The following is a 122,258-nucleotide window of genomic DNA, read 5'->3' on the forward strand; positions in this document are numbered from 1 at the left end:
GACATAAGTTGTTTGTTGTTGCTGTTATTTGCTTTATTGATAAAAATACTTACTTTACGCGCCACAGTGTATAGAAGATGACTCCCTTCTTAGCAAAAAGTGAAAGATAAGAGGAGAAAAACAGGCAAAGGAAAGAGAAGAAATAAGATAAAAAATGAGAGTAAATGTAATTCTATAATAACAATTAATAATACCCCTATATCTCAGAAACGAAAAAAAATCATTACGTCATATTTTATGCCACCTTGCCCTTTCCCCAATAAAAATATCCAAAATATGAGAAATAAAACATAAATGTAAAATACATAGCAAATATACCCGCCGGAGGGTCTCAAAATATCAATTAAGATATAGACCCGTCCAAACCATGGCCAATACAAATTATGTTAAAGCAACAATGTCACACCAAGCCTCGCTTTTGTTCTCATAAAAATTGTTATTTTCGATACTTTCTAGCTGTCTTCTAAGTTTATTAGAAATGTCCAAATCATGCAAAAGTTGTTGTTCAAGAATGGGGGTTCGATTGGGGTTTGATTTTTCCCGATTTTTTCATGAAAAGTAGTTTACATCAATATAGGCCCATTTCCAATTCGATGACAGACCGTGTCCGTGACAGACATCATTTGGAGTCTAGCGCCATCTCGTAACTTAATTGTGTCAATTTTTCATTTCGACCAATAGACGGGCTTCTTGTTCGCGAGCATTTCAAAATTTAAAGCACGTAGCGAATCTACATGAAAGTGTGTATTGATTGTAAACAGCAAATTTAGAAAACGTCATTAATTGTGATACACACTGAAATATTTACCAACTATGGAAGCAAAACGGAGGTATGATCTATTCATCTATTTAGATTATAAATTGACTGGCCAAAACTTCATTGGAGTGTTTATTTTTTCATAGTGTTTTGTTGTGCTTTGCCAGTCTGCCAGTGGCAGTGCAGCATGCAGATTGCAGTGGCCACTCACTGCATGCAAGCCCAGCCCAGTCAGTGAGTGCCACTGCCCGTGGCGTGGCAGTCTGTGTGAGTGTGTACCGTATTGCATTGCGTTGCCTTGTCATGACGGGCGTGTGTAACTTCATACATGATTTCCTGACTTTGTTCATGTTCTAAATTGTTCATGATATTTGCGTATGAATGATGCATGGGAATTAATGTCTGTGTGTGTGTGTGGTGAATGTGACAACTTCACCTTTCACTGTTTCAGTAAATTCTGAATTCTGTGCACCCATGGTTTCAATTCAAATCGTCTCGTGTGTGAAGGATTCATATGCACCTGGTGCACACGAATCCCGGGGGGGCCACTTACGTTGACGAGTGGATACCATGCGCGACCAAAAAAACACGTAAAAAGGATGTCTTTTTCACGATAGGGCACGTTACGTACGTAACGTGATAAGGGTGTCAAAAACACAAAAATAATGAAAAAGGGGTATCTATTTCACTAGGAAAATTACGTGTTTAGGGTCGAAATTGTCGGGATGATAAAACAAAATTAAAATGTTTTATAAAGGATGTCCTTTTTGCCCCAACACTTCGTGTTTAGAGTCCGATTTGCGCGAGGTGTAGAAGGTGGGGTCGTACTAAACCAAATAAGGTAAAGCCGACGACCGAAGGACCCGTAACAATAAAACATTCCTGTACTTGTTTAGGGGTTCATTTCAGGGAATATTTGCCAAGAGTATCGTTTTGTTTCCAATACTTGTTAAGGGTAGGGTTTCACACGCCAATACTTGTTAAGGGGTGCATTTTCAGAATATGGAAATTACGTGTTTAGGGTGCTTTTCCAGACCCCATGGTCGCGCATGGTATCCACTCGTGAATGGAAGTGGCCCCCCCGGGACACGAATCTTTCACACCATTTCTACTAAAATAACTATGACTTTACATCATAGCTATGAATTATACTTTTTCTATAACACCGAACCATATGGATCGTTTGTTGAATTCTCTTTGCTGTTTTTTTTAATAAAATAAGAGCATTTTTCGTGATCTTCACGTAGATGCCTCTTGATCAGCGTTGATATCAACTTTTGCCTAAAGAGGGCGCGCGATATTATTCACCAAGCCGGTAGGCACTTAGGAACCAAGTTTGAAAGGATACTCGTAAAATTATGTCACTCTCGCCGATGAATATTCATTAGATCGTGGCCGTGCGTGTTCAATACACACCGAGTAGTAGAGGCGCACGGCCAATATTGGAGACTGTCTCCAATGTGGGAAATTATCTCAAATATCAGAGACTTTTGTAAAGAATTTGGGTATCCAATTTCAGAGACAGTCTCCAGTTTTGGAGACTAATTTCCTTTGTTTACATTTGCGGCAAGAGGATTATCTTGGCGGCAAATAAAAATGTGATAAGCAGATTCCTCATGAAAAATTACCCCTTTTCACCGTCTACTTTAAAAATTCACCGTCTACTTTTGTTTTGATAAGGATTTTTGTTGTCAATCACACACAAAACAAATGGGCTTCTGACCTCAGTGAGACAAAATTTTGGGTGGAAAAAATCAAGCTTTTGTTGGTGTTGTTTCTTTTGTCCTTTTGCAAAGGAAGTCTCCAATATGGGAGATTGTCTCCCCTATTGGACAGAGTCTCCCATATTGGCCGTGCGCCTCTACTGCCGAGTGTATGCATGCAGAGAGTTTGTATTGAACACGCACGACCACGATCTAATGAATATTCATCGCGAGAGTGACATAATTTTACGAGTGTCCTTTCAAACTTGGTTCTTAAGTGCCTACCGTACCTTTGTTTACGGTGTTGCAAGCTAGCTGCATTCTAGGCGATCAGCATTATTTTCTTGCTCGTTCAATCCACTTTCATCATCATCTTGTCAAAAGATGGCGTACTTTACCAATAAGTATATACATGAGGTGCAACCTGTTGATTTTTGGTACAATTTCCTATTACGCGCTGACGACTTGAATTGAGAATGTTCGATACGAAAAATTGCTTTTCGATTGTTGTTTGCGTACTTTCCACCGCAGTATTAAGGACGGATCGAACGGAGTATCCTGGTTGAGACTTGGAGGTAAGCGATAAAAACAGTTTTATAAATAATTTCCAATTCATTTAAAAAAAAAAACTTAAAACCATTAAAAAAGAAATCATTAGTGGAGAAATACTGAAACGTTTGGTGTTTTTTATTCCCTCACATTCGTGTGATGAATGAAAACGTCAAAGTCCACTATGAAACCACATGCGTTGTGCGAGGTTAGTATTACTAACCTCGCATGTTGTGTGAGTGAATTCTGTGTGCAGTAAAAAAACCCGAAGGGACATGGAATTGGAAGTCGCTAGATCTACTCGTTACCAATATCCTGTAGGCCAACATGTATTGTACACTGTACAGTGAAATCCAGAGTTGTACGTACGTAGCCCTGATGACAATGCCCTACTATGATGTAGGCCTACTTACACAAGCAGTGAACATGGTGAATGAAGCAGGAATAAGGCTCGGAAGTCGATCCCTCTCTCAAGTCTAGCCTGGAGCCCGGGGGGCCACTTCCATTCACGAGTGGATACCATGCGCGACCATGGGGTCTCGAAAAGCACCCTAAACATGTAATTTCCATATTCTGAAAATGCACCCCTTAACAAGTATTGGCGTGTGAAACCATACCCTTAACAAGTATTGAAGACAAAACGATACTCTTGGCAAATATTCCCTGAAATGAACCCCTAAACAAGTACAGGAATGTTTTATTGTTACGGGTCCTTCGGCCGTCGGCTTTACCTTATTTGGTTTAGTACGACCCCACATTCTACACCTCGCGCAAACCCTTATCACGTTACGTACGTAACATGCCCTATCGTGAAAAAGACATCCTTTTTACGTGTTTTTTTGGTCGCACATGGTATCCACTCGTCAATGTAAGTGGCCCCCCCCCCCCCCCCCCCCCGGGGCCTGGAGGCGTCTGTCTGGGGAGTAAAAATCATCTACTCTATGTAGGCTTACTCCCCACTGATGCCTGGGATCCCAAGCTATATTCACCCACGTACAGGTACAAAATCTTAAACTTTCACCCCAGAGATTTCTACTTTCCCTCTAAAAGATCTAGCCCTAAAACATGTACATGGGGTTCATTTCCAACATTTCTGCGATATTGATTTCATTTTTAAAGAAGAATTTATTAAAAAATCGAGAAAAAATGTTCTGAAAAGATGGGAAGAGCTTACGGCCGTGTTTACGTCGCCATCTTGATTTCTTTGTCTTCCACTTGGCGACTGCACGCAAATCGCGCGATTTGTGTGCTGGCGACGTAAATTTGGCTGTAAGCTCTTCCATCTTTTCATGACATTTTTCTCCAAATCATTTTATAAAATAAGAAATTATAAATTATGAAAAGGGTTCCTCTAAGTATTATAATTCTGTTCAAATTTGATAAATTTCATCCTATTCAATTTGATGGACAAATTGTTAAAGTTGGAATGTCCAGATAATACACAAGATACAAACATTAAATGAACAACAATAAATTTAATAATCATGTAACAATAACAATAAAGACAAAATAAATAGCAATTAGATCTTTAAATAAACAATGTTAAACATTAAAGAATTTGTTAACAAGCAGGACAAACTGCGAGGTGAAACCATGAAAACCAGGAAAAAAATAAAAAACTGGAAAAAGCATTTTGCTTTTTTTTCACATAATGCTAGGCAAAAAAGTTATTTATGGAACCACAAGAAAAGGTGATGTTCATATTATGCCAGCATCTTTGGTTTGTCATGGAAAGCAGTTGCATGAACATTTGGCAGATCAGCAAGCCAGACATTTGAAACCATGATGTTTTTAACATAAATATGAGTTTTTGTAGTTGCTGGGTTTCCTGATGGGCTGTTTTGTCTTGATAAGATTGCTATTTCACTTTGAAAAGAATATTTCATGCATTGTTTGAACTCTGAAAGTATGTAAGATGTAAGAAGTTTGAACTCTGAAAGTATGTAAGATACTGGTAAGATACTACAAATACTGGTAATTCAATATACATGAAAACAGTTCGTCCATATCTTGTTGCTTCACACCAACAACTACAGGTAAATACCGAACTTGAAATCACCCATTGTGCTTGTTGTTGTTGTTTATGTTGTTCCAACACGAACCCTTCCTCTTCTCCCGTCTTCCTCCTTCCCTTTTTTTTCATTTTCCATTTTTTTTTAATTTTCCCTATTTTCTAACACAGGGAGAGCATGAAGATGGAGATAGGCCAGTGTTTAGAGCAAGCCCTAGACAAACTGAGAGATATCTGGAATGAGATAGGTATTTGTGAGGACCAGAGGGTAGAACGCCAGAATGTTGTTCTGCATCACATCCGTAACCTGCTGTCAGAGATGGTGACAGAGGAGGAATCCCTCAGGCAAAGACTCATGAAGAGTGTGGCATCATCAACAGAGAAGGTCCACACGCTGTGTATAGAATTGGCACTTCAGCAATATGAGGTAAAAAAAAAAAATTATTTACTAATGAAATGGTATTAGCAAAACAAATGTGATTTTAGTTTTATTTGCTAGATCGTATTTAAGGTTGTATGATTCTTGTTTATTAATTTCATTTTCATGATATGATCATTAAACAAAATCTTCATTTTATCACAATAATGAAAATGTTACTTTTCCCTTGAGAATCTAATCATGTTGGTACATTATTCAAGGTAAATAGGTGACATAATCGACTAAATTGTCTCCCATGTAACATGTATTCATATCACTGATTTTAATAATGAAACTTGAAATAAAATGATGTAATAGAAATAAAACAATCAATGTCTAAGTAATTTTTTTTCATTGTTGTGCACTTATTCTTGTTTGTTTTTAATGATCAATGTCAATAAGGACATAGCCATTGAGACATTCCTATAACTACCAGTAAATCGATTTTCATCACCAAGATTGTTTTGTAGTCACTTTTGTTAATCTTGGTTTCAGCCCGAGAGCGGGATCTCCATCTTACAGCTGGAGAAAGCGTTGAGACTCCAGGTGGAGCAGTTGAGCAAGGAGAAATCAGATAGACTAGGTGCCCTCGAGGGTCTGCAGAAGGTTGAACAGAACCTCTGCGACACCCTTTGTACCACACCGTATTATATTCCGTCAGGGACGGTACCCTCACAGGAACAGCTTAGCATCCTCAGAGAACACATCGATACACTCACAGCAGAAAAGGTAAGACCCCATTTACAGGAATAGCTGAATGAGGGAGACTAGGTGCCCCTGAGGGCCTGCAGAGGGTTGAACAGAACCTCTGTGACACCCTTTGTACCATGCCATATTACATTCCCCAAGGCTGCCATTTCATGAAGCTTGTTGTTAATTTCTGCAAGAGACAAGCGATTGTCAGCCAATCAGAACATGGGATTTCACTAAAAATTTTCAGTGCTGACAACTTGCATGAAAATCCCAACTGGACAAAGTGAATGCCTTCAAGATGCAACAGCATAATACTCAATCTCTCCTATTTCTGTATTCAGGACCAGAGATACAAAACATTCACCAGCACGAAGAAGGAAATCTTAGCCCTGATGGAGCATTTGGAACAAGGACCGGAGACATCGTTTGAGAGAGAAATCATCTGTGAGGAAGAAGAGGCATTTGTCCTCTCCAAGGAGAACATACAAGCTCTGAAAGACCTTCATCAAGAGGTGAGATGCTATTAAAGATGAAGTTCTGGTAACAAATTGATTCCGTACAGAATCCAGTAAAATGACCACTAAAATTGTGTAATTTATGAGAAATAATAAAATAAGATCCAGAAAATAATTTTACATGTCACTAGGACCAACAATGAGATAACAAGAAACCAATTAAGCTTTGGAATTACCTTGTAATGTTTGTCTCTTTTACAGCTTGAGTTCAAAGATACAGAGAACAGGCACACAGCAGAGGATTTAAGAGACAGAGTGACAGCTCTATGGAACAGACTCACGATCCCTCAGGAGGAGAGAGACGAGGCTTCACCAAGGCTTCAAGGACACAAACCAAGCAACCTTGCTACGGTGAGAAATTACATCTCATAGGAGTTTTCAAGACATGGAGAGGGCTGCCAGCATTAGATAACTAGTTGAGAGTGAAACTCCCAGAGGCCATTGATATAATTTAGGGGTCAAAATGAGTGAGATTAAGAGAAATGCATGCAAATGACACAAAATTTTAGAGTGAAAAACAACCAAAATGTATGAGTCACAATCTTAGTTTTGTTCAAGGGCAAACTTATTTCTTGATAAATATGCCTTTGATATTTTCACTGCTCATTTAAATAAAAGATACAATCAGTTGTTGAATTACACATAACTCTTAACCTATGGCAGATCACGTACATAAAAGTTACATTCAATTGTGAATATCAATTTCATTTATTTGTGTTACATTCCCAGCTCCGAGAAGAAGTTGAGAAGTTAGAGATCTTAAAGAGACAGAATCTGAAGAAGGTTGTAGATGCCATACGGTGTGAACTAGAGAGCTGGTGGGATAAGTGTTTTTATAGCAGGTCACAACGCAACCAGTTTGAGGCATTTTATGAAGGTACGTCCATATCTACTAATTCTTAGATTCATTGTCAAAGGTATACTGTGAAATGCCAATACTGGTAACTTGGCCTTAGTCAAATCTGCAGCGGGGGTTGGTTATAAGATGAAGTGGTAAAAAGCCAATCTCCACTTATCGTCTTTATGCGTGTAGAGACATCCGATAGACAATCCTCCAATTTATTCAAAGTGTTCAAATTATTGCACGATCCCAATACGTATGTGTATACGTGTATATTGTACACAAAATCACACAGATATTATCACAAAAACTAACTTGGCTAGCACAAGCAGTATTTTGGATTTTTCTCTTGGTGAAATGACAGAGAAAAGGGTACCGGTAGTACGAAAACTTGAATATGACATGAAGTTGAATTGGCATTGTATGAAGTTTGCTCCAAGTGAGATGATAGAAGCGCACAGAAGTATTGTGTTGACAACATTCTAAAAACATGTGATAACTAAATTAGAAAACTTTGAGAAGTGTGCCGAAAAGAAAGTAGTAGTTTTCATCCCAAATGTGATGTAGGATGTAAACAAAGAGAGAGGGGGAGAAAGTGGTACCAATTCAGAGAATTTATAGTGAGTCACAGGTGAGTGTGCTGTGTGAGGGTCATTATTAACCACTTGTTGGCACGTTTATTGATACATGTAGGGAGTGGAGGTAACTGGTATCCAAGGGTAAAGTCCTCTCAAAGGTGAGGAGTAATAGAAGGTAAAGTAGAGAAATGAAGGATGAAATTTGGAAAATACTACAAATCTTTTGAGACAACAGAAATCTGTACAACTTGGGAGATGTACATAAGAAATACTTGCATATTTGGATCTGAAAGAATGCTTCAACCTAGGAAGCAATTATTCAAGTTCTGTAAAGTCAACTTATGCTGAGACAACAGAAATCTGTACAACTTGGGAGATGTACATAAGAAATACTTGCATGTTTGGATCTGAAAGAATGCTTTAACCTAGGAAGCAATTATTCAAGTTCTGTAAAGTCAACTTATGCTGAGACAACAGAAATCTGTACAACTTGGGAGATGTACATAAGAAATACTTGCATATTTGGATCTGAAAGAATGCTTCAACCTAGGAAGCAATTATTCAAGTTCTGTAAAGTCAACTTATGCTGAGACAACAGAAATCTGTACAACTTGGGAGATGTACATAAGAAATACTTGCATATTTGGATCTGAAAGAATGCTTCAACCTAGGAAGCAATTATTCAAGTTCTGTAAAGTCAACTTATGCTGAGACAACAGAAATCTGTACAACTTGGGAGATGTAAATAAGAAATACTTGCATGTTTGGATCTGAAAGAATGCTTCAACCTAGGAAGCAATTATTCAAGTTCTGTAAAGTTAACATATGCAGAGTCTACCTGCCAACCTTCCTTTTTTAATAATCACTATATCTAATCTTTTTTAGAATGGGGTGGATGCAAAAGGTTTATATTTGACGAATATGTTACCTTGCTGATTTATCTCATTATTACTGTTGTGAAAATTCAGGAATATCTATATTTTGTTTCATTTTCTGTTGTCATTTTCCCTTGTAGGACTTGGAGAAGAGTTGAAAAGATTATTTTTTTTTTATTTGTGTGTGTGACTGTTCTTGAAATTAATTTGAGATGTCTTGTTGTTTCATCCATCCTGTATCATGTATCCTGTATCAAGGCAGATATGAATTTCTGTACTCCCTTGAATACACATAACACAAAATCTGTTCCTTCTGTGCAGATGACATCACCGAAGATCTCCTGACGCTGCACGACGAGGAGCTGGTCAAGGTCAAAGGTCACTACGAGAGGAACCAGGAGATGCTGGATGCGGTCCGGAAGAGAGAGGACATGTGGAAAAAGATGCTGGAGTTTGAGGTATAGGATCACCAATGGAGATCCGTCTCTATCATCATGGCACCCATTTACATCAAACTCCAGTGTTTTTGCCCATGCATGCTTAGACAGAAGTAGTAACTTCAAGCCTGCAGGCTCTATTGAAATCATTTCTCCCGACCTAATCTACATTCCCAACAATTTGAATTTTTTAAAAAAAATAATAAAAACTGGTTAAGCGACCATTTATACAGAAGGACCGCCTATCTATGAGGACCACAAGCTTAGTTTCCCTTTGTTAAGTACTCCTTTTTGAAACATTCTGAATGTACAGTCAAGGCCAAAAGTATATTATCCTTACAGAATTTTCCTTTTCCCTGCTTCTTTTCCTTGAAAATCATCTTTTGTATTGAATGCATTGGGAATTCATGGGGGTATATCTCTCTTGGGCCCTGTTTAAATATTTTTGCTTGCATAGTACTGCTTTAGTAGAAGCCACTCTGTCATATCACGATGCAACTACATTTGACAGGGACTGTATGTCAATCAGTATGTAGCATTATGTTGATACAAATGTAGTTCACATCTCACAGTAATTATATTGTAAAACCCCAAATTTTAAAACACCCTCTCCCCTCCCACACCCCACCAGGTCAGGATAAATGAATTCATATGAGCACATGCAGGCTTGTCGCCAGTGAGTCCAAGGAAAGCATTCATGTGTGGAGCACTCATTACTTTGATTTTAAGATGGATGTGTTGTGCTGGTTACTTGAAACCTTACATGACATCCTTGTTCCACTATTCTTGAGTACTTTTCTTGCATTCATTTGGAATTCACCATCATACCATTGACCATGCATTTATCATCCATATCCATCCATTTAACCATAGCATGTTGGATAAGGAACTTTTTATTTATGTCTGTATGTATTTATTCATTTATTTACTTACTTAAAATATTAACACCGTCATACATTCTAGCTTTGAGGGTGAAATAAGTATGATATGCAAAAGCAAGATAACATTGTAATGCATAATTACAGTGGATTTATCTTGTCTTTGGAAATTATACGCAATTCAGCTACAAGATTGCTCAGATTAACTCAGCACTTCAATGGCTCTCATAGTCAATTAGATAGATAGAAATTAAATTTGCTTCTAAATCAATTATCACTTTTCTTTATCAGAAGCCTCTAAGTACACTTCAATAATACAGGACCAGAGAACTATTTAAAGGTCAAGTCCACATCAAAAACAAGTTGATTTGAATAAAAAGAGAAAAATCCAACGTAATGCTGAAAATGTCATCAAAATCGGATGTAAAATAAGAAAGTTAAATTTCGCTCAATTTTACAAAACAATTATATGCATATACAGAGCTGCCAAGTATTACTGATTTTCCGTATTTAGTACTGAAAATGAGAAAAATACTGATGGTTTCATGCAAAATACTGATTTCTGAAGTTTTAGTCTTATGTGTTGTCCTATGGTATTTCTTTGGAAATAATAATTTCCTCACTAGAATACTGATTTTCAGCTTTAAAAATACTGAAATGTTCTTGTTCAGGTTGGCAGCTCTGCATATACCGGTTGGTATGCAAATGAGGGGACTGATGACATCACACACTATTTCTTTTGTATTTCTTTACATAAAATGTAAAATATTCTAATTTTCTCCCCTTTGTCCTGTGAAACAAAATTTCATTTCTCCCTGAACATGTTGAATTACCATTGCTTAACATTTTATGGTTCAGTCAAGTTGGTCCTTATTGTCAAATATGTAAAAAATGAAATTTTGTAGATTTCAAAGTTTTCAAACAATAAAAAACAAAGGAAATAGTGAGTGAGGGACATCATTGATTCTCTTAGTTGCATGTGACTAAATTGTGCATATAACTGTTTTGTGAAAAATAAACAAAAGTTTCATAACTTTCTTATTTCATATCTGATTTTGATGAAATTTTCAGCATTATGCTTGTCTTATTTTTCTCTATTGATTCAAATCAACATTTTTCTGAAGTGGACCTTTAAAGTTCAATGCACTCCTTGAATGCTTACAAATACATGCATCATAGCTAACTCTCTCAATTAGCTATATATCAACCCATTCTTTCATTCACTTTCATTTTGTTACCATGCCATAATCACCATTCCATTCCTATTCATACATTTCCAATGGTGATATCAGTAAGAGCACAGTATTATCAGTGTTGTTTTGGCGATTTCAGTTCTCATCAAACCATTCATTGTATTTCATGCCCATTGGTATTAATTTACCAATCTGGCTGTATTTTTTATGATATGGGTAGACCAGCTATTAATGCATGGCATATAAAAGAAAATGCTTCCAGTCTTCTTGAAAAAGCAGTAGCTTTTCCTAAAAGTTAACTAATCTTTAGCACCATTCATTGTAAAAATAAAATTATATAGCTATAGTCTACAAAACAGCACATTTACATTGAATTTACTGACCAGTGAATAAGTTTGACTTCCTCAAATTCTCATGGAAAGAGAATGTGAGAAAATATCACTGCCCTGACTGGGTTTTGAACCTGGGTCCCTGACTTGCTTGACCAGTGATCTCCCCCACTGAGCTATCTAAATTCCTTTCGACAGTCAAGGCAATGTTTTATTCCCTCATAAGCCCAATTCTTTTTCAGTCCTACCAATTTTGATAGAACTGTATATTATACAAATTGAATCTTGTTTTGCATAAGTTGCAGGTAGTGTAGTTAATGCATGGTCAATGTGTTGGTATACTCTAGGCTGTAGGCTCTTCGCATGTTTAGAATGTTAATCAAATATCTAGATTTCCTCTCGCATATGGGCTGGAGGTTGTATGGTGTTCACTGCCTTGCGATGTATTTAGCGGCGGTGTTCAGCATACAAATCAGCCGATGCTAGAGGGAAATATATTTGTAATGGCTTGATGGTTTCTTTTAGAATAATGTTTGTTTGGGCATTTGAAAATGCCGATTTCAAGTTTCACATGCATGACAAACAATATATAAAGATAAATTAAATCTATTCCACTGTCATGTAAGTTGTAACACTTTTGACAACGATAATCTCAATGCTTGACATGACATGTATGATGAAAAATATCGTGAAAATATGACAATTCAATGCACTGCATATTCAGGTAATGCTTTTTTTAAACGAGAATCTGAATGCTTCAAATGGCATGCATGATGAGCAGGATCTTCAAATAAGATAAATCAGTGTATTTCATATTAGTGAAACAATTTGAAAATGATAATCTCACAACTTGACGTAGCATGCATGATAACCAATATTTAAAAAAAAAATCCCCTTTGGTGGAGGCTGTCTAGATGCCCATACTATTGGTTCATTCACTGCGAACCATATATGTTAAAAAGAGAACATACTCTGCCCTGCAGTAGAAAATGTAGACACTTTCAGTAAATTTCATTATCAATCACAAATGCTAGTTATCTACAAAAATTGACCTATTAGCCAATCAAATTGCAGTATTTCAGTAGCTTATAACAGTAGCTTGTAATTTGAATTGATAATGTGCTTTGTGAAACCAAACCCTTCATGAATGTTTATGTAAGTTATATATTTGGGTTACATTGCAAAGAGCCTACTTTCCTCTCCTCTTCCGCTGTGTTCTACATGATATCAGTTGTTGTAACACAGGTAAGGTAAAGGAAATATTATTAAATGAGTGTTTTTATTTAATTCATTTAAACTGATTTACAAAAAGAGCATGGGATATTTAAGTTTCATTTCTATATTTATTGCATAAGCATACTATCTGGGGCCCATTTCATAAATGGTAACTGTGCCATTATTATATTAGCTTCTGTGTCAAACTTGATTGTGTTTGTCTGCTGAACCGTGTAATGATCTTATGGTATTTGCCATAGAGCAAATGCTTCAAAGAAAAAATAATGCTGCATAAATAAGTTAATTGCAAATATATTTTAAATTTGTATTTATATGTTAAGCAGCAATTTATGTTGAATTGAGAATTAAGAAAAATATCATTCATTGAATTGTTTCGCTTGTGGCTTGAGTATGTATACCAAATTGAATTGCAGGTTTTTGGTGAAAATATGATAAATTTTGTAACTATTTTTATTTATTTTCTGAAGAGGAAAGCAAATGATCCTAACCGTTTCAACAACCGAGGTGGAAATCTCTTGGAGGAAGAAAGAATCAGACGAAAACTCAACAAGGACCTTCCTAAGGTGAAAAATAATATTTGGTTTATTTCTTGCTGAATTCACATGTCCCTACTGCTAAAATTTATGTTTCATTGCCATTAAAGAGAAATGCCAGTAGTTGCAGTAAACACTGATTTCATGAGAAAGTCTGTAAAACCAGGCTTAACCCTAAATCTCCCGGGGTATTTTGATTCTTGTCATTCCCGGGGGGGGGCCATTATGGCCCCCCCTTAAGATCTCGGCCGCCGATCGCGCGAGCGACGCAAAAATTTGCACGCTGGTAGTGTGCGATGTAATCTACAAGGCTGTATGGTAAAATTTTCCAAAATAATGAGATTTTATTTTATATGAATTAATTATGCTAATTTATGCATAAATCATACTTTTTGCTCTAATTCACTAAATAAAGCTCCTAGAATGCTAATTTTTGGTAAAAAATTTCTTTGTAGCATTCTTAACAATCGTAATTCAAAAAAACTTTGGTTTGGAAATAAATTTCTTATGTATTTTATTGTTTTATGAATTTCTTATGTATTTCTCTGTTTTTTTACTTTTTGTTTTTATTGTTTTTTTCAATGGAAATTGTTCCAGACATAATTCTGATCATAAACAAGGCAAAATTAATTAAGTTTAATCAGTAAAAGTAGAAATAATGAAACATTTATGAATTTTGGCTAAATACGCAATTTGCATTGGATTTGTACATGAAATCACGTTTATGAGCAATTTTGGGTCTGACATGCACTTGCATAATGTTGCGTAATGTCGTAACCACGTACCCGGGCGTCACAAATTTGGTCTCAAAATTTGCGCGAGACTTGAATGTAAAAAGTCAGTGAGCTGCGAGGTGAAAAAAATTCGCGCAGCAGATATATCGCGAAAATTGTTGAGGGGGGGCCATTGTGGCCCCCCCCGGGAGTATTAGGGTTAATTGTCAGTATATCATCGAGGATCTAAATCTGGTACATTTACATAAACTGAACTTTGTGAAATCTTAAAATCTACACTGAAAAATATTCACACTTACGATCAACAACACAGATAAGCGCATGTGGGACAGTGTAAAATTATTGCTTCGAATGTCGGGCCCCGACGCTCTACCCGAATCCTGTGCTTATTTGCTGATTTCTCAGCAATTACACAATTTCTTTTGCACATACGTTTTATTTAGACAAACAGACACTTTGGTGGTCATTTCATTGGATTCTGTATGAACTCATTTTGATATTGTTATCAAAACTAGCATTTACCTTTAATACCTCGGTCACATTTGCTCTACGGTGGCCATACGGCCAGTTGAAAACAGCCGTTTTAACATGTGTTGTACCAGCTACATATTAGTGGTTTGAATAAAAATGAATAAAACTGCTGTTATCGACTCGCCGTACGGCAGCCGTAAGGGGAAATGGGACTAAGGTATAACAACTAGGGTTATGAAAATGACAACTCCTGTGAATTGCCATTAGGCTAAAGTGGTGGAAAATATCTGTTTTCCAAAATATAGACTGATTCCAGGAAGTATGTACGTTCAACCCCCTATTTGTGGAACCTACCTGAAATGATTATTCTATTTCATATTGTAATGCTCTTAACCCTAAATAGACTGGGCTATTTCGACGCCTAAGAAGACGGGGGGGGCTGATTCAGCCCCCCCTTATGATCTCGGCCGTCGATCGCGCGATCGCGACGAAAATTGGCACACGCGTTACCCATGGCATTATCTACAAAAATCTCATGTCACATTAATTATGCTAATTTATGCGTAAAATAAGTTTGCTCTAATTAATAAAATAATGCCCCTGAAATGCTAATTTTTGTTTCACATACTCTAGATAGGCATCTAATCATATTGATTTTAAAAAAAAATCAAAATCACATTTATTTTCTTATGTATTCTATTGTTTTCTAAATTTCTTCTGTATTTCTTTGTTTTTCGACTTTTTGATTTTTCAATGGAAATTGTCTGGGACCTTATTTTGACCATAAACAGGATAAAATAAATTGATTTTAAGCAGTAAAAGGAAAAATAATGATACATTTATGAATTTTGGCTAAGAACACTATTTGCATTGGATTTGTACACAAATTCATGTTTTTTGAGTCTGCATGCACTTACGAAATGTTGCGTAATTTTGGAACCGCGTACCCGGGGGTCACAATTGTGGTCTCAAAAGTTGCGCGGGTCTTGAAAGTAAAAAGTCAGTGAGCGACGCGGTCAAAAAATTTTGCGCGGCAGATTTATCACGAAAAATGTCGAGGGGGGGCTGAATCAGCCCCCCCTCCCCAGTCTTTTTAGGGTTAAACCATGGCATTAGCAGTTCAAAGAGTGAATTAAGAAATATCAGGTATGATATTTTCCCATGATTTTTTTCAGATTTTTTTTTCTTTTCGTGAAATCCTTTGCTTAAGAACATTCTAATGCTTTTTTTTTACTGCTTTTTAAGTCAATTGATAAAGCTATCATGTAGGCTCATCTTGAAAAATCACTTTTGATTTCTTTACTATGCAGGGGCTTGCAACCCCTACTTGGGCATTTCAGACTTCGGCGGGGACTTAGCCACCCTTGGCTACTTTTCAGATTTTTTTTTTTTCAGAGGGGAATATCATGCGTGAGAATGTAAAAAAATATGGGTAAGATGATAATAAAGGTGTGATATTTCATGGAATGTTTATTTGTTTTTATTTTCTGCAATGTTTGTTTTTCTTTCCCCCCTAGATTGAAAGGAACCTCTCAGAAAGGATAGAGGAATACGAGCAACAGACTGGTGAAGAGTTCCTTGTGGATGGGTGTAGGTTCATGGACTATGTAGCCGCCCAGTGGGCAGCTCATGAAAACCAGAAGAAGGTCATCAAGGAAGAAAGGGTAGGAATCTTTTTTATTAGTATAATTTTTCTATTCGAGTATATGAGGAGTATGTGGATTCAGCTTTTTAGCTGATACCAGTTACTATTATCATTTTCAGCGTATATTTAGATTTTATGTACTTTGTACATAGGTAAAAGGGCTTTTGCAATTTCACTTCTTTTTTTTTTTGGCACTCACACTCCTGGGCCCTGTTGCATAAAAGTTATCATTGTGGTAACTTTGCCATCCAATGGTAACTTGCATTGGATCTTGAATTTTGATTGGCTGTTGATCAACATTACCATGGTAGTTCCCATTGGATTGCAAAAATACCATAATTGTAAGTTTTATGCAACAGGGCCCTGGTGTATAATGAAGAAACTATTTTTTTACAACTAGTGACAAGAATCAAGGCAAAATGTAATAATAATGTTAATTTCAAAGGGCAAGCAAAGAAAATGGGAAGCCAAATTAAGCTCTTGTAGTTTAGAAGTGTGCAATTAGACATTTTCTTATTTACAAAGAGGAATTTTTATTTTTAATGCTCCAGGGGCTGATGTTCTCATAATGTGGTTTCTCAAGGCAAATATCCTTGCAAAAGTTGCTCTAATGTTGAAAAGAAGTTGCAGTAAGAGGATTTTATTTGATAATGACTAATGGAGACAGGTCAATAATTATAAACTTTCTGTTTTATTTTTGTCTTTTTTTTTAGCTGAATGCTCGTAAACGTCAGACGGAAGCTGAGATGCTCCATGGTAGTAAACCAAACACCCCAGTCAAGAGGAGATTTGTTGGTCTTACCCCAACCAAGACACCAAAGAGATTAAGAGGGGTAAGATAATACCAAATGATACTTAAGTGTTTTAAAAATGTGTATAGTCCCATATATCTATTCTTTGTATGGTTCGGATTTCCGGTAAGAAGATATTTTGAGCCCATGATTTTCTGGTGTGTAGGCCAGGAGAGCCATTTGCATTTACAACTTCGATATGAATTTCTAACATAAATATGGATCTGAATCTGACTTATAGTAAAAATAAGCTTTGGGAAAATGTCCTACATTCACTTTATCCTAAGCAAAGTTCTATACAAGACTTGATAGGTTTATACAGGCCCCGGGGGGGGGGGGCACTCAGTATATAATGCTTAGTGGGTATTGATCTGCTACAATGAGCGGCCGCAGAGAGCTGTCCAACCATCGCCTCTGCGCGAGCGCACCTGGCGGAGGCCGCGCTAGCTGCATCATGCACGCATGCCCATTCCATAGGGATGCATACGCACGCGCTGGCGATCCGTTCCAAGGACCCCCGTTTTCACAAAATTGTAGTTCCAAAGCCCGTTCCGAGGACCCTCCTTTTTACAATAAGCCCGCTCCAAGGCCCCCGTTTTTTTGTCTTGCCCTTGGCACACCCCTACCACTTTTTTGGTCGAGTGCCAAAAAAAAAAAAATTAAATTTTTTTTTTTTTTAATTATGTTTTACAGGCAAATGGCAGTGTAGCTGCATCCCCCAGACTTGGTGTGTCATCTGTTCATTCTAGCATCATGCCGTCCCCTAGAACTAGCCGGACCAAGCCCCCCACCGGAGCCTCTACCGCAAGGGTGAGTAGCCTGCCTGTCGTCACGACATGATGCATTTCATCATGAAGCACTCGGGTCTATCTTGTTGGCTTCATTTTAATTACATGTACAGTTAACTCAGAATGAGTCATCATTGCATAGTCAAATACATGTAACCACGTAGGTCTAAGAAATTTCTCAGACCAGATTAAAAATGTCTGTTATTCACTTCTAAGTTGGTTTTCATCCAAGTCTAAAAAAAATGTCTGCAGTCCTAAGAGATTCAGTTCAGATGAAGTTAACTGTACATATGTCATTATGTCAAGTTATGTAATTGAAGATCTTTCCAGTCTCATCCAATAACCCTTTCACACATGCACACATACTCTTACTTTCCCTACCTCTCATGTCATATATGTCACTCTTTGAATTTGTCATCTCTCTGTAGCGCTCACTTTCTCTGATTTTTCCTTTCTCACTCTCCCTTTCTGCCTCTCGATCTCTTTGTTAAAATGCTGCTTGTTATTAGAGATGCATGCCATTATACCAATTTCTGTCCTCTTTGAAAAAAAATCAGTCTCCCCTTATTCTTCAACTGTTCATTTTATCAATTTATGCTACCCTGATCATGCCATTGCACATAATACTTGTAAATCATATTAATCATATAACATTTTGGTTGTTAAAGGGGAAGTTCACCCTGACAAAAAGTTTATTGTAAAAATAGCAGAAAAAATAATAAAAAATATTGCCGAAGGTTTGAGAAAAATTCATCAAATAATTAAAAAGTTATTAGAATTTCAATTATTTGATTTGTGACATCATATGCGAGCAGCATTCCTACATAGCGAAAGGTAAAAAAATCAATGAAATGTCATTTTCTCAGAAAATTGAAAATGGTTTTCACTGTAACTTTTGTATGTTAATAGACAAATCATTTCACACCCGATCATGAAAAGAAAACAAAATTAAGTCATCAGGAACCATACAAAATTTGAAATTCATGCATTTTATATTACATAACACATGGGGCAGCTGCTCGTTTATGACGTCACAAATCCCAAATTTTGAACTCTAATAACTTTCTTACTCTTTAACAGATTTTCTTCAAACCTTCACCAATATTTTTTACTATGTTTTCTGCTATTTTTACAACAAAGTTTTCTTTAGGGTGAACTTCCCCTTTAATTACATGACTTACTAGCCAAGGTAGTATTCGTCACTTATATGCTTTTCATTCCAGTGCCTGTTATATTTTATTTGCACTCAATCTGCTTCTCATTCAGGTTTTATTTTGCTTTCTCTGCTCTTGCTCTATCCTGTTTTTCTTCCTCTTTATTTTCGCTTTCGCTATCTGTCCCTTTTCGTCTGACCGTACACCTGTTTATTTTCTTCTTATTGATGTTTGTATACCTATCCCTCCTTCCTTCCCTCCTCTTTTCCTCCTCTCTTTTATCATTTATTGAATCTTTTTTTCCCCCTTTACTCTCCCTATTCATTCCTCTCTCTTTTCTCCCTATTTTCATCACATTCTCCCCTTTCCCCTTTTATTTACTTTTCCTATTTAGTTTCTCCCTTTTCTCTCTTTATCTTACATCTCCCTGTATTTTTTTCTGTCATTGACCTTTCCCTTTGCTGGCCTGCTACCCCCCCCCCCCGCTCACATCTCCTTTACCCATTCTTTGTTTAATTTTTTAAAATGTCTTTTCCTATCTCCATCTTGCCTCCCTCTGTCTCATTCCCCTACCCACCTTTGTCTGTACGTGTCATATTTATTATCCTCCCTCTCCCTCTTTTCCTTCTCTCTCTCTCTCTTTATTCATCTCCCCTTCCCTCTCCCCATCCTGCATCTGTGTATGTTTCGTCTATCATTCTTCTTCATCCATCCCCCTCTTACCCTTTTCTTTCCCTTCTATTTCACTCTCTATCTCTTTTCTTCTCTCCACCCTGCCCCTCTCGTGTCTGTTCTGATTCATTCATCTATCTATCTATAGCCTTCTCCTGTGTGTGGTAAGCCACCTGTTCACATTCCATTCCCTTCACCCTCACCTTCAAGGCACCGTAGTAGACTCGCTGTGAGTAGCACCCTCATACATACTCGAAATGCACGCAGTTTGCTTTGTGTTGTTGTATGCATGAATAAGGACAATAGATTAATTGAATTTTCAGAATAAACACAGTAAAATAAATTGATCTATGGGTCCATAACTTTTGAGAACTCATTGGTGAATTTTAGCCAAGATGTTTTCATATTTGTATTACCCTTCCTGTTGTGTTTTTCACTACTACAGTTGCTTACGCTTGCTCTATTCCTTTCAGATATTCTATTATGCCCTTATTTTATCTTAATTTAAATGGAAATTTGTCAGATATTTTCATTGCATCTCTTTTAATTAATTCTGGTTTATTTTTGCCTTTCTGTATTTGTTGTCATGTCTCTTGTCATTTTGATTGAAACCTAACATTTCATATATATACCACTGTTACCCCTCCCTGGGTGGGATGGGCGTTAAACTGTAAATAATAATGAAGAGAGAAACAATTGTCAGTCACATGTAGCTTGTATGGGCATCAACAAGGTAATGATCATACGTTTATTAAAAAGAATGTCACAAGAACCATTTCAAATAACAATCAATATCAAGAATAGACATTATCTATCAAACTAATTTCTCAACTTATGATGATATAATATATTCACTTGTTCTTTAACATACTTAAATAATAAACGAATGTAAGTACTAAAATCAATACAAATATAACTGCTAACAATCAATCTAAATTATATGAATTAAAGAGTACTTCCTAATTCTTATTAATAGTCTCTAATTCTAATAACCAAACATTGATAAAATAAAGTCTGAACTACTAGACTAAATGATAAGAGAACACATGGCCAATGGATACAGGGGAATACATCCTAAAGTCTCAGGTCTAAACTGTTAAGATGGTCCCTGATTCTTATGGAACTTTGATGTACAAGTGGAGAACTTTCTTTGTTCTGACATCCAAAAAGAATCCCTTGCCATTTCTGAGGTGATCCCTTAATTCTCTCCAATTTAACTCTCTCACTCTTGGAATCAGTAACCAATATACACTAACATACTAACACTGTCTTCCAGCATGCTATATGGCTTAATAACCCCTAATCTACCACTAACTCCTAACATATCTTAAAAGTAAACACAAGTTCCAGGAGTCAAGGTAACAAGCTGAAAGTTGAAGAGCCTATTTACATAACATGTTGATAACAGATACTTTCTTGAGAAGAACAAGAACAAAGGAGTATACAGCATAGGTATATGCACATGCACCTCTGACTACAGAATCTAATATTATATACAGTTCAAGTACACATTAGAAGGAAATGTCAAAATAATATGCTGATCAATACCTATTTCTATTTCTATACCAGAAGCTTCAGTAACAACTATAACTAATGTTTTAACTATTAATATGTGAATATCTCTGTATTGAGATGTCAGTGATATATAACAGTATACTCTCAATTATAATGTTCATCCTACCCAATCAGTCTGTATACTTTCAGGAAGACATATCATACAACAAAAGTATCATTACAATCATATAAACAGAATATATATATATACATACAACAGTTTTGGGTATTAATAACAACAAAAATGTATCTTTTCTTACCTGTAAATAATAATGAAGAGAGAAACAATTGTCAGTCACATGTAGCTTGTATGGGCATCAACAAGGTAATGATGACCAACCACATGCTTGACAACTGAGATGGAGGTTTTGGGTTGCTCCACTATAAAATAGGGGTGTGCAAGTGTTCTAATTGAGGGTTATATAATACACTAAAAATGAATGGATGGTATATGTGAATAAGTAGCTGAGTGAATTTTGTAGGGGTGCCCTATTTTTGGAGGGGCCTCACATCTTTCCCTCCTCAAAGAAATGTCGTCCTCGACATTTACGACAATATTTACAAGTAACAAATACATAGATGCTAATCAACGAAAACAGAATATCGATCCAAAAACGGCTGTCCAAGTAATCAAGGGGATTACTCCTGACACAAAATTCTGAATAAATTTGTATACAAAATGGTCGTGTATAAACACATGTCTACTCAATGAATTTTCGCAGAAGAATAATATCCTAAATATCGCAAGTTCAAGAACATTGCGTGAAAAGTGTAAACATACCAGGCGGCCTTTCCTGATAGTATACAACTCTCGATCAATTAGATCTTTATACGAAAAAAATAATTCATACAACACAATTAGTGTGCTTGAGCAGTCCATTAAAAAAAATCACTTGAGAGAGATGCCTGATAACTAATGCATTCTACATTTCATAGCTATATAACTATAAAAAATGAAATTTAGAAATGCCTATGTCTCTATCCCAAATGCGCAGTGTCTAATTTAAGTTTCTGTGCACCTCGTCTCCCAAAACAAATCTCTATCTGATCATTAAATAGTTCTTCCAAAACTATTAATTTCGGAAATGATTTTCAATCAAAGTTCTTCAGCACACAAAGTTCGGGTACACGTGCTGATTCAGTGTGGGATACTGTGATGGTTGATTTAGATATACTCCACTTTGGTTGGGGTAAGAGTAAATGTTATTACTGCTTGGCACATATTCTGGGGCATACACCATCTGTTGTGGGGGCATGTGGACATACATTCCACCTATATTCGAGTTCATACTTTGCCTGTCTGGTTCTCCGAGTCCACTGTAGGTGAATTGGTTAGGAGGTCGTCGATCCCTGGCGGGCCATCGTGGCAAGTTAATCTCATCCGGTGTAAGGACCTGGTCTGTTGAGTTGTCCACAGGCTGCATCTCATCCAGTCCAGCTGGCTGCATATTAAGATAAGCCTCAGCTCTGGGATACCCAGATGCTTCCACTGGTGGGCGGTTTCTATCTTCAGTCGCTGATTGGTCTGGTAGAGGTTGACCTCCTTCAGAAGTAGTACTTCCATCAATACTGGTGACCTCATGGAGACGGTCTGCAGGTTCAGGAATTCGCAGAGGAACCTCCTCAACCGGGTCAGAGCAGTCTAAAGGTGCCTGCTCTGCCACTGGCGAGTCTACCCTGGATGTCTCTTCCTGTGCATCAGAAGCTGCTCGACGATAATACTCAGTCAAGTATGCATCTTCGTCATCTGAGCTGTCTAATTCTGCTTGATGATAGAATTGGTCACGTTGTTCTTCCTTTTTAATAGAGCGTCTGTTAACCTTCTTAGTTGTAGTAGGAAGTTGTGTCGACTGGCTGCTGTCCAACAAGTCACAGGGGAAAAGGAGATTTCGGTGAAGAGTCCGGGTTCTCTTTTCACCACTCTCAGATCGCAGCTCATACACTGGCAAGTCATCCTTCCTCGCAACTACCACGTAGATGTCATCTTCAAAATAAGCTCTCAGCTTACCTGGACCATTTCTTGGTTTACAGTTTTTGATGAGAACTCGATCTCCAGGAGAAAGAATGATGTTTGCAGTAGTCTTCCGGTCATGATGCTGCTTTGCTTTCTCTGACGACTTCTGTGCATTCTTCCTGGCAATAGCATAAGCCTCATTGAGTCTGTCCTTCCATTTCCGCACATACTCTCCGAGGTCACGAGGCGGAATGGACTGAGCAGGAGTCAAACCGAAGGCCAAGTCAATCGGCAGTCTAGGAGAATGCCCAAAGAGAAGGTAGTGTGGAGAAAACCCAGTAGTCTCATGCCTGGTGTTGTTATAGGCATAAATTACTTTGTTCAGATGCTGTCTCCAATCTTGCTTCTGTTCATCAGTGAGAGTTCTCAGCATCGACAGCAAGGTGCGATTGAAGCGTTCCACTTGTCCATTTAACTGGGGATGGTACGGAGTAGTCCTCGAGTGCCCGACACCTGTCAGTTCCCTCAGCCTGGCGAAGAGATTGTTTTCGAATTCCCGGCCTTGATCATGGTGGAGACGCCTCGGATAGCCAAACTTCAGTACAAAATCATTGAAGATTTTGTCAGCAGCAGTTCGCCCAGACTTGTTTGAAGTTGGATATGCTTGAGCAAATCTCGTAAAATGATCCATGACGACGAGAATATATTCGAACCCTCCTTTACTTTTCTCAAGATGAAGGAAGTCGATGCTGACAAGTTCAAATGGTTCAGTGGTGATGATTGGAACGAGTGGAGCCTTTGCTTGTCTGGTTGGTACTTTCTGCTTGACACAGCTACACCTGCTAGTGATGTAGGTGCTAATGTAGCTCTCCATGTGGGGCCAGTAGAAACGGTCCCTCGCGAGATGGAGTGTCCTGTCTGTGGCCAGATGTCCCATCTTCCCATGGAGTTCATCACAAATTAGGGACCACCACTTTTCAGGTACAACTAGTTGTGTCTTGGTTTTAGTGTGCCGTCGGAGAATCCCGTCGTCTCCCATCCTAAGATTTCTCCATTCATGCATCATAGTGGTGGTGTTCTTGGATTCACCATTTCTCTCCTGAGTCTTAGGCCATCTGTCTTTCCTTTTGTAAGATAGAATTCTAGAGATAGCAGGATCTTCCGCTTGAGCTCTTCTGATTTCGGCTGGACTGAAGATAGCTGGTTGCATCTCTGCATCTATCCCTGTGATTCCGACATCAAGAGGTAAAGACTGGGCTAAGGAGAAATGTGGATGCTCCGTTATTTGAACCCCCAGGATGGCTGCTCCCATGACGTCCGGCGAGATCTCTTCCGAGAAGGTCTGGTTAGCATCTTCAGGGTCATTTGGCATCCTGGAGAGAGCGTCAGCATCTCCATTCTGCTTGCCAGGTCTATAGCGAATGGTGAAGTTGAAGTCTGCCAACTCACCTACCCATCTGTGTCCAATTGCATTCAACTTGGCTGTTGAAAGGATGTATGTGAGTGGATTGTTGTCGGTGTAGACCACAAAGTTCTTGGCATAGAGGAGGTAGCTCCTGAAATGATCTGTTATAGCCCATTTTAGAGCAAGAAATTCCAACTTCCCAGAATGGAGATGATAGTTCCTCTCTGCTGGGGTCAAGGTCCGGGATCCATACGCTATTACCCTCAACATTCCTTCTCTTTGCTGATAGAGCACAGCACCAAGACCTTCCTGTGATGCATCTGTGTGAAGTATGAATTCTTGGTCGAAATCCGGGTAGGTCATGACAGGTGGGTTGATAAGCTCCTCAATCATAGAGTCGATAACAGCTTGATGCTTCTGAGTCCATATAATTCTAGTACTGGATGGAGCTTGGCCATGTTGCTGCTTCTTTCCCGCCTTCTTAGACTTTGCTCTAGGCTTCGGGGTACTTGGTGGATTCTGTGATTTTAGAAGCTCGTATAGTGGCTTCGCCCGCTTGGCATAGTCCTGAAGATACCTTCGGTAGTAACCTGTGAGACCAAGAAGTTTCCTCAGATCACCTACAGTCTCTGGCTTCTTATCTCTGATGGTTGTGAGGGCCTGTGTCTCCTTGGGATCCGCTCGATACCCTTCTGCTGAGATAATTCTTCCCAGGAACTTGACTTCGCTCTGGAAGAGACTACATTTTGATGGTTTTAGCTTTACCCCATGCTCACTTAGGCGTCGCAGGACAGTTCTAAGATGGGTGAGATGTTCTTCAAAGCTCTGGCTATACACGATTATATCGTCAAGATATACCTCACAGATGTTGTGATTCAAGCCATCAAGAATTGTTTCCATGCATCTCTGGTACGTTGCTGGTGCATTCCGTAACCCAAATGGAATCCGTTTCCATTCATGAAGTCCCCATGGAGTTACGAATGCTGTCATTGGTTGACTCTCCTCGGCCATGTAGCCTTGGTGGTACGCCTTACCCTGGTCCAGAGTAGTAAACCAGCGATTTCCTCCGAGACTGTCCAGGATATCCTGCATCCGAGGGATCGGCTGTCTATCAGGAATCGTCTTCCGGTTCAGCTCACGATAGTCAATGCAGAGACGTAATCCTCCATCTTTCTTTCTCACGCAGACTACCGGGGATGCATAGGGGGACTCTGACTTCTTGATCCACCCTCTATCCAGGAGATCCTGCAGGTACAGTTTTACTTCCTGATACAATGGGCGTGGTATAGACTGGTAAGTACGCTGCACTGGAGTATCGTCGCTTAGCCTCAGAGTCATCTGCAATTCAGGAATTGAACCCATATCTTTGTCACCCTTAGAGAAACTTGCCTCTTCCTGTCTGAGTAACTCCTGTACTGCTGATCTCTGCTCCTCAGGCAAATGGGGGAGTTGAAATGTCTGGTCATTGTTTGAAGAGTCGCCTGACTCTGCAGACACTGAACTAGTGTTGACGAACATCTCATCACGTGCAGGTGGAGGGTAGCCAGGCAACGCAGAACGAACATGGAGTACCTGGCCTAGTATAGTGCGGCTTGGAATGACGAGTGGTCGGTCAGAGTGATTTGAAACTGGAATGTTGATCCGGCAGGAGTTCCCTTGAGAAAGTCGCAGTAGATACGGCTCGATCTCAAGGCCCTCAGGCCATTCGCCATCACAGTTGGGCTCAAATAAGACTTGGGTGTCTCCGGTGTTAGACCTGGCTCGTACTCTGGTAGCTAGGTTGATTGTCGAGTTGGCTGGAACTCTCGCAACTGATCTACCAGTCCGCACACAACAGATCTCTTCAGTCTCCCTTGCTTTGATGACGTTCAACAACTTTATGGCCTTGTCTTCGGATAGGTTTGGAATTGATGCTTGTAGAGTACTGAGTGGGATTTGATCACCATCGAAATTGTTAATTACTTCTCCAATGACATTGGAGCCGATGATGGGTTCCCGGAGGTCATCTGTCGCAACAAGGAATGGCACCGACAACGTTGGGCTCCTAGAGGACAACTGCAAATCAATTGGAATCCATCCAATGTAAGGCATGACAGTCTCATTTGCAGCTGCCACCCTGAGTCCACGTCCAAGTAGATCCTCTACCTTCTGAAGAGCAACATCAGGTAGCTTTTTTTTCCACCATGCCTCTGTCACCACAGACACCTGAGCTCCTGTGTCCCACAACGCTGTTGTATCCATGGCGTTCATGGTGCATTTTACCAGGCAGCGTTCTCCAACGAGTTCAACAAGTTTCCGGCGTCTTGGGGTTGCGTACATCTGGTTCAATGCCACATTCTCTTTGGGGAGCTGATCAAGTAGGGTTAAACCCGGTCCCCTCGGGTTGACCCTTGCCCGTTTCCCTGGTTCCTCTTCCTGCATCCACGGGCATAATGTTCAGATGAACCACACTTGAAACAATGACGGCAGTCATTTCCCCGACCTTGCTCTCGGCATTTCTCACATCCCTTAGGCCGGGGCGGCCTGCCATCTCCTGGCGTTGGTCCAGGTGCAGGTGTCCTATCCTGCAAGGCTGCCACACACGCTTTGAGTTCGGCCAGTTGTGCCGCAAAGCCCTTCATCATCTCAAACTCCGGGTGCTGGCTCTTATTCCTTTGCTTTGCAGGTTCTGCATTGTCCTCCGTGATGACATTCACCCGTGCTGCGGGTCTGATCCCAGCTTTCAGTTGCCGCTTTGATTCCAGGGCAACTGCAGTGTGTAATTTTTCCAGGAGTTCCTCATCACTGGTTGTGACAGACAAAGATGTTTTAAGATCTTGCCTGATCTGGTCATTCAACAACCCAGTAATGATTGTGTGAATAAACATATTCTGCACCAGGCTGACGTCATATTTCAGCCCAGTGGTTGTGTCCTCGGAGGCTCGGATTATCCGCTGGCGCAAATCCAGAGCCCGCATCACGAAGCTCTGTGCTGATTCAGTCTTCCCCTGGGTTGCCTGCGAAAGCTCTTGATACAATTCAGTCGCATCCTGCTCCTGATAATGCGATTTTAAAAATGCCTTTAGAGTCCCAAGATTGAGGTTGGAGCAGCTTTCCAAATACGATCGAAGTCTTAGGCTGGGGTGAATGGCCTTCAAAACACTCTCCACCACCTCAGCTTTTGAATATCCTTTCAAAAGGACTGCATCTATCTGGTGGTTGAGGCTAGATAGAGTTAGCCTGTCCTTGTGACTCGAATCACCCACTTGACCGCTGATTCGCAGCTCCTTTCTGATCATCTGCATGGGTTGAACCGGAACCGGAATTGAAGGCTTCTCCTCCACCGCATCTTTTACAACAGGCAGGTGCAAGTCTGGTACCTCTTCTAGGCTCTCGTCCTTCAACCCTTGCAGAATGTCCTTTAATGCAGCCAACGTGGCTGCACCAGCCTCATTATCTCCCAGCTCCCTTACTAGCCGTTGAAGTCGACGGACCAGAAACTTCCTGGGCTTCCCCTCTGTCTCCGATGACGGGATAGCTAGATGGGTGCAAACCATTGGCAGTTGTCCTACTGCCAGACCAAATATCGCCTCCTCCACCTCGAACACCAAATCCTCGATGTCTGCCATGTTGACGAAAGCTATGCTGTGGATCCTCTGACTGGTCCAACTACCACTGGTTTGCCCTTGTAGAACTCTTTTAGGTAGTCTTGCAGTTCCCTGTCCACACCTTTCTTCCAGTCACCTTCACAGCATCAATGATTTGAGTTCAGATGTTTATACTTCAGATGGGCCTGGTCGCATCCTCACCGATTCCAGGTGGTCGTCCTTAGACAGCAGTCTTGAAGATTTACATCTAAAGTTGCTGTCCTGGCAGGGTCGCCAAAATGTTACCCCTCCCTGGGTGGGATGGGCGTTAAACTGTAAATAATAATGAAGAGAGAAACAATTGTCAGTCACATGTAGCTTGTATGGGCATCAACAAGGTAATGATCATACGTTTATTAAAAAGAATGTCACAAGAACCATTTCAAATAACAATCAATATCAAGAATAGACATTATCTATCAAACTAATTTCTCAACTTATGATGATATAATATATTCACTTGTTCTTTAACATACTTAAATAATAAACGAATGTAAGTACTAAAATCAATACAAATATAACTGCTAACAATCAATCTAAATTATATGAATTAAAGAATACTTCCTAATTCTTATTAATAGTCTCTAATTCTAATAACCAAACATTGATAAAATAAAGTCTGAACTACTAGACTAAATGATAAGAGAACACATGGCCAATGGATACAGGGGAATACATCCTAAAGTCTCAGGTCTAAACTGTTAAGATGGTCCCTGATTCTTATGGAACTTTGATGTACAAGTGGAGAACTTTCTTTGTTCTGACATCCAAAAAGAATCCCTTGCCATTTCTGAGGTGATCCCTTAATTCTCTCCAATTTAACTCTCTCACTCTTGGAATCAGTAACCAATATACACTAACATACTAACACTGTCTTCCAGCATGCTATATGGCTTAATAACCCCTAATCTACCACTAACTCCTAACATATCTTAAAAGTAAACACAAGTTCCAGGAGTCAAGGTAACAAGCTGAAAGTTGAAGAGCCTATTTACATAACATGTTGATAACAGATACTTTCTTGAGAAGAACAAGAACAAAGGAGTATACAGCATAGGTATATGCACATGCACCTCTGACTACAGAATCTAATATTATATACAGTTCAAGTACACATTAGAAGGAAATGTCAAAATAATATGCTGATCAATACCTATTTCTATTTCTATACCAGAAGCTTCAGTAACAACTATAACTAATGTTTTAACTATTAATATGTGAATATCTCTGTATTGAGATGTCAGTGATATATAACAGTATACTCTCAATTATAATGTTCATCCTACCCAATCAGTCTGTATACTTTCAGGAAGACATATCATACAACAAAAGTATCATTACAATCATATAAACAGAATATATATATATACATACAACAGTTTTGGGTATTAATAACAACAAAAATGTATCTTTTCTTACCTGTAAATAATAATGAAGAGAGAAACAATTGTCAGTCACATGTAGCTTGTATGGGCATCAACAAGGTAATGATGACCAACCACATGCTTGACAACTGAGATGGAGGTTTTGGGTTGCTCCACTATAAAATAGGGGTGTGCAAGTGTTCTAATTGAGGGTTATATAATACACTAAAAATGAATGGATGGTATATGTGAATAAGTAGCTGAGTGAATTTTGTAGGGGTGCCCTATTTTTGGAGGGGCCTCACACCACCATTGTCCAGCTCTTGTTGTTGTTTGTTATTTTATTTTTTTTTTTTGCTGTTGTAAACCTCTATGAAATAATTAAATTCCTTCTTGCATATTCAATTTTATTCAATGCAATAAGATTTACCCAAGTTTCAACAAATTAATCTCTGTTCATTTTCATTGAAATGAATTCTATTCAAATTATTTTTTTTTCAACCTAAATATTTAATCCTATTTTACATTTCCATGTACATGCCATTATTTAATCATATTTTATGTAATTACCCGTACATCTGCTCTTATATAATTGTGTGCTATGTCATTATCCATATATCTTCCATTATAACCCCCCCCCCCCCAAAAAAAAAAAGTCTAATTTCTAGGTCTCTGGACACCTTGGAAAATGCAAAACTTGGCACATGTGCCTGATCAAAAAATACAAATTTAAAAAATCCTTATTCCTTTTCGTTAACCACCCATAGCAAACATATTCAAGCATTGAACACTAAACAGGCCTTTGATTTCAATTTTTTTGGGGGGTGAGGTCGCACTTCTGTTTTATGCAAATTTCCAGCCAAAATAGGAAGGATGCTGAGGCCATTGCCTTGATGATCAGGTCTTGATAACTTAATGATAAAAATTATAAAGCTGCTCATTCATTTTTAAGAGAACATCTTCAATGGAGTTTTTTATGAAGATTGAATTATCCCATAATCGTTTCCTCCAAACTTACTATTTCTCATACCTTCCCCCTTACCAGACCCCTAAGAAGCTGAGGAACACCCCTGCCCGGAACACCTACCGCAAGGTGCTCGGAGACAAGAACGGTAGTGGTTCGTCTTCTGCCTTTAGTACCAGCACGGTGTCCGGGGGTCATACACAATCTAATAACATGAGCACATTGTCCGTCACATCATCCTGCGGAACATATACCGACTTTGCAGTATGTATCAGTACTTAGTAGCATGTATATTACAGGCTAATTCATCTATTTTATTCCATTGTGATATAATCCCCTAGACCATAGTCTGTTACTTCTAGTGCTGTGACCCGTTTCATAAAACTTGTTATGCTATAACAAATTTGCTATAACAGTTAAAATCTACTGAAATCGTTCAGGTCGATTGGCTGATAATGTACTTGTTATAGAAATTGTGCATTTGTTACTGTAACAAGTCTTTATGAAATGGGATTTTAAGTTGGCATTATCTTGGTTAAATTTATAGGCCACTTACATTTCAATATCATTTTATTGGCAGACACTGTACAGTATATAAAATTGCAGCTTTGTATTCGCCTTGAACGAGAACAAAATCATAGATTTAGAGGCCGATATGAAATTCAAACAAGAAAATTGAGTAAGCTTGTACTCAAATTGTCCTCCTATAGTGTGATTTCATTCATGTAAGAATTAAAATTAAATACCAGGAGATTTTGTCTAATTTCCAGTTAGGCTATACCCATTTCGTTTTATATCCACTTGCACAGTAAGACTCTAATAGTGCTTAGTCTGTACTGTGTATTATGAATCAAATTTTCATTGACAAAGTGCGAAGTAATAAGTGTAGGAAATGGTAATTAGACTACCTGGGCCTGTTGCAGAAAAAGTAGTGTTTAAATGCAAGTCAAAATATCAAGTGCAAACTTGTGAATGTTACCCACTCCTTGAATTCATGCATTATATTCATGAGAATTGACGGGTTTCAAAGAGTGTGTAGAAGGGTTGTTTGATACAGTCTTTTATTACATGCATTTCTAGCTTGGCAGTTATCGACATATCAATTTTCATAATAGCTATTTCATGAATGCATTTGTTATCAGATGTCATGCTTTAATTTGCTTCAGACACATTTAGAAAACTTACACATGCATAGATATTTGTGGTATATATATTCATGATATACTGTCACTGCATACATTTTATTCACATCTATATCTTTCACACATAACTACATGTTTATATCCTACATTGTACTAAATAAGACACCCAAATCGTATACCATATTTTAACAGTAAGGCTATATTTCAGGCAAAAATTATTATTTTTTGGGGGCTGCTTTTCACAATTTACTGCTTTTTTCTGCAACATTGGATAAGCTTTAACATTGCAATGAGGGGAGATTTTCCAGGACTCTTATACCTCGGTCACATTTGCTCTACAGCGACTTCATGGCAAGTCGAAAATGGCCGTTGAATTAATTTTTATTCAAACCCCACTATTATGTAGCAGGTACAAAACATTTTAAAACGGCTGTTTTCGACTTGCTGTACGGCCGCCGTAAGGCAAATGTGACCGAGGTATTAGTTTCCAGCATTCCTGGGGCGAAATTGCCCTAAGCCTCCTGTATTTTTCCCCTGCTACATAGCCCTAGTCAAATTTTGCCAAAGATAAAGTTCATATGCAAGCGCTTGTTTCCTATGACATGACAATAAAAATCTACTCAGATTACATTCAACTTTAGCTGATAAGAATTGAAATGATTGAGAATCATAGCACCAAGAAGACAATGCAATTGTTTGTAGATTTTATTCACAACTTCTGAATAGCTTTTGAAACATACACCGAGGGTGATGAAGGTTGGTCGGCATGTGATATTATTTCAAACTTCCTACCTAGAAATCTTAACATGAAACATGAATATTTTGCAAAGTGGTATGTTCCTGTAGTATTGCATGACTTTTAATTCCGATTCATGGACAAGGAGGGCAGCTCTAACTTAATTTCTACAAATAAAATATTTTTCCAGCTTTGGCATTGATGAGTTCATTTTGTCCAATATTTACGGTACACATTTTATTCTACATGTAAGATATCATTAGTGTGAATTGTTTCGCACACAGATTTTGAGAAAGAAAGTATATCTTAGATTGAAATATTATAGATAAAAGATATCAAATACTCATGTGTGACAATTTAATATTTTGAAGAAGATAAAAGGGAACTTTATCAATATCATTTCTTTTTCTGTTATGAGGAAAGACCTGAAAGAAAAATACTTATCACAAATTTTCTTTATTCTCTTTCAGACCAGAGGCCCATTGAGAATTTGAGGCATGGTCAGTAGATGACATCTTTTAGTATGATTTGAAAGCAATCCTTAGCAACCCTCAATATAAATATTCTGCTCCATTTCCACCTTGCAGCCACTTCAGATCAAATAGAAACCTAATTTACATATTTAAAAAAAAATCCAACCATGAGACAGAGACATTGTAGGATGATGTGCACAGCTCGAGGAATCATTGGAAAATCACAAAATAAAAAAAAAAACAGAAAAGATAATACAACCTTATTATCAAAAGCAAAAGTTAAAGTATATCAATTTCTTTTGAGAACTGGAAACGCTTTATTCACAATTGTTAATTTGTTACTTAGCGAATCTATGTTCACAGTCTTCAGACCATACCCTAAAAATCACCTTTGTCATTATGTAAATTTATACACCCTGAAAATCACCTTTTTTGTCCTGTAAATCAACACGCTTGAATATTTAAAGCTTGAACTGGTCAGAAACTTATAAAGTAATTAAATGTACATATATTTCTGCTCTGGAAATTATGGGAATGTACTGCGCACCTTGTTTAGCAGGAATTAAATTATATACATGTACTTCACACCCATTTCCTCTCTATTCAAATTTCATGGTTAGAATTGGGATTGTGTTTGATCTGAGAAAGGTTGTGTTTCTACTTTCAAACTTTGTTCTATGGTGTCAGCTGTCACTATCCAACAAACATAACAATGATAATTTCATCAAAATTGGAAGTGAAATAAAAAAGGAATGAATTTCGCTTAATATGGTATAATACTATATGCACATTCTGGTTCGTATGCAAATGAGGGGACTGATGACGTCACCCACTCACTATATCTTTTGTATTTTATTATGTAAAATGTGAAATATTCTAATTTTTCCTCATTGTCCTGTAAAACAAAGTTATTCTTCCCTGAGGCCTGAACATGTGCAATCACCATTATTTAAAAGTTTTATGGTTCTGTCAAGTTGGTCCTTATTGTCAAATATGTAAAAAATGAAATATTGTATTGTTCAAACAATAAAAAACAAGAAATTGTGAGTCAGGGACATCATCGACTCTCTCATTTGCATATCACTGAGATCGGCATGTAACAATTTTGTATAAAAAAAAAAAAGTCTATAAACCTTTCTTCTTTTACATCTGATTTTGGTGAAATTTTCAGCTTTACACTTGTTTTATTTTTCTCTATTAATTCAAATCAACAATTTTCTGGGGTGGACTTTACCCTTAATTTGCATCATAAACAACCTTTTTTGCAGCCCTTATACATGAACACTGTCTATTTGATATCAATTATCCAATACTTAACATAATCACACCAATTATGTAGTCATTGTTTATTTCAGAAACACCATAAATTCAGCTGTGATCATCCTTGCATGTTTTGTAAACTGTGTAAAAAGCATTACAAAATGATTTGTAAATCAAAAACATAAATTGCATCATAACCCATTGCTTGTTCTGCATCGATTGGAGGATGGTGCAATGACATCAGGCCGAAATGACTCTAGTCTGAGTCTTGCTTACTTTTAAAGTGGATTTTGCCAGCTGAAAATTATTCTTATGTTCATATAAATTGCACAAAACTGAGCAATTTCCTTTTCCATTGTCTTCTTGTTTACTCTTGACTTTAGTACTCAAAGAAACATTTAAAGCTTTTGCATCATTGCATGCAATGTTGCCGATATGGACCATGCTTTTACTTTATGAAGTTGACTTGATTCATATTTTTAAGCCTTAAGGTGTTTCATACTTTTATATAATGTTGGAACTCATATTGTCATATTTAATATCAAGCATATGTTTGTGTCTGTGTGATGTTTGCAAGCCATTTTGTAAATACCTTTCAGTAGCATGCAAAATGAATTTATATAATAATATAAATGAACTGATTCCTTTTCCAAATATTTCTGAAATAAGCAAGGAATAAATGAAAATACAGTTATGGAACATTGATGACATTTCATAACAATTAACATACATTGTTAGACTGGCATGAGTTTGCTCTCGGTAAATCATTTGTACATTTCTTGACAAACCTGACCAAATGCTGTTAAATCTCAACTAATTCAATGCACTCTGTTATTAGCAGTATGCACTTGAGAAAAAAAAGAGTTACTGTTGGAAATTTCAAATTGGCAACTTTTTGCTAAGATCTTGCTTTTATCATTGATTTTGAATCATGGTCTGCAATCTCTATTAAAACTATGGCATAATTAGAAAATCAACTAAATAGAAATTTCAAATTGGCAACTTTTGCAGGTCTTGTTTTATCATTGATTTGAATCATGATTTGTAATCTGTTTTTTAAAAAATGGCATATATTTAGAAAATCGTGTAACTCGAAGTTTCAAATTTTACATTTTGCTAAGATCTGGTTTTATCAAGATATTTTATCATGATTAGAAAATCTTCAACTGTTGCCAATTTGAGGTGAAGAAGGTGATTAATCATAGATGTTTACTTTGATGAACATGGGCTAACCATTTCCTTTTGTTTATGTTCCCCCTTCCTTCCAATGCAGAAGGAGCTTGAATTGCAGAGTAGGAGGTACTGCCGTAGCAGCACAGTTGCGTCTCCAACATGAGGACTCTCAGACGAGTGTACTTAGAGGGGATCTATAGGGCTGCACATTACTTGAAATGTACATAAGGAATGCAAAACTTCACCTTGCATATAACTGCAGACGTTGCACTGTCATAACACGTGACGTCTTCAGCCCCCCCCCCCCTTTTTTTCTGTATGTTTTGTTTTCATAGACTTTCTAATTTTTAATACTGATAGCGATCTTTTTTTTTTCATTTTTACACAGTATTGCTTACAGTGTTGATGCTGCTCAACTCTGTTGGTAGACAAAAATCCAGAGGAAAAATTGAGCAAATCAGTCATGATTTGTGAATTTTATTGCATTTCATCAAACATTTATAAATTGAGAATTAAAATATACCATTTGATTGTTGAAGTGTATGAATGATAAAGCATATGATCAGTCGATTGAAATACTTAGAATTTAGAAAAATGTCTTCTGTTTAGAAAAATTCTCATTAATGCTACAATGAATTTGGTTAAGCATTCAAAATAAACCTTACATTAAAGTTTTTTTGCTATTTCTAAGAATAGATCGCTAAAACATGACTATGAAAGATGCGTATTTATTTATTTCTTCTGAGATGACAACTTTGCAAATTACATTTATGCAATAATCTTAGTAGATATAGGACTAATCATATATGCCTTGCTCTTCTTTATTTGTAAATATTTCCTGACTCTTTGACTTTGTAAATATTTTTATTTGGGACACTTTTTGCTCAGAAAAGCATTTACTTGCCTCCTCAAACGAGACTTGGTGACTACAGTTTGCAATACAAGAACCATACAAATAGCAGGAGTAAATTGCTCTTAAATATTTTCAGAATAGCATTATAAAGTGTAATTTATCACAAAACATCTTTATTTGACATTTCCTAAATAATTTAATTGTGAAATGATATATTGTGTTCCTGGAGACAGACTAGTTGGGGAAAGAATGTTTAAAATGATTGAAAAAGAAATAAGAAAAACAATATCCTTGATCTTTCCCTTCATCATCAATTAAAAAATTGAGATTAAGCTTTGTTGAAAATGCTGATTTTAAATGCACCATTATAGTGAAACAAAATAGATACAGTGAAACTTACTACAGTTAAGGCTGCATAAATAAACACGCTCTTCGTTGAATAATCACCTTAATTGAGGCAATTTTCAAATAACGTTTTGCATAAGCATGTGTACAGTGTATTATCATATCAACCTCTTCTACATGTACAAGTAACTCCATTTCTCATAAGTTGGACAGATCTATGTAGTGTCAAGAGAGTTTACTTTGGCAGACTCCCATGCAGTTATATCTATGTTATCAGGACAACATTAATTCAAATGTGACTTTAATTTTTTATTTGTAGCTCTGTTACCATAGTAATTGATTTTTTCCAGAGATGAGATTTCACGATCCATGCTAAGATCATTCCTATTACAAACTTTATTTCAGAGTTCTAGATCTTAACTAATTCGGAGCCAGAACTCAAAAGAAAAAAGACTTCTTTTTAAAGTTTAAGTAAATATTCAATGATATTATCTTCTTACATTTCAATTTTCCAAATGTGATTGTGGAGTGTGGTGACCATTTTTTTTTCCATATTTTTTTTTTTGGGGGGGGGGAATCTGGGCCCACATTTACAATTGATACGATCAACCTCAACTATATGGAAAGCCATCAATGTCATAATTTTTTACTTCAGTAAATGTACACAATGTACTCTGTAAGCAAAGGGGAGCATACTGAATTGCCAAGAAAAAAATTATACATGTGAAAATACATCACATCTTGAAGAAACTTGCATTTACAATGTTGAAGATGTTGGCTTGCCATAGTTGTGGTTGATTGCATTGTAAGACGGGACCTGGACTATTCATTTGAGGACATTTAACAAAGAATAATACTGCATTTCAATGCTTAACATTGTGTTTTATATAAAGTAGCAATCACATTTCTTTTTTTCTTCATTTTGCTTCCAATCTGAAAGCAGCATTGTAATTGAACTTAACGATACTTTTGCTCTGATATATTATAAATAAATCAATATGGATTTATTCTCCCAATCTGGAAGCTACAGTAAAGTCCTTCGGTGTACACAGTATCACATGATGTGTAATTAGCAGCATACAGGTACATGTACACTATTACTACATTGTCCTAAAACACACAGGAAATTGCCCATTGGCTGTGCGTGTATATGCAGGTAATTGAACTAGCGTATCGTTGAGTATGTTTGTAAGTGAACTATGAAAGCCTTGCACTAGCTAGGAAACCCGCAAATATTGTCTTTCGCTATCATATGATCTTCTTTACATGACCTATGATGCAAAGTCCAGTGTAAAACATTAACCATGTATACTTGCCCTACTTTGCAAAGGGAAGCATGTCACAATAGTGTAATTTCCGGTAAAGAGCCGAAATCTGTCCATGGTTTCATTACAAAGACACCAAACATGCTTATAGTGTATGATATTTCACCATTCATAACAACATGTTTTTCTATGAAATTTTACCTGGAAGAGATCAATTTGTAAAATGTATTGCAAACTAACTTTTGTTTAATATGTCATTTAATTCCATTAGTCAAAGTACAGTTTAGTTATGTACATGTATAATAGAAAAATGAGATGCAGATGTAGAATACAAGTAACTCATGGTCAACAGTATCATGTTTAACTAAGGGGGTGTTGCAAGAAAATATTTGCGATCAATTGCAAATATTCTGTTGATAGATCATTGTAAGCTGTAGCAAATCAGACTAAACTTCTTGTTTCAAGGAGCAGATTAGCAATCGATCACTAATTTGCAATTAATTGCAAGACATACGATTGATTTAGGAACCAAAAATAGACTTGCGATTGATCGCAAGTTTCTTGCAACACCCCATAAGACCTTCAGTAAGACAGGGGAGATTGAACAATTACACAGAAATCAATACATACTTGTTACTTTCATAAAAAAATCAGAAAAATCCAAACCAGCATGTACCTTTTTTTATTGAACATTAATTTTCTTTTCAGAAAAGGCCTTGTCATGGTAATAGGTTATTTTTGTAGCACCATGTACCGGAAAATGTTTTGAAAAACAGGAAAAGAGCTGTTGGATTGGAAGTCACATGTTTTCATGCAATTCAAAGTGACATGACGTCAGACCATATTAAGTACAATCATAATGTATCCAACCTCCCCCCACCCAGTAATATTTGGCTGATGATCGACATGTAAATAATCACTATTTTCATATTCCTTAAATATGAGACTATCAAAAGTATTCTAAACGAGGCATTAAATCATTTCAATATTCAGAAGATTCAACCTATTTGGAGCTTGTGGGAATTTCCAAAAAAGAGAACATTGACAAGGAAGTTATATTGTATTCAGTGGAATAAGAATTGTAATTATGGAACTCAATATGATGTACAGTTGATTTATGACTAGTGTCAATAAAGTAGAGCATTCATATTCCTGAACGAGGCATTAAATCATTTCAATATGATGTTGATATATTCAGAAGATTCGACCTATTTTGAGCTTGTGGGGAATTTTCAAAAAGAGAACATTGACAAGGAAGTTACATGTACTAATTCAGTGGAATAAGAATTGTAATTATGTAACTCAATATTATGTGTAGTTGATTTATGACTAGTGTCAATAAAGTAGTACCCTCCCACGCAGTATCGATAAGTGGGCAATTATTAGAAAATAATGATAAAAATAGAAAATATTGTTTAGAGAAGCATCAATGATATACCTTAGAAATAATTCATTCAGTTCAATTACATATCCAAATCCACTGTATTTTCAAGTTGAGGCATTTCCATTACCATTGCATTTGAAGGCCTTTTAAAGACATGAAGCCCCAAATTTATTCTAATGAACATGTATGGTATTCTTTATATATACCATACAAATACTATTTTAAAAAACTGCTAGCATCAGAAACATATCATTGTAAATATTTTTATCTTGTAGCCATGTATATAGAAGTATCTTTAATCTGTAGCATGTATTGAAAATTGCTGTATCAATTCTGTGTACAAACTCAATTATGAATATAAAGAGCTTTCCTGCGTAAAGAAATAATGTGTCTCTGTTTTTTACCTGTCTCTTCACTGCATAACAGTGAGCCTTGTTGATAAGATCAGTTGTGCAAGATGTTTTGTTTTCCTTGGAATGTATTATCTTTAACAGTTAAATTTTACTCAAAATGTGTGTAAAATTTCCTGCACACATGATTTTGAATACATGTCACCTCATTGCCATGAACACCCAACTTTGTGTAGAAATGAGAAACACGTATATTGTGAAATTTGTGCAGTGCGGACATCCTTCGTACTATGATTTTCATCATTTGTGTTGTTTTACCATCCATTATTGCGCAATGATGGCCCCAAAATTTAAGCCACCACCATTGAACTGCATGTGTGTTGCTAAAGTTATTGAAGTGGAGGATAAGAGTTACAACAAAAAAATGGGACCATAGCATAACTGAAGGTTGCCTTGGCCAGGGGGGTAACCTTGGCCAGGGGACATCTGTTCTCTTTTTTGTGATACTGCTGATAAATTGATTGATAATTAACCTGTATTGTCTGAGTATTACACACTTCAGTGACCGTTTATCAATTGCACCTTTGTGGGAATAACCACAGAATGACAGAATTTAAAGAACAGGTAGATTTGCTCCAACATGTTTGAGGTTCACATGCATTCATTTACATTTGATAGGAGGGATTAGGATGAGGGATACCTTACTATTAAATCCAGATAGAAACTGTTCAGGGCAGTCTCACCTCTTACAGTCCTGTCAGAAAATATTTAAGAAAAAAAATGAATATATAACAATTTTTAAGTAAAGTCATGAGAAGAAACAAGGGATAGATTTTGGAACAAATTAATTAATAAATCAAAATGAATTTAGTAGAAATCAAAGCCCATCTTTAGTTTTGGTGAATCCCCCAAAAGTGCAGGTCACATTTCCATTTCATTACTAGAATATATTAATGCATGTGCCCCAAAATGTTTTTTTATTGACAAAAAAGTTACAGATTTTACATCAAAATGAAATTCGATTTGGATGCCTGATGAAAATAAAACATTTTTTCATTACTACAAAACACCTGAGGAAGTGCTCAAATGGCTATTTCAAAGAAAAGTTTAGAACATTTCTGAGAGGGCGTAAATACTTGAATTTAACTCTTGACCGCCAGGAAATGCCATATTCAATTCTAATGGGAAAATCATTTAACATTTTCAATGACTTGTCCGCCTTTGTAATATGTTCAATGATACTTGAATATAGTTCACATTACCATCTATTTTTCAAAGCTTTAGACCACCTTCAACCATAAATGCATTTCAGAATCAAATTGAAATATTGTAAGTTAATGATAATTAAGGAAGTTATATTGTTTAACCACATTTTAATTTTCAGTCCTCATTCCTTAATCAAGAGGCTCACTAAATTACATAAATATACACTCACCTTTAAATCATCCCCCGAATCAGTTTTCTAGATCATCTCACTCCTCTTGACAGCACAACCTTTCCAGAGCACAAATCCCAAGATCAACTTCTTTCATTCCTTGAGTTTATTGCAAGATTTCCCAAGATCAACTTTAATCCATTGCTTTTTATTGAATGTATGTTGACCCAACATGCAGCCAAGTTTTCCCATTTATTACATTAAAACATTATCTACCTTTCCCCCACCCTCTCTTATTGATTACCTAGAAGTCCATGAGGACCTCTTCCTTTACATGGTGAAAATTCCACTCCCGCCCACCTTCTCTGTATTACATCGTAACTAGTTTAACGGAATCTATTCAAAACATACCATTCCTTTTTTCTCAATCCCATCATTATCCAGGGTGTAAAATTTTGGAGCATTTAATAGCAAATTATCCCCCATCAGGATCCGAAATAGGCAAGCCTGATGATTGGCATTTCTTTTCCTGTAAATTCACTGTAAAACATACCCTCTCTCCACAATATCATAATTCTTTCCACACAGCCATTCATTCACACAAGCACCAAAACAAGAGGAAAATCTCTGTATCTTTCTTGGAGATTTGGTGGCCCTTAAGAGGACCGAAAGATAAAGATAAGAAGGGTTGTTGATAGAAGGGAAAAATAAAGGTAGAGAGATTTTGTTGCCGATACAACAGCTTCACAGCCGGATCTGGCAAGGCAGTGCTTTCAGGCATGACCTTAGAGCACTAAGAAGTCTTTGATGGTATGCATATATTGTTCAATTGATGATGACAAGTCCATCTTCATAGATGTAGCATCTGGTGATTCTGGTCACTATAGGAACAGACAAGCTCCACAACGCTTTGAATCATTCCAATGACCAATCCAACTCTGAAGATCAGTTGAGTAAGAGCTGCAGAAGTAGCATCAGCTTGGAAGTCAAGACTAATTTTTGTTTCGCCAGATTTCTTACAAATTCATCATCGTAATTCAATAGCATTCTCAAATGAGAAAATGTTCATAACATCATATCTTCAATTCAAACAGCTTTCTTTGAACTATGAATTATTCCTAGGTAATGAGGTGCTTCTTTGCTATTTTTTGTACAATCAAGTTCAATAATCAGATTTTAAAAATAAAGCCTGGAATGTTCATATGCTTTTTGATTATCTACAGCTACATGTAACACACTTAATATCCAATACAAAACACGTTGTTTAACAAGACTGCATAATTCTGATCAAGAGTTGTAATTTTTTGCCGATGCTCCATCAGCAAAAGTACCAAAAAGGGTTCTGCAAGACATTTTCTTGCATATCATGGTCAACAAGACCATTGTGGATGGTATGGAATGCTCACGGATACAGGATCCCTGAGAAAGATGTCACAGCATTCCATATATCACATGATCAGAATAGCGTTAAATTAGCATTAACAGGCACTTTGTGGCATGAAAAGCACACTTAAACAATTAGAATGTCATGTGGGGTGGATGTAAATCGATTGAGATATTTATTTCAGCAACAGATAAAAGAAACACCAACAATGGAACTAGGCTATAGAGTCGAGTACTGAGTAGAGATGTTTGGTAAAAATATAGCAACATGAATTCTTTCTATTTTAACTACATGTTGAAAGAGCCATGTATCAGTAACATGTACCGGAAATAACTGGGTTTTAACCGTCTATCATCTTGACAAAGAATAACTTGCAAAATTTGAGATGACATTCTAATATATATATTTATGCTTTTAGAACATGCCAATTCCTACAATAGTAATGATCTACATAATATTTTGTAATTAGTATAAGAAAAAAAATTAGTGAAGTGTTAAATGAGCTGAGTCTGCTGAGCAGGATTTGATACATTACACTGATAAGATTGTAGCCATTTGTAGGTATAAGTTTACTACAGTTTAATTATGAGAAAAGGTTTCTGGTCACTACAGTGAAATGAAGGGACTGCTAAATGCGTGTGATGTCAAAAAAAGATCAAAACTTCACACACTTTGGCAACAAAAACACAGACTAGCAAAATCAGCCATTAGCACCACTTCTGCAATGTGTAAAAATGTTAAAAATACTCAATCTCTATGTACATGTACATATCTGTATGCAACTGTGTTGCTAGTAGTTTCAAAAAGTATTCAAGAACACACATACACGTACATACAACATAATAGCTCAGCTGGAAGTCTTGTCAAGAATGAACTGTGAATACAAAATAAGTACTTATTCATCTTCCATTGTTTTAACAAAAAATCTGTGTTGAAGTCAATTAATTTACTGATGACAACACTTCATGTACCTATCTATGACTATGAGTCTATGACCAATTTTTTAAAAATGATTACCATCACTAGCCTCAGGCTCAGTGACACTTAATTTTCTTCATATACTTATTTCAGTATTTCTTCCATGCAATACAATCTCTGGGTACAATTTCAAATTGACAAGGCTTTCAGGGAAAGGAGAGGGATTATCTTTATCAAACCACTGAACATTCTCTTTTACGTACAAAGTGTGTCCATATCCATACTCAAAACATACATGTACATCCCTTTGGGTAACGATGACCCCTCTCCTTGTGCAAATTATTTACAATTTTCATCTCTTAATTTGTAAAAGGTTAATGTTTACGCTTAATGGGAACCACACTGAAACCATCTACGTTGCAGATGTAAGTCTACACCATGTATTGGCCATTCTATGAATTTAGATTGGAATAACGTTACTTCAAGGTGTAATTCAACTGAACAGGTATACCAAGAACAGATGTGAAGAATTTGCCCCCCCCCCTTGATAAGATTGATACACAATTATATGAAATATTAAAACTGACCAAAGTTGACAAAACAAATGCATTGAAATTGAATCGACCTTCTTTTTGGTCCCAGATCTACAATGTAAATATCATTTTGGTACATGGATGCCCAATATACATGTACAAATAATTGACATTCTAATGTACAAGTAATAATTTGTACATTTAATTCAATTACTTACAAATTTAAAGCTGAAGTACACAATGTACAGTATAAAAGTAAAAACATGACCAAAAGGGCAAAATACAGCATAACTTTACTGTTGTACTTGACAGTGGCCAATGTCTATACACACGTACACCAACAGCACACAACACTCAAATGTACATGTTCAGATAAAAGTCAAAATCACTTATCACACATTAGTCTATGCATCAAGCATTTCTCTTATCAGTCATTCAAAAGAATCAACACTGCCCCCCCCCCTCTCTCCCACTCACTCACTCAAAGCACCTACAACCTCACACAAAGCTTGCATCATCAAATCTCTTATATTCATCCGTACACAAAACAAAAAAGTACCACAAAATATCAATTAAAAAAATAGGGACATAGAACTGAAATTCACTCATTAAGACTGCAAATTAAAACACATTCCCCTTGAAGTAGATGCGATTGTGAGAAAATTACAATTAGGAATTGTAAAACTACAAATACTTTTATTTGCAGTATTGTATGTTGCATGTTATAAAGTGACATCAAATGAAGGAATTTTCAAAAGGAAAAATTTGCATTGACAAAATTATGAAAAGGGAAAAACTTTGTTTTTATAAACTCTGTAACAATTTTCAATCAGAGAAAAGAAAAAGATTGGCATATGCACAAGACCAATAGTGTTTTTTTAAGCAAGAAACCAGATCTCTAATGAAAATGTTAATGCACTGTCAGACAAGGTCCAACATGAAGAAGATATTCTTATTTTCTAAAATGAGTGAATTCCAGTTCCTTCCTTTATCAGTTGATTATACAGTAGGATTTTGGAGATACTGACAGGTAAGAAAAGGCCCAAGTCCATCAGTATATCCAAATACTGGATTCACAATTAAGCATTGAAAGGCCAAGGTTAGACATCTTAAGGCCAACATAAAAAGTTACATTTCGATAAAATCGATCAGCTCAATATGTAGCAAGATTTGGCCTACAGTGTATTTCATGACATCCAGCCTTATTACATTAAAAAATAGCATCAAAACACCTCATAACCTTCATTAGTTCAAGCTGCATATAAAAAGTAATATTTCAAAAACATTAAATACCAAGAGATCAAATGTAATGAGTCACATATTTATGACTCAACTTTCAACATTATCTTCAAATCTCTGGTAATCTTCTCAAACTCTGTTTGCTCTGGCACAGCAATATACATTTGAGGGCATGTTTTGGACTGCGGGAAAGATTTCTGCTTTCCTGTGAAAGAACCTAACCAATGCGAAGGTGGCATCGGTAATCTGTCAGGATCTGGAGCTTCGCTGAATTTGGCACCAGCATAGGAGCCATCAGGGGATTCGCTCTTCCTTCCAGAATATTGGTTTGGTCCGGGCTTCGTGAATGGTGACACGGGTTTCGGCTGCATAGATGGTGGAGACCTACGATGAATGCCATTACTGCCAGTGGCACTTTTCTTCGCCTTTGGTGAACTCTCTCCAGCTTTCTGAACTTGCACATGCCCCTTATTGTCTGAAACCCTGTCATGTCTGTCTCTGTCTTTGGCACGATTTCCTTTTTCTCTTGCATGGACTTTTGGTACAAACCCCATTAAATTGTCCCTTGTCTTTCCTTGAGGAGATGATTGTATCTGAATTGGTGCCATGATTTTAGATGGATTGGGAGGCATAATTCAGTTCTGATCCACCTGTCACTTGGCAGAAACAGAGTGAACGATCTCCGCTCCCCAGTTTTTTTTTTTTTAATTTGACCAAATTTGGCAATTTGGATTGAGCTCTCTGTCTCACTAACCCCAGCTATATTGCCTTGAACTGTTTCTCAAATAAAATTGATCTTTAGAAATGTATTAATTTAATAAAGAATAATGGTATTTGCCTAAGTAAGATAGTGATCAATGAGTCATTATGATTCACAGTTCTAAAACGAAAATGGCGTCAGAACTCAGAGTCAGATCGAGACAAACTTACACTGACGGCTGTCGACGACAAGATTGACATCGAAAAACATATTCATCAAGCAAGAAGTCTCCACCTTTCCAATGACGAACTGATGACTTGATTCAAAAGAAGTCTACAGATGTGGAAATGGACTAATTATGAGTTGATTTAGTAAAATACAGGGGCGGTTTGCCCGACGTTTGGGGTTTCTCTCCAGTTTCTTCCTCGATATCTCGCACTAAAAATCTGCATTAGTCCGCGCAATACATACGCACAATACAGCTAGCTAGCTTTGTTTACATCACGGCTATCAATTAGCTCGGCGACCAATCAAAATCTGTTCTCGAATCATATGACCCCTTTGTTATTGATGTTGACCAATCAACGCCGAGGTGATCAAAACCACTCTATTTTTAGCCATTATTCATAGAAAGCCTGTTGCCAAGTTGGGGGAAGTTCTCCGACTTCGAGCTTTCATGCAGGAGTCCAAGTACAATCTTCCCAATCAAGGCTTCCGTGGGCGGATCCGAGGGGGGGGGGGGGTTGGCGAGGGGCCCTGGCCCGAGCCCCCCTATTGGCCTATTGGCGGAGCAAAAAAGATAAGAAAGGGAAAGAAAAAGAAGAGAAGGAATACGAGTGAATAAATTAAGATGAGTGGAAGACTTGGAAAATAAACTTAATCTATCATGTCACAAAATTTTCGCTCGCGCTTCGCACTCGCATTGCCGGTTAGGTGATTTTCATATCTTCCTCAATATGGAGCTCAAAATATCAAGTTTAGAAGTCAATATGCAAAACATACTTCAACTCAGAAATCGAACTTTCATTATTTTGTTTCTTTACAAACTGATTTCTAAAAAGTGCTTTGTAAAAAATGTCAGTTTTATGGTTTGAATATTAACATTTTCTGCTCGCGCTGCGCGCTCGCAAAATTTGATTTGTAAGGTACCTATTATTTCGTGCATTCCATAAGTTATCTAAATATCCCTATTCAGGTTTGATCATTGTCAATGCGTATCAGCTATAGCGCTGCACCTCGCATTTTGATTGGTGAGTTATATATATCTCAATATCAATTTTATAACAAACTACTTAAAATCCCTATTTCATGACAGATTATCAAATATTTATGTTCACGATCATGCGCAAGCATTAATTGTTAAAAATATATTAACTCATGCACCCAATTCTTAATTACAAAAGAGCTTGAAATTTTCAGTTTTTTTAGGCCATAACAGATTTCGCGCTCTCAATAGGCTTGTTAGATTAATGAATAAGACATTGATTTAATAATTTAATTGTCCCTTTTCAAAATGGAATTAATATCGACAAGTTTCATCTCGCGGTTAGGAAGAGGAAGATAGTCATCATTTTCATGAATGTTCAAATTTTATGTCGAAGACATTAAATTTCCCCAAAAAATTAGCTCGCGCTTCGCACTCGCACAATTTAAATAAGGATTATAAGAGTGAATGTGTTTATGTTGATTTATAAGAATAACACGAAGAAGACACTATATTTAGACTACCCCTTCAAAGAAACAAACAAGAATCAAATTCGAGCGGCCAATTTGGGGGAAAATGGCTGAAAATAAATCTGCCCCCCCCCCCTTGGCGAAGGCTGGATCCGCCCCTGTTGTCAACCCCCTTCAACGCAGATATAACCCACCGTTCAGGAAAAGCAATCACGTGCAGTTGTTTTCATTTCTTTTACACCATTTGCACCAGCTCTGGCATGAAATTGACAAACTATTGCGAAATATGGGTTTTCCCAGTCGGTGACAAACATAAGTTTGGCCCCCGGGTTTGGCGAAAAGCTCGCTGGCAAAATCCAATTGGGAGACAATAATAATGCACGATAGAACACATCAAGAAACTCATGGTTTAAAGGTGAACACCGGGCAAAAAAATAATTATATCGAAATGAATAGAGTAACATTCGCCAAGCAAACCGTTAAAAATAAAGGGAAAATTTTTATTTAAAAAATTTGGTAACAACTCTGAAGTTATTGAATTTTAGAGGTTAGCATCAATTTGTGAAAACAGTTGTGCACACCGTCATACTGGTGGTATCATGTCGCCACATTTCGTCTTTTCCTTTAATATCTTATTGCATGAAACCATAATTATTATACATGAAGAAAAATAAGAAATATTATATTTCTTATTTTTCTTTATGTGTGTATGATATGCTTTCCTTGTTACAAAATAGGTTGCAGCAATGAATATCTATAATGCATTAAATTTCTTGTCAATTCAACTTTTTTCATTCCAGGTGGACAAATTTCAACAAATGGAGATATAACACACAGGCGGAAACAGGGAGCCGAGGCCCCTCCCCCCCCCCCCCCCCCCCCTATTGGCGGAGCAAAAAAGGTAAAGAATGGAAGAGAGGAGAAAAAAGAAGGGGAACAAAAGAGGAATAAGACAAGTGAATAAAATAAGACGAGGGGCAGACTTGGAAAATAAATAAAGGGGAATCCAGCCTTGGCCATAAAATGTTGTGTTGGGAAGGAGAAAAATAAATTAAACAGAATGGTGAAAGTTTGAAAGAAATCGGACAAGCAATAAGAAAGTTATAGCTGCTTTAAAATTGAGATCACTAATCAGGCGCGTACGCAGGATTTTTGAAAGGGGGGGGTTTCGAGCTGATTTTTTTTTTAAATCTCCCGCCCAGTCTCTAAAAAGTGATGAGCGGGGGGGGGGGGGGAGGAGGTGATGATTTTTTTTTTCAGCGCTGCAAATAAGACAATAACATTTAAGTGGGGATGGGTATGTAACAGTGCAGTCATGACCCGCGAAATGTTCTCGTTTTTGCGTTGAAAACATAACCTTTTTGTCAATAGTTTGTTGGAATCATAGTCGATGCTACATGTCCTTCGGATCGTAGCACTCATGATATGGCCAACCGCGTAGCCAGGATTTCATTTTTGAGGGGGCGGTAAATGCACGCAAAGCGTGCCAACACTTACAAAGCGCGCTCCCTAGGGGGTGGGTGCAGGGAGGGGGAGTTTCCACCTCCCGCGCGAAGCGCGAAGCTTTTAGTGTTTCATAAATTAAAATGAAAAGGAGCCGTTTCTCTCAGTGTCTCTAGTACCTCCAATTCGGTTGACTATATTGCGATTTTGAACCTTGTTTTCAAAAGTGATTGTAAACGCACAAAAGAGGTATACAATGGAGGAAATTAAAATGATAATAACTCCGCGCAAAGCGCGGAAGCTAAAGTGATTTATCAATTTTTCTTGCCATAAAAAGGGTCCCTTGAAAAGGGTATTCTCAAAGATATATTGAAACTTTCTTTGGAAAGATCAGATTTGATTACAAACAATTTAGCATCAGTGCATATTTTTAACTCGCAAAACAGAGAAGATTTGTAGAGGAAGATATTCCTCCCCGCGATGAGCAATGAAACTCTGAAATTTCAAAGGGCGGACGTTTCATCAAATGTAGATATCTCTAATACCCAATCGTCTCTAATTCAATTGATTTTCTAAGATTATTGAACTTCATTACAAGGAAAATAGTGCGCATAAAGTTGAAACTTCTGTGATTTATTGAAATTATCTATCTATATAATAAAGGATGATTAATTTTTTTGACTTATCCTGAAGCGCTTCATTTTGAATATAAAGAAACTTAAGTGTCATTCAAAATTTCAAACTGAGGGCGCAAAACAGAACAGGAGATGAATGTATACAGGGAAATGACATGAAGTTTAATACAATTTGATAAAATTAATATTGTACTTTTTTATTTAATACGACATGAATTCTATATCTTCCTCTTTTTAAATTAGGAACCTGTTTGCCCCCAAATTATGGTTGTTTATAGTAATGAGCTGAAAAGCGGGAGAAGCTGACTTTATGGAGGTGACGGCAGAAACTGATATAAAGATTTTACCCGCTCGGAGCCGACCAGACCAGAAGTTGCGCGATCAATTGAAAAAAAAAAGATAACTTCATACATTTACTTCGGCCTAACCTTACTCAAATTCATGCCCTAATGTATACAATTTTAACTTTAACTGACAAGAAGCACATAGCTGAGGTGGAAAAACAGGGTTAGAGAAAAGGTGGGGGAACAATGGAGAACTTCAATATTGTCATTTAACCGCGCGGAAGCAAAATTCATATATGAATTTAAAGCAAGAAGAGTGAAGGAGTTTATCTTTTGAGAAAAATAATAAAGAATAAATAGAAAAAACACAAAGCTACCTTTCTTCCCTTTCCTTCCTTCCCTTTTCCTTTTCTCCTCTCCTTTTTTCCCTTCTTTTTTTTTTTGGGGGGGGCGACCGCCCCCCCCCCCTGGCTACGCGCCTGGATATGGCCTTGATCAGAACACTAGAAACTTGAGAAATGTCATGAATAATTACGAGCGAGCCGAAATGTTTGCGTTTTTCCGTCAAAACATACAATTCTTCTCAATAGCTTGTTGGTAATGATTACATATAAGTTGATGATACATGTCCTTCTGCTCGCAAGTGTCATGATATGGCCTTGATCAAGAGACTAGAAACTTAAGAAATTTCATAAATGATTACGAGCGAGCGGAGTGAGCGAGCCGAAATTTTCGCGTTTTCCCGTCAAAACATACATTTCTTGTCAATAGTTTGTTAGTAAATCAAGTATTAGTCGATGCTACATGTCCTTCTATTCGTAACACAATTAATACGGCCTTGAACAGGAGACTAGATACTTATGGAATTTCATAAATTATTACGAGCGAGCGGAGCGAGCTAACCGACATTTTAGCGTTTTCCGTCATTTTGGTTTTCATATTGGTAAAACATATTTTGTAAGAAAACGTATGTCTTTGTCTTGGTTCACTTGTATTCATAAGTATACATCATGATAATCATGTATGGCCTTGTTAATGGCGATACCGTGATCATGTCGGCGACATGCGGAAATAAAAGATATAATAAAATGGAGCGAGCGAAGCGAGCGGAATTTTTTTCTGTGTTTTTCGTCGGAAACATGAGATTCTGTTCATTATTGCTGTCATATACATTATTGGGTAGGGGAACTGTCCGTAACCAGACCAAGGAGTTATCAGGCGCTTGCCCGATAACTCCTTGACCAGACCGACCTCTGGGGAGACAAGCAAAAAAAAAAAAAAAAAAAAAAAAAAAAGGAAACGAAAAGGGGGGTTGAACCCCCGAAACCCCCCCCCCCTTGCGTACGCGCCTGTCACTAATAGTATGTAGATTTCAAATTGGCAACAGGGTAAGTAAATTATGACAAGGGGCAAGGACAACTTTCCCATAGGCCATGTACTTTATTATCAGGGATTTGTGGTTTTCTCCTAAGTACCAATTTCCCTGGGGCAGTAATCTAAATATAATCCAGGCAGTATATTGTTTTATGTCCTCATGGAAGAAAAATATAATTTGAAATAAAACTTTTGGGAAAAATGACATTTTAGCCATAATATGTATTGGAGTACATGGAAGAGTAGTCCTTGCCTTACATCACTATGCCATCCCATATGCGGCCAATTTGAAGTCTCCATGAATATAGTGATTACCAATATTCACAACTTTTAAAAATTCATAACTTTCTTGTTGTTTGTCCAATATTGTTCACACTTTCACCTATCAACTTGTCTGATTTTTCTTTTTCTTATAAAAACAAGTTTTTATTTGGGTTGGATTCCCCTATAAGAATATCTTTCATGTCACTAAATAAAATTTTCGCTCGCGCTTCGCGCTCGCATTACATTTTAGGTGATTTACAAATCTTGTTCAATATGGAGTTTAAATATCAATCAAAACATATATTTTATCGCGGAAATCGAACTTTCATTATTTTTTGCGATTTACAAATTGATTTTTAAAAATTTCTCTGTAAAAATGTCAGTTTTATGGTCTGAATATTAACATTTTCTGCTCGCACTGCGCGCTTGCAAAGTTTGATTTATCAGGTACATATTATTTTCGTGTATTCCATAAAATTGTCAAAATATCCCTTTTCAGGTCTGATTGTCAAAACGTATCAGCTAGCGCTACACGCTCGCACTTTGATTGATTAAAAATTGATTAAAATTTTCCATTTTTTTGTAGAAATGTCAAAAAATTTCAGATCGCGCTTCGCGCTCGCATTATTTGATTTTTAAAATATGTAACGTCTTCAATGGCTAACTGCATGTAATTTTTAACAGGTACCTTTATATTCAATCAGTTCGTTTCTGCTCGCGCTTCGCGTTCGTAGTAATTATTTAGTTGCATACACATCTTTTTCAGGATAACAAAACATACGGCACAGAATGTTCAAATTTTAGGAAAAAATACATAAGATTTCCAAAAAAAATTAGCTCGCGCTTCGCGCTCGCATTATATAAATAAGGACTATGATATTATATATTTATGTTAATTAATAAGAATAAAGCTAAAAAGTGACTATTAGGACTTTCCCTTCAAAGAAACCAAAAATCATCTTCGAGCGGCCGATCGGGGAAAATATGGCTGAAAAAAAAATCCGGCCCCCCCCCCCCATTGGCGAAGGCTGGATTCGCCCCTGATGACATAATCAGATTTTTTATTGCATATATTCATGAAGACATGCATATAGAACTGTTTCACCGAAATAATGCAAAGCTTTAAAAATGTCATAACTTTTGTTATTTTTTTTTTTTTTAAGGATGTTTTATTATATTCTCTCAAATCAACATACATAATCAGATTCTATAAACAATTTGTACAAACTATTTGAAACATAATTATAAATTATACAATAAATCCATTACAATATAATTATACAACTTATACATCAAACTTCAAAAATACTAGAAATTAATATAATAATGCGTTTCAGCAATTACAAAATGAAATATTAACAAAATATATGACATGATCAGAGAGAAAAAAAGATAAAAATGTTGTTCCACCTCCCACCCCCCCCCCCCCTCCCTCCCCTCCGTCCCCAGGTTAGGAGCATTCTCCCCTTTATGCCTATACTCTACATGGAAGGGACTGCAATTCTCCGTATTAGTTTTTTCTGTGTTTTTATTTATTTTGTTTTGTGGCTTTGTCTCTCGTATATACCTTTGCCTCACTCTCCCTATTTATTCTTTTCCCATTTCCTTAAATGAAGAGACATCTTGCCTCTACCTAGCGCCAGCCTTCTTTCTTCCCATTCTTCTTCTTTAAATTTCCTTTTAATTTCATCCATGGTTATATGTGCACCCTTTTCCCTCCCTTTGAAGATTAAAAATTTAACAAAGATTAAAAAGTGATTGATTAAGCGTTCTTTTCCTTCGTCCTTTAATTCTACCCCTACAAGAATTTCCTCCCAGCTTAAATTACCCGTAGAAATAAAACCAAACATCTCCTTACAATTATCCCAAACCAGACAAGCATATTCACATTCCAAAAAAAAGATGGCGGTATGTTTCCTCCTCTTTTTTACAATAACAACAAAGGTTATTTTGTGAGATTTTAAAACGGAACAAGTGATGATTTGTGTAAGCAATACCGTGTAACATTTTAAACTGAAATTCTCTTAATCTACTGTTCAGAGTACATTGTCTTGGTCTCATAAAAATGTGTTCAATCTTTTCATAAGAGAAACTATATTTGTTTTTTAACCTTTCGAATTGTTATAAATTGTTGATCCGATTATTATGAAATTTCAGTGTATTGGTTCCTTTATTTTACTTTATCTATTACGGAACCCCGCCGCTCAATTGCCAACAGAAAGGTTATAGGGAACTGGAGAGGAGGAAATGAATAAAAAAAAAGAAAAGTGATTGAAACATTAAGGGGCTTAGATATCTAGTGTTTAAGTACACAAATACACAAATTATTCTAATCGTGATACGAGTATTATTATTTTGCTTCAGCGAGATACGCAATTACAGAGGCGGATCCAGGGGGCCTGAGGGACACCCCCCCCCCATTGGTAGAGCAAAAAAAGTGAAAGGAAAAGCAATGAAAAAGGGAAAAGAGATGAAAACAAAAGGAGAGAGGGAAATAGGAGAAAGGCGAGTGAATAAGATAAGGTATGGGGAAGACTTGGAAAAAAAATCCTTCATGTCACTATATAAAATTTTCACTCGCACTCACCTTGCATGTTCGATGAGATAACACATTTATACAGGGGCGGCGGAACCGGGGGCAGGCTCCCCCCCCCCCCATTCCTCGAAGGGAAAATGTCCTTTTTCAAAATAGAAAGTGCCCTCTTATGGAAATGTGCCTTTTTCATAATGCAATACCCTTTTTGAAGAAACTTTCCCCTGTTACATTATTTTTTGACAACATGAACACTGGTAGGCCTATATGTCATGGTTATCACTTCAAATATCGCAATAGCCGGGCTGATCAACACCAGAGTTTTTGCAGTGTGGTACAAAATTAGCAGATTCAAACCGACTTGATTAATAATTTAGTCTCCATACCAATATGAATATTCTCAATTTTTACAATGATAGCAAATAATTAACATCGAGTACAGATTTTATGAATGAACCCCAAAACAAAAAGGGTAATTGAACATTACATTCAATGTTTAAATGGTAAACTTAATTTACAATATGTAAATACAAATCAAACGCATGGCTGGCCCTTAGAAAGGGATTAAACAAGCACGAGGCTATATTGATGTAGGCATTGCCGTCGGGGGAAAAAACGACATCACACTATACGTCCTTTTAAAACCTGCTATTTAAACTTGACATCTTTTTAAGTGTCCCGTTGTGGATATTTCGACCTTGCAAAAGTTATTGTTGAAGCACCCTCGATCTTACCCTGATAAGAGAGAGAGAGAGGGAAGATGAGGAACCCGGGGGGGGGCCACTTCCATTCACGAGTGGATACCATGCGCGACCATGGGGTCTCGAAAAGCACCCTAAAATTTCTAAACACGTAATTTCCATATTCTGAAACTGCACCCCTTAACAAGTATTGGAGACAAAACGATACTCTTGGCAAATATTCCCTGAAATGAACCCCTAAACAGGTACAGGAATGATTTATTGTTACGGGTCCTTCGGGGCTTCGGTCGTCGGCTTTACCTTATTTGATTTAGTACGGACCACACCTTCTACACCTCGCGCAAATAGGACTCTAAACACGTAGTGTTGGGGCAAAAAGGACATCCTTTATGAAACATTTTAATTTTGTTTTATCATCCCCGCAAATTCGACCCTAAACACGTAATTTTCCTAGCGAAATAAATATCCTTTTCTCATTATTGTGTTTTTTACACCCTTATCACGTTACGTACGTAACGTGCCCTATCGTGAAAAGGACATCCATTTTACTTTTTTTTTTTGGTCGCGCATGGGCACTTGTCAGTGTAAGTGTCCCCCCCCCGGAATGAGGAATCAGTGACAGAGACTCAAATGAAGGGAGGGGGTAAGAGGGGAATTGGATGGGAATTGGGAGGGGAGAATGATTTGGGTGGGGGACTCGGAGAAATTGAAAATCAAGGTCACATACTGTAGTCTGTACAATGGCATATAAATTCTGATCTTGTAACAATCAGTGGCGCACTATTTTTTTTTTGTCAGTTCAGTGGCCTAACATGGCACATAAGGTAAGGGGAAATACTAAAAAGTGCCCCCGTCTGTTCGTCATGGTAACAACATAATTATAATCATGATATGAAATTTATGGCATCGGTCATTTCATATAAATTCGGATTACTAGATGAGAAGCAGACAATATGAAGATCATGATGGTTTCGGAATAGCGCCATCTACAATTTTGATACCATCATCGATAATGAAGGCACGATTATTCCAATTTAGATTTTAGTTACTGGTGTTACATGATTGGAAAAATAATTTGTCAAATTGTGAGATGAGTTATATTACTAATGAAATGAGTGTTGTCACAGATTCAGTTTCAGAAATGCAAACGCAGTGAGTAAATCTTTACAAATTTGGGGTAGGCGTACTGCAAAAGTGAGCACAGTTTGGACATTTTTCACTATTTTGCAGTTTTGGCTAAGTAAAAAGGGGCTTTTAGCGACATTTTATGCATTTTTTTACATTCTAAGAATTTTTGTAACCAATGAACAGGGTGGATGGTCTTCTAATTAAACAATATTGATGCGAGTGCGAGGAGCGAGATGAAAAAAAAGTGATTTACTGACTTGAAAATGGAACACTTAAATTATTGTTTGCTGTAATTCATGAAGGGAATACGTATTTCAAAGAAATTGCCTGTCATGCTGCGAGACCGTAGCGCTGGCTGACATTTATTGATATTCAGTACTTTTTTGTAAGCATGAACAGAATGCAATGGAAACTAGAAGCAAAATAATCCAAAATAAGATATTGAAAGCTCCTTGTTATCCTCGTAAGCAGATTGTCTCCCTGGACAGGGAATGCGAGCGCGAAGCGCGAGCGAAATTTAATTTTCATGTAATGACCCGATTTTTCTTTTTTTTTCATTTTCCAATTATTTCCCTCCCCTTATTTTACTCACATTTCTTTTCTTTGTCATCTTGCTGTGATTTTTCTCTTCTCTTTTTAGTTCCATTTTTTTTCTACTACGCTTGGTGCGAAGCCCTTGGCGGGTGGGGTCCAGGGAGCACAGACCTTTCAGCTTTAGAATTATGATATTTCCAGAGGGCATTTTGGAAAAAATATATATATACTTATAATATATTCATATGAACTCAACATCCTAAAGTTTTCAAGTTTTTTTTTTCTGTATAGGCTTTCAATATTTCTTGTTTCAACTGTTCAGTATTCTTGTTATCTTTTTCCTTTCTTTCTTTCTTTCTTTCTTTCTATAGCTTTCTTTCTTTCTTTGAAGTTTCTTTCTTTAATTTCTTTTTTGCTTCCTTCCTTCCTTCCTTTCTTTCTTTTTTTTCTTTCTCCTTTTCTTTCTTTCATTCTCTCTCTCTCTCCTTAGGGGAAGGGGGAACTGTCCCCTCCACCTGAAATTTAGGAGGACATGTCCCCCCCCCTTGATGGAAGTTTCGGAAGATTTTTTTTCTCTATACTTTGGCTCATTTTGGTGGAGTAACTTTTAAAATGTATATGATTATTCAAGCCCCGTCAGGGATTGGAAGCTTCAGGGGATTCGATTGAATTCCGTAAAATTTTTTGTAGTAAAATAGGGGAGAAAAAGAAGAAGAGAAGAGAGAAGGGAAGTGAGAATAGAAGAGAAAACAAGAGAGGAGAAAAGAAAAGGAGAGCAGGGGAGGATCCAACTTTCGCCAATGGGGGGGGGGGGAAGGGGAAAGAAAAAATATTTTTATCCACATTTTCCCCGATCGGTCGCTCAAACCTGATTTTTGTTCATATGGAAAAGTTTATTTCATTTGAGTCATGTGTTCAGCGGACCTCTCAGTGAAACTAAGGGGTTGAAACACTGCCATCGACATACAATCTCTTCTGACGTAAAAACAAGAAAATTTATGGAAATTCCACGTCCTGCAAATAAAAGAATGGATTCATACATATCTTTTCAATGAATATAATCATAGTATTGCAATAGCACATTCTATATAAAGGGCCAACTTTGTAAAAAAAAAAACTTTACCTATATTTTCCTTTAAAGGTCAAGTCCACCCCAGGAAAATGTCGACTTGAACAAATAGAGAAAAATCATACTATCATAGTGCTGAAAATTCCATCAAAATCGGATGTAAAATAAGAAAGTTGTGAGTGACATCTTAAAGGTTCGCTTATTTTTCACAAAACAGTGATATGCACAACTAGGTAAGTCAGTCGATTAAGTCAATCTCTCACTATTTCTTTTGTTTATTGTTGTTTGAATTATACAGTATTTCATTTTTTATAGATTTGACAATAAGGACCAACTTGACTGAACCATATAGTATTAAACAATGCTAATTCCATATGTTCAGGGATGAATTAATCGTTGTATCACTTGACAATGAGGAGAAAATCAAAATATTTCATATAATAAAATACAAAATAAATAATGAGTGGATGACGTCATAGTCTCCTCATTTGCACACCAGCCAGAATGTACATATCACTGCTTTGAGAAATTAAGCAAAATTTTAAAATGTCACCAACTTTTTTATTTTACATCCGATCTTGATAAAATTTTCAGTGTTATGCTTAATGGATTTTTCTCTTCTTATGTAAATCAACTTTTTGTTGGGGTGGACTTGTCCTTTAAATTGAGCCAAGATCTTTAGAGAATGGGGGAGAATCTCTTCTTTTTATGCTTTATTACGTAATATAATCTTTCCTAACTCGTTAAAGGGGAAGTTCACCCTGAAGAAAATTTTGTGGTAAAAATAGCAGAAAAAATAATAAAACATATTGGTGAAGGTTTGAGGAAAATCCGTTAAAGATTAAGAAAGTTATTTGAGTTCAAAGTTTTGTATTTGTGACGTCATAAACGAGCAGCTGCCCCATTTGTTATGTAATATAAAATACACGAATTTCAAATTGTGTATGGTTCCTGATAACTTAATTTTGTTTTCTATTCATGACCGGGTGTGAAATGATTTGTCTATTGATATACAAAAGGTACAGTGAAAACCTTTTTCAATTTTCTGAGAAAATTACATTTCATTGATTTTTTTTTGCAATTCGCTATGTGCGGCTCGCACACTAGGCTGTCTGCCCCCCCCCCCCGACGAGTCACAACCCATGCAAGTGACGTATCCCTGCCCCCACCCCCTGACGAGCCACCAGTGACGACCACCTCCTTTGAAGTTGAAGACCTTTTTTTTGCTTGTCATTTTTTTTTCCTGGTGCGAAATGACCTTTATATCAGACTGAGGATCTTTTTTTGTCAAATTTTTTGGCGTACGATGGACGATTTTGCCCCCTCTGTGGAAAATCCTAGGTACGCCACTGGGCTCGCACATCTGACGTCACAAATCAAGTAATTGAAATTCTAATAACTTTGATGAATATTTCTCAGACCTTCAGCAGTACTTTTTATTTTTCTACTATTTTTACTATAAACTTTTTGTCAGGGTGAACTTCCCATTTAAGGCTTTGCTTTATCAATGTTCCTCGGGCCCAAAGCATTCTTCAATAATTATTGGGGGAGGGTGGGGGTCAAGCAGTTATACTTCTTAGCTTTATTCTTATAAACAAGACAATTGTATCTCATATACCTAATTAAATGATGCGAGCGCTATGTGCGAGCAAAAATTTCGGACGTACTTTATCACATATTTTGTCCTGAAAATTGAACGTTCTGAGTAATGTTTGTGATGATCAAGATGCGTCTATGTTTTTTTTTATTATTAATTACTGCGAGTGCCAAGCGCGAGCTGAATTTTTACATACTGGCCTGATCGAAAAACGACCCGTTAAGGATTGTTAGCATTTACCCATGATGGCAATACATTTCCAACAATCAAATAATGCGAGTGCAAAGCGCGAACTGAAATTTTTGTATTCCGAGCTAATAACTTTTCATTCTATTTTTGTCATCATGAACAAGATATGTATACATATGATGCGAGAGCGAAGGGCTAGCGGAAAAACATTGAAATTTAGACCTAAAAACAGGATATTCTAATTTTGTATATAATTACAAAAGAGATGGATACCTTCCTATACATGAATAATGCAAGCGCGAAGCGCGAGCAGAAAATCTGTTATATTCTGATCTCAAACTGGATGATTTAAGCACATTTTAAATAAAGAACAAGCTGAATAAACATGCATGAGCTCTTTTTTGCTTTTTTAAAATTTAGACCTAGAATCTGGGCATTCTAAACATTTCTTTTTTTGTTGTGAAAAAGAGAGGTAGGGCCTATCGCGATGCGCGTGCTGAAAAGTATCCGATCTGAAAAGGGACAAATTAAACGCTATTTCAAGCATAATTGTGGAGGGAAAATTGTAACGAAGATATGGATCGCAAAAAATGACGCGAGCTGATATTTCAAAAAAATATATTTTGACCTAGAACGGGACATTCTAAGCGCGTTTCGTCATCATATGAAAAGGATGATTATCTTTCAATTCCTCTTCATAAGCGCGAGCTGAAAACTTTATTCCGATCAGAATAGGGCACATTTTTTAAGGAATACGAATTCATTTAAAGGATACTCTCTCGATCATGTTTGATGTTATAACGTATACACCTAATGAGAGTTCGAAATTTGTTGATAATAAGGCCTGAAAACTGGATACTTTAAGTGCTTTTGTAATATTGAATTTAGGATGCATGGGTAATATATTTTTAACAATTAGTGCGAGCGCAAAGCGCGGAGCCGAAATTTTTGATCAAATGTCATGAAAAAGTTAGTTAAGTAGTTTGTTAGAATTCATACAGAAGTATACATTTCTCAATAAAAATTAAAGTGTGCAGCGCGAGCTGAAAACTTTGTGATATTCATACCATAAAGCGAAACATTTTACAGGGCATTTTTTAAAATCAATTTGTACATCAAAGAAGATAATGGAAGCTCGATGGCGAGGTGAAATATGTTTGTATATTGAGTATTGACTTAAAAACTTGATATTTTAAGCTCCATGTAATAGGCATTGCGAGCGCGAAGCGCGAGCGGAACTTTTGTAGAGTGAAATGAAAGATATGTTTTTATTTTCCAAGTCTTCCTCTGGCTATTTTATTCACTCATCTTCTTCCTTCTTTTATTTTTCTACCTTTTCTCATTGTTTTTCTTCTTTCTTTTCCCTTTTTTCTTCTTGTTTTTGTCCCTTCAATAGGGGGGCTGCTGAGCCTAAAAGTAACTCCACTCGAAAGTACTTTAAAAGTAACATCTTTGAATATAGGCTCTTTGAAACCAGTCCTAAATGTGCATACAATTTGTACATTACGTATGGTGATGAGCGCTGTGCTGTGGCTGTAACACATCTCTGCAAAGGTATTGTGTGGATGTAAACAAGATCAGAGGGGTCGACTTCCGCGGTCGAACGAGGAACAGCAATTTTTCTGTGACGATTTTGCTCCGAAGAGTCTTATCAAAATAATTGTAAGTATTATTTTTTTTTATACATGATGTATTTTTGTTCAATGTAGTGATGTGGATGCTCTAAGAATGGTTGAAATGTTAGTAGAATGTGATTTATTATGGAAAAGAAAATACCTGCAGGCTGCAACTCGTGTACTCCGTCGCATACAAGGCTGTACTGCACTCATTCAATGAACCACTCATTCAACGAACAACATTATGATATACATGTACTGCACTGTAGTCAGTAGTGTAGACTACAGTAGTACAGTGTCACTCATGACACTGGCACTGCATTTGTGCCTGGCTCAAGTTGCCAGGAGGCTTCTTTCTAGAGAGTAAAAATCATTTACTAATGTAAGGTTACTCTCATACGAAGCCAGGTCTTCCTTTCTATACACTTGTGAGTTGTGTGTACCACCAAAAAACCTGAAACTTTCGCCCCCGAGATTCCTACTTTCTCTCTAAAGTAAAACTAAAAAGATCTAGCCGTAAATCATGTACATGGGATACAACTTCATTTCCGACCTTTCTACGCTATATGGATTTCATTTGTAAACAAGAATTCATCAAAATAATGAGAAAAATATGAAAAGATGGAAGAGACTTGCCCGATGTTTATGCCACCATCTTGTTTTCTATTGTTCTTCACCCATGATACGGACGCTAGATTTCGGTTGGCCAGTAAAAATCCTTCAAAGCAAAGTTGTACAGTGTTGCATAGGCCTACCATTGATTAATTTTTTAACATAAAGACCCCCCCCCTTCCCAGTAACTTGCCAATTCGTCTCCTGCCAACTCATCCACTCACCACATGGTCTACTTTCATTTAGTCTGATGCCATTCCGTCCATCAACATTTCGTCTAACGACCACTTCGTCTAATCACCATTTCGTCTCGTAACCAGTTGGTCTAATAGTAATATCCAATTTCATTCATTTTGCACAATGATCACTTAGTCCAATGAGACCAAGTGATATGCGGACTAAATAGCTATTGGTCCAAGTGCTTATTAAACGAAATGGTGAGTGGTCGAATTGGTAATTAGACCATGTGGATAGTGAACGAATCGATGATAGACCAAATTGTAGTAGACGAGTTGGCATTAGACGAATCGGAAATAAACCGAAATTCAAAACTTTGTGAAACTAATCAGAAAGTCCCAATGCTCCCTTTCACCAAAACGGGGGGAGGGGGTTGACGAAGGGTGAGGTTCCAGTCAATGTGACACAAATCAACGTTGTTGTTGTTGTTATTTTGAATAGGCAAACTAGTCAGTTTTGACTATTGTTGCCTTATAAATATGCTTTTCTTTTTTTTCCAAAATATGATAATTTCTTTGTTCAAATTATGTCAGTTTGAAAAGTAAAAGAAAGAAAGGAAAGAAAAGTTCCCAGGAAATTGTGCAAGACCACCTCTCCTGCCCTGTATTAGTACGTTATCCTGACAAGCCCGCTCGAGGTGCATTTCGAGGGCGTCTCAGGAGTACAAAAAAATTGTATTCCCTATGTCTCTCAAACGTGAGCAGGGGGCGCTCTATCCAATACCTCGTGGAACGCTCGCAACACACCCTTTTGAGAACCAGAGGGCTTTGCGTGTGGGGAATCTACAGGTAGGACTATGGTATGCCAATGCAGTACACAACACACACTATAAAAAAAAATCATTGAAATATCACTTTTGTGACCAAAAACACTTATTTCCATACATTTGCTATTCATTTTTAATTAGTAACTTGGAATAATTTTTTGTACTCACCAGAGCACTCAAAAACTTGAATTTTGGGCATATTTTTGTGTACGCTCTCTATTGGTGGAAAGTAATATGGCAAGCAAATTTTCATTTTTCAATCTCTATTTCGAATTTATGAAAAAAAAATTAAAAGAATCAAATTTACTTAAGAGCCATGTTATATGATGACTAGCTGTAATGGAATCTGACAGTGTCAAACAATCAAGCATTTGTCCTAAAGAAAAAGAGAAAAACAAGCTGAACATTGCCAACCTTATTTTGCCACACATGGAGTACTAACTGAGAACAAGGTTATATCATAACCGTGTTCATTGAATGAGTGGGTTTCCCTCAAAGTCACCCACCCCATCATTACAAACATGTATGTTCTGTGTATAGTGGGGAAGTCAGCCTTCTTGTGGCTGAACTTTGCCAGGGCTTTGATAACCCATATTTTTGGTTAGTTGCTAGTATGTGACATGACACTTGATGTTTAAGCCCAGGGAGTCGGAAGGTAGATCCCCTTCTACCTTTATGGTAAGCCTTTGTATTTCTCATGCATGTTTTCCATTACATGGTGTACAATACATTGTATACATGTATGTAGGATATTGATAAAGCTGCAGCTCTAGCTAAAGGTGGGGAAATATTCGTTGCACTTTGCCATGTAAATCTATTCGAAATAAAACGTTTCTCAAAGGACAAGTCCACCCCAACCAAAAGTTGATCTAAATAAAAAGAGAAAAATCCAACAAGCATAACACTAATTCGGGTGTAAAATAAGATATAACATTTTTAATTTTCAGTTAATTTCACAAAAGTGTTCTTTCACATCCTGGTCGGTATGCAAATGAGACTGATGACATCATCCACTCACTATTTCTTTTGTATTTATTATTTGAAATATTCCAATTTTCTCCCCCTTGTCATATGAAATTGAGCTTTATTCCTCCCTGAACATGTGGAATTTATAATAGCATGGTGTGGTTCAGTCAAGTTTTACAGTACTGTCAATTTTGTAAAAATTTGAATGTTGTACAGTGCGTCCCAGAATAAACGAAACCGAGATTTAGCGATCATTTATCATAACTAAATCATAAATAGAATAGACAAATGACCTATCAACTTGAAGCTTAGAATCTCCTCTTTCATCTGATATTACTTAGGTTATTTCTTATTCATGCATGAGTGAGCAAAAACAATTTGAAGAAAGGATGCCAAAAACTCATTTGGCGGGGGGGGGGGGGGTATCTGGGTTTCAAAAAGAAAACCATATTTCTGAAAAGTTCAATATCTGCTCTTTAATTTGGTACCAAAATTACAGAAAATGGTCAAGAAGTAAAAAAGTTCTGGTCATTTGAAATAAGGCTTGTATTTCCATAATTTTATGAGATAAACGTGTTTTCACCAGTTTCCCACAGATAGCTTTCGCATGGTGAACAAAAGATTTAATGCATGGCTGATCTTCAACAAACCGGAGTCTTGAGTGAGTTTGAAAGCCAGCCTGGAGAACCTCTTCATTTTATGAAAGTATAATTCAAACAATTAAAAACAAAAAAGAAATAGTGAGTGACGGACATTATCGACTCATTATCTCATTTGCATATATCACTGAGTTGTGCATACATAACAGTTCTGAGAAAAAACAAAACTTTAAATTAATGTCATAACTTTCTTAATTTACATCCAATTTTGATGAAATTTTCAGTGTAAATGCTTGTTACATGTAGATTTTTCTTTATTGTTTCAAGTCAACATTTTTGGGGGTGCACTTGACCTTTAACAAAGATTGCATACGTATATTAAATTAATAGTTTGTTTAAATTTTTTTTTTTAAATCTATTTGCAGATGCTTGGTTCCTTAGCTTGCATTATTTACTTCTAGCTGGAAAGAGAGTGAAGTTTTTATCAGCACATGTCCTTCTATTATTCTTGATTGTTTGGACCCCAAACAGCCCGATGAGGGACAAAACAGCAGTATTTCCCCTCTCATTATGCCGATTGTCTCACCTGATGATAGCGATTCCAATTCACGATCTCACGAGCCTGTGTTGAGGAGAATACAGGCGGACTCCAAGGATTCTCAGGTGACCGGCAACACGTCCAAAGAGTCCTTACATAGTCCGAAGGACAGTGGCCAGAGGAAGAGTCCTGGTCAGAACTTGTTTACATTAGTTGACCCGTCGCGAGTGCAGGGTGCGGAGGCACCGCAGGAACTATTGTCGGGCCATACCACGCCCATGCTAAATCCATCGGGCAGCTACTGGGGGAGCTTCACAAGAAGGTCGCATTCACCAAGGACAAGGCTCTCTCCACCCTCTCTGACAGGGCGGAACTACTCTTCACGCTCCCACGTGGTACGTGGTCGGCACTCCCCATCTGACAACGCACCGTCAAACCATCCCCGCTCCCCCAGCTACGACTTTCGTGAAACAACTAGCCGAAGAAGGTCCTATCACGGTAAGTACTTGCCAGAGACTCTTTGGAAATAGTTGGTTATTTGGTCTGTACTAATTTGTACCAGTCAGATGTAATTAGTAGTTATGTTTTGGATAAGAAATTAATGTCACCATGTGGGAGACATGGCTAAGTCTGTCTTCATCCTGATCTTCAGAACTGAACGCTGAACATATGTATCTGTAGATTGAATCATTGCATCTAGACCGATGTGGACTGGCAAAGAGCCATTCCTGCAAGCATACTGTGCACCACTGTGTGCTATTTGTGCGTATCAAACAGTTTACACTCTGAAATAATCCTATAAAACGATATTTTGTAATATCCTGTAGCTTTTTCCACATTATTATAAGCCTTTTTATAGGCGAGCGACGATATGACTGTCAACAAATCTAACTTCTTGAGTGAGCACCACTTTTAAAAAGTTCATATAAAATGATCCGCATAAAACTTGGAATACTATCATTTGCAAAATTTTAAGACTACCTGATAATTAGTTTCATTAATAACCGACCTTTGTATTATTGAATGGTTTAAGGTATATACATTAATATTACAGCTAGTATTTCTGAACTGCCAGATCCACATTGATTATGTGCTTACGCGGAGAAAACGAAATAAAAAAGACTACATGGAGCGGGAAAAGACACAGGATAAAGAAACACAATCATGACAGTAAAACGAAACTACTCAATTTTAAACAATGGGTTTTGAAAAAATCAATATTTAGAATATTACAAATAGAATATATGTCAATTAATTCCACAAGGAAGGTCCAGCATGGGCAAATGACCGATTCCCCCCATAATTTCTTGGATTTAGGAATTGCAAGCAATTTTGAATCAGAAGGTCTTAAACGTTGAGGAGGATTATATTGCATCAACAAATTAACGTTATATTCCATGGCAGATCCATAGATACAGTAAAAAAAACTTAATTTAATAACTTAAATACAATATGGTACTCAATGGGTAACCAATGCAGTGATGACAAAACTGGAGTTATGTGAGTAGAGCTTCAGATTATCCAAAAGCTTGACCAATCCTTTTGATTTAAAAAATATTTGAAGTAAAAAAAGTAACTGGGGAAAACAAAGATAAATCCAGCAATTGGACAATTTCTTTAAACTTATTTCCATTTGACCATTCAATCTATTTAAACACGGAATCAACTCAAACAAATAGTATTTATAGGCCAATTTCTGATTAATCTATGACATTATATTACAATTAAATATAAATGTATGTGATATACACACACATTTTCAGGTGGTCTTAAAACTTTTGCAAATTATGGTAAATATATCTGGAGAAAAGAACATGTAAACCTTAATCAGCACATGGACTTTAAAGATAATAAGATTGATTTGAAGATATATATTTACCCTTAACTTGTTTCCTTGCCCAAAACACTCCCTTCAGCCCAAATGTGTCCCAAGTTCCCCCTACCCCACACACCTTATGGAGGACATCATGATGATATCTGTTGTACATGAAATGGCTTAGGCTTGAACTTTCTTCTATTATTCATTGTCATGCCCGGGAAAAGTGTGGAGAAACAAGTATTAAATGGATTAGGAAATATAAACCCCTTTAAATCAAATGACAAAACTTGATTAAAAAACACTGAAAATTTCTAACAGAAACACATTGATTTGTTCCATTTTATGTCCAAAGATCCAGCTTGCACAAGGAAGGTAAAAGTTGTGCTCATTCTACATGTAGGGTAAAAATATTAATTTCATTTACAAAGATGATTGAAAAATGTTAAAATTGATCTGTTTTACGTACGGCATTGGCTAAAAATGCAGAAGAAAGCTTGGCCAGTTCGTTTTTCATCTTTTCCACATGACACAGCAAGAAAATCTGCATGGATGTTTTGTGCAAATTTCTGCGAGCCCTACAAATATAGATGGTGCTCACTCAAGCATAACATTGTGTCAAAAATTTTGCGTTTATCTTGTAGATGAGACCCAACTCCAAGAAAAAAAGAAAATATCTGTATTGTATTATATTTTTATATATTATATTTTTTTCAATTCTTGTGACTTTTTCAAAGTGTAAACTTTTTTTGGTATGCACTGTAGAGCCCTACAATGCTTTCAAACTTACCTGTACCATCATATCAGTGAGAAAAAAAACTATATTAAACTTTTGTTTTCTACATGTAGGCCTTATCCGTCCGTATCTGTACCCTTTACCTGTTATTTAATTTGTTTTACATGCATGTGCTCAATATTTTTTTGCTTTATTTTCTTTCTCTCTTTGAGTCAAAATTTCACATCATTGTACATTTCAAATGAATGTAAATGATTATAAACTAAGTTACATTTTAATTTGTGCCTGTTGCAAAGACTAGTCAAAGTTAGAAGTGGCCTATTTGACCTGCACGCAGAATAGGGCCGCTGGAAGTCCATATTTATCTAGGCAGAGAAGTCACTGCCTGCTTGTGTCGGGCTTCCCATACTGTTCTCAACTGTTTTGGGAAGGTAGACACTGAAGGCCTATTAAATATAGAAATACCTCAAAGAACGATAAAAAAAATTGGTAGAAATAGTCTCTTTGAAGTAAAAAAAACCCACTCTCAATTGTAAATTTTGCCTGTTGGGGAAAGTTTTTCCTCAACTTTCAGAATAACCTTGCGCACTTTACACGATCTGTTGCGATATGATTTTCAAAGAAATTTTATACAATCTTGACCAAAGCTCTAAATTTGAGTGGTATGATTACCAAAGTATAAAAAAATTTCAGGCCATTTTTAGCCTCGCTGTAGGAATAAATTAAAATTCAATTCTACAATGTAGAATAGACGCTATCTTCAGCTGTAATAGGAATCAGATTTGGACTTGACTTCAATCGGAATTAGGCTTGCAGCAAAACAAAATTATGAGTTTATTAATCCTGGCATTATGATGATGTTCAAATGAAGTAATTTTGCTTCTAGGAACTGTCATGTTTAATGTAAGATGAAAATTTTAATGCTATGGTCACAAATACTTTTATGAACACCGTATGAATGATTGCATACATACTTGTACCATTTATTGAGCAAAATCATGTCATTGTGATTGTCGGATCTTGTACAATGTAGTGTGCTGTTGGCTAAACGCAAATACAATTTTTTCTTTTTGGTCACTTGCATGCTCGTAGATGTACATGTAGGCCTATTCAGATAGTGAAGAAGCAGGGATTCGATTTTAAGGCGCGCGAGAGCGATCGCGCGCTACATGCGCGCCTTAATCCATTTTTGGTAGCGCAATTAATAGCGCGCCTCGCGATCGTTGACCTGCGCGGAAATGCCTAAAGTCGCCCTCGAAATCATCCAAAATCATGCTTATTGCCGAGTGAATAACAACTCAATATGCTCGAGCTCCGCTTACCATTTAAAAATAATCCAAAAACCAACACTCAAAGTCATGAATAATCCTTAAAATTGTGCGAGGAGCGCAGTTTCAAATGCCGACGTTGAGTTATTTTTTCTGTACCACGTATTTCCATACACATGGTACCAACTACGGAAAAAAAAAATCAATGCAACGGTCGGGAAACAGTTGCATGTATACGGGTCCATTATGACTACCACCATGTGCAATTTCGAATGCACATGTTTCCCCTACAGATATCACGATTCTGTGATTAAATAATTCGAATTACACAGGAAATAAATCCCTGAGACTTGTAACCTAGCATTGGTGAGTTGTCATTCGGCTTTGCTTTCAAAACGACTTAGGCCTATTAACTTCCAAAATAAGTTACCTTATTTATTGATTATGACTAAAAAATCATTTATTTTCTTTTCTAGGGGATGAGGTATTATATCAGACAATAAATCATCAAACAAAGCTCCATCTATTTTACAAGGCTGGCAGCAGGCTCACGCATTGGCGCTTTTACTAGCTAGCCAGTTAGAGCTCTGTCTCTGCCAGAGCTCTGGGGGACAATTCACTCAGTAAAGGCCTCAATGATGGTGATTTTCTGTTTCAGACAGAGTTTACATTTCATGAATATTATTCAAAACTGCCAATAAAGTTTGATGATTTCTTCATTGTCATGTATATTTAAGTTCTTAATGAATACATTCTCACCGAATTTAGACTCCCCAATAGAGAAATGAAATTTTCATGGAGATCTGCGTTTTCAAAGAACTTCAGGAAAAGTTAGGGGATGTGGGCCTTTATTACATGTACATGGCTGAGTACAAGGTATTGTACTGGAATAGATGGAGTAGAAACTAGAACTGCAATCGTTTCAGAACGATGTGCATGCATTGACGCCTCTGATTTAATAGAGGGCAAGAAACAGGAGGAGATCAAGAGAAAACTCTAGATGACATACATTCTCAAAATATTACAGGGCGCTATTTCTTAAAGGAATGATCACTGATGCGTAAAACACAGTTGGAGTATGTGAAATGATACAATTGGCAAACCCTGAAAACATGAGACAAAAAATAAATTCAAACAAGGAAGTTATGGCAATTTAACTATTTCAAGACTTTGCAATAGAAGGAGCTATTTCTAAAGGTTATGGTCCCTAATTATGGATAGTATGTCTACCAAATCAGAATGAATTTGGATGAGAAACGGAGGCAGGAGAGGACTATCAAAAATTACATGTTAATCAAATTGGATTTTGGCAGATTTTGCTTTTCATAGGAAATTACATTCTCGAGTCAAACAAATTTCGTCCATTTTCAGACCATGTGGCCGCTGAAGAAAGAGAGAGAGAGAAAGACGCAGAGAGAGTAATGGAAATAAGCATACAAATTCGCTGACAATTCATCAACGTAACCCAGTGTTAAGTACATATCAGAACGATGTGCATGCATAAACTAAGTGTATCGCCTTATTGGACAAATGGCGTGCCATAGTACGTTCAGTTCGTTTTTGCACGAAACCGATGCAATAGACACTGTACAATTCTGTTGTTGATAATGTGTACATAGTGAGCAGTATACCATGTGTTCAGATTGACTTATCTTGAAATTTTCTGTTGTAACCTATGTCGTATTTGGTATCAATGGAAAGAGTATTCCAATGCGGTGACATTGATACCACTTTTATTTGTGCGCAGGCAATAGACCGGAAGTAAATGCCATATAAAGAAAGACATTAAAAATGAAGGTTTTGCACAATAATTTGAAGCTGACGTCAGATTTTTGTCAGTTTCTGTTACAAAAGGTTGACGAACGGTTGAAGTATATATCAATACTCATATCAGCCAAGTTAGAAAGAATAAGCTTCAATAATAAGGAAATAAGAGCAAGTTGAAGTTGTGCTGGCAGTAAAGTGCATTTTTGGGTATTTTGCTGATTTTCGGGAGCATTTTTGAGATATTTTGTCAGTTGTAAGGTATATATTTTTTTAAATGGCATGAAAGATCATATCTTGAAGACCCTAAATTCAAAAAAGGGTACGGGTTTGGCCACGCATGACGCAATGAGGAGCATTCAAAGGTAAGCGTTTTTGAAACTTTAGAGGGCGCTATTTCAATGACGGAAGGTCAATGATGCGTGAAAATTCAGTAACTTGTATTTTATGATACCGTTATCAATTCCTGAAAGAATGAGCTCAAAATGAATAAAAACAAGAAAGTTATGGCCATTTTACGATTTTTTTACTTTACATTTCAATAAATATGACGTTTTTGAAGGAAGGCTATTTCGGATTTGAATTTAGGACATAAAGATGGCATTTTGAAGGTCAGGTTATACGTCGCAGATGATGGAGCAACTCTTTGACTATCTATAGCAATTTGTTAGAAGTCTGTAGCATGCAGGATAATTGAGATATGAAAGAATGAAGAATGGTATGCAAATGGACTTGAAATGGACAAAATGGCGTCTGGATGGTCATGCATGAGTGATTTTGGAAAATGGAAGACGAGAGGCACAACTAGGGATGCTGGACAACATGTCTACCAAATTTGGATGAATTTGGATGAGGGACGGAGTCAGGGTAGAGCTAACAAAACCATGTGTTAAACAAATGGGATTTTGGTGGAAGAAGAAGAAGAAGATTACGGAATAGGAATATGGAACAAGAACAATGCATTGTCGCCATTGGGCGTCAATGCAATTAGATATTGAATTCATTTATATCCAAGTCCAACTCACAGTCACACACACACGCACTCACCCCCACACACCCACATCCAAGATTCTAAGCATGAAAAATAACTTTAAAAATCATACAATATTGAACAAAAATTAATAATTCATTAACAAGTGAACAGGTATATCCAAGTCACACACACACACGCACTCACCCACACACACCCACATCCAAGATTCTAAGCATGAAAAATAACTTTAAAAATCATACAATATTGAACAAAAAGTAATAATTCATTAATAAGTGAACAGGTATATCCAAGTCCAACTCACAGTCACACACACACGCACTCACCCACACACACCCACATCCAAGATTCTAAGCATGAAAAATAACTTAAAAAATCATACAATATTGAACAAAAAGTAATAATTAATTAATAAGTGAACAGGTATTCCTCAAAATACAAAAAAGTAGCATTTAAAAAGAGCCCCCGAAATGCAAAAGTAGCCCCCGAAATTTGCCAAAAAAATTTAAAATGGAGCCCCTGAAAAAAAAATTGTTAGTTACTCAACTTTAAGCCAAAGTCAAACCTAACTCAAACAGGTTTTGATAACACACAATCTAATTACAAAACATTGTAAAACAATTACAAATACTTCCTTTGGTTGTTGATTGTAACTTTATAGTACATACATTTCCTCCATCTGTTTTGTTAATTGGACAAAAAGCTCCCCTTGTATGTTGAAGAAGAGCTTTTTGCAGTGCTCCTCTACCGCTCTCCTTAAAAGATCTAGGAGAGCTATTTATTGCTCCCCTCATAATTATAAAACTGAGTCCCTGAAGAAGGTGCCCAAATAGAAATGTAGTATATTGCTGACCAAATTGATCATACATGTACCTGTATCTCTGTCAAACAAAGTTTGAAGAGGATAAGAATCGGGGTCAGAATGTACGTATATATATATACGTACATGTATATGGTCGGTCGGGCGGGGGTGTCCAGTCAATGGGTCGAGCCACTTCCTCCATTTCTCTATGAGACTTGGCACCCACATTGGTCATGGATTGAAGACACGCAACATATACATGTATGTTTATTAATTTTTGATAAAATTTGTCAGCTATTGTTTTGTTATGGTTAGAGCATCAGGAAAAATCTTGCAGAGCGAACTATTTCCACTGTTTTTTGCCAATGTTCACGATACTTGGCACAAACATTGGTCTTGCCCTGAGTGAATAACGTGCAATGCACATTGAAAAATGTGTACTACGTTAATTTACCATGGCAGTGACATAGCAATGAATCACCTGGGGTAAATCATGTAAAAACAAACTACTCCCTCTGTTTTTGCCCAATGCTCATGAGACTTAATACATGCAATGGTCTTGGAGTGAATAATAGTCGGTTGTGTCAGAATCTGGGTTGCTATGGTAATGGAATGCACCATGTTGCTATAAAGTATAGTACATGTACAGTATGTTTATGTTCCTCACTTAAGACCCTTGTGATAAGGACAGGGATAAATCACCTTCAGTTATACTTAAAGGACAAGTCCACCCCAACAAAAACTTGATTTGAATAAAAAGAGAAAAATTCAATAAGCATAACACTGAAAATTTCATCAAAATTGGATGCAAAATAAGAAAGTTTCGCTTATTTTAAACAAAATAGTGTATATGAACGTGCCAGTTACATCCAAATGAGAGAATTGATGACATCACTCACTATTTCTTTTGTACTTCATTATATGAAATATGAAATATTTTTATTTTCTCGTCATTGTCATGTGACATGAAGTTTCATTCCTCCCTGAACATGTGGAATTCCATTATTTTAACATTTTGTGCTTCAGGCAAGGAGGTCCTGATCGTCAAATTCGTAATAAAAAACAAAAGAAATAGTGAGTGAGTGACATCATCGACTCTCTCATTTGGATGTAACTGGCTCGTTCATATAACTATTTTGTTGAAAATAAGCGAAACTTTGAAATGTCATAACTTTCTTATTTTACATCCGATTTTGATGAAATTTTCAGCATTGTGCTTGTCTGATTTTTCTCTATTGATTCAAATCAACATTTTTCTGAGGTGGACTTGACCTTTAAAATTTACCTGTAGATCTATTCACATATTCATGTCCATGTAGCATGATGCACCCTGTTTTGTGCATGTACGGGCTGTAGCTTGTGCATGATGGCAAATGACTTGATTTCAGACTTTCAGTATCTTGCCAAGACCAAAAGCTCTCTCTGTATTTTGGTTGTTCCGCTGAACTACGTTGGCTCCACTCACCAATACATAGACTGAAGAGCTTGCAGGCCAGTACGTACAGCCAACGTATAAGTGAACTAACGTTTTATAGGTCGCGATTTAAAAGTTTTTTAAGCGAAATTCACAGTTTCATGGTTTCCATTATCAGGGAAATATAAGTAATTGCGTACCTTGGACCGGAGTTATTGATAAAAATCCATTACCGTTAATGTCTCGATATAGCGAATGTTGTCTGCTAACTGTGATGGTAGCGGTTTAGCTCGCATGTGGAGCAGATCGCATTATAATTAATATCGGAAATTTTAGGAAAATTATCAGGAAATCTTTATTGTAAAATAAGCCCACATGTTCATGTATTTTTTTCTACTCTGGGAAAAAGAAAACATAATGGCGTGGGATTTTTTTTTGGGGGGGTGGTGCGAAATTTCATGCGCAGTATGCACATGTACATGTACAGAACATGAAGGCTTCTCACTTCTGCACATGTTTTAGTATTTTTACTTGCTGCACACACCTTTATTTGATGGGGTTTACACCAGTGATATATTTTGCAGAGACCAAGCCCATTTCCCATCCCCACGAAACCACAATGGTTTTAAACAGAGCTACAATAGTACATGTACATGTACAGGAGCTTGGTGATATTGATCAAAGCCAAGCCAATGCAACAAGACTGATCCCATACATGTACATGTATCATGTTTACCACAGGAGACTGCAGCTTTACAACAGCAGAGTTCAGGGGAGTGTTTCATCAACATTTTTGTCCGACAAGTTGTCAGATCTGACATCTTTCTCTGACTCTGATTGGCTGTGAGGCACTGTTACTATGGTAACTGTCGGATAAAATGGGACTTGTCGGATAAAACGTCCGACAAGTCCTTTCATGAAACGCTCTCCGGATTGGACACTGTTGTATAGAAACTGTCTTTTCTAAAGCTAACATAAGGGCTCGGTTTCATAAAACTTTTTGTAGTAAGAAATTTCCAATAACAGTTCAAAGCTACTGAAATCCTTTAATCTGATTGGTTGATAGTAAATTTGTTACAGAAATATTGCATTTTTTATAATAACAGGTCTCTATGAAATGGGATCTGCATGCCAATTAGTAGGATTTTATCATATTTAGATTCAAGGATTTTTAAGGAGAAATTGACACTAAATAAGATTTTCCCCTAAAACAGGATTTTTGAAACTTGTAGAATACTTTCATCATTTAGGATGGCAGTTCTGTAACATAGAGGGCCTCCTGCTACTTGGTACATGTACATGTAGTCAATAGGCCGGCCCTCTAGGTTCGTCCAATCTGCAGTAGCAACACCGTAGATTGTTCCCCGTCAGCCCAAATTTGCTCAGTTTATGTTGTGGGCTTGATCAATAAAAGTATCCCAGTTTACAGAAAAAAAACACAAAATGAACTTGAACAGAATCTTACAAAATGATTGTATGAAATTAAAATATGCGCCAAATGTAGTGCTGAGTCGGCATGGTTTTTACCTACATGTAGTTTGCTGCCATGTCAATGCATGCGATCAGTCAAAACGTCAAATCACTTTTTCATGGGCAAAGCTGATGCAGTGCCGATACGACAGTTTGGCGACTGCATTTGCATAGAGTGCGCCAGCTGTTGTTTGCTCTGCTACAGTACATGTTTCCAATGGGATTTGAGTATTTTATCAACAATTTGTATGGCATTGCCGTGAAAATCCCTTCATGTCTCAGAAACTAAAATAAATTGCTGCCTAGAAATTTAGCTATGAATAGAACAGGACTTATACTTTCATTTTCTACTGAAATCTCAAAATCTTTTTTTTTTCGGGGGGGGGGGGGGGCAAAATTGACTGATACGACAGTTCCGATGAACACTGACGATCTGTGTTGAATGTGTTCAATGGACACATGAAGTTTTTACTTTAGTGAAATAGTGAAATGAAACTAATCATAATATTTATAATTACCAAGAAACTTCAATGTTAAGTCTTCCTGAACTTGAAGTTGATTTTAGAGAAAGTTAAGCAAACACAAGACTTGAATTTTGATCTCAAAAGGGTACTCCAGGCTGAAAATATTATGATTTCAACAGATAAACAATGATCAGAGATGAAGCAAAACACTGAAAATTTTATCAAAATTAGATAAACTTTTGCATTATTTGGGTGCAACTGTTATACATGTGAACATTCCTCCATATCACATTTTTGTTTCTTCTTTTGTGCGGTCAATAAAAGGTGCTGCTTTTGTTGACTAAAGACATATAGGCGGCAGAAGCTTGTCAATTTTTTTACCTGTGTCCATCACTAAATTTCAGGTGGACCCCCCCTAAATTTTTCAGCTTCCGCCTCCAATGATTAAAGATATAAGAAATCACATTTTTCATGCATTATCCTTTCAGAAACATTTATTCATACAAATTTTAGGCTCTGGCATGCAGATGGGGGAGTGGGTCTTTGGGGCTTATTCGGGCCATGGATCCTATAATTTTTAAGACTATTTTTAAAAGACAAGTTAGTCCACCCCAACAAAAAGTTGATTTGAATGAGAAGAGAAAAATCCAACAAGCATAACACTGAACATTTCATCAAAATCGGATGTAAAATAAGAAAGTTATGACATTTTAAATTTTCACTTAATTTCACAAAACATTTATATGAACATCCTGGCTTGTATGCAAATGAGGAGACTATGACATCATCCACTCACTTTATTTTGTATTTTATTATATGAAATATTCCAATTTTCTCCTATTGTCAAGTGATACAATGATGAATTCCTTCCTGAACATGTGGAATTATCATTGTTTAATACTCTATGGTTCAGTCAAGTTGGTCCTTATTGTCAAATCTGTAATAAATGAAATATTGTATAATTCAAACAATAAAAAACAAAAGAAAAAGTGAGTGATGGATATCACTGACTGACTCACCTAGTTGTAAATATCACTGTTTTGTTTTGAAAAAAATAAAACTTTCAAATGTCATAACTTTTTTTATTTTACATCTGATTTTGATGAAATTTTCAGCACTATACTATAGTTTGATTTTTCTCTATATCAAATCAGCATTTTCCTGGGGTGGACTTGACCTCTAAAGTAAAAGGGGGGGGGGGGGAAGGAAAGGGAAAAGCAAATATGTTATTTTCTAGGCCTATTATTTTCTGAATACTAGCAGAGCCCATGGAAAATGGGCGCTACCTGTATGACAATTATTTCCCATTTCTTGGTATTAAAATGAGAGCTGAAATCATTCAGAGAGAAGATTTTTTTCTACCATCTGAATTTTTTTTCCATCAGGGCTTTCTTGAAGTGAAAATTAAGAAAAGGAAGAGTAATAGAAGTACACCTTGTGAATTGATTTGATTTTAAAAATAATTGATCAATTTATGCCATAACCTAACTTTCCTTCCTTTTGTCTTTCCCTTTCCTGCCACCCTTTCCTATTCCAATTCATATTTTGATTACCCCCTCCCCCTTATTCACTCGTTATAGTACTGATGCTCTTATGACAATTATTTCCCATTTCTTGGTATTAAAATGAGAGCTGAAATCATTCAGAGAGAAGATTTTTTTCTACCATCTGAATTTTTTTTTCCATCAGGGCTTTCTTGAAGTGAAAATTAAGAAAAGGAAGAGTAATAGAAGTACACCTTGTGAATTGATTTGATTTTAAAAATAATTGATCAATTTATGCCATAACCTCACTTTCCTTCCTTTTGTCTTTCCCTTTCCTGCCACCCTTTCCTGCCACCCTTTCCTATTCCAATTCATATTTTGATTACCCCCTCCCCCTTATTCACTCGTTATAGTACTGATGCTCTTAATTTCCTTTCCCCTCTTTTCTTCTGTTTTTCCTTTCTTCTCTTTATGTCCTTTCTTTCCTGGCTTTTTCATTCTTTCTTCCTGGCCTATCTTTACTCTTATCTTCCTTTCCCCCTTTCCCAGTTTTCCCCCTTCGAAATCACCAGGGGGCAGACTGTACCTCCCCCTTTCTGTTCTTATTTTTAATCCTCGGCAGCCTGGCCATGTTATTAATATCTTCTTTTCCCATTTTGTTATTTCCAATTCAGCTTTTACGCTAGCATTTTAGGCCATTCCGTATTAAAGCCCACTTTCCTTCTTTTCCCATTTCCATTTTTGCCATTTTTAAATTTATTTCCCCATTTTCACTAATTTATTCGTATTTTATGAGGATCTGTTCTTTCCTACATAGTCTTCTTTCCTTATTAATTCATTTTCCCTGTTTCCCTCATATCAAGTCCGTTTATGCCTTTTGGACCCCTTGCGCGAGCCAATGCTCAGTGGCGCACGCACAGTCGCACAAGCGCTGCCCGGCTAGCTCTAGGGCTATACGCTAGGGCACGGCGGCCGTGGCCCCTGCCTGCTGCACTGCATATTAGGTACAGTGCGCGTCCGGCCCGAATATGACAACTTTTGCCATCGGCTTGTGGTCTGACACATGTTTATTTAAAGCTAAAACGTGAACGCAAAGTTTGACCAATGAACATCATTCTTACATCATCGTAAAGCTTAGAAAAAACTTAACAATGACTCATGGCAACTAAGCTGTACGGTACCATCAAGCGAAATTGGAACGAGTGGGAAATCGTTTGTGGTGACATAAAGTAGGATTTTATGTTGAGTTTCATCCTATTTTTGATATGAAAGGGATTTTTTTGACCCCAAAACGCGAATGTAATTAACATCTTTGCAAAAATTTCAATTATTTCATGGAAATAATATGATATCATCAGCATTATATCATTGGAACTGGGGATAAAAGTGGGAATTTTTTTCAGGAATGACAAAATTGTTAACAAAACATGAAATTTCCAACGGTATTTCCATAGAGTGGTAGACACGCGCAGTTAGTGTCCCATAGGATTCGAAATGTTCTTCTCTTTGTATGTCCCTTTCTTTTATAGCTCTTCCTTTCCCCCTTCTGCTCTTTATTTGTTTCCCTTTTCCCCCTTCAACCTTTTATTTTTTCCCATCCCACTTTCTTTTTCCCTTCCTTTTCTTTCCTTTCCCCTTTCTCCCTTTTAACATCTCCTTCAACCTAAGGAATTTTGTATTATTATTTGTAACTTGTTTTGAGGAAATTAATATCGGACTGATTAAAGTTCAGAGTGAGAAGGAAAAATATCGTGTAAAAGATTTTTTTTTTGATATTTATAACATGAAGAAAGAAACATGATTACTTGAAAAGTTTTGATTAAATAAAAAACAGAATGATAGATTTGGGAGACAAACGATCCTGTATGTGAGCATTATAAATACCACTTTTTTAAGCCTTCATGCCTAGCCAGCGCTTGGTAAATCAAATGGAATAAAATTAAAAAGTAACCATAAGATAGTTCTAACTGTGGTTGGAATGGGGAGGTAAATGATTTATATGAACAGAAAAAGAATATTCCCTCCACTTCTTAAAGATGAGGGGGAAAATACTGCATCCCGACCGTTATTACATAGAATTTAGCAAGACTACAGTGCGTATCAAAAAAACGGGACAGATTTGAAAAGTCTATAAATTTTTTGTTTCAAATTATGATCTCAATATTTTGGTGCCAAGAGGTGCACTGAAGTCTTATCATTTAAATGCCATTAAAATAATTTAGTTTCGTTCATGCTTGAGTGAACACAGAATGTTGTTTTTGTCTGGGGTTAAAAAGGAAGCTTGAGCCAAAATGGCACAAAATAATAAATATGATGGTTGGACTTTTTGCATATCAGCAGACTTCTTTTAACCTTTCATTATCTTTGCCATAATTTTCGAATTATGCGGTCAAAATTCATTTCCAAATATACTTATTTGCTTGAATCATTCTGATGTTTCTTTTTAATATGTTCTCTTGTAGCTTTGAAATATTCCTTCTTTAGGTAAGAACAATTTTTTTTAAACCGAAGTATGGGAGAGTGTGTTTTTTCTTCAAATCCTTTGATTGTGTGCTACAAAGGTTATGGTTCCTTTGAACAGTGGCATACTGATGGTGGGGCTTGGAGTGCTCCCCCCCAAAAAAAAAAAAGATCAGGACCAAGTTAAAAAGTGGAAAGATAAATCATTACAGAAAACATAGAAAGCGAAACATGATATCATTTTCTGAATATTATGTCAAAATCACAAAATTTTATATTTTGATAAAAAGTGGAAATTTTTGCTTGATGGCTTCACAACTTTGTAATACATTTTATGTGATCTGCCATATCTTGCTCCTTCAAAATTGACTCGATGGTTTGCTGATGAACAACATAATCCTTTCCTCTTTGTCCTGTCAAGCACATAAACTTGGTGAAGGATTCCATAACCCACTTGAAAATAGGATTCATGTCTTTTGTAGGTACCATAGCATAGTTTGTTTCACATAATAAAAGGATTTGAATACTTACAAATTCTCCCAATCGATAATGCAAATCTTCTTATACCCTTTTTACACAGGATTTTCTTAACCCCGGACTATCGCTAACCCCGTACTATCCTTAACCTTGTACTATTTCTTTTCCTTTTCACACATGCCAAATTGTTATTGCTAACCCCGGATAAGGAATGCTTGCTTTTTACACATGAAACTCGCTAACCCCGGACTAGTGGTTTTTGTCGATTATTCGTAGTACAAGTACTTCACTCGTACACTTTTTACACTCGCTAAAATTTCCTTAACCCCGTACTATAGGTGGGGCTAAATTGCCATTTAGCCCCACCTATAGTACGGGGTTAAGATTAGCCCACTTTCTTTTTACACATCATTTTTGCAAAGTGGGCTAACCCCACCTATAGTACGGGATTATTTGGCCCTGCAAAAAAGCAGGGTTATCCCAGCAATTGCGGTGCTAAGAGCGATAGTACGGGGTTAAGATCGCTAGTGTAAAACGAAAGTGGGCTAACCTTAACCCCGTACTATAGGTAGGGCTAAATGGCAATTTAGCCCCACCTATAGTACGGGGTTAAGGAAATTTTAGCCTGTGTAAAAAGGGTATTACTTGGGTTGACAAAAAGTATTCTTTTCTTAATTATGAAGGAAAATTCAAAGTTGAAAGAAGTTTAAATGAAAAACAAAATAATTCAGGTAAATATTTAAATTTGTAAACAAAATTTGATGGCATCATTCGAAAATTATGGCATAGACAATGAAAAGATGGAGAGGAAGTCTGCTGATTAGCCAAAAGTCTAATCATCAAATTTCTCATTTCTGCCATTTTGGCGCAAGCCTCATTTTGAACCCCTGACAGAAACGTCCCATGTGCGCTCAAGCATGAACAAAATTAATTTTTATAAATGGCATTTCAAAGATAACATCTCAGAGCATCTATTAACATCAAAATATACATATAATAATTTGAAACAAATTTTGTATAGACTTTTCAAAACTGTCCCGTTTTTTTATACGCACTGTATAGGCTTCATAATTATTACATACCTGTGCGCCTATTCTTTCTTCTCGTTCTTTATTTTCATCCACGGCAGACCGGCCGTGACCTTCTTTGTACTTTTTTTTCTTTTTCCTTTTTTCTAATTTTCCCATTCAGCTTCCATCCTAGCATTTTAGCTCATTCCATTCTACCTTCTCTTCCCTTCTTTTTGCCTCTTTTCACTCCCCCCCCCACCGACATCCTTTCCCATTTTCATTAATTATCACTTAATAGTATTTTATGATGATCTGTTCTTTTTCTTCAATATATATTATTAGGATACTATAAGGAAAACGTGATAATGAGAAAAAGAATTGGTTGGGAGAAATTCAAAAGCAGTAATAAAGATGTAAGAAACAATAAAGATAGTGTGGTTGGAATTGGGAGGTGTATGATTTTTAAGAAATGAAAAAGAGCATTTCCTGCCCTCCTAATCGTGACCGTAAATTGCATGAAATTTTATGAAGAGTTTATAACAGATTTCATACATGTACGGCATCCCGTTCTTTCTATCCGTTCTTCCCCTCCCTAGTAAAAAATATTTAAAAAAACAGATGAAGAAGAAAAATGAACCTGTAGGCCTAATGATGTTTTAAATATACAGTGTAGGATTGATAGCAGCTAAGAGTGAGGAGGAAAAAGTGATAATATTCTTCTTTTTTTCTTCTGAAAAATCATATTCCTCCCCATCCCAACCATAGTTAGGCCGGGTTTATGCTTCCACTTTTCAGGCCAGAATCAGCGTTTCCAAACGTGGTTAGTCCAAAACACGGTTGCGTCCATGCTTACTTTCATTTAAACGCTGTTTCAAAACGCCGATCGTAAACTCACAAAAAGGTGCGTTTGTAAACGTCGTTTGACCAGAATCAGGCTTTCTGGGGAAGTATAAACAGAACCACGATCGTAAACGTGTTTAAATGACGTCATTTGGTACATGCTTCCGGTGAGATGAAAATCTGCGGGCAATACTCGTATTGCTCCATGCTAATCTCCACGTAATAACAACAAGCGGAAAAAACTTTCGAAAAAAGGCGCGCCCAATTTGACCTCGCTTTACGATGCAAAGCCAGCTGGAGATAATGATTTGCTCTGAAAAGTTAAGCATAAACAGCACTCCCAGAACCACGTTTACGATCGGCGTTTTGAATCGACGTTTGAAATCGCTGATTCTGTCCTCGCAATGGAAGCATAAACACACCCTTAGATAGGACCAAGGAGATATCTCCTTGATAGGACTCGATTGCAGGTTATCTTATTGGAAGCATACAGCTTGGTGACAAAATATGCACGCAGCGCGCCACAGAGCCCACTGTAATCTGGGAAGAGACTATAACGTATATTATCCATCGTAATAGTAGTACGTAACATTCATAATACTTGCACGTTTATTGTCTGTAATTCTTGAAAAGGACGTCAACCACGTGCATCAATGGCGTTGGAGCTTGAAAATAAGACAAATACAGCCCTAATAAAGAGTGCTCTGTTAATGCGAGCCGACAACTGGCCGCAATACATCAATAGACAATTTCTGGGTTACAGTTAGCCTTTTGTCATGGCCCTCGTGACTTGGCTCTATCCTCGTCAGGTAGTGGCTGATATGAGACTAGCGGCCTGGCGATAACCCAGAATTGGCGATATCCGACAAGTCGCTCGGCTCGTGCGTTCACTCGGGTATTGTCAGTTATCTTCGTATTCCGCTAGTCTCGTTCAGCCACTACCTGACGAGGATAGAGCCAAGTCGTGAGGGCCTTGACAAAAGGCTAGGCTACAGTGGGAAAAAAAGCATATTGTGGACCATACAATCACGTTGTTTAAGCCCATCACTCTACCAACTATTGTTTAAATTTTGAAACAACTTTTTAAACTTTGTAAACAAATATTAAACTTTTTAGACAAGTTGTTTAAAAAGTTTAAAGATTTACACAAAAGTAGAAACAAATTGTTGCTTGAATGACAGGCTCAACAATAAAGGGATGGTCCAGGCTGGAGAAATTTCTATCTCAATAAATAGAGTAAAATTCACAGAGCAAAATGCTGAAAATTCGATCAAAATCGGATAACAAATAACAAAGTTACTGAATTTTAAAGAACTGCATTATTCCGGGAAACAGTTCTAGGCATGTCTTTATGAATATTCATTTGGTGGGCTGATGATGTCATTTCCCTACTTGTTCTTTTTTGTTATTATATGAAACTAAGTTTATTCAATTTTTTTATATCAAGAACTAAAATAATTGGATTGACAACTGATTAAGTGCATTATTTATTTATTGCCGCAACTTATTTCATCATAACACAGACATATCATTTACACATGTATGAAAAAATTAAACATTTATGATTTCAATAACATAAGAAAAAAGAAAGTGGGGATGTGACATCATCAGCCCAGCTAATGAATATTGATGACAATGTGCACATAATTGTTTTCACACAATATTTATAAACATTAAAATTCAACTTTGTTATTTGTTATCCGATTTTGATGAAATGTTCAGCATTTTGCTCTTTGAAATTTACTTTATTTATTTAGATATAAATATTTTCAGCCAGGACCATCCCTAAAACAATTTGCTATTTTTTTTACTGTGTTGGTTAATATGTGTTTTAACAATAACATTTGTTTCATTAACCATATTCCTGGTAGATTTTCAACAATAATTTGGTTCATTTTGACCTTTTTTAGAGTTTATCAGGGGTAAAAAAAATATCATTTTTCAGTTACAAATTTGACAATTTTTAGACGAGAAATGTGCTTTTATTGTTTATTTTGTCTTACACTTTTTAAAGGACAAGTCCACCACAACAAAAAGTTGATTGATATAAAAGAGGGAAATCCAAAAGGATAACATTGAAAATTTCAACAAAATCAGATAGAAAATAAGAAAGTTATATAAATTTTATAATTCAATAATTATCACAAAACAGTTCCATGTAGTATACATCCTGGTTGATATGCAAATGAGGAGACTGATGAAATCAAGCACTCACTATTTCTTTTCTTTTCTATTTCATTATATGAAATACATGTACTGTATGTACATGTAAAATTTCAATTTTCTCCTCAATGTCATGTGAAATGTACAAAACTTTCTGCCCTCTCTGACCTTCCACTTTTGGCACCCTTGTCAACACTGTAATTAAAGGTCAATTCCACCCAAACAAATAGTCATTTTGAAGAAAAAGAGAGAAAAAAATCAAACTAGCATGACAATGGAAATTTAGTCGAAATAGGTTAGAAAGTAAGAAAGTTATGACATTTTAAATAAATTTTTACCTTGTACTGTAGTTTTAGTTCTTCAAGTTCTGGTCAGTATGCAAATGACGAGACTAATGACATATCATCCACTCACTATTTCTTTTGGATTTTATTATATGAAATATGAATTATTTTAATTTTCTCCTCGTTGTCATGTTAAACAAACGTTTATTCCTTCCTGAACATGTGGAATTACCATTGTTTTAGGATTCTGTGGTTCAAACTAGAAGGCCCTTATTGTCAAATCAGAAAAAAATGAATTATTGTATAATGCAAACAGTAAAAAAAACACAAAAGAAATATGAAATGGACATAAATGTCTTTGTCTTCTGCATGTATGTCACTGAGATGTGCATACATGTAAAACTGTTTTGTGAAAAACTTTAAAATGTAACTTTCCAACATGTATTTTACATCTGATTTTGATTAAATTTTCGGTGGTATGCTTCTCTGATTTTTCTCTATTAATTCAATCAACTTTCTTCTGGAGTGAACATGACTTTTAAATTTTCTTCTATTCTAGATTCTACAAGTCCTGTATGTCTCTTGTATACATGTTGTATACAGTCTGCGTACATCCAGTCTGATTTCCATTTTTTAATGCTAAAGATATTTTAATACTTGTTCAATTGGCATAAGCTTTTATTAATTCTAGTACGACATATGGATTAGAGTTTAGACTTCAAACATTACATTATACTGTATATATGGAGGTGTATATTCTCAGTATTAATTTATACAGTGTAGCCACAATGTACATCCACTTTCATTTCCCTGTTTGCAAATTTTGATACCATAATTACATGAACAGTAGGATACTTTCTTTAATCAGCATAATCTTGTCTATTTATTCTTGTCTGGCATATGGAATAGACTTAAGAAAACAATTCTATTAATATGTTACGTATGAACTGTATAACCACAGAGGTGTATATATATATATTCTCTGTATTATATTGCAGGTACATGTACTGTATACAGTACAACACAGTTGGGTTACCATATAACTTACATTGTATAGCACTGCAAGCCAGTATACTGTACAGATGGCTATGCATGTATACAGCGAACTCTTTTTTCTGAGTCAATAACAGCGAGCTAGCTGACTGACCCTGTCCCTTTATAATATACAGGGTTTATGGTTCGCAATCACTATCGGGGCTGTTGCTGCTTGCTGCCTGCCATATTTAAAGGGAATGATCAGTGCTCAGAAATTTGTTTGAATTGTTTATCTTCTGTAATTATCATGATCATCATTACTTTTTTACATGGGAATTAGGCCCAAAGTGTTTACTATGAATTTACTGAATGGAATTATATAATCTAAAAACTCTTAAAGATGAAGTTATGATTCATTTTGATCTGAAAATTTGCTCATGTTGCAAATTGTACAGGTTATTATCTACTTACATTGGCCAAATCAATTAAAACAGTAGGCAGGAGTATATTATGTAGTATTGGAAAATACTTTAAAAAGTCACTTTTTGTTTTCCTTGTAAACAAGAAAAATGAAAGAATACAGATTTAGGTCTGATTGATTCCATTCTCATAGTTGTTCTGATTACTGAGCATTAATGAAATTCCTTCAAATAGAAGAAATTTGTTAAAGAGATGAATAGGGGCCCAACAGCAAGGGTTGGGAGCTATAATCTGTATACAACTATGAAGTGCAACCTCAGACATTGTTCAAGTTTCATGTTGCCTGATGTACATGTAGGCTCTACTTTCTTGTGTAATTTTCCTGGTTCTCAAAGAACAATAAACCCTTAAAAACAAACCCAAATTGCAGAATTTTAGTATGTTTCCTAGTCACCTATATGGGTCAATATATTCCCCCACTTTTTGAAGCACTGAAAAAGTGCCCTTTTTATGCAAGAAAAATGTCCCTCACGAAGGTGTACTGTACCCCTTTCATCTAAAGAGGACCAGTTAATATAGGTGTTACCAAGTGCCCTTTCTCGTATAAGTGCCAATTATTACCAAAACATGCCCCCTCTCGAACGTGTTCTGTGCCCCTTTCTCCTGAGAAGGACCTGTATGTGTTATAACGAGTGCCCCTTTGAAACAAGAAAACAATATATGTTAGAACTTATGAAGAAAAATACTTGTAAATGATAACCCTACATTTCACGAGTCATGTGAGTGGGGAAGATAGTGGTGAACAGATGGGGGGGGGGGCACTTCCTTGCCCCCCAAAAAAAATCACAACCAAGAAAAAAAGAGAAAATGAAAGAGAGTAGGGTAAAATATGATACTATTTTCTGAATATTATGTCAAAATTTATTATAAATTTTGCGTGATACGACATATCTAGGTCCATCAAATTTTTGGCTCATTACACCTGTAGATAAGTCATTTTTCTTTGATTTAAGATAGTGCTCTTTTCGAAAAGAAATGTTGCCCTTTTTTCCCTGTGCCCCCCCCCCCCCACCTACAACTTTGCTCCACCACCCCTGATTTCTATGGTCTTTTTTCATGACTGTTTGTGATATTAAACAATTAGTTACGGTAATATGCATTTTTTTAACAATGTATATCAATTTTCAGTATGAAATACATTACATGCACATGTAAACAAATTAGTCTGAGGATACATCATTAGTCAGAGTCTCTTGGTATCTGGAACTACATGTGACCATCAACGAGGGTATTTTGTCCTTATGGTAGTTAGCCTACAAATGTTTAAATGTCTGTTGTAAAGTTATTTAAAAGGAATAATTCTGTTTTTCATTATTCAGAGTCTCTTGGTTTCAGGAACCAACCACCATCAGGGTATATGATACAGTATTTACATTACAAAATGTTGGCGTTCACCCGTATTGTCGTATCAGCTAATTTTGGTCCAGAGATCGATTGTGAGATTTTTGCTGAAAATGAAAGTACAAGTCGTATTCTGTACATTTTTCGAGGCAGCAATTTATTTTAGTTAGTGAGATATATGTAGGGATTTCCAAGGTGATGCCATATACATTTTTGATATAATGCACATTCCAGTTGATTGTGTGGAAATGGTAGCTAACTTTGAAGTCAATTTTTTTTTCCTGAAATGTGTTGCACCATCAACTGTGTGATACATGTACGATGGTTCAGATGACCACCAATGAAATATCTTCGTCTCCTATTTAGTTATTTCAAAAGAATATTTTTTTGATATATTATTCAGACTCTCTTGGCGTTGGGAACCAAACATCATCGGGGGTATCATCAGGAGCTCAACCGATAGAGGAAACAAACAGAAAGGTAGGCATATTTATCCTTTGAATTCCTCAGATACCAAATCTTTGATGGCAAAAAGAACATTTTGAAATATTAATTTAACATTTTGAATTGCGATCACTCCATGATTTAGCCTCTTTTTGAATTGTGGTTCAATATTTTGTTTTTTAGGCTGTAGGCAGGCTGACATGGCGCTGCCCGTTGCAGCTCAAAGAGAGTTGCACTCAGACACAACTTAAAAATCTAAAAAAAAATCTTGTCAGAAGTTTTATCTGACAAGCCCTGTTTTATATGACAGTTACCATAGTAACAGTGCCTTTCAGCCTATCAGAATCAAGGAAAGTTGTCAGATGTTGATGAAACGCTACCCAGGGGTCTGTAACACAAAACTTAACGATGATTGTAGTACATTTTTCTATGACTGATTCCATTGACTACAATGTACAATTAATCGTGAAAATCAAGCATATGAATCTTCACAAACCTTTGTTACAGGACCCAGAAGTGTGCCATATTCTCTTCTTTTTTTTAAATTCCAGTTGTAATTTTTACCAAAATGGCCACTTGTGCAATATTTGGGACCCTCGTTCATGATACTTTGTATCCTGCAGGGGCCACAAAATGGTTTTAAAATTTGCTGGGGGGGGGGGGGCTGACCATTCCAAAAATCACAATCAGATTGTAATTTTTATGTACCGGTATTTGTACTTTATAGTTTTGGAGAATTTTTTTTTTTTGGGGGGGGCTGAAGCCTCCCAGTTTCCCCAACCCCACTCCTCCATTCTGCGGCCCCTGTCTTTTTTTGAGTGTAGTGTTTGACTTTTTGTTTTTCCCAGAGGGGCGGGGGAGGGGGCAAGACTAGGAAAGTGGTTCATGCATCTCCTGTGTTGTCAATCCATTTCAATCTTTCCCGAAAGCCTTTAAAATCATTCACACAAACCGTGCAGAGGTAGTTATATCGTCTCATTTTAATTTCATTTTTTTCTTCTAAAATTTGATACCCCAAAGTCCAAACATCCCAACGTTTGTGTGCGTGTACCCACGAACACATTATGAAGGTACCTGGTAGTGCTGCTCTGGCCCGCTCCAGAATATGGACTTTATCATCAGCTGTACACACTAAACAATGCATGCGTGTCTGGGTGAGCTTGTTTATTTGAGCAATGTAATGGATGTCTTACTCGCATAGCCCCCTCTGGGTCAAGAATCGACAATTTGAACCGTGCAGTTGGAAATGAGAAAAGGCATGTCGACTTAAAAATAGATTGAAAGTGGCTCACAAATTACGGTTTCCCTGGTATCGAGATTGGATTCAAGAGGTGTATGACCTGAGCCATACAAGGCCTAACCAACAAATGGTAGAGAGAAAGAGAGAGAGAAGAGGGGAGGGGTTGTTGGAAAGCAGACATGTTCCCTGCATATCACTGTATTGGATAAAAGCCAAAAGGACACTAACATTTATATATAGGCCTACATATTTATTTGGAATGGTTCAGAATGGATACATGCTTTAAAACAAATAGCAAATAGATGGGTTGACCACCGCTCTATTTTTTTACAGTTATGTAAGGGGAATCCTACATGAATGCCAAATAGTAGGTTGTTTGTATGAATGATTAGGATATTCTGTCTTTATGTAGGCGCTTACTACATTGGAACGACGTCTCTAAGCACTCTAAGATAAATTCCAGTTCTGGTAACGATCTCAAAATGACTTTTTACAGAATCTAATATAATGACCACCCAAGTATCTGTTTGTATGAATAAAAAATATGTGCCAAATGATTCTGGAAGAAATTGTGTAATTGCTGCTTAGGAATAAGCAAAATAAGCGAGGATTCGGTCACTTCCGTCGGGTCTTTATTCCAGCAATAATAATACACTGTCCCACATGTGCCTATCTGTGTTGGCGATCTTCAGTGTGATCGTATTTCAGCTTAGATTTTATGATTTCTTCACATAGTTCATTTTAGGTAACTGTACCAGATCAAGATCCACGATGATATAGTTATACTTAACCTTGGTTTTACAGATTTTCTCACGAAATTAGTGTTTACTGCAACTACTATCATTTAGCTTTAAGCGATGTTTTTTTAGATTGGTCATCGGTTTCTCGCCTGCCCACAAATAATCTACAAGGAATTTTCTTTCTCCACTCCTTGAGGAGCATTCCAGAAAATGCTTCCAATCTCAATTGCTAGGCATATATTATATACATTTACGTTACCATCCTACTGTGCACGCATTCAACACCTGGGTTGAGAGTGGCAAAGTGTGGCTCAGTGCCTTGCCTATGAAGTCATTTCAAAACTACATCTGCGTAACATATTGCTGGAGTGATAAACTCATTTTACATCAGAAACTGGAAACCATGAAACTGATAACGGGAGCTACGTCTGACACCCCATCAGATTGCCCATGGCCAGTGCCAAAATGATGCCCTTTTAGAAGGAATCCCTAAAATAAGTCAAACTTTCAGTTTCAAGCCAAAGACTTTTGCAATATTCGGTAGGAGAAACAGCACCCTGCCCAGCTATTCAATTTTTCATATTTCCAACATCTGGCTTATGCTTGAAGGGATGGTTTGGGCTGAAAATGTTTATATCTGAATAAATAGAGTAAAATTTACAGAGCAAAATGCTGAAAATTTCATCAAAATTGGAAAACAAATAAAATTTATCAATATTTTGTGAAAACAGTTATATGCACATTGTCATGAATATTCATTAGTTTGCCTGATGATGTGACATCTTCCATGTTCCTTTTTTCTTATATTATTACATGAAAATGATGTGTCTCCATTATGATGAAAAAAGTTGCGGCAATAATTAATGCACTTCAGTTGTCAATCCAATTGTTGTAGTTTTTGGTAGAATTTTTTTTGATATAGCTAATTTAATATATCAATACAAAAGAACAAGTGGGGATATGACATCATCAGCCCACCGATTCAATATTTAACAAAGACATGCCTAGAACTGTTTAACCGGAATAATGCAAATCTTTAAAATTCAATAACTTAATTTGTTATCTGATTTTGATCAATTTTCAGTATTTTTCTCTGTGAATTTTACTCTTTTCATTGAGATACATGTACATGTATGAATATTTCCATCCAAGACCATCTATTTAATATGCACTTTATGATGTAGGTAGTCTCTCTGATTGTGCATCAGGGCCATGTAGCATTAAGCTTTATGGGACTGATAGTTACATTTGATCATACACAATAGTCAATGCAAATGATCATAGAAATCAGTTATATGATGAATTGCAATGGTCCATGTTACAGGGCCCAGGCAAAACTTGTTTGCTTCTCTGTCTTTTCCCTTTCACTTTTTTTTGCCCCCACCCCCCGAATGTAGAGCACAGGGCAACCCCGAGAACAGTTCTGCTCAAGTTATGGCATCATTTAGCATTGTCTAAATTGACCAGAAAATTTGAGAAAAAAAGATCAACAATATAAGAGTTTATTACAACATGAAAAATACATGTAAATTTCATACACATGAAATAAACAAAAAATAATTTAAAATGAAAATAAAATGCGAAAAAGACAAAATTTTGGAAAAAAAAATATCCAAGTGATTTTGGGCTGCATATGTGAAAAGAAATGGTGCAGTGTTTCCTGAAATATGATTCAAATTTATTCAACTGGAAATGCCAGGCTTCTAATTGGTGCAGCTCAATTGGTCTGGAATCTATCTGCATTATCTTGAACCAATATGTGAATGTGAATGGGGTAATCGTGCATAGTTTCAACAAGATCAGTTTGTGATTCATAAAATGAGGAACCAAGTTTCTTTGGAAAGTCCTCACTTTAAAATTCATCTCTCCATGAATTTGAAAATGGAGCCCTTAAATTGTCCATAATTGTATGGAAATAATGTCTACTATCTCAGCTGTATGTAGATACATTTACTGTACATGATTTTTAAAGGGAATTTGTGATGTTGAATTTGCGGTCTGCATGAGAGATACATGGAGACAAATATAGAATCTGTTTCTTTTTTCACCATTCACTTTTACTGATTGCAAGAAGAAAGAGACACGGAATCAGGAATGAGAAAGAGAGAAAGAACTGAAATAAAAGAAAGTGGGAGGATCTGGTGTGCATATCATGAAACAAACTAATCAGTGACTTCCACTGACTATTTGTTATAAGCTACTAAAATCCTTGCATATGATTGGCTCTGAGCAAATTGGGCAGTGAAAAAATCACTGACAAAACTTTTCATGAAATGCTCCCCTGGACATGAGGAGCAAGGGGGCTTGAGGACAACGAGGAGCCATTGACAATAGTCTGGTTGCCATGGTTATATATTTCCATGAGTAGCCGCAATGTCGCCATCTTGTCAAGTATGAATACTGGGAATGAATACCCTACGACTATAGCAGCTCCAGCTAGCTGGCTGGTCTCTTGCTCTGTCGATGGATTCATCCATCTTGTTTTTTCTGCCTTCAAGTCTTTCCTACCAATCATAAAGGTTCTTTCACTCTGATATGCTGCAGCATATATATCTATATAACATAGTGTATGCACATTCAGAAAAGCATTTAATATTGTGGAATTTTCTGGGTTTTCCCTGACAGCAGTAGGCAGTTTTCGCACAGCGTGGCAGAATGAATCCTGCGACGCAGAAAATGCAAGTCAAATCACAATTGAGTCTTTGTCAGCTAGCTAGGGTTGGTGAATCGCACGAAACGGCAGTGTTGTCCGAGAGAAACAGCATAGACAAACAACGTATTTCCAATTTTCTTAAGCTCTGAAACGTGGACGGAACTGCTGTTCCAAATCACCGATTCTCGATGAAGACTTTGCCGTGATTCGACTTGCATTTTCAATGTATTTGCTGCGTTGTAGAATTCATTCTGCTCTGCTGTGCGAAAAGTGCCTAATTGTAAGCAAATCATTGCCATTTCCAATTGTTATGCATGGAGCTATTAAACACAGCTCTATGGGTTATGTATTCCCACTTAAACTCAAACATATGAAGTACCAACACTGTTTTATTTTGGAGGGGGTGGGGGAATTACTGTTTTTCCCCCATTTATTTAAAGCTAACTCTTTTCATGTATAAATTTACTTGTAGATGCATCTCTCCTGTATGCAGATTTTTACCTCTACAAAATGCCTTGCTGTTTGACTACTACTGTGTTTCAAGACTTGAGCCAGGTCTGGTTGAATGTCCGATGACAAAGAGAGTGCAGGGCTTCCGTTGCCATGGAGATCCGCATCTCTCGGTTATACCTGGGCTTCCCTGTCCGCACCAAACTAATTATCCTGACATCCCAATTTGTATGGAATTGAAGGGACTGACAAAGCAGAGTCCGTGTAATAGAGTTCAATATTATGGAGAGAGGCTTCGGAGTCGTAGCATGTCCCATTAAACGAATATAAATGGGATAGCATGCCTGTTTTATTCCGTTTCGAGTTCCAAATGATGTTTCTATTGTTGTTGAAACAGGGGAGAGAATTTGTGAGAAGGAGAAAAAGGATAGTCAAGGTTTAGAGTGAGAGAGAGAGAAGAGAGAGGGGGATAGAGAGAAAGAGACTAGTGATTGTGTGTGTGGGTTAGTGTATGGGAGTGTGTGTGTGTGTGTGGAAGAGCAGGGAGAATAGATGAAGCCATAAGCAGTTAGCAAATGCATTCTGTGATAAAAAGATGGACCGAAGAGAGGAACATGAAAGTAAGATTGGAGATAAAAGAGGATCAGTTTTACCCGTCGATTTCAGTGCTTCCTGCTTCGATTTACTACAGGGAAGCCCACTACTTCTATCTGCCTGATGACATTATGGTAATGAGGACAAGTCAGTGGCCCCGAGAGCTTTACCCAATGTATCGGTAATCACGTCATAAAATATATAGATGAAACTCTCATTGATATCATATTTATCATAGTTTAGATGAAAGTAATTTCTTGTCATTGAGGCTGGGATTTCTATGTCGTTAACCTGACAAGGAAAGGAAAAAGGAGGCAAAATCACTGTACCGTTGTCTCTTCAGAACCCTGGAAATGTGAAGAGAAGTTTATTGTTTGGCTGTACAGGGTAGAGTCGAGAAGAACCTTGGAGGAATGACCCTTCCTTCAAGGAGAATCCATGGAAATTCAAAGTTAAGCAAGATAGATGACATGGATTATCTTAATCAAGTCATTTCAACTATATATTTCACTTGCAGGAGAATATTGATAACGGAATTACCACCCCCCCCCCCTTTCCAGCAGGCATTCAACTTTTGCCTATTATTTCATTAAAAAACTAAACCTTTTGGGGTCTGATTTTATTATGTATCACATGGTTAACATTTTTTAATGGAGAGGAGTTTCGGGTATTTTGAAGAAAAATATCATGTTTTCACTTTAATGATTATGAAATAATATTACATGTCTTTATAGCATGGGGAAAAGATCAATAGATTATGGATTAATATTTTACTTGAATTCCAAAGAAATGACAGCATAGAGAAATTCTTACATGTAAGTCATGATAGCAACACAATTCTAGTTAAAATTTGCTTTATTGTTAGGAATACTAGATAAGAAAAAGTAAAAAAAAAATGCTTCATATTGCTGTCAATGATGAGGTAAATTGCTTTGAATTATAATTATTTTAAATACACTGGAATTTTGATCTAGTATTCATACCACTGTCAGGAACATTGTTTGTTAGTATTTTATAGGTTGGAATGTTCAGATCAAATGCTTTTAAGAATCATTTTTGTTTCATCAGATTGCAATGGATAATGTAGTGTGAACCAGGCTTACCGGTAATTTATTTTATTTATTTACTTCAACCAATTAAAGCAGGCTGCTTTGTAGTCTTGATCTCTAAATTTCAGTTCTTAATCAATTTACAGGTTTTGATGTGAATTTCATGCTATTATAGATCCAATTTACACAGACATGAGCAAGCATTGGGGTTTTGTTACCATTATAATACCTTGTAACAAGGCTCAGATTAGAACCTCCAGATCAAGCAAACTTGAACTGATGGAGACCCAACCACCTGATAGGCTAATCTTAGGAGTCTCATCATCAAGGGAATGCTTCGTGTGCCAGAGGTTAATTGTTGCAGGAACCAGTCAGGACCCAAAGACTGCAGAGATAAGCAGCTATTCTGAGAGAAGAACCCGATGGCAGCCGATAATACGTGAAAAAGTAGAGAGAAAGTGAGAAAACCAAAGGGAAGAATGTGAGTGGGAGTATGGCTTTGAGGGTGTGTGTGTATAAGAGAGAGAGAAAGAACGGAAGATTGAGAGTTGGAGAGGAAGGGAGGGGGGGAGGAGGGAGAAGTTCAAGGAAGAAGATAATGTAGAAGGTGGAAGAGGCACCATGAAATAACGAGAGGACTAACATTTTCACCCACTGATCCACTTAACACTCATGTGCTTTTTCATGTTAACTTGTAGAATTTTCATGGCATTTTACAAACAGCATCGAGTGATTTCACTCCAAGACAGAAATTTGCAAGGTTGTATTGATGAGATCATTTCAAACATTCACTCTACATGAATGCCGGACAAAAATGGAGAGACACTCTTTGTGATTATATAGTTAACTACCCCTACAGAAATTTCCAAGCTTGCGGGAAGCGTGCGACTAGCTTGCGCAAGCTTGCGGCATGCTAGTAACTAGCATGCGGTTAGCTTAATAAGCGTGTGATATGCGTGCAGAGTAATAGTTAAGCGATCTTTTAGCGAGCAGGGACTGTTCGCTAGCATGCACTCGCTTATTAAGCGAGTGCCCTGCTAGTCGCATGCTAGTTACTAGCAAGCGGCACGCTTAAATTTCGGTAGGGGTATAGAGAATTTTTACTTGAATCTACCTGACATGTGCACATTCATAAAACACACAATGCTGTGTATGATATTGACAGCAATCTTTGCAAACTGTATTATATAATTCATCACTTTGGTTCATTCATAAATATTGACCTTGATATATATAAGGAAACTTCATAACCATGAAAGTAAGTAAGACTGAGGGTGTGTTTATGCTTCCATTGCGAGGACAGAATCAGCATTTTGAAACAATGTTTCAAAACGCCAATCATAAACGTGGTTCTGGGAGTGCTGTTTATACTTAGCTTTTCAGCGGCGAAATCACGAACTCCAGCTGGCTTCGCATCATAATTTTCGTTGAGCAGGAAATCAAGGTCAAATTGGGCGTGCCCTTTTTCGAAAATTTTTTTTCTTCTGAGTGTTGTTATGGGGAAGGTATGTTGACTGGTATTTAAACATCGAACCCTTTCCGATATTTCAGTTATTGCATGGAGCTGCTTGACATATCCATATAATTTCCACCATGGTGAGGATGATAGTGCGAAAAAATAAAGAATATTAAAGTATATATAATAAAAAAAATATTTCTTTATGCTACTGGGGCATCTGGCTATGTCTTATTATAACTCATGTTCCAGGTTTTTTTTGTAAAACCCTCAACATTCATTGTGATGACAAATTAAAAGAGTAATACTAGTGATAGTACTTAAATCAATTATCACACATGCAAATGTAACAAGGGAGATGAGAGGTAATTCCGTGGAGAAAACATGCGACCATGGAGCAATGCGACTGTATTTTACAGCGGATTTTCATCTCACCGGAAGCATGTAACAAATGACAACATTTAAACATGTTTACAATTGTGGTTCTGTTAAACTTCCCCAGAAAGCCTGATTCTGGTCAAACAACGTTTGCAAACGCACCTTTTTGAGAGTTTACGATCGGCGTTTTGAAACATCGTTTAAATGAAAGAAAGCATGGACGCAACCGTGTTTTGGACTAATCACGTATGGAAACAATGATTCCGGCCTGAAAAGTGGAAGCATAAACATGGCCTTATTCTTTCCCCATTGACGAGCATTTCGTTTAACAGTCTTTCTACATGTAGTACCATATTTTATGTGTTTAATATTTTGTAAGGCATCTGTAATATGAATCGCATAAAAGTATTCCAAAGCTATGGGACATTGTGTTAACAAGCTTTCTACCTGACATGTAGTTTAGGGCTGATTATAGCCCACCCAAAGTTTTGGTAAAGGATCAATGATGTGAATTATACTATGATATAATCTACCATGTCAATAAATATGAGCATTGTGGCCATTGAACATTTAACACTTTTAACAGCCATCCATTCTTTGTAAAATTTGAAACTCTAACTTATATTAACCATCCTCTCTTTGTGATGTTTTAATTGGATCATTGAACACTTTTCTTAATAATTTAGTGATTGGATATCAGAAGACAAACAAATACTATATATTCTGAAATTTCAACTTATATTATATTAAAAGTAAGAACACGCAGATATTTTTGAGATTTTGAGCAGGCAGCTGAATGATATTATTTTTAAGGTAAAAAATTTTTTATATCCAACAAAGTTATGACATGCACAGGGAGGGGGGTGCCAAAACTTCACAGAATTTAATCATGAAGTTGCATCAAAATCAATTAAAACTTGAAATTTTGAAGTAGTTCATGGATTAGATTTCCTTCCATGATATTATTAAGTTGTATGTTTTCAGTGTAATAAAAAATGTGGGTACATGTCCATGAACATAGATGAATTTTAATATAAAGACCACAATATATTTGTGAGTCATTGCTAGCGAGAACAAGCATGATACTTGAAAATATAAAGGCATCTACATGTAGAAGCAATGTATTTCTAATGATACTGGCACCTAGTGCACACTGTATGGAATTACAATATCGGTGGATAGTAATTCCAGCATGATATATTTTCTACCATATGCACCCCTCAGCCGAGTAAGCACTCTCCCAGCTGTGCAGTCAGGCATGAGCTGAAGATGAGCCCTCAATAATATTAAATGCTGTCATCTTCTCGATGGCAGGCAGGCAGCTCTACGGCAGCCGCGATGCACGTCAGCCGATGAGGAGAGATTCGATGACTCCACCATCCCCATACTGATTGCTAGCAGCGAACAAAGAGACGACTGTGGCGCATTCGTTTTCGAGCCTGGCGTCAACTGCCTAACCATCTGGTTGATTTGCTAATGCGCATGGCAAGGAAGATATCATCGTCTCCTTCGCCAGGATATCTGCAAGACAAATTCTATGGGTTTCTTTTATCAGGGATGCTCCTAGGGAACTGATATGCAGTGTCATATTAAATATATTCATTACCAGGGCAGGAAGGGTCCTAGCTAGCTATATGCACTGCAAGTAAAATGTCGGTATGTTTATGTTTGATCTACAGACCTGCAAATATCAAGTTAATACTCAGTTCGAACTGTATGTTTTTAGTTTTAATATCAGCTATGTCATACTACCTCACACTATGTTTATACTAGGAGTAAATAGAAGATTAGTCCAAAGTTCTGTTTTTACAAGTATCGATTCAATTCAGTTCAGTTCAATATGAATTAATTGTCTGACGAAGACCAGCTATAAAAAAAAGGAAATCTTTTTTTTCTCATTCAGTATATGGATCATCTATACATGTATATTGAATAGAATATCACTGTATGCAAATTTTTTTCGCCGGGGACAAGACGCAGGAAAATCTTTGAAGAGCTAAAAAGGTGACGAAGCAAAGCAACTGAGATTGTCACGGGAGTGTTCCGGGGGGGGGGGGGCACTCACATATATTGGTGGTACGGGGACATGCCGCTTTTATGACCCCCCTTTTCAGACCTTATTTTCAGTTCTCTAGATACTCCGAATGACAAAAGTTCAGTTTAGAAACTGCCCAGCCCTGCTCGCAAGACCACCGTTAGGAGGCTTCTCAGTACCCCAGCCCTGCCAAAATTGTCAATCGCTGGCACTGCATGCAAGAGATGCACGCAAGGCTTCGCAATTCCCTCCATATAACTAGTAGCCGCTCCATGAATGGCTAGTGCATGCACAGCGCTAGCGTGCACCATACCTACAGTGCTGCGATCTTGTTCCGTAGACTGTTTTTCACACCGTGCGGTATATATTTAGTTCCCAAGACCCCATAGTTTATACCCTTTTTTCCTTAGACCCCTATTTCAGAGTTCTTGAGGCCCACCCGCATCAAAAAATAATTTGAGTCCCCCCCCGGGTACCTACAATATGTGCCACGGTAAAAATGAAAATCAGGGGCTCTAGAACTAAAACTTCAGTCTTAAAATGGGGGTCTCTGAAACTGCTCTAGTATCAACAATTACTAAAAGTGCAATGCTCTGGAACGGCATAAATTCTATATTTTGAAGTGTTGCTCTAATGAATATGCCTGAAATTGGTCATGACGTTTCTGTGGGATGAACCAATCAGCGACCTCCAAATTGCTGTGCAAAGCTTTGCAAGGTTCCCAGCCAATCAGGGAAATCAAGGAAAATTATTTTACTTTTTTCCAGTCAGGGAAAAACCAGGGAAATTTGATAAAAAAATACCTCAAATCAGGAAAAAATCAGTGAAATTTGATCAGCTAAAGTTGAAAGCACTGTAGTCAGTCAGACTCTGTTATATTTTGTTGCATATCAAAACAACATCCATTGAATGACTGGTTATAGTGGTACTAATTAATTTTACATTATTGTCTTTATACTGAAAATGCATGTAATGCACTGCAACTTAGAAAGCATGCGAAACTGGGAATTATCGGAATTTTAAAAATTCATCAGGGAATTTTGTTTTCTTGAAAAGCTGTGAACCGTGGCTTTGGCTGCCGTTGAACACAGTTTGCCACCGAGCTGCGCTAAGTATGAGCGGGCACTGTCCCTAGAAACCACAAAATTTGAGGGTCTCCGGAACAGGGTAAAAATGGGAATTTCTGGTGCTTTCTAAATTGGTGCTGCTCTGGAACAGAAATTTAGGCTGAAAACGGGGTCTCGACACCGTGGCACTTACGTATCATACATTTATACTTAAAGTGCCCCCCCAGGAGTGTTTTGTATTTTTTAATTAAAGCTCAAGGCTTTCCTCTGCACTTATGCTGAAAAATTGTGACAATTTTCAGTAAAAAGATGTACGTTTTTGAAAATTTCTGGGGGTAATTCGCCACCCTCATCTCCCCCCTGCTTTGTAGGCAATGCAAAGGAATAAAAGTAAATGAAATTCTGCACACAAATCCTCTCAACATATTATGGTAAGGATATATGATACAGGCAAAAAAATATTTCTTTTGAATTGGGGAATACCTTGTCACAACCTACTGCCTAATATAATTAGCTCTCTGTCGTTTACATGTATAATCCCCATTTTATGAGGGGGGGGTTTAAAGTGATTGGTTAACATTGGTTTGACTTTTTAAAAAATCTGAGCTAGAAGGTCACACTTGTCACCTGTGTCTGTGATATGTTACAAAAGTGAAGCCCAGAAAAAATTGCTTTCGAAAATAATTACTTCGTGCTTCAAAAATTGAAATATAAAGTAACCGGAAACACCATCTTAATTTCATCCCATACACTTGTGTGTACTATTTAGGCATATATGATAAGACACCTATTTACAAAATCAGGGTTTGCCTTGTAGTTTTAGCATTTCATTCTCAATAATGGTTGTTTTCAGGGTTTATTAGTTCTAATACATGCACTTGTACACATGTTTCATCTTGGTTTGAGAATTTTTTAAATCGGCTGCTCACAAAGTTTAACAATACCTTTAACCAAAAACTATCTTTTACATGAGAATTTGATCAACTACGCTTGTTTGAAATTTCTGTTTTCTTAGATTAACATGATTCTCTGATGGACTTTTAACTTTAGTAATCCCACTCATTTTGAAACTATTCTGAAAATAAATTGGTGTGAATGTGTAGAAAGGTAAAAGAATCTGTTGATTACACCCCTTATTTGGGCAAAATTTACCTATTTTTGTATGCATTTAGAATGTATTGTTTGAGATCTATCTTTAAATTTGGCCACTTGAGTTTTACCTCCGTCAGTGTAAAATTTGAATATATCATGTGGCTATTTCAAGCTGTAATTGGGATAATGTGTAGTTTACGCAATAATGCAGTGGTGTAATTGTTTTATTGGCATGAAGAATGTCTCCATTATATTTTCCCTCTCTCTATCTTTCACTTTCCTTTTGTGTTTCACTTTGGTTTTCTTTCATTCTCAGTTCTTTCTGTTTCCCTTTCCCATTTTCTCTCTCAATTTTTTTTTCCTCAAAGGGTGTTACGTTTCCCCCTTATAGCTTTTCAAAATTAATTTTTAGTCCCTCTACTCGCCCTCCACCTCCCCCTCTCTCTTTATCTTTATCTCTATATACATTACCCATCTACCTCTCACATACCCTTTTTAGACAGGCTAAAATTTCCTTAACCCCGTACTATTGGTGGGGCTAAATGGCAATTTAGCCCCACCTATAGTACGGGGTTAAGCTTAGCCCACTTTCGTTTTACACAGCGTTTTTGCAAAGTGGGCTAACCCCACCTATAGTACGGGATTATTTGGCCCTACAAAAAAGCAGGGTTATCCCACCAATTGCGGTGCTAAGAGCAATAGTACGGGGTTAAGATCGCATGTGTAAAACGAAAGTGGGCTAAGCTTAACCCTGTACTATAGTTGGGGCTAAATGGCAATTTAGCCCCACCTATAGTACGGGGTTAAGGAAATTGTAGCGTGTGTAAAAAGTGTACGAGTGAAGCACTTGTACTACGAATGATCGACAAAAACCACTAGTCCAGGGTTAGCGAGTTTCGTGTGTAAAAAGCAAGCATTCCTTATCCGGGGTTAGCAATAACAATTTGGCATGTGTGAAAAGGAAAAAAAATAGTACGGGGTTAAGGATAGTACGGGGTTAGCGATAGTCCGGGGTTAAGAAAATCCTGTGTAAAAAGGGCATATGACACCGTTGTCACCACCTTCCTAAAATTAGTTTATTGGAAACAAGTTTAGTAGAAACTAGTTTAGCGTGTAGTAAGAACGATCGAAGCGATCTTCCAAATTGGTTCAGAAAACCACCTTGCGATGTAGTTTTCAAGATCGCTTTGCCTCGTTAAACTGGTTTTAGCGTAAGTGACGACACAACCATTCTTCGGGAAACGATCTTTGCACATTTTGAGTACTAGTATGCTACTCCACACGACATGTGTAGAATGCCTACGCTGTGGTTTCAAAATTTCGCTCAAATTGTGTCCCCCCACTGAGAGCATTTCCATAGCAACAAGACCGCTTTACGTGAACTGATTTTGAAAACCTCTTTCGTGTGATTAAGTGGGAACGCTAGCAAAACAATCTTCCAAACTGGTTTTCAGAATCGGTTTCCAGTAAACTAGTTTTAGAAAGCGTAATGAGAATGGCCTCTGACCCTCTCTCTTTCTCTTCTTGGCCTAGCCACATTCCGACTGCATCAAAGTTGGAGAATACAAAGTACTCTGTGATCTGGGAGTTTACCATTACCTCCAATCAGAAAATGCTGGGTATTTTTGCCATGCAGTGTGAAAGCAAAATATGTGTCAAAAGACGATACCTGCTAAATTATAGTGAGCACTTGTGAAAGTTATGAGAATTTTAACGGATTTTTCCAAGTAATTTATTTCTCATTGATAACTGTGATACGCATTAGCAGATACATTGGCCGCAAGTGCCTTGGGGCTGCTGAGCCAGTAATTTAGAATCGCCCCCTCTTCTTGCTAACCAGACCGTATGACGTGTGCTGATAACTTCAAGAACTTAATCTTAATGGGTGTGGTTCGGATGGGTACAAATGCAGGAAATAATTTATCAGTTGTAGTGAGCCCAGAGCAAGTTCTTGTATATTTTACTGGTAAAAAACATGTAAAAAGGATGTCTTTTTCATGATAGGGCACATAACGTACGTAACATGATAAGGGTGTCAAAAACACAAAAATAATGAAAAAAGGGGGTCTATTTCGCTAGGAAAATTGCTTGTTTAGGGTCGAATTTGCGGGATGATAAAACAAAATTAAAATGTTTTATAAAGGATGTCCTTTTTGCCCCAACACTTCGTGTTTAGAGTCCAATTTGCATGAGGTGTAGAAGGTGGGGTCGTACTAAACCAAATAAGATAAAGCAGACGACTGAAGGATCCATAACAATAAAACATTCCTGTACTTGTTTAGGGGTTCATATCAGGGAATATTTGCCAAGAGTATCGCTTTGTTTCCAATGCTTGTTAAGGGCAGGGTTTCATACGCCAGTACTTGGTAAGGGTGCATTTTCAGAATATGAATATTACGTGTTAAGGGTGCTTTTCGAGACCGCATGGTATCCACTCGTGAATGGAAGTGCCCCCCCCCCCAGGTCAAAAATCAATTGATACTAGAGTTTATATCTATCTTGTGATTTATTTCAACATGGCTCATGTATTTGAGTGAAACAATTTATTTCTAATTTGGAGTCGTAAGTTTCTTAAAGTTCATTATTTGAAAATTTTGGAAGTTACTTGTATAAAGGCCACCGCACAAGTTACGACTGTTCGCGATTCGATTTTTGAACAAATCGCATTTTGCTCATTTTCTGAAAATGTGAATGGAACATGTCATTATATTTGAGGTTGAAATTAATTGAACGAATACTAATATGACCATTTTGTAAGATTATATGCCTTTATTTTGGAGTAAAGGCCAAATTGGTTTCAAATCGTAGCCAATCGTACGACTGCTATGACTTCATTACGACTAGATGTTAAGTTTTTTTTTTTTCTTAGAAGGATGATAGCATAGTCACAGATTTGAACATAGATAGTCATACGATGATTTCAAACCTTACACAGTAAGATATTCCAAGTCTCAATATAGCATCAAATGCTACCACGTTTTATTCCAAAATTGAGTCGCAGACCAATCGTAAGGTGTGCGGTCGCCTTAAGGTGTATGACATTTTGTTTATCTGGAAATAGCAGGGGGCATGAATTTTGACTGCATACAGAGGAGATTTATTGTTCAGAGTACTTACAGAGTCCAAAAAATGTCATGAAAATGATGACAATCATGACATATTATGGAAGTTGGATTTAGTAATAGCTGGGTAGTGTTACATTTCTCTCAAGACAGGGGAAACAGAAACTCAACAAAAGTAGTAAATATTGATTATATCACATGTCATATGGAAATACATGAATGAATCATACACCCATGGAGCTCTATTGAGCTCTATGACCCATCTCCACATCTGATGTTCACTATCAACACCACGCTAAGCCCTCTGTTGGCTTCTCTGTTTGTGGCCAAAGCTACCAAAATCCACTTTCCCAAACCGAACAGGATTAAATTTGCAGCAGAAATCCAATTAGTTCCCTTGAAATCTATCCATCTTCCATCTGCCTTTACCTCACCCGTTAACCCATCCCCTGCTATCTGCGTACCCGTGAATGGTTGAGCCGTTGGGATTGCATGTAGCGGTGATGCGTTGGGAGCGTGAGGGTTAATTGGGCGTGGATGCATTCCATTTCATGGTGGAAGTATAAAAGAGGCTTTCATGTCCAAGTTCTGTATACCCCTAATCCTAGTTCATGTTATACAGAACTACAAACAATAGGGGTTAGGAGGATTGTAAAGGGGCTGAGGGGGAAGGCATGTGAAGGAATTGATTCTTTTGTTCAGAGGCATGCAGGGACTACTTGGTTCTAAGTGTAAGCTTTAAGGGGTCTTTTGTTTTGTGCCTTCCAGGTTTTCTGAAAGCATAAGCGGGAAGGGGGACAGATGTTAAGGAATGGGATGGGGGGGGGGTCGAGGTAGGGTTTAAGCGCTGTGTTGTTATTTAATTGAGGTTAAGGTGCAGATGAATATTTACACATTTTACCTTGTGTATGAGGTGGAATAAAATGTTCCTTTTCTGTCTTTAGTGCAAAATCATGAAAGGGGGGAGAAATTGTAAGATTTTGATTATCAAGTTTTAAGAGCAGGGGCCCAAACAAAACCTTTCATGATAAATTGAATTGCATTTTAGTAAGTATGGGAAACATATAAGGAACTATGGTGACACAAAGAGCAATATTTTTTAGGGGAATTAATGATGGAAAAAACATGGTCAAGGACTATATTTATTTAAGACAGAAAAAAAATAGAATACATTGATAGTGGATGAGTATATATGAAGATATATTTTGATGAAGGGAATTAAAAATGGAGGACTGGAAGGATGATTGATGAGTATAGAATTATCCACTTTATTCATCGATGGATAATTCAATCTCCTAGCAGTCTACATATGAATCATACAGCTACCCAATCACCAGAGATCTGGAGTTTTTATCAAGCATGTGTGTGTTGACAAAGGAGTAAACAAAATAACCAGATCTAAACCTTACAAAGAAACAGTGAGGTCTCCCTCTGGTGGTCTCAGCCAGGAGAGGGGATAATGTGAAGAGAGAACGAAAGAGGGTGGTGAAGGCTTCTGCTAAATAAAAAGATAAATTCCTAGGCGATGCGTGGTTTGTGGTTGAAGGGGAATTAGAGCTTTAGCAGCGCCACCCTGGCTCGCATGGCTGATCAGGGAGAGAGGAGACCGAGAATAGGCTTTGGCTGAGAGAAAAATATGGTGTTTACTGCTTCTGTGGTATTCCAGCAGCCTGCAGTGTCGACTTCAGAGCATCGAGCAAGGTACTGAGGAAGGAGACTTTTTTCCCCCTTGTATACTAGCAGCAGATGTACAGTTTCCCACATTATATATGTCTGCCATCTAGTTTAGTTATGAACCTCGCCAAGCATGAGATACTGTTATTGACATGCTTCGTATCATCATCATCATAACATTGCGTGTGCATTGATTGTGGACTCTATCCAGAATCGCAGTGAGAGAGAGAGAGGATCTCGGCTCGTGTGATTTATTAGAGAACAGCAGAGCAGGCCGATTTGGGGTTGACGGTGTATTTTTGCCCGGGAGGAGGTGTACCAAAGTGTTGGAAAGTGGCCCGCCTTGTGAAGAAAAGGGGACGGCGAGAGGAGGTAAGGCAGAGTTCATCATGTGTATGTTTTCTCATCTGTATGCAAGTATGCTGAGCCGAGCGAGGGCCCATTGTGTTGGCAGCATTGTGGGAGAGATAACTGGCCGTGTGCACATGCTGCCTGAGCGGCGCTCCATTGTTTACATGCAGGGGCACATGCATGCGTATACACAGCAGCAGCCTGGAACGTGTGCATGAGGCTGTTGTGTGTATTATGAGAGCCGAATTAGAAGAGCAGCCACATAGCACTGCTGTGTATGATTGGCAATAGAATTGGAGAGCATGGTTGATTATTTTGCCCTGTTAATATGATATTTTAAAGTGTAGTTTAAAAAATGTATATTTCTAAAAAATTCTGTGTAGTATATACAGTATAGTCAGAAGTTGAATTTTTGTTTCAAAGAGAACAAAGCAGATACAATTATACATGTACGGTCATTGGGCATTCTTAAAGTAAACAAAGAACGCTGAAGTTGTATACATCATTGTCCACCACATGCTTAGCGATATGAGACAATTTGATTTTTACATACTGGTGAAGTCATAAGTGCAAAATGTGTGTAATACTATTAAATACCACCAATAGAAATGAAAAGCCTTTGTTGGGTTGTAGTCCATGTTGGTTGCTTGTGAGTTGTTGACCAGCATTCATGCTTAGCAATCAGGTAAAATAAATCACTCTCACCACCACCACCATTTATGAAAAAGAACCTACTAAATAATGATATTGAATGAATATACAGTACAATACAAAAAAAATTATTTAGTTTCTCATATGGGTACAATAAGACCTTGGTCACATTTGCTCTACGGCGGCCGTACGGCGAGTCAAAAACAGCCTTTTTAACATTTTGTACCAACGACATATAGGTGGTTTGAATAAGAATTAACAAAACGGCTGTTTTCAAATTGCTGTACGGCCGCCTTAGAGCAAATGTGACCAAGGCATTGGTACACTGGCCTGAATGGACTAGGAAAAATATTTAGAGCCTATATATGTACACTTACACATTCAAACATTTTATCAAAGTTGGATGATAAACAATTTTGTAGAATTTCCAAGATATTTTGTGAATGAAACCATTTGTGAGATGATGAATTTGTGCTTACTGTTATTAAGATCTTAAGAAGTGATTTTTTTATGATATATAGGCATAAAGGTTAAATTTTAGCACATTTTCGGGTTTTTTTAAAGAACAAATATTCATACCAAGATTTGTGTTTAAAAGGGCATGTTTGATTTAGAGATTAAAAATTCCAATATCTTTTGAAAATGAATCAAAACAAAAAATATAAAATCTGATATATCCAGATCATTTGACAAATTCATAAAGATTCAGGTAAAAAAAATGTTCCTTTCTCGATTGCATACCATTCATCAGGGCTCCACACTAACCCCATTTTTCTACTGGCCAGTCTGACATGATCAGGTCAGACCAGTAGATACCCATTTTTTTCAATTTTTACTGATCCAAACCTAAAATTTATTGGTCCCAAAATAGAAAAACTTAACAAAAAAAACCTTGAGTTATCATTAACCCCCCCAAAAAAAAAGTACACACACAACATTATTTATGAGGGCCATTTCTCAATTTGAGAGAGCCCTTTTTATAATTTACTAGAGAGAATGAAATACCATTTGTATAATTGTACTGGAAATCTGGCTATTTCTGAGAAGTTACTGATCGGGGACCATCGGACCAGTGACAGTGTTGTGAGCTGAATACAGTATAGATTTTTTTTGTGCCTTAGTTTTCACCCAAGTGGTAATTAGAGGAGATCTTGCCAGGAATGACCTTGATAATATGATAATAATAATAGTAATAAAAACCTGTACAGCCCACTGTGATGAAATAGTACAGGTGGAAAACTACAAAGAGCCGGGCAAAGAAAAGCGGGAAATGAAAGAGGGAAGAGAGAAAACGAAAGAATAAAAGAGGAATGGAGTGCAGCGACAGGAAGTGGTTCCAGCATGCTTCGTCAACTTTTGGTTACTATGGCGCTACGTTTTGCCCAAAATGGAGGTCATGGGCTTGGGAAATGGAATCAAGATTGAAAGCGATCGATGCAGATCATAATCACCCGTATATGATAATAGCTCCCAAATATTTTCCCTATTCAGGACTACATAAAAGAGCCGTTCATCTGGTAACATGTTTGCAGGGCTGAGGAAGAGGATATGCCATTGGGTTATTTAAACAGCTAGAGAAGCTTTCTTACCACTATTCGACAAAAAAGTTACCAGGTATTTTGCTACTGTGAATGTACAGTATTTGTGATATCCTTAAAAAAAAAACTTCTATGTTGTTGGTACTTTTTTTCAAAATTCCAAAACCTAAGGAAATTTAACCATTGTGTTGGGTACATGAGTAGCACGAAAGCCAATTTACAAGAACTTTTGATGGGATGCTAGAATAGTGCACATCATTTGGTATGTTTGAAAGGCATGGCTACAGTTTAAACTTTATTTTTTATCATTCAGGTATGAAAGCAGAATATGATGAAAAGTTTCAAGAATGGCACATATTCTATAAATTCCTTGTATTTCTTTGAATTTACTGGTGGGAAAGCTATTTCTGAATATTTTCTCCACTCATAAGTAAAGTATGAGAACTTTTGATGGGATGCAGAAGAATGGGCATCATTTGCTATGTGAATGCAAGTTTTGTTGCAAGGTAAAAAGGCATGGTCACACCGCCCGAGCGTTGTTGGAGCGGTCGTGGAGAGGAGAGAAAAAATCATCACCGCTTGCTACCGTTTTCCTTTTTTGATTTTGATTATTGTTTTTTTGTTTTAGACTTTTTCCCCAATTTTAAGAGCGAAATTCGACCCTCTTTCCCTACCGTTCCACGACCGCTCCAACAACGCTCGGGAGGTGTGACCAGGCCTTTAGCTACATATAAGAACTAGCTGGTATCTATAGACAGATTACACTTCAAAGATTTTGCTGTTTACTTTTTTTTAAGGCTGAATTGAAAACTTCTCTTATTTGTGCATATTTCTTTTAATGGGCTGGTGTGAAAGTAAAAAAATTTGTATTTGTTTTTTGTGAAATGACTGACTGAACAATTTCTCTCAATTATGCATTACTTTGAACAGGCTGGTGTGAAATTGGAAAGTTATCAAATTTTTTGAAGACTCAATAATTTCTCTCGTGCACATTTCTTTTACTGGGCTGGTGTGAAAGCTCCTTATGAATGTTTTCAGTGGACCGTGTGATAGTTAGAACATCAAACTGATTTTCATGGTTTGCAGTACAGGACAGTATGATCTTGTTTATTAAAGCCTGATTTTAATGTAAACCAAGTTTAGCCAAGATTATGTCTGCATTCCTGTGGCTGCACACTTACTTCAAACTGAGATTTTCCGGTAAGATTTTTTAATTACTATTTGAATAATGGTAATGATAATGATGATAATACACAGTTTTGTTTAACATATATAACAATGTCTTTAAGGGCTCCCATTGCACTTGGATATTATTCCCAGAGCTTTAGCCCCACGCCTTTTATGATATGCAAGCATTTCAAGGAGCATATTCCGGCTGCCAGGTCCCCATTTACCTCACCTGGGTTGAGTGCAGCACAGTGTGGATAAATTCCTTTGCTGAAGGAAATAACCACCATGGCTGAAATGGATAGGTTTTGTCATCACCTTTCTCCAATCTAGACACTGAGCACCAGGCTAGGAGGAAGAAGGTCTTGTTTATGAAAGTCTTTGGAGTGCCTCAGCCATGAATCGAACCATTGACCTTCCTTTCATCAACCAGGCTCTCTGCCACTGAGCCATAGAAAATTTATGCCTTTCTGCCATCCAGGCAATGACTATTGGCGTAAAGACTATTGAATGTAGTTGCAGCCAATAGATTTCATGATAAAGTTTGTGAAACCAAGGTTATTTGTCATTTAGGCCTTAATTGATTTAGATCTGGTATATATATATAGTTACATAAACTGTTCAGTTACTGGACCTTATGAAATCGTGTAATATGAGCTGACAAACAATCACACTGAAGATCGCGAACACAGGTAAGCACAAGTGATACAGTGTATCATTATTGCTTGGATGTGCTACTTTCTCAGCCATTAGGCTACACAATTTCTTACCGAATCCTTTGGCATATATTTTTCATTCATATACATATACACTCGGATGGTTATTTTATTGTATTCTGTATACACTCATTTTGTACCACAATTGACATTTATATATAACTCCACAAATCAAGCAACATTTTCGTGATCAACCTTGAAAAAAATCAGCATTCGGCAAATAGATAAGCCTTGTTACTAGTTAATTGCCTTGAAGTTGATATACATTGTTTTATCGAAGCCAGGCTTCTGTCAGGACACGTTTGTTGACATCTTAGGCCAAGCTTTCAATGATGTGGCATTGAATGTCTCAATGACATGGCCTACAAAGCAGTGTTTCATGAATCAGGCATTGCTTTTCAGAGGCTGTTCTGAGCCAATCAGGTGCAAGGATTTCAGTGGCTTTTAGCAGTTGTTAGTGTAAATCACTGATTACATGTTTCATGAAATGAACCCCAGAGCTAAAGTAATAGAAAGAAGTTAAAAAGGTTTCACGGACAAGGATAAACATTGTTCTTCAGTAGTACGTAGGTTTTTTTTGTCCCTCCGTATTAGGTGTATAGGCCTACATGGGGATGATGAGGGCCAGTTGAAGAAACAATACCAAAATACATTGTTTCAACTATTTTTTGGCCTGCAGCTTCGCACTCTGGACATTTTCTATGACATTGTAGGGAAAATAACATGAAAGGAAGGGCTGCTTGTTAATAGTGTTTGATTGCCAACGATGCATTTGGCTTGAATATGCAAACTAGTTTGTGAACGTCAGTGATTTGGAGAGGCACTGTCCTTCAGGCACTTATGGAGTGCATAGCTCTGCTTTCTTGATTTGTTTTTGGATCGTTGGCCACAATATTGCACAGACCTGATTTTCACGAAGAGTGGCATTTTTTGTTCCTGTTTTGTCAGTTCAGTGGATTAATAATGAAATGTGGATAAAAATAGGTTACAGTATGTACCAAGTTTGTCCTATCTTCTTTAGAACTGTATTTCGAGACCATAAAGAAGAACATTGAGAGTAGAGACAAGCATTTCGCTTCTGAAATATAGTGCAGGCCACCTAGGCCTATATCAATCAAGGCTGTTGCTACTGGTTTATCCCTCAAAAGGTATGATCTGGCTTATTTTTTACTTGCATTTTCTTTTTCATCACTTCTGTTTTCCTTCCTATAAGATGGAGTATTGTACTTTCCACTCTGAATATAAAAGATATTGTTTTGAAATATTACAAGGGCTTTGTTGCACTGCTTGTAGCCCTGGGGAATACGGTCCAATGTAATTGTAATACAATGTAGCAAATTTAGCGCTTGCACTAAAATGTAGCCCCAGGAATTTTAAAATAAATAAATATTTCACCCACCTTGCCCCTACTCCACTCCCCACTCATCCAAAAAAAAAAATTGTATTTTGTTGAATTAAAAATGATTGCTACATGTTCTATACATGGACATACATGTAGGCCTACCTGCATAGAAAGATTACTCATGCAACCATTTTGGGCAGAAAAATATATTTGTTACAGATAACAATCGTTTGAGGATCAAGTTACGCAAACATATTAAACCCCAAAAGTGCATTATGGAGTTAGCGAGAAGGGGTCAGCTTCCGCTTTACGCTGCTCTCACTCTCAGCATGCACAATCACCCATAGAGGTCACAGGGTCATTTGGAGGTCGGATTCATACCAAAAAGCCAAGGCAACATTCCAGCATACAATCTGCACTGTGGTGGGATGGAGGAGCATGTACCACCAAAATAATGAACCAGTTGGCGAGGAGGAATAAAGTTCATATCTTTCGTTCAGACTGAAACCCCGCAAATACCAGTAGTTGGTATGCTTTTATATTTTCACAATATAAATATTATTAGAATGACAACTCTCTGTAGTTATACTTTCAATGATATTTTGAGGAAATTTATTGTGAGCTTCCATCTCACATGAGAATATTAACTCAAATACAGGCCTTTTTATGAAAGATATATCAGTAGAAATCAAGAGAGATGGCAACTATTGTAGGGGCTATTCTTTTAACATGAACGATTACCAAATTTTGGGGGCTCTTTATTCCATTTGGGCAACTTTTTTGTACAACGAGCAATTGTGCTGAAAGCAAATATCAATATTTGACATATGTTGAATATTTGTTTCTAAATATTCTTTATTATTGTTAATGGTAGATCTTGGTAGATGAGAGAAAAGATAAAATTTAGGTTTACTGCATGCCTTGGGGTTGATATCCCAAGATACGTCATTGTTTATAACTTCCCTTTTCCGGTTTGTCAAATCCATGGAGAGACTATTAACCAATGTTTTGAGACACCCTGTAGTTTGTCCCTGCAGTGGCTGTGAAGTCAACCACCAATGGGTTTTCCAGAGCACGATCTGGTCATGGCTCTTTGTGCATGCGATACCAATAGTACAAACGCAGGAAGCAGATCGGCCCTTCGAAATGGAAACATTGGTGGAGACAGGATAGAAAAGAGATAGCATGCATCGCATTGTGTTAATACATATGTCAGTTTGGTTTTGTATTGAACTGACTGGGTGTTTTTCAATTAGACACCCATTTAAGATTCTGCGGAAGTAATTTTGTTTGTCGTATAAAAGTTTGCATATGCAACAAATTGATGAAAAATTGCAAATTTGACTCGTAAGTATGCAGGGATAAAAAACAGTAGAACTGTAGAATATTCGAAATCATGACAAATTGCAGAAGCCTGGCATGAATTCTTCCTTGTGTGATTTTTCAAATGAGCGGGAGGGGACGGGGGAGGGCACTGCCATTAAAAGTTTGACACCGTCATTAAAAGTTTGACACCATGCTAGTATATAAAAGCATGTAAAAGAGTTGTTTTTCATGGTGCAGGGTGAAGTATGTGATGTACAGTAGAAAAGACATCAAAATTACCAAATCAGGAAAGGGGTTGAGGCATGAACGCATAGACAGCAAATTGAGATTTATCAAACTTTCATATTTCTGCTTAGATATTTTTCCAAATAGGGCGGGTGTGAATACCCCTGGGGATTCCAGGTGAGTCTCTCTGATGACCCAACCTGCAAGATCAACACACACTCCTGCAGAGCGTAGGGACATCTAAACATTCCAACCAGCCATAGGAAGACACCCCCCTGTCCTATCTTGTCTCGTAACCATCCAACAGATAAAGATACCATGCCAGACTATCGCAGAGTCTCATCATCAACGTATGATAAAATACAGCACAGGCTTAACAGTTTCTTTGAGTTCCTGCTATCGTCGTTTTGATGCTCTTTGCCTTTGCTAGCATGCTGGTTTATCTTTGGGGTTGGTCGTAACTGAGCTGGAGGGTTAGGTATGCAAGGTACGTGATTGGGGGTCTTGAGGGAGTGTTTCCACTGATCTGATCTTGGGAAACATCTTACGATGGCCGGCAATGAGAGAGAATTACCTTGAGGTTGTGGTGTATTTTCCTTACCTTCCTAGTGGTTGTGGTGATTTTAGCAACCAGAGGACCACAGGCTTACAATCCTCTCCAAGGGACCTGGTAATGAGGTTAAATGCCTCCATACCAAAGGGCACACAAGCACCAAGCCACCAAGTGAGAATCATACCCGGGTCGCAAATTGCCAGACCACCGCACTATGGACTGAGCTACATATACCATGTCATTGTAGAGCCCTGTTATATGAGATTGTGATCAATTCCAAATATAAAAACATTTCTGTTTGTTTACTAGTCCATCTTATGAAAAAAAAACATGGATGCAACAAAAATGAGTATGTATCAAATTATATTTGAATATTAAGTACCATGCCAAGTTTATAGTAATTCAAATCCAACCTCAAAAAATATTTATTCTCATCATATTTCAAATAATCCCCTTCTCCAAAATATTTTCCCTATGTATCTCTGAATGGGTAACTCGATAGAATATGTACTTTTTAAATTTTTTATTACCATCCTGATGATGAAGCCCATGTAAGGTTTGTTGACACTTACCATATGTTATGAACTGTGCACAAAATATTTTGTCTGTTTCACTCCTGAGATGTAAATGACTTTGAACATATTTAGAATGTCAAGGTCCACATACTGTTTGGAAAGTAAAACAAGAATAAAATGACCCGATCAGATCTTTTGAATTGTTCTTTTCTTGAAAACATAGAAAGTGGGAACTGATGCTCTTTGTTGCCTGCAAAACCCCCTGTCATAGAGCTCGCCCCTCCCCATTCATTGGCTCCCAACTCCAGGGAGTACAGCCCAGGAGGACACTTATCACCCCCGTTTCACCCTTTGCCTCTCTCCGTCCTAATAACGCACGCACCCCACACTGATTATGCATTCACTCATGATCAACCATAAATGGCCGTGCGTCGATGCCTCATCGCTGCAGAAATCTCTCAGCAAATCCAATTTCTCTGTATTTTCCGATGAGACTTGCCTTGTTAGCTATTCTATTCATTAGCATGGACTGGCTATCATCTGAATTGATAGTCATCCAAACAGATTATATTTTGGCAAAAAGTCATCTTTGACTCAAGATTTCAGTACGTTTTGTTCATTGTGAATAAACTCGGTTCTTTATTAAGACTAAGAGCTCCACACTTTTTTCATGTTTTTCTTTCCTTCTGTGCAGTGGTTTCACAGGTTAATCCAAGTTGGATGAAATGTTTGCTTTAAAATCTATGAGGATACAAGTGCAAGAAGATTGCCCCCATCTATATGTGTGCAATTTTATGTGTCAATTGCATTTCTTGTTTCAAAGAAAAATAACCAAATGACTTTGCTAATTGAACTCACCATGCATATATTACATTGGTACTTCTGTGAATAGATAGAATCAGATTTTTTTTAGAGATAGTAAAATTTTTTATTTCAATATGCACTCATCAAGGAGTCATGTCAATAACATACTGACTTTTCCCCAGTGACCCGCCCATTTCAAAGATGTGGAACAATAAAGTATTTGTATTTGCAACATTGATCATCCATCATTGGGTAGCCGATATACTGAGGATTGGGGAGGCGGTAGGAGGATATTTCAACATTCGGCGGTGCTGCACCATCCCGAGTTTGCTCAATCTCGAGATTTTAGCCCGATCAGCCCTCTTCGCGATTAATCTCGAGATTCAAGAAACCCCGTCTCCACCATCGCACGAAGAGCGATTCTTGCTCGAGCGAGGCAACAAGCCCGATATTCCGAGCATGCGCACTTTCGATCTTGGAGTTTCAACGGCCCGCGCTTTTGAATAACTTCCCGCGATATGCAGTCAAGTACATGTACTCTTTCGCCGAATTCGACCGTTGTTATGCAACAATCCTCTCAGCTCAGCCGCGCTATAATTATAAGCGAGTGAAGTATTCTTCGTTTAATATGATGGCGGACTCCGAGGCAACGACAGAGGGGGAGAGAGAGAGGGGGAGGAAAGAAATGCTATTTGCTCACATTTTGCGAAGGAATAAGACGACAATGCTGTCAGTATTGTTATTGACTATGACCATCGTCGATAATGAGCGCCTCCCCCATCGGTCTGGTCTCTCCCAAAATCCATTCACGGGGGGCTTGACACCATCGTTGCTAATTGGGGAATTGATGAACGCTATGATAAAGTTGACTTTCGCATGCGTTCGGTATAATCGCTGTTTATGTTTTTACCAAGGCGGAAATGGAATGCGAATTGCATTATGGACTGAAGGTCATGAATAAATTAACCCGAGTCCAAACCCGAGTGCGTCTGCACCTACGAATTAGCGCGATAATTCGTAAATAGCGCGCTATTTTGCAAATAAACCCGAGTTGACTTGGGATTGCAATCTCGAGATTAATCCTACGAACTAGCGCGATAATTGCGTCTGCATTACAATCTCGAGATTTTTCAGATCGGGATAATTTGCCGGATCAGAAATAGCGCGCTAATTTGAAAACTCGGGATGGTGCAGACGGCCCTATTGAGCTGAAATATGATAACATTTAGTAACCTTTGTTGTGAGTAATAATTGGATTAGGTCTATAAAGACCCTGTGAATTAGGCCCAAGTCTGGGTATTTGAAGATTAGGGTCCGGGCCATCTGTCAAGGAGTTTCCCCAATCTGAGAGAAAGTGGGAGAGAGAGAGAAGAAAAGAGGGAGAGAAAAAGAGCGACAGAAGGAACAAGAGAGAGAGGAATTACGTTCAGAGTGAGAAACCGTTAACCCATTCAAGAGTGACTTTCTCCGGACCTGTTCTGACTTTGCACACAAAATTGACAAAACCGTAAGCTAGCTTTATCGATGAGATTGGTGGCTCCATGTCTGAACGAGCCCTTAGAGTTGATTGCCTCCTGCTTATCTCTCTGTAAGGCACCTATACTCCCTTAATTATTATATTTAATGGGTATGTGATCGGCATACAAGTCATCTCTAAAGCAAGTTTAGTGTCATCATCTGGGGATCATGAGCAAAGAAGACACTGACTTATGCCAGAGACTGCATTAATTTGTCATCTCAAGCTGGCCGCACATTACACGATCTGGCTATTACACAATTATCGATAAAATCAAATTTTGCATTAAATATGAAAGTTCCAAGAAATGAAGTTCCTTTTAATAGGCAGGCTCGAAATTGACTGGAATTTTTATTTTATTATTCAGGTCTAAAAATGATGTCACTTACCTATTTATGCAGCCATTTTCAATGATAAGAATTAAGATTGTTTTCATATTTTGGTCATATTCAGTATTGTAATATTGTGTTTTTTAATGTCCATTATTCATTTGATTCTGTATCTATAGGTTTTGTGCAGGAAAATGTGTGAAGTAGTCTCTTTGTTTTTTTTTTCTAAATAGATTTCATGAATTCTGTAGGCCCTTGCTATTATTCATGTAGTGCCCCTTCCCCTGCATTTTTTTTATAGGAGTACAAAAGGGGAATTATGAAATGAAAGTGAAATTAAGGTCATTTCTGATTTTCCGTAGACCATTTTTAAACCCTGTCCTCAGAAACATATAGAGTGATGTCCCTCTTGCCTGCTCGAGACAGCTGTCACATGCACTGAAAAATAACTACTCACAAACTACGCATATCAGTTAATATGAAATTTCATCTGTAATTTCTTGCCTGAACTTTTCATGGCATCACGGCATGATCCGAAGATTCTAACTTGATCGATAGAGCTCAAAGCTTCACTCTACCCCCATGCAGTGTTGTTATCAGCTCTCTTGGATGGATGGATCATTACTTGCATTAATGACATGCTAATGATATGCATATCACATGACGGAGATCTTGACATGAATCTGCACTTATAAGCCAGCTGTTTTCTTTTCATGTACTGAGCATCAAATGCAGGAAAGATTCGTTTGTGATAAATGTGTGGTTAAAAAAATGCAGGTTTGATAATGTAGGCCTAATTGTATTCAGGATTTTTTTTTTTTTTTTTTTAATTGTCGGGTAATTCTTCATCTTGCACCAATAAACAAACCCTCTGTGTTTATGGCGATGAACCATCCTAATGATCCAATAGGCAGTGGACTGTAGGATAATGAGTCAACAAATTTTTAAGGGGCATTCGGGGAAAAATGTCTATATTGCTTGTGAGCAAAGCGAGCAAGCAAAAAGTTTGACCTTTTTTTTTAGTATGAACCTCTAATTTTGGACTGCAGCAGACTCATCCTTATTTATGCACAATAAGGCTAATTTTTCCATCTCAGAGGGTTCCTCATCATGTATTAGAATTTATAAATTTAAAAGTTTTCTATTATCTCATGAGGGCAATTAGGGCTTAATCTTAAGATTAAGTGAACTTGGGTTAACACCTATTGTAATAGGATGGGTTAATAAATCTACATTAAAAAACTATGTATCGAAGGAAAATTTACCATTTCCAATCGAAATCAGATAGACCAAAAGGGTTGAAAACTTGTAAAGAAAATTCTAGTTTATATTTAGACTAAAGATGTAGTTTCCAATCCATCACAAACTGTAGTCTGATTAATGTTTGTTAATTAGGAAGCCATACAAGGACTACAGCTCCCCACCCCTCCGTCTTAAAAATAAAAATGATGTGAGGAACTTTATATGGTCTCATTTGATGATTCATTCCCCTTTGTCTATGAAGATCACACTTGACCAAGGGGTGGTTCAGGCCTGCTTACGGTATGGCCTTACTGCGGCAGCCCGAACACAGTGTACGACACTGTCTAAAGACGTGTCAAGGTCCCCTGGGCAAGGTATGGCCTTACTTTGGTTCGAAATGTTTCATTTTGGCTCGAAAATAGCTTTTAATTCCCCCCCCCTCTTACACACAGGCTTTCTGTCAAAGATAAATATCGAGAGTGAAGCCCTATAAAAAGTTTAATTATGCCAATATTCATCATGCATGCAGTATATCTCCCTTTATACATGTAGCATCTCATTTTAAGGAATCTTCTGGTAATGATTTTGATTAAAAGTAGAAGTACAAGCTGAAAAGGGTGAAGGGAAAAGCATTGAGTTCCCAGGACCCTGAATTGAATGCCATAATAATTCAAATGAACCATACAGAAGGATCAAAGTTCAGCCACTGTAATTCACATTATGATTATGATGTGAAAAATTGATCTCAAAAACACATTTTCATGTTGCTCTACAAGTCACAGGCAAAGTCTGCTTCTGTGATACATGTAGCTCTGAGCACATAATTAGCTGCACTCCACCCCCCCCCCCCCCTTGAATGTAGACAACAGTCTTGATGTCCCCACTGTAAATGTTAAAGGCCATGTCCATGCCAACCAAATGTTCATTTGAATAAATGAATAAATGCACATTTAATGAGCATAGTAATAAATATTTCATACAAATTTGATGTAAAAGAAAGTTCTTAATCGTCATTTTTTTTAAATTTCATAAACAGTATGGCCTGTATGCTCAACATGGACATTATGAAAATGAGGGTACTATTTATTTTTTATACAAAAGCACACAATTTGCCACATTGAGGTTTGCTTTAAAAAGTATAAATTTTACTTTTCAATAGCTATAATCTTGAAAATGATATCCATCAATGATATTTCAGTAGGTTCTATACAGAGACCAAGAGCTGAGATGTCTTACTATTATTAGGTGGTCTGTCTATGACAGATCACCTATTGATTTCGTCAGAATTTTCTTTCTTTATTATTTATTTATTCTTAGCACCTATGTTTGTCGCCAACTTTTCTCGGAATTGGCTGAATCAATTTTGCTGATTTTTTTATCATATACAGAATCTATCATAGAGACGGCATACTAAGCTTTTCAAGGTCATATGGTCATGATGACGTCATCTACGCGCCATTTTGTAAAATTCTTCATTTGATCATATCTTCATTATCAATTATCAAAAATTAACAATATTTACAGGACATTAACTTCAGGTCAAAGGTCAACTGTCAATGTCATCAAAGGTCATGTAGAGGTCATGACGCGCGCGTACGCGTGCGTCAAAGGTAAAAAAAATTCTCCAAATGGCCTGTAAAAATTTTTGGGTACGTTTCAGGTCATTTTAAGCATTTCAAAAATTTACGCGCGCGTAACTCCTGAACACAACACAGAAACACCGTTTTTTTTACATCATTGCATTGATAATAAAATTTTGAACAATTTGATACCTTCATCAACCTTCTACAACCATTAATAACAAAATTAACACCCGTTAAACTTTGCAGCACGTGTGCGCGCGAGCTCTCACTATAGGCCATATATGGGCAAAAACATGCCTTTTGAAAATTCACTGTAGCTCTTTAAATAGTCCATTGACCCCCAATTTTTTTTCATATATCGATAGAGTATGAGTTGTAGATTTGGTTTCATGTCACCACTGTCCCTCAATTATATCGTGACGTCATCAAAATGGCGCCTAAACTAAAAATTTCATTTTTTAAAAAATGACGTCATCAAATTTATGCAAATTTGGTTGTAACTTCTCAAATATAGATCGTTTTTCACCCAGATTTCGATATGGTGTAGTTTAGAATGTACTCTTTCTTGTCAGTTAACATGAATTTTCGCTTTGAGAAACGCATCATTGCGTAAAACAGCAATGAACAGAGGCATATCATTTTTCCTCATTTTGCGTGTAATCTCTATGGGACATGACTTTTTCTCAAAACTAGATTCGACATTCCTGTATTTCTTGAGCCATATCTCCATTTTTTCTTTTCAGTTTTCCCTGAGCTTTTAATATGTTGTAGCTGAGATTCTAAGCTTTCGCAAGTGTGCCCTCCGTTTTTTGATCAGATGCCGGGATCATGCCCGTTTTTCACTTGCAAAATTGGAATTGTAATTCTCAAAATTGCTTACGTGTAATCTATATGGGGAATATCGTGGCTCAATGGATAACGCATTTGACTTGCTTTCTCGAGGGCGGAGGTTCGAGTCCTGGGGTGAACAAGATGATTTTTTTTTCCATTTTTTTTTCTTTTTACCACCTCGTACATGATCCTTTTTTATGATAATTTAAAGGTACAAAAGTTAAAATTTAGCAAGATAAAAGAGATTATAATTACTTTTTTCATATCACATGTATTGTCATACATCAAAGAGACCCTTTTCACAGTGCTTTATCATCTCCCGTCTTTCACAAGTATTCCATCCATAATGAGCATTCCGTTGTCATCATGAAGATCATATTGATCTGCATTTACATGGTAATAGTGATCATGATGGCAATAATAAAGACAGACCACCTAATTCGTCCGCATGACGAATTAAATTCTAGTTTTGTTTTGTTTTTGTCTTCATTAATTTTTCTAATGGGATTAGCCCACAACAAATTCATTCCTGAAAAGAAAAGATTTGAGCCCTCTATCATCAAATTTGGTTAAGTGGTATGGGTGGAACCCACAAACCCGCCTCTGTGGATGTGTGCTTAATGTTTTGGTGTGGTTATTTCAGGAAGGGTTCTTTGCTAAACATTTCAACATTATGTATTTCAGAAGAGAACATCAAGTGTAAAATATTGTAGAAGTAATACGCAAACAACGTACACATTGTGATCAGAATTTGAATGAGTGGTATCATGTACTATTTCATTTATATTTTATTATATGAAATATTGAAAATTTGATAGATTTGATGATCATTCAAATCCACTTTTTGATATGGTTGACTTGACAATTCAAGATTTGAATTCTAATCATTTGAGATATGAAATAAAATTTTGAGCATTTATAATGCCAGAATTTGACTGGTCATTAATGACAGTCAATGTGATTAATTAAGCAGTGACATATTGTTTTATACAAATTACTTGTATCAACTCATTTTCACTTGTACAATTATTGTTGCCTAGATTATATCGTCAGCGTTCATCCGAACCGTCGTATCAGTCAATTTTGGTTTTAAAAAATCGATATTTAGATTTTTGCAGAAAATGGATGTACAAGTCCTATTCTATTCATAAATTAATTTCTAGGCAGCAATTTATTTTAGTTTCTGAGATATGATGGAATTTTCACGGCGATACCATACATTTTTTTAATAAAATGCACAAATCCCATTGGAAACATGTACTGTAGCAGAGCGATACAACGTTTTGACTGACCGCGATTTCAGTGCGCACGGTCAACCAAACTGTCGTATCGGCCATCTGCACTGCATTGACTTTGCACGTGAAAAGCGATACAACGTTTTGACTGACCGTGTGCATTGAAATCGCGGTCAGGGATTTTGTATTCCCTATGGCACAGGTGAAATCTAAACTGCTAAAACCAAAATTACAAGCACGAAGCTTAGGAACAGTGATTTTCCGTGGTCGCGGAAAACAGACTGAATTCACGGAAAACGTATTTTCCCTCAAAATACACAGAATAGCAACAGAAATTACTCCAAAATCACAACAAAATGAGAATATTAAATGGCCACAAAACCCCAGAAAACACGATCTCACTTCGCTACAATCATGACAATTCACACATCGTGACTCCACTCGACATCAGCACATTCAATTGTACCCCGCGCCCGTACGTACCGGTACCCAGCCGGCTGGGTTGTGTGTTGCTGCCCTCTACATTTGAAGATGTAACAGCATGATATCGTCTTAAAATCCAAGATGGCGGATTGGCGAAAGTCGTTGACTGATGATAACGATGTCCGAAAAAAAAAAATTATTGATGAAATTTAATTTCACAGTAAAATAATGATAATAAAGTGAAAGGTGAAGATGTATGCATGCTAAATGTGTTTGAAAAATTATTTTATGCACCCGCATAGATCCGATTAGAACGGATTCTATTGTGTTGTTGGTACAGTAGCAGATACAAATTTTGACCAGTGCAAGTGTACAAGTTGTGATTTTGCTATTCAAAGTGTAAACGGAATTGTCACTTTTCGGTGTGTACAGAGTCTATGGGGAAATGGAATTTCCGTTTTCTGACATGCTGAAATGGAATTTGAGATTTTCTGAAACGGAAAAGGCTATTTTTTAAAACGGAAAATCACTGTCCCTAGAAGCTCTTTTGCGATATTTTCATTAATACTTGGTTTGTGTAAAAATAAGGTTACCATTTTAAAGCAATTGTCTTGGTCTTTCCAACCATGTATTTTTCTAGCAATGAATATGTTGTAAGGCTGGAAGACTAAGTGTGAAAATTACAGTAAACTTTGAAGTGGATTATCTCTGAAATGGGTTTTCAAGTGTCGTCGTATGTGGATACGACGGTTCGGATGACCGTCAACGATACGTATATATTTGTTATAATAATAATAACAATGGCATATTTACCAAGGGTAGCCACTTCTGAAAACTGTTCTCCCAGCGTGCCCTGCTATTATTATTACCTGGCTAAGCTAGGCTACAGATTCAGGTGCACACAGCTTTTGGGGGAATTATTTCCTGCCGGTACCCATTTACCTCACCTGGGTTGAGTGCAGCACAGTGTGGATAAATTTCTTGCTGAAGGAAAACACACCACTGCTAGGATTCGAACCCACAACCCTCTGTTTGAAAGGCGAGAGTCAGAACCACTAGACCATGATGCGCCCATCTTACGAGTGTGATGTAGGCTCATATATATTTGGTTTGATATATACCTCACCAGGATAACACAGGAAGATTTGAACGAGAGTTATGACCATTTTTATATATGCTTT

General features: G+C 37.0%; 2 protein-coding genes and 1 long non-coding RNA gene across 6 annotated transcripts; 2 read left to right on the forward strand and 1 right to left on the reverse strand.

Annotated features, from left to right (window-relative positions):
- The first annotated feature begins 684 nt into the window (after positions 1–684).
- On the forward strand, positions 685–39,682 carry LOC121424941 (protein regulator of cytokinesis 1-like). Of its 2 annotated transcripts, none has more exons than XM_041620837.1 (13): positions 685–830; positions 5,192–5,447; positions 5,934–6,167; positions 6,473–6,643; positions 6,848–6,997; positions 7,376–7,523; positions 9,262–9,398; positions 13,481–13,576; positions 16,269–16,415; positions 17,110–17,229; positions 17,881–17,997; positions 30,750–30,932; positions 35,553–39,682. In XM_041620837.1, the coding sequence occupies exons 1-13, from the start codon at positions 814–816 to the stop codon at positions 35,613–35,615; spliced, it is 1,839 nt and encodes a 612-aa protein (XP_041476771.1). In that variant the 5' UTR covers positions 685–813; the 3' UTR covers positions 35,616–39,682. The 2 variants fall into 2 exon arrangements, with proteins under 2 accessions (XP_041476771.1, XP_041476772.1); XM_041620838.1 differs by lacking the exon at positions 35,553–39,682 and adding an exon at positions 33,017–33,046.
- Positions 28,578–29,840, reverse strand: LOC121424942. Its single transcript, XR_005971459.1, has 2 exons — positions 29,760–29,840; positions 28,578–28,613 (listed from the first exon to the last, which is right to left on the reverse strand). It is a non-coding gene; the product is annotated as an uncharacterized LOC121424942 (long non-coding RNA).
- Positions 39,683–60,765: 21,083 nt separating the features above from the next.
- LOC121425152 lies at positions 60,766–93,888 on the forward strand. Of its 3 annotated transcripts, none has more exons than XM_041621148.1 (4): positions 60,766–60,885; positions 64,445–65,055; positions 87,200–87,276; positions 92,346–93,888. In XM_041621148.1, exons 2-4 carry the CDS (start codon positions 64,590–64,592, stop codon positions 92,397–92,399), a joined length of 597 nt encoding a protein of 198 aa, XP_041477082.1. In that variant the 5' UTR covers positions 60,766–60,885; positions 64,445–64,589; the 3' UTR covers positions 92,400–93,888. The 3 variants fall into 3 exon arrangements, with proteins under 3 accessions (XP_041477082.1, XP_041477084.1, XP_041477085.1); XM_041621150.1 differs by lacking the exon at positions 92,346–93,888 and adding an exon at positions 88,261–88,982; XM_041621151.1 differs by having other exon boundaries at positions 60,767–60,885; positions 92,367–93,887.
- The last annotated feature ends 28,370 nt before the right edge of the window (positions 93,889–122,258 follow it).

Source organism: Lytechinus variegatus, chromosome 12, assembly GCF_018143015.1.
Source record: "Lytechinus variegatus isolate NC3 chromosome 12, Lvar_3.0, whole genome shotgun sequence".
NCBI lineage: Eukaryota > Metazoa > Echinodermata > Echinoidea > Temnopleuroida > Toxopneustidae > Lytechinus > Lytechinus variegatus.

Excerpts from the sequence above, each read along its gene's own strand:
- LOC121424941 (XM_041620837.1), top strand. Across the intron at positions 6,168-6,472 it reads ATACACTCACAGCAGAAAAG|GACCAGAGATACAAAACATT; the intron begins GTAAGACCCCAT and ends TTCTGTATTCAG. Across the intron at positions 17,998-30,749 it reads CCGGAGCCTCTACCGCAAGG|ACCCCTAAGAAGCTGAGGAA; the intron begins GTGAGTAGCCTG and ends CCCCCTTACCAG.
- LOC121425152 (XM_041621148.1), top strand. The coding sequence starts at position 64,590 with ATGCCGATTGTCTCACCTGATGATAGCGATTCCAATTCACGATCTCAC. Across the intron at positions 65,056-87,199 it reads CCGAAGAAGGTCCTATCACG|ACTCTCTTGGCGTTGGGAAC; the intron begins GTAAGTACTTGC and ends TATATTATTCAG. Across the intron at positions 87,277-92,345 it reads TAGAGGAAACAAACAGAAAG|ATGCATCTCTCCTGTATGCA; the intron begins GTAGGCATATTT and ends ATTTACTTGTAG.